Source organism: Bos taurus, chromosome 13 (genome assembly GCF_002263795.3).
Source record: "Bos taurus isolate L1 Dominette 01449 registration number 42190680 breed Hereford chromosome 13, ARS-UCD2.0, whole genome shotgun sequence".
Taxonomy (NCBI): Eukaryota; Metazoa; Chordata; class Mammalia; order Artiodactyla; family Bovidae; genus Bos; species Bos taurus.
In genome coordinates, this window is record NC_037340.1 from 48,090,063 (window position 1) to 48,234,241 (window position 144,179).

The following is a 144,179-nucleotide window of genomic DNA, read 5'->3' on the forward strand; positions in this document are numbered from 1 at the left end:
GGACAGGAATGGGCGAATTTAGTTCAGATGACTATTATATCTACTACTGTGGGCACAAATCCATTAGAAGAAATGGAGTAGCCCTCACAGTCAACAAGAATCTGAAACGCAGTACTTGGGTGCAATCTCAAAAATGGCAGAATGATCTTTTTTTGTTTCCAAGGCAAACCATTCAATATCACAGTAATCCAAGTCTATGCCCCAACTACTAATGTTGAAGAAGCTGAAGTTGAATGGTTCTATGAAGACCTACAAGACCTTCTAGAACTAACACCAAAAAAAAAAAAAAAAAAGTCCTTTTTAATCACAGGGGAGTACAATGCAAAAGTAGGAAGTCAAGAGATACCTGGAGTAACAGGCAAGTTTGGCCTTGGAGTACAAAATGAAGCCAGGCAAAGGTTAACAGAGTTTTGCCAAGAGAACACACTGGTCATAGCATACACACTCTTCCAACAACACAAGAGACGACTCTACTTGTTGGCATTACCAGATGGTCAATATGGAAATCAGACTGATTATATTCTTTGTAGCCAAAGATGAGGAAACTATACATTTTGCAAAAACAAGACCGGGAGCTGACTCTGGCTCAGATCATGAACTCCTTATTGCAAAACTCAGACTTAAATTGAAAAAAGGAGGGAAAATCACTAGGCCATTTAGGTATGACCTAAATCAAATCCCTTATGATTATACAGTGGAAGTGACAAGTAGATTCAAGGGATTAGAACTGATAGACAGAATGCCTGAAGAACTATGGATGGAGGTTTGTAACACTGTACAGGAGGCAGTGATCAAAACCATCCCCAAGAAGAAGAAATGCAAAAAGGCAAAATGGTTGTCTGAGGAGGCCTTAAAAATAGCTGAGAAAAGAAGAGATGTAAAACGCAAAGAAGAAAAAGATACACCCGTCTGAATGCAGAGTTCCAAAGAATAGCAAGGAGAGATAAGAAAGCCCAAGTGAACAATGCAAAGAAATAGAGGAAAACAATAGACTGGGAAAGACTAGAGATTTCTTAAAGAAAATTAGAGATACCTAGGGTATATTTCAGGAGAAGGCAATGGCACCCCACTCCAGTACTCTTGCCTGGAAAATCCCATGGACAGAGGAGCCTGGTAGGCTGCAGTCTATGGGGTGGCTAAGAGTCGAAAACAACTGAGCGACTTCACTTTCACTTTTCACTTTCATGCATTGGAGAAGGAAATGGCAACCCACTCCAGTGTTCTTGCCTGGAGAATCCCAGGGACGGAGGAGCCTGGTAGGCTGCCGTCTATGGGGTCGCACAGAGTCGGACACAACTGAAGCGACTTAGCAGCAGCAGCAGCAGCAGGGTATATTTCATGCAAAGATAGGCACAATAAAGGATAGAAATGGTATGGATCTAACAGAAGCAGAAGATATTAAGAAGAACTGCCAAGAATACACGGAAGAACTGTACAAAAAAAGGTCTTAATGACTCGGATCATCATGATTCTGTGAGACACTCTGGGGGCCAGACATCCTGGAATGTGAAGTCAACTGGGCCTTAGGAAGCATCACTAAGAACAAAGCTAGTGGAGGTGATGGAATTCTAGCTGAGCTAGTTCAAATCCTAAAAGATGACACTGTTAAAGTGCTGCACTCAATATGACATCAAATTTGGAGAACTCAGCAGTGGCCACAGGACTGGAAAAAGTCAGTTTTCATTCCAATCCCAAAGAAAGACAGTGCCAAAGAATGTTCAAACTACTGCACAATTGTACTCATTTCACATGCTAGCAAAGTAATGCTCAAAATCTTTCAAGCTAGGCTTCAACAGTATGTGAACTGAGAACTTCCAGATTTACAAGCTGGATTTAGAAAAGACAGAGGAACCAGAGATCAAATTGCCAGCATCCGCTGGATCATATAAAAAGCTGCTGCTGCTGCTGCTAAGTCACTTCAGTTGTGTCCGACTCTGTGCGACCCCATAGACGGCAGCCCACCAGGCTCCCCCGTCCCTGGGATTCTCTAGGCAAGAACACTGGAGTGGGTTGCCATTTCCTTCTCCAGTGCATGAAAGTGAAAAGTGAAAGTGAAGTCGCTCAGTCATGTCCGACTCTTCACGACCCCATGGACTGCAGTCTACCAGGCTCCTCCGCCCATGGGATTTTCCAGGCAAGAGTACTGGAGTGGGTTGCCATTGCCTTCTCCATATAAAAAGCTAGAGAATTTCACAAAAAAGTGTACTTCTGTTTCATTGACTAAAGTCTTTGACTGTGTAGATTACAACAAACTGGAAATTCTTTAAGAGATGGGAATACCAGACCACTTCATCTGCCTCCTGAGAAATCTGTATGCAGGTCAAAAAGCAACAGTTAAAACTAGACATGGAAAAACAGACTGGTTCCACGTTGGGAAAGGAGTATGTCAAGGCTGTATGTTGTCACCCTGCTTCTTTAACTTACATGTAGAATGTATCATGGGAAATGCCAGGTTGGATGAAACCCAAGCTGTAATCCAAATTGAGGGGAGGAATATCAATAACCACAGAATTGCCAATGACACCACCCTTATGGCAGAAATCGAGGAATTAGAGCCTCTTGATGAAAATGAAAAGAAAAGAGTGAAAAAGTTTGGTTAAAACTCAACATTCAAAAAATAAAGATCATTGGCATTGGTCCCATCTTTTCATGGCAAACAGATGGGGAACAATAGAGACAGTGACAGACTTTATTTGCTTGGGCTCCAAAATCACTGCAGACGATGACTGCAGCCATGAAATTGTTCCTTGGAAGAAAACCAATGACAAAACTAGACAGCATATTAAAAAGCAGAGACATTACTTTGCCTACAAAGTCTGCATAGTCAAAGCCATGGTTTTTCCAGTAGTTGTGTATGAATTTGAGAGCTGGACAATAAAAAAGGCTGAGCACCAAAGAACTGATGCATTCAAACTGTGGTGCTGGAGAAAACTCTTGAGAGTCCCTTGGACTACAAGAAGACCAAATCAGTCAATTCTAAAGGAAATCAACCTTAAATATTCATTGGAAGGACTGATCCTGAAGCTGAAGCTCCAATACTTTGGCCACATGATGTCAAGAGCCAACTCATTGCAGAAGACCCTGATGCTGGGAAAGATTGAATGCAGGAGGAGCACGGGATGACAGAGCATGAGATGGGTGGATGGCATCACCAACTCAGTGGATATGAGCTTGAGCAAGCTCCGGGAGTTGGTGATGGACAGGGAAGCCTGGCATGCTGCATTCCATGGGGTTGCAAAGAGTTGGATGTGAATGAGTGACTGAACATCAAAATTCATTTTAAACATATCCCAAAGAAGTACATTTTTGCACATTCAGGGCCCATCTCCTTCACATACCTCCACCAAACTATACCTAGCATCTGCTGGCCATTGATAAGATAGAACCATATGACTACAAGACAGATCTCAATCCTTACAAACTATGAGACTCCTGCCCCTTGGAGCTCTCTGACCCAGGGACTTCCTGCTACGCTGCTGAATGGCATTACCTAGACACCAGAGGCACCACTTTGATTCCCCTCTCCCTGGGATTTCCCTTGCCCTCCTCCCCTCCAGTAGCAACCCCCTTGGTGTAGCTTCTGGACAGATTCCTGCTGTGAGGGACACCCCTCCCTCCCTCCCCTTGCAAACCCATCAGAGTATCATTATCATCCAATAAGTGTGTGCTCCTGCCACCTCATGGTTCTTTTTCTTACATCCAATCCCTTGAACTTTCTACAACCAAGGAGCGAGTGTAGACAAAAAAGAGAAAAGGTGCAGTTGTTTGCCTTGGGGCACACTAATGTTCTCCTAAACATTCATCACAAAGATGAAGAAGAACCAGCAACAGAGATGGAGGAAGAAAGGCTAAAAAGGAAGCAGGGAACCTGTCACAAAAGGAAGAGGAAAACTGTCACAGAGGGGGGTCAAATGCTGCCAATAGGTTTAGAAGACTGAGAAAGAGCTTTGGATTTCACTTTATATCTTTTCTCCCCTGCTGTACATTCACTTACTGCTTTAAAGTTTTAAACTATTTCAGTAGTTACAGGAATTACTTTTTACTCAGAAAGAAAAATATTTACATTTTAAATACAAAAGAAAAATTTAAATTATTCTTGGTTTATCTCTAAAACCCAACCACTTACATGCTCATTTTTTTTTTTTTTTAACCAACCCATTCTATCCATTCAACGTGTGCATCTTGTGTGCTTACTAAGCATTTATTTGCACTTGGATTTTGTGTCAAGCTTACTTTGATGTAGAGCTTCTTTTAAAAAGTTAACTGAATTTGTCCAATAAAAAGTCTCACATATTTTGGAAAACCAGTGCTGCAGCAGTTTCCAGATCTGACTCCAAAGCTGAATTTGGCTGTCAGTAGTCTTTTGAAAGTTCAATTCCTTCACTGAATTCATTTAGCAACAATTTCTTGGTTAAATTATATGAGGTTATTAGGAAAAAAGTCAATCACTTTTCAACATTCTGGAAAGATTATGCTTCATCTTCTCAATTGCACTGTCAGGATTAAGGTTTATGGCATCAATATCCCTCTGGCAATACTAATATGAAACAGAGACAGCTTTGTAAAAAGATTCAAAAAGACTTTTGCCTTTGGGATTTCCCTGGCTGTCCGGTGGTTAAGCCTCTGGGCTTCCAAGGCAGGGGGTGCAGTTTCAATCCTTGGTCAGGGAACTAAGATCCCACATGCCGTATAGCATGGCCAAAAAAAGTTTACTTTCAACTTAATGTTAGATAAACCTTCTTTCTCTATAATATTTCTGAAAAACTGTATCAACTCCAGTAATGTTAGAAGAACTGGATTCTGCCATTTCCAGTTTTACCTATCAAGCACTGAAGCATCCAGGGACTTCCTGGCAGTCCAGTGGTCAAGTCTTCACCTTCCAATGCAGGGGGTGTGGGTTTGATCCCTGGTTGGGGAGATAGGATCCCACATGTTTCACAGCCAAAAAACCAATACACGACACAAGCAAAATCCTCATCCCTGGAGGCAGAGAGGCAGACATGCGACAACCAGAACCAGAAGGCAAGGGGCTGCTATAATCTCGGCCCCAGAGACCGCATCTTCCATTAGACTGTAAGCAGACTTCTAGTTGCTAACCACATCTTCCTGGGATCCTGGATGGTTGACATCTGCCAGGAGTGTCACAGCCTGAGATCAGCTCCCCAGAGGAGACACACAGCATGCCTGGGACTGTGCTTTCGTGGCACACCCAGGAAACTGAGCGGCTGTGACTGGGCAGGTGAGTAAGATGCACGGCCCACCTGGGACAGGGAGCTCACCAAACACCCGGTTGCCTGAGCGGTTGGACCTGGGAAGGACACAAAATGCACAGCCCATCTGGGTCTGTGGTTTTGTGAAGCACCCGAGAAACTAAGCGGCTTAGATGTGGGAGGTGCACAAAATACAGAGCTCACCTGGGACGGTGCCCTTGCAGAGCACCCTAGAACCTGAGTAGTGTGGACCTGGGGAGTATGCGCCACCTTTGGCTGTGGCAAACCCAGTATGGTCCATTCACTGCGAGCACTCCCCAACATGCCAGCAATATTTCTTTGCAGTGTCCCTCCCTCTCCACAGCACTACTGAACAAGTGAACCTGAGTAAGTGGCCACCTTGGCCCCCTCGTGTCAGGGTGGAATTTAGACACTGAAGAGACTTGCAAACAGAGGAAGCCAAAATAAACAAAGAAGGGGGAACTGCCCGGGGAAGTGCTGCAATAGGTTAACACCCTGCAGTAAATGCTGAGACTGCATTTGAGGGGCAACTCTAGAACTTGGGAACAATTATAAGCCAGAACAAGGGACTATATGACACTGAACTGACCCCACACTGTCCACAACAGCTCCAGAGAAATTCTCAGATATATTTTTACTATTATCACTTTTTAATTTTTAAAAAAAATTTAGTTATTATTCCTTTAACTTTCATTTTTCTAGCTTACTATTACCTTTCCAAAAAAACCCCTCCTATTTTTAAAAACATATTCCATATATTTCTTTTTAATTTTTGTGTTTTTTTTATATTGTATTTTTGAGTCTAACTTCTCTTCTAGGTTTTTAATCTTTGCTTTTTGATATTTGTTATTGATTTTATATGTCTAAGAATCTAGTCTTCAGTATCCATTTTCACTTAGGGATTTGGTTATCAGCTTTATTGCTCTCTCCCCTTTTGACTCTTTCTTTTCTCCTCCAGGTCATCTCTATCTCCTTCCTCCCTCTTCTCTTCCGTGCATAATGCTGTGAATCTCTCTGGGTGTTCCAGGCTGTGGAGAGCGCTTAGAGATTTGATTACTGGCTAGATTGCTCTCTCTCCTTTTGACACCCCTTTTCTTCTGGTCACATCTATCTTCCTCCTCCCTCTTCTCTTCTCTATATAATTCTGTGAATCTCTCTGAGTATTTCTGGCTGTGGAGAATTGTTTCACAAATAACCTAGGGGCTTTATCTTCTATGCTATATGGATGGAGAAGTCTTGAGGCTACTGTAAAAGAAAGACCAAAAGCCAGAGGCAGGAGGTTTAACTCCAAAACTTTAGAACATCAGAGAACTCCTAACTACAGGGAACGTTAATAGACAAGAGTTTACCCAAAAGTCTCCACATCTACACTGAAACTAAGCTCCATCCAAGAGCCAACAAGATCCAGTGCAAGACACGCCACACTAATTCTCAAACAAAACAGGAACACAACTCTGAACATTAAAAGACGGGCTTCCCAAAGTCATGCCAAACCCATAAACATCCCAAAACTCACCACTGGACACTTCATTGCACTCCAGAGAGGAGAGATCCAGCTCCACCCACCTTCCCCAATGAGGAAACCTTGACAAACCATTAGTACAATCCCACCCACAGGGAGCAGACTCAATAATTAAGAGGAACCATGATCCTCCAGCCTGCAGAAAGGGCACCCCAAACATAGAAATTTAAACAAAATGAAAATGAAAAGACAGAGAAATACTCAGCAGATGAAGAAACATGATAAATGCCCAGCAAGCCAAACAAAAAGAGGAGGAGACAGGAAGTCTACCTGAAAAAGAATTCAGAATAATGATAGTAAAGATGATCCAAAAATCTTAAAAACAAATGGAGTTACAGATAAATAGAATAGAGAAGGATTGAGAAGATGCAAGAAATGTTTAACAAGGACCTAGAAGAAATAAAGAAGAATCAATCAATAATGAGTAATGCAACAACTGAGATCAAAAGCACTCTGGAGGGAACCAACAGTAGAATAACAGGCAATAGAGAGGATAAGTGAGGTGGAAGATATAATGGTAGAAATAAATGAAGCAGAGAGGAAAAAAGAAAAAAGAATAAAAGAAATGAGGACAACCTCAGAGATATCTGGGACAATGTCAAATGCCCCAACATTTGAATCATAGGTGTCCCAGAAGAAGACATAAAGAAAGGGCAGGAGAAAATATTTGAGGAGATAATAGTTGAAAACTTTCCTAATATGGGGAAGGAAATACCCACACAAGTCCAAGAAACCCAGAGAATCCTAAATAGGATAAACCGAAGGCAAAACGCCCCAAGACACATATTAACAAACTAACAAAGATCAAACACAAAGAGCAAATATTAAAAGGGAAAAGCAACAAATAACACACAAGGGGAATCCCCATAAGATAACATCTGATCTTTCAACAGCAACTCTTCAGGCCAGAAGGGAATGGCAGGACATACTTAAAGTTGAAGAAAGAGAAAAACCTGCAACAAATATTACTCTACCCAGCAAGGATCTCATTCAGAAATGAAGGAGAAATCAAAACTTTACAGACAAGTAAAAGCTGAGAGAATTCAGCACCACCAAACCAGCTCTTCAACAAATGCTAAAGGATCTTCTCTAGACAGGAAACACCGTAAAGGTTTATAAAAATGAACCCAGACCCCATGGACTGTAGCCTGCCAGGCTCCTCTGTCCATAAATTCTCAAGGCAAGAATACTGGAGTGGGTTGTATAATTGACATATAACATTATATTAGTTTCAGGTGTACAACATAATGATGTGATATTTGTATATTGAAAAATGATCACTACAATAAGTCTACTTAACATTTGTCACTATATATAGTTACTGAATTTTTTTCTTGTTATTTGTCCAAGTTTTAATTGAATTATTTGCTTCTTTACTATTGAGTTGTATGATTCTTTATATATTTTGGATATTAACTTTTTGTTAAACACATAGTTTGCATATATTTTTATCTGTCTCTGTAGGTTAGCTTTTCAACATATTGTTTTTTTGCCCCCCAGAAGTTCATTTTAATTTTTGTTACTTGTGCTTTTGGTTTCATTTACAACCTATCTACTTTATGGACCATTCTAAGAAGTCAGCAAAACAATGGACATGAATGTGAAACTGAAAAAGTAGTTTATACAACTGAAAAGTAATCTACTGAAGTGCCACATGATTTCTTACTTTTCCTATTCAATCAGTAAGTATAAAGTGGTCTGTGGAGAACAGAGAATTTTGTCTGGAAAAAAATGCCCTTAAATCTGTTCAAGGTGTTATTAAAGTTGTAATATAAAGTTAACAGTATTAAAATAAAGGCAAGACTAAAACACCTTAAAAAAATAAAATAAAAATGAACTCAAAGCAACAAAGTAAATGGTAACAGGATCATACTTATCAATAATTACCTTAAATGTAAATGGGTTAAATGCTCCAACCGAAAGACAAAGACCGGCCGAATGCATACAAAAGTAAGACCCCTACGTATGCTGTCTACAAGAGACCCATTTCAAACCGAGGGACACATACAGATTGAAAGTGAAGGGCTTGAAAAAGATATTTCATGCAAATGGGGACCAAAAGAAAGCAGTAGTAGCATTACTCATATCAGATAAAATAGACTTTGAAATAAAGATCATGATAAGAGACAAAGGACACTACATAATGATTGAAGGATCAATCCAAGAACAAGATATAACAATTATAAATATATATGCACCCAACATAGGAGCACCTCAATACATAAGGCAAATGCTAACAAGTATGAAATGGGAAATTAACAATAACACAATAATAGTGGGGGACTTTAATACCCCACTAACACTTATGGATAGATCAACCAAACAGAAAATTAGCAAGGAAACACAAGCTCTAAATGATACAATGGACCATTGATATCTAATTGATATTTACAGGGCATTTCACCCCAAAACAATGGAATTCACCTTTTTCTCAAGTGCACATGGTACATTGTTCAGGATAGATCACATTCTGGGCCATAAATCTAGCCTTGGTAAATTTTAAAAAACTGAAATTATTTCAAGCATCTTTTCTGATCACAATGAGGTAAGATTAGATGTCAACTACAGGGGAAAAAAAAAAAACTATTAAAAATACAAACATATGGAGGCTAAATAACACACTTCTGAATAACTAACAGATCATGGAAGAAATCAAAAAGGAAATCAAAGCATGCATAGAAACAAATGAAAATGAAACCACGATAACGCCAAACCTATGGGATTCAGTGAAAGCAGTGCTAAGAGGGAGATTCATAGCAATACAAGCTGACCTCAAGAATCAAGACAAACATGAAATGAATAACCTAACTTTACATCTAAAGCAACTAGAAAAAGAAAAGAAGAATCCCAAAGTTAGTAGAAGGAACGAAATCATAAAAATCAGAGCAGATATAAATGAAAAAGAAACAAAGCAGACTATAGCAAAAATCAACAAAACTAAAAACTGGTTCTTTGAGAAGATAAATAAAATAGACAAACCATTAGCCAGACTCATCAAGAAAAAAAGGGAGAAGAATCAAATCAATAAAATTAGAAATGAAAATGGAGAAATCACAACAGACAACACAGAAATATAAAAGATCATAAGAGACTACTGTGAGCAATTATATGCCAATAAAATGGACAACCTGGAAGAAATGGACAAATTCTTAGAAAACTGTAACCTTTCAAAACTGAACCAAGAAGAAACAGAAAATCTTAACAGACTCAACATGAGCACGGAAACTGAAGCTGTAATCAAAAATCTTCAAAAAATCAAAAGCCAAGAAACAGATGGCTTTATAGGTGAATTCTACCAAAAATTCAGAGAAGAGCTAACACCTATCCTACTCAAACTCTTTCAGAAAATTGCAGAGGTAGGAAAACTCCCAAACTCATTCTACGAGGTCACCATCACCCTAATACTAAAAGCAGACAAAGATGCCACAAAAAAAGAAAACTACAGGCCAATATCACTGATGAACATAGATGCAAAAATCCTTAACAAAATCCTAGCAAACAGAAGCCAACAACATATTAAAAAGATCATGCATCATGACCAAGAGTGCTTTATCCCAGGGATGCAAGGATTCTTCAGTATTTGCAAATCAATCAATGTGATACACCATATTAACAAACTGAAAGATGAAAATCATATGACTATCTCAATAGATACAGAGAAAGCCTTTGACAAAATTCAACACCCATTTACAATAAAAACTCTCCAGAAAGCAAGCATAGAAAAACATACCTCAACATAATAAAAGTCATATATGATGACCCCCAGCAAACATTATCCTCAATGGCAAAAAATTGAAAGTATTTCCTCTAAAATCAGGAACAAGATGGGGGTGCCCACTTTCACCACTACTATTCAACATAGTTCTGGAAGTCCTAACCACAGTAATCAGAGAAGAAAAAGAAATAAAAGGAATCCAGATAGGAAAAGAAGAAGTAAAACTCTCACTGTTTACAGATGACATTGTCCTCTATGTAGAAAACCCTACAGACACCTCCAGAAAATTACTAGAGCTAATCAATGAATATAGTAAAGTTTCAGGATATAAAATTAATACACAGAAATTCCTTTCATTCCTATATACAAACAATGTGAAAATAGAAAGAGAAATTAAGGAATTAATTCCATTCACCATTGCAATGAAAAGAATAAAATACTTAGGAAGAAATTTACCTAAAGAAACAAAAGACCTATATATAGAAAACTATAAAACACTGATGAAAGAAATCAAAGAGGACACAAATAGATGGAGAAATATACCATGTTCATGGGTTGGAAAAATTAATATAGTGAAAATGAGTATACTACCTAAAGTAATCTATAGATTCAGTGTAATTCCTATCAAGCTATCAATGGTATTTTTCACAGAACTGGAACAAATAATTTCACAATTTGTATGGAAATACAAAAAATCTCAAATAGAGTTATCTTGAGAAATAAGAATGGAACTGGAGGAATCAACCTTCCTGACTTCAGACTATACTACAAAGCTGCAGTCAACAAGACAATATGGTTCTGGCACAAAGACAGAAGTACAGATCAATGGAACAAGATAGAACGCCCAGAGATAAATCAGGCACCTATGGGCACCTTATCTTTGACAAAGCAGGCAAAAATATACAATGAAGAAAAGATAATCTCTTTAATAAGTGGTGATGGGAAAACTGGTCAACCACTTGTAAAAGAATGAAACTAGAACACTTTCTAACGCCATACACAAAAATAAACTCAAAATGGATTAAAGATCTAAATGTAAGATCAAAAACTATAAAACTCTTTAGAGGAAAACATAGGCAGAACACTCTCTGACATAAATCACAGCAAGATCCTCTATGACCCACCTCCCAGAGTAATGGAAATAAAAACAAAAAAACCCAAATGATACCTAATTAAACTTCAAAGCTTTTGCACAACGAAGGAAACTATAAGCAAGGTGAAAAGGCAGCCTTCAGAATGGGAGAAAATAATAGCAAATAAAGCAACTGACAATTAATCTCCAAAATATACAAGCAGTTCAGATTAGATCAGATCAGATCAGTCGCTCAGTTGTGTCCGACTCTTTGCAACCCCATGAATTGCAGCACGCCAGGCCTCCCTGTCCATCACCAACTCCCGGAGTTCACTCAGACTCACGTCCATCGAGTCAGTGATGCCATCCAGCCATCTCATCCTCTGTCGTCCCCTTCTCCTCCTGCCCCCAATCCCTCCCAGCGTCAGTCTTTTCCAATGAGTCAACTCTTCTCATGAGGTGGCCAAAGTATTGGAGTTTCAGCTTTAGCATCATTCTTTCCAAAGAAATCCCAGGGCTGATCTCCTTCAGAATGCACTGGTTGGATCTCCTTGCAGTCCAAGGGACTCTCAAGAGTCTTCTCCAACACCACAGTTCAAAAGCATCAATTCTTTGGCGCTCAGCCTTCTTCACAGTCCAACTCTCACATCCATCCATGACCAAAGGAAAAACCATAGCCTGGACTAGATGAACCTTTGTTGGCAAAGTAATGTCTCTGCTTTTGAATATGCTATCTAGGTTGGTCATAACTTTCCTTCCAAGGAGTAAGCGTCTTTTAATTTCATGGCTGCAGTCACCATCTGCAGTGATTTTGGAGCCCCCCAAAATAAAGTCTGACACTGTTTCCACTGTTTCCCCATCTATTTCCCATGAAGTGGTGGGACCGGATGCCATGATCTTCATTTTCTAAATGTTGAGCTTTAAGCCAACTTTTTCACTCTCCACTTTCACTTTCATCAAGAGGCTTTTGAGTTCCTCTTCATTTTCTGCCATAAGGGTGGTGTCATCTGCATATCTGAGGTTATTGATATTTGTCCCGGCAACCTTGATTCCAGTTTGTGTTCCAGTCCAGCGTTTCTCATGATGTACTCTGCATATAAGTTAAATAAACAGGGTGACAGTATACAGCCTTGACGAACTCCTTTTCCTATTCGGAACCAGTCTGTTGTTCCATGTCCAGTTCTAACTGTTGCTTCCTGACCTGCATACAAATTTCTCAAGAGGCAGGTCAGGTGGTCTGGTATTCCCATCTCTTTCAGAATTTTCCACAGTTTATTGTGATCCACACAGTCAAAGGCTTTGGCATAGTCAATAAAGCAGAAATAAATGTTTTTCTGGAACTCTCTTGCTTTTTCTATGATCCAGCGGATGTTGGCAATTTGATCTCTGGTTCCTCTGCCTTTTCTAATACCAGAAAAATAAACGACCCAATCAAAAAATGGGCAAAGAACTAATAAATACATTTCTCCAAAGAAGACATGCAGATGGCTAACAAACACATGAAAAGATGCTCAACACCACTCATTATCAGAGAAATGCAAATCAAAACCAAAATGTACCATTTCATGCCGGTCAGAATGGCTGCCATCAAAAAGTCTGCAAACAAATTCTGGAGAGGGTGTGGAGTAAAACGAACTCTCTTTTACTGTTGGTGTGAATGCAAACTAGTACAGCCACTATGGAGAACAGTGTGGAGATTCCTTAGAAAACTAGAAATAGAACTGCCATACAATCCAGCAATCCCACTGCTGGGCATACACACTGAGGAAACCAGAACTGAAAGAGACACATGTACCCCAGTGTTCATTGCAGCACTGTTTACAATAGCTAGGACATGGAAGCAACTTAGATGTTCATCGGCAGATGAATCGATATGGAAATTGTGGTACATATACACAATGGAATATTACTCAGCTATAAAGACAATGCATTTGAGTCAGTTCTTTTTTTTATTTTTTAAAATTAATTTATTTTAATTGGAGCCTAATTACTTTACAATATTGTGGTGGTTTTTGCCATATATTGACATAAATCAGCCATGGGTATACATGAGTCAGTTCTAAAGAGGTGGATGAAACTGGAGCCTATTATACAGAGTGAAATTAGTCAGAAAGAGAAATACCAATACAGTATATTAACACATATATATGGAATTTAGAAAGACGGTATTGATGACACTATATGCAAGACAGCAAAAGAGACACAGATGTAATAACAGACTTTTGGACTATGTGGGAGAAGGTAAGGGTGGGACAATATGAGAGAATAGCATTGAAACATGTATATTACCATGTAAAATAGATGACCAGTGCAAGTTTGATGCATGAAGCAGGGCACTCAAAGCTGTGGTGGTCTGGGACAACTCAGAGGGATGGAGTGGGGAGGGAGGTGAAGAGGGGTTCAGGGTGGAGGACACAAGTACACCTGTGACTGATTCATGTCAATGTATGGCAAAAACATCACAATATTGTAATTAGCCTCCAATTAAGAGAAATTAATTTTAAAAAAGCACTGAAGCATCCAATGGAATCTTATTTTTGCATCTACATTAGTTGAGTCATACCCTCTTCTCCAAACCAGATTAACCCTGTATCTCCATATTCTTGGAATGTTTGCAATTCCCCAGTTGTTGGGGCAAAGCTATCCCCTCTGGACTGCTCCCTCAGACCATGGCTGGGGCCCTAGCACCACTACTTTGCTTGCTCCAAACCAGTTCCCACCACACTCGGAAAAGTTGTACTCCTGTTGTATTAATCACTTCACTTCAATCTGTGGTCCTGCACACTCTTCCTGAAAGGGACAGATGGCACATATTTTAGGCTTTAAGGGCCATATGGTCTCTGTCACAACTATTCAACTTGGCCATAGCATGGAAGCAGCCATGGATAGATAATACTTGGGCAAATTAGCCTCAGTTCAGTTCAGTTCAGTTGCTCAGTCATGTCCGACTCTTTGCGACCCCATGAATTGCAGCACGCCAGGCCTCCCTGTCCATCACCAACTCCCGGAGTTCACTCAGACTCATGTCTATCAAGTCAGTGATGCCATCCAGCCATCTCATCCTCTGTCGTAAACTTCATTTATGGGTGCTACAATTTGAATTTCATGGAATTTTCACATATCACAAAATTATTTTTTTGCTCCCCCCAACTTTAAAAAACTTTTTTAGTAAAAAAAAAAAAAAATTGGCATGCACCAGACTGGGTGTGATTTGTTAAAGTAATCATATACTTTCTTATTTTTGCCTCCTCTCTGCCTTAGTCTGTCACTCACAGGTGATGAAAAAGAACTAAGAATACATTACTTATACTTATTTGTTTGGGGAAAGCACTCCCAGAAGGTAAAAGACTTTCCACTCTCACTTCCACCCTCTGGATTAATTTCTCTACTTTTCCAAGCCTGCTGCTTTAGAATGATAACACAAAGCAGACCAAACAAACAACACATTGAGCCCACCCACATTTTGAAACAAAGTTTCTTTAGCGCCTTGTTAAGTTTCTGGCAGTTTGAAAATGAAATGTCCCAATCACTAGCCCAGAGGCAACATTCTATTTGAAGTAAAAAATATCAGATGTAATCAGATCCCTTCTATAGAGTCCAAAATCAGGAAGAATAGAACAAAGTGAGTCTTAGTAATCAGATTTTTAGGACATGCTTCAGTACTTTGTGGGCTTCCCTGGTGGCTCAGAGGTTAAAGTGTCTGCCTGCAATATGGGAAACCTGGGTTCGATCCCTGGGTGGGGAAGATCCCCTGGAGAAGGAAATGGCAACCCACTCCAGTATTCTTGCCTGGAGAATCCCATGGACGGAGAAGCCTGGTGGGCTACAGTCCATGGCGTCGCAAAGAGTCGGACACGACGGGGTGACTTCACTTCACTTTCAGTACTTGAAAGTGAAAGTGGAAATGGCACATGAAAAAGACAAAATATCAAAAATACAAAATGTAGGGGGAGTGTAAAAATGTATAGACTTTTTGTTCTTGAATATGTTTCTGAAGAAAATGAAATTAGTATCTCAAAGAGGTATTTGCACTCCCATGTTCATTGCAGCATTATTTGCAATAGACAAGATAACAGAAACAACCTAAATGTCTGTCAACAGATGAATGGGTAGATGTGGTATGTATTTACAATGGTGTGTCATTCAGCAATGAGCAGAGAAATCCTGCCATTTGTGACAACATGGATAGATCTCAAGGGCATTATGCTAACTGAAATAAGCTAAAGGTGAATACTATGTCACTTTTATGTGGAATCTAAAAATATAAAACTCATAGAAACAAAGTAAAGTGGTGGTTGCTGGGGACCTTCCTGGTGCAGTGGTTAAGTCTTCACCTTCTAATGCAGAGGGTGTGGGTTCAAACTCTGGTGGAGGAGCTAAGATCCTATGCCTAGTGGCCAAAAAAAAAAAAAAAAAAAGAACCAAAAAACCCCCCAAAACCAGAACATAAAAACAACAGAAGCAATAATGTAACAAATTCAATAAACTTCCCTTAAAACAAGGTGGTTGCCAGGAGCTGGTGGGTGCAGGAGATGGGGAGATACTGGTCAAGAGGCATCAGCTTTTAGTTCTAAGATGAACACATTCTGGGGAATTAATGTAGAGCATGGTGACTGTCAAGATTACTGGGAGAAATAGCAACAACCTCAGATATGAAGACGATACCACTCTAATGGGACAAAGCGAAGAGGAATTAAACAGCCTCTTGATGAGGGTGAAAGAAGAGAGTGAAAAAGCTGGCTTAAAACTCAAGATTCAAAAAACTAAGATCATGGCATCTGGTCCCATCACTTCATAGCAAATAGAAGGAGAAAAAGTGGAAGCAGTGACAGATTTTATTTTCTTGGGGTCCAAAATCACTTCACATAGTGGCTGCAGTCATAAAATTAAGACACTTGCTCCTTGGAAGGAAGGCTTTGATAAATCTAGACAGCATATTAGAAAGAAAAGACATCACTTTGCTGACAAAGATATGTATAGTCAAAGCTATGGTCTTTCCAGTAGTCATGTACAGATGTGAGAGGTGGACCATAAGGAAAACTACATAATTGATGCTTTAGAATTGTGGTGCTGGAGAAGATTCTTGAGAGTCCCTTGGACTGCAAGATCAAACCAGTCAATCCTAAAGGAAATCAACCCTGAATATTCATTGGAAAGACTGATGCTGAAGCTGAAGCTCCAATACTTTGGCTACCTGATGTGAACAGCTGACATGCTGGAAAAGACCCTGATGCTGGAAAAGAACAAGGGCAAAAGGAAAAGAGGGCAGCAGAGGATGAGATGGTTAGACAGGATCCACTGACTCAGCAGATGTGGATGCAAACTCTGGGAGATAGTGGGGGACAGGGAAGCCTGGCATGCTGCAGTACATGGACGGGGTTGAAAAAAGTTGGACGTGACTTCGCGACTGGACAACAACAAAATGGTGATTATAGTTAATCATAGTTATATACCTAAAAGTTGTTGAGAGTAAACTTTTTTTTAACCCATTACAAAGAATTTTTACTGTCTGCTTATAAAAAAAGTTTAGACTTAGATTTTTATCATCTGGCTTGCTCTGTGCCTGTTTATACACAGTAACTTTATTTCAATAACAAATTACAGCAGACTGTTGGGAGACATTTTAAATAGCAATTAAACTCAAGAGCATGTTGTACCAACAATGTACGTAACCCAGTGACATAAGGAACAATATAAATGTGACCAAGCTGACATACAGATGCAGGCAGTGACTACCATCATGACAGCCACCTGGCTGACAGCACAGGTAAGAGACCAAGTCTGAGAAAACATCCTGAATGATAAGGAGACAGATTCCAGCATCCATTTCAGCAGATCCCCATACATGCCCATCATGACATACATACAACCATGGCTTACCCAATGGTAATGATTGTACCAAATTTCTGAGCTCCACTGAACAAGGTTCTGTCTCATGTACTCCAATTTCAATGATTTTGGTTCCAGCTAACAACTGCATGATCAAACAGATGTAACAATTGAGGAGATACCCAATTCCATTAGAGTTCCTCTTTGGATGCAAGAATAACTCTCATACAGTAGAAAGGATCTACAGAATCTGATGACATGATTCCACGGAGTGGTATCTGACAACATACTAAGAATATGAAGAGAGTTACAGCAATCCTTCGAACCTTCTCTCTAAACTGGATTTTCCTTTCAGGTTTCTGAATTTCTGGTAGAACTGCACAGAAAAGTCTGATAACTTCTAAAAATTTAATGTCCAAGGTGGCAGCTGGGGCCCAGCGGCCTCAGAGCCTGCTCCCGACATGCTTTGGCCAGCCCTGTACAGGCTCTATGATAGTAAAATTTTAATGTCCTTCCCCCACCCCCACAAAAATGGTAATTATGTCACAGGTGGAGGTGTTAGTTAATGCTATGGTGATAATAATTCTGCAATATATGTGTATCAAATCAACACACGAACACCTTAAGCTTACAAAATATTATGTCAGTTATAACTCAATAAAGCTGAAAAAAATTGCTTCATACAATTTTAGTACACCTTTAAGCTAAAAAAATCTAATTAACACATTATATTTCCAAGTACCCTAATCAAATGAAGAGTATGATGGACATTATTAATGATTGTCTTTACTTTTTGATGGCCACTCATTAAAGTGCTATTTCGCATAACTCTCCTGGTGACTGGATGTCCAGTAGCCATAGAATTACCCACTTATCTGCTCCAAAGGTGATGTCCATTTTACAAACAAGACACATGTGATTTGGGTGTCCACACATAAATGTTTCTCAAGTAGTTGGTTATGCTCCAGCAGCACCAGTGTCACCTGGAAACTTAGAAATGTGAATCTTCTGCCCCATCACAGACTTACTTAGAAACTCAGTGGAGCTCAACAATCTGTGTTTTAATAAGCCCATGAGGGGATTCTGGTGCACACTAAATCTTCAAACCACTGAATTAAATCATCAGTACTCAAAGATTAAGTAAATTACATGAATGAGAAACAGTAATAGATAAACCTGGTGCATTAAGTTCACAAGTCAACTCCAGGGTAGCTATATGGGCACACAGGGCCTTGGCAGTGCAGACCCCTAGACTGAATTGAATGAGATCGGACTTGAAAACTGGTTGAGTTTCAAGTAGGATATGGTTCTAACAACAGTGACCAGTGGAGACCAACCACTACTGAATCTGTCTGTGCATATATTGTGTTCTCTTTGACCAGACTTGACTGGATGCATGAGGGTGACAACTGTTTTCATGGACATGTTCAGTGAGATCACATGTTCAGTGAATCCATGCCTGGATTGGAGATGCCAATCCAGGCATGTTTTCTTACACAGACCATGTGTCACAATCAGCTGAAAGCGAATGAAGGTGGCATCACTAACTGCATCATTAATATAAGTCAGACAGATCATAGTACGAAATGCTTTTGTTCCTTAAAAGCAATTGTTTTAAGAAAGAGGAATCAGAACTGTACTTGTTGGTTATCACCACTGGCCATTTTTAGAACAGTACATGCTATTAGGAAAGAGCAATCTTTTTTTCTTTTTGAGATGCTCCTTGCTGGATGATCCACATCTATTCTATAATGACATTAACAACATACATGATGAACATGTTTAATGAGCAAGACTCAGATTCTCAATGGACAAGAGCCTTGACTTCCTCTAAACATTTTTTCTTGGCTGCAGCAAATGACCAAAATAATTTGATTACACTTTTTTTCAGAGCTTAGAAAGGCTAACCCCCAGTCATGCCAGAGCTCAACAAACCAGCATTAATAATCACCAAAAAAGGCACTTTAAAATACATTTGACAAGGAGTGACACTAATGCAATGAGGACTGGTCTAAGCCCTGCACTAAACTTTGTTATAGTTCATACAGACAGTGCATTCTGTCTCCATGTGCATGTGTGTGTATATAAATATATATATGTGCATATACTAATATTCACATACATGTATCTATCTCCATAAGTCTCTGGGGAGAGAAAAAACCATTTGCTTCCTTTAATAGCACATAAAAATTCTAGTCACTTTATTTGGAACAAAAGAATGAGAGGTTTGGCAAATCAATGCAAAGAAGTACCCTACTACACCTACTGACAAAAACAGCAATAAAATAAATACTCAAGAGTTTTTCCAGGTCATCAACTATTAAAATAGTAAAATATTTTTTAAAAGTTTATTCCATTGAAAGGAAAAGGATGGACATTTTTGGTACTGTAAATCTCACACTCATTCATATTGCTTAGGTTGAAGAGAACGTAATGAAGAGAGGAAATTTCTTCCACAAATTCCTTCTTTATAGTACCCAAGTTTCACTGATGGTGTGTTATTCCACTTAGCTTAACATATAAACAAAACTTTGTATAAATATATTTCTTTGATCTCTAAATTCTCAAGAAATTTGCACAGAGTACTGAAAGGACTTAAAGATTTTTGTGAAATAAACAGAATTGGCCATAAACCAGACCACTGCTTACCCCAGGTTCAGGTATTTCAGCTCAAGGTTTCGACAGTCCAAACCTAGCTATGTCAGAGGTGGACAAAAGGCTTACTTGTCCTTCCTGGGAACAGGTGTATAAACAAGTTCTTATTCTTAGGATATGAAAACACAATTAGTAATGTCATTTAAGGTTTACTTACTAACTGTATAGTGTCTGAGAACAAAAATCAAAGCAATTTTTAAAAGGTTAAGAGTCAGATTCTGGGCATTTCCGTTTTTTAGCTGCTGGCTCTTCAGTCTTGTGAGATTCTAAAGTGCTGGTGCTAGATTTGAGACTGGGGTCTGCTTTAAGGTTGTCCATGGCAACAGTGAAGCCTGAGAGAAGGTACCCTCCACCTCCGCTCATCAGTAGTTTGGGATGACTTCGATCTGGCAAAACCTAATCAAGACAGAAAGACATTCATGTTTCCCTAAGCAGATAAGGCCATGCTAACAATACACATGCCAGAAATCAGAATTTAAATGACACAGATTCTCTTGAAGAGAGAACAAATTAATCAGACCAATTCCTAAGGAGGTCCTTCTTTCGCATAATAGTGCAGATAAAAGTATAGAAATTGATTTGAGTGATTTTCTTCGAAAAATATAAGTGAAATAATTTCTCTTAAACCTGAAGCAAGTTCCTGGAGGTAAAAGGGCAACTGGTTTGTGTAGTGCTCTAGGCCTGGCTTTCTCCCTCTTGGCTCCAGAAAGCTTCATGGTCAACAGCAGAGCTGGGTCCATGGAGAAGTAGCTATTGACATATAGCCAGAGCCTTCCTTCTCCAACACCCTGTTAACTCTTGTCAAAAATTCTTTTCTCCTGTTTCTAGAACTAAATAAGTTGACTACTATGAAGTGCAAGGTTTTCCAGGTCTGCAGAATGTCCTGGATTAAATAAGATATCCAGGAAGCAAAGCAGGGCCTGTGACAGTCAAGAGGTGCACCCCCCGCCACGTCTTAGATCTCTAACAGGGAACTGGCTGTTGAGGTGAAGCAACAGAAAGCCTTTAGCTGCTGCTCCTTTAAGATGTGTGCATTTAACAGTCACACATATGGAGGCTATGGGTTATTCCAAGTTGATAGCCGAGCACAGGCACCACAACTGTCCAATACTGACTGCACTCCTCTAGTGGGCAATCTCTGCTCTGGGGTTCCTCATCATCCTGAGACTTTCTCGGAGCAGCACGCAAGCCCTTCCTCCTGCTTTGTCCTCCAACTCTGTCATAGGCATCAGACCGGCACGATGGTCTGGCAACGCTCCCTGCCTAATCCTGCTCCCTCTCTCTTTATCTTTCAAAGGTGTTTCTCCAATCAATCTCTTACACTTCTACCTTTCAGAGAACCTGAACTTACAGACTCCATCAGGAAATCCTGAACACTTGCTGCAAAGACATCCCAGCAAAGAGGAAAGGGTCACCTTCTTGTTAGCTGAGGAATTTTGCTATTATCAGTTATTCACTGTACAGTGCTCTCGAAGCCTTGGGGAAACATTAAGCACAGTTGTCTGCATTTTAAGTGTCTCTGGACTTGAGTTACTGACTATGACATGATAAAAGAAAAAAGGGTCAGGAAAGGTCAGGGCACTTTGAGTTAGAGACAGGAGACTCTTTCATCTCTGTAGATAGAAATAGGGAGAGCCCCAGCTTTCGGTACTACTGTGCTGGCAACCCAGGAGAGTAGCTCCCAGGGACTGGCTGTAAGAACACGTACGTACCTGGTAATTTCTGAGCCAGGTTTCAGACAGCCTGAGGTTGATGACCCCTCCTCTTTCCCGAAGTTTTGTGTAGCACTCCAACAGAGGCTAAAGGCATAAACAGAGTTCTATAAATAATTATTTTGAGGGCTGCAATGTTTAGATGTAAGAATTCTAGTCCATTCCATGTCAGTATTACCTCTTTATACTGACAGTAGACCACGAATGGCCTTGAAGGAGCCACAAAGTCCAGCAAAGACAGCAGCAGTGGAGTGGGATGGAAACGACTAGCTACAATTAACCTGCAAGAAAATGTTAGACAAATTATTTCTCTATGTCCCAAGGTGGAGCACGGGTTTTGAAATGCATCTAAAATATTCATATATTTATTTGCGTGACTCACACAAGGAAGACTTTTAAATATAATATTCTAGAGATCCCAAACAGTAAAATCATGAACTATTACTTTCTAAGAAACACAAATTGGATTATAAACTCTTATGGTGCTTGGCAACTCGAAGTGGAATTTAATGACATTCTTGATTAAAAAAAAAAAATCTGGAAACAAATCCAACATTGTAACACTGGCTTTGTAGATACCCAAATCTACCTCTCCCGTCAGGTTTTCCTTAGCCCTTGCCCTTAGCCAGTATCACATCAACTGGAATGCCCCACCCACTGCAGCTAGTGGGACTGCAAAGCCCCATCTGATCATGTGCTATCATTGGAGAAATTTCAATTTCTTTTAAAACTCTGAAATCAGCATAATCAATTTCCCACCCCTGCCAGATGCAGTCTCCTTTCTTTACAAATCCAAGACAGAATCATCATGCTTGTCCCCGCTACAACCAAAGCAGATAAGCAGAGAGTGCTAATCTGCCTGAAGCAGAGCCCTTGAACACCAAGACATCGCCTGTGATCTTTCATCAACGCACCCATCTGCGTTTCTTTCACTCAGCAGAGCAGCAGCCTCTAAATGTCTTTTCTTCTGCTCTTCTTGTCTCCTCTGCTTTTCCTGAATCTTCAAGAAGAAAAATAAGAAACCAACATGCTGAGTCAGGTTTTTGGAAATACTGGTCTATCCAAACATTTTAACAATAATTATCAACTTGAACTAAAGCAACAGAGGGAGATCATTTATAGGGAAGTTGAAAACACATAAGATCCCTGCTGTTATAAAACCATCATGGAGCTACCTATATAATGCTTCTGTATCCTAAAGTTCCATCCCAAAGATGAAATCACACATGTATACACTCACACACACTCTTTCTCTGTTTTGATATTTATTATCTTGGGAGCTGATGCTCTTAAAGTCAAATCAAATCTCAAGGCTTACATGAAGTTAACTGAAGCCTTGGGGAAAGCATTATGAGGGTAGTGGGAACTCTTAACATTCTTACATAATCCTTTTTACTTCCACTCTCTTTAGGCTCCTTATAGTCTGGATCTTGAGAGACAATTTCCATTCTTTCTTGTTCTTCTGGGTGATTGCTCTCTGGGGCCTCTGCTATGCTATCTTCATTCTCTTGTTCAGAAGTCTGTTTTTCCTCCAGTGTGCCATTACTTTCTTCAACTGAAGCAATGTCTTTTGGCTCTGAAGACAACATCTCGGCAGAAAATGTACCATTTAAGAGACTGTCCACTTTGTTGAGGGGGAATTCATAAAGACCACTGAGGAAAGATTTTGGAAAACCAAAACATGCTGTTGCTGCCCGAACAGGTCCACCTCCAGGATAAAGCTGAATAATGGAGCCAAAACCTGAAAAAATAAAAGAAACAGACATCTGCTTAATGGAGACAACTTGACTATGCTACCCTCAGGGTATGCCATGTTATGGAGACTGAAAGTTTCTCTGCTTTATGTTGTTCAGAGGTTGAAGATGATGCAGCTCCTCAGGGAGGTCCATCTGGACTCTATGTATCTTCCCAATGGAGGCAACACAATTCCAAACAGGTACACAGGAAGTCTTAAAGAAGTATACCCCAATTGACACTACAGTAAAACCCTGCGCGCCTGCGAATTTGTATGTAACATGATTGGCGACTGGCTCTCAGCTTCTCTCTGGGCCAATCTTTAAACAGGCAGTTAAAAGTTCTTATCTTCAACAGGGTCAGAGAAAGGGTAGGCAAATCAGGCTGTGTTGTTTTCTTCTAGGACAGGATACATACCTAGTATTCTTCCCACCCTATTCCCTCCCCTCAATTCAGGCCAATAAAATGAGCACCAGTTACCCAAGAGTTTACTGAAATTGAAATCACTGTCCTGAAGTCCTAGCCAGTCACAGGCTTCAGAACCACCCCCACTGACATGGAAGCTGGAAAGGACACTGCCACTGGGGATGCCAACACAGCTCAGGCTGGGAGATGTGGACTGTGGAGGAAGCTCCCAGAGACTGGAGCTGTGCAGGCACACCCAAGTCATTTCATTAACTTCCAGTAACTCAACCTCACTTTCCATGAGTTTGAATTTTTTAGACCCCTCTACTCAAATCATGGTAGGCTTTTAATGAACATCAAAACATTAAATCTTACCTCCCATTCGTTCCATCATCGCACCCAGCACCAAGCCTGCACACGTCTCCATCACAATCATTTTATTGCCAGCACGGATATTTCCCAATGTCAACATCTGGGCGAGTGTATCGTATCTCATGTGGCTAAGGAAAAAAGAATAATGTATTCATTTTTAGCTAAGCAAAGTCTTCTATTTTAACCATCATTTTTCAAGTTTTGTTTGTTTCATAAAAATGATGTTGATAAGATTATTGATTGCTTTGGAGGCAACAGTAAAAAAGGACTTACAATTTATGAAGTAGGAGGATACTTTATGCAGATGAGCAAGATTTTCATTTTATTTAAAATCATGACTTTCTTAAAGATATATTTTCCCCCAATTATACTTTTGAAAGGAAACAAAGCGTACTTAATTTTTCCAGGTTCTCTTGCATAATACATAACTGAAAGAATGCGGGTGGACGGCTTCACAACAGTAATCATGGCTTCATATCTGGAGGAAGAAAAACAGAACATTAATTTTAAAAAGCTAGTTTAAAAATATTTTATTTAAATAATACATTTTATAAATCTATAAAAATATTTTGTATTTTCATCCTTTTAAAAGCATAATTACTTACTTCTTTTTCTTCTTTTTTATATATTTATCTTGAGCAAATTCTGTCTTGTCTCGGAATGTTGTACTATTTTCAATTAATTGCTGAACTATTTCCTATAAGAAAAGGAGCAAGCAGATTTCCTGAAACTTTATTTTCATAGCACAGATAACTTCAAAGGTTTCTTACCACAGAGTGTATCCAAAAGTCTGATTCTCCAGGCCCTTTTCCACAGAAGTCCAAATGGATGAACTTAGTATTTTTATACTCTATCCAGAATTTGTATTAAAATATTAGTACCTTATAACTCCATTTAAATCAAAGTAAAAGAACAGACATATACAATTTAGGGAGAAAAGAGGTAATGTACACTGTCAGTCCTGAAGACACTGGCTGAAAACATTATTGAAAATGAACAAAGTCAAGCTCTAAGATGCAGTAAGTTATCAAATTCCCTTTTGTTAACAATATTAGTAATGTCATTCACTTACATTCTTGTGTTTAAGAAACAAAATCTTTGACACACTGAATTGCATAAACACTTCAAGCTATTTTTAATAGAAATGTACTGTATTTTTACATCTTACCTTAGGAAAAGTCTGCTTTAAAAAGCAACCAATTTCCTAAATAAAAAATGAAAACGAAACAAAAAATTCTTTGAATTTTACCTCGCCTTTAATGCCTTTGTCCTTTAAAGCTTTTATGTCATCTTGAGTAAGTTTCTGAGATTTTCCATCATCAATTATATTTCGATTATCAGTGCCCGCTTCTTTGGTTTCTAAGGAAGAAAATTGCTCTATGACATATATGATCTGAAATTATTTAAAAATCTTTCTTCTTCTAAGTTTATATGTATATCCAGCCCGTCGGCCACTTAAATTTGGCCTTTCAGTTCTACTTCTTTTGTTGTTCAGTTGCTAAGTCATGTCAGACTCTTTGTGACCGCATGGACTGTACTCACCAGGTTCCTCTGTCCTCTACTATCTCCCAGAGTTTGCTCAAATCCATGTCCATTGAGTCCGTGATGCTAACCGTCTCATCCTGTGCTGCCCTCTTCTTTTGCCTTCAATCTTTCTCAGCATCGGGGTCTTTTCCAATGAATTCCACTGCCCCCACCCCAATCCACCACCCTTTCTTGTCACAACTAGCCCAAGCCTCTCATTCATATTCTTGCTTCCACTCTTGCCCCCTAACAATCCACCTGGACAGCAGAGTTCTTTTTAAAATGCAAACTGGCTCATCTATTCCAACGCACAAAACCACACAGTGACTTCCTGTAGCAATTTAAAGGCGACCCGCAAGGTTACACATGATTTGGTACCCGGCTACTTTTCAGGTCTCATTTCTCAAGCCCTGTACTCAGCCACTCCACTTCCTCATGTTCCTCAGACACAGCAGGGTGGTTACAATGCGGGAATTTGGCATTTGCTGCTCCCTCCACCTGGAATGCTCTTGCAACGTTTCCAAGTGGGTGGATCCTCTTTACATCACTCAGGGCTGAGCTTACCATCTTAGCCAAGTCTTATCTCATTCAATCAGCCTTCAGTACACCTCCCTGCTCCACCATCTGTGTAGCACACATCACCACCTGAAATTATGCTGTTTGCTTGTCTATTTGATTATTTTTGGCATTTCCCACTGCTAAGTGGGCATCCCTGATGGCTCAGATGGTAAGGAATCTGCCCTCAATGTGGGAGATCCAGGTTCAATCCCTGGGTTGGGAAGATCTTCTGCAGGAAGAAATGGCAACTCACTATAGTATTCTTACCTGGAGAATTCCACAGTCCATAGGGTTGCAAAGAGTCAGACACGACTGAATGACTAACACTTCCACTGCTAAATAAATTTTATGGGATGGTCTATCTAACAAACTGCTGTAACTGCAGTGCTTAATCATGCCTGGAATGTATTTGATGGTTAATAAAAATATGAATATTTATATCTAATATTTAATAAATATTTAGTAAAGTGGTTTGAATCAGAATTTCATTAGTATTTTAATTATTTAATAATTTTATTCATAAAATATTTTAAGTATACCTATTTTAATAAAAATTTAAGGATTCAATTTAATGATAATACTAAACCCATGAGGCTGTTACAACTTCCTATGTGTCATATGATTGAATACTCACTATAGCTTGGTCATTAAGCATGTGTTATGGTCCTATTTTACAGATAAACCTTAGAGAAACCAAATAACTGGCTCAAGGTTACCAGGTAAGTGATGAAGCTGGAACTTAAACCTAGTCAGTTGAATTAAAAACCCGACATCTTATCCTCTTCCCTATATGCTATCTACCTCAAAAGTCGGTAACTTCTAGACACCAACAGGGCTCTACACCTGTTCTTACACTGAAGTTGCAAGGATTCATGGGATTAAATATCTGGCCCACGGTCAGAGGGCTGGTTAATGATGGGCTGGAGTTAGAACCCAGGATATCTCAAAGCCAAAACCAAACCCTAATTCATTCTACTGAGCTACAGTTCTCAGATTGTGAGTTCAGATTCCTTTGGGAACAGCCTGGGCTAGCATTTCAGAATTAATTCAGGTTGACAGGTTTCTGACTGGACAGCTCAAGAGCATCTATTTTATTCATCCTAAGTAGTATAGTGCACCTGAAGTAGGCTCTTCCTTCTTCTTCTTAGGCTGAAGGCTTCCTCCATTGGTCACTTCAAATGTGGTTCCATAACTATGGCCAATGATGTTATCCAGATAGAACCACTGTTTTTCAAAAGTTACTTTCCTGGGGGGAAAAATGCAATCAATAAGCTGAATCTCATCTGCACTCAATTTAGGAAAGATATATTTGACCTAGTTTACTTCATAATCACTCTCCCTAAAGGATAATTGGCAGCATTATCTCTGACCATGAACTGACAAATGAATGAAAGAGAACCGGGCTACGGGCAGATAGATAAAATTAATAAACAAGGCACAAAAACAAAGAATTTGGAATGAGAAACAGGGACAGAAGACATTATTTTTTCCGAGGCACTGGTCTGGCTCCAATTTGCACTGACAAGATGTCCAAATTTGCATATTTCAGATTTCCTGAGTAGCATAAAGTGTTGCCAAGATTGCCGTGCCACTAACACACATACTGTGACACCTCCTGAACACAAGAAAACCTCAAAACTGAACAATCATTGAGATGACACGGATTTAACAAATTCCCTGGCCTAAATGGCCATTTTCTTTGAAAATTATCCAGTAAAACCAAATGGTATTTGCCTGTAAACATTACTGACAATTCACACATTTGTAAGTGATGCCTAACACTGACAACGCTCTACTGAGGCCCTGGCAATTTTAGCTTTTCCCACTACCCAGATTTTGCTTTCCAGGTGGCACTAGTAGTAAACCCACCCTGCCAATGCAGGAGACTTAAGAGACACCGGTTTCATCCCTAGGTGGGGAAGATCCCCTAGAGAAGGAAATGGCACCCTACTCCAGTATTCTTGCCTGGAGAATCCCATGGACAGAGGAGCCTGGCAGGGTACAGTCCATAGGGTTGCAAAGAGTCGGACATGACTGAAGCACAGCACAATTTAAAAAGGAAATCCCACAAAAGCCAAAAAAAACTTTACTTTCAAAAGAAGAGAAATAACACCTGCTGAGTGTTGATCAGAGGTTAGGTAGTATGTATCAGATGGTTCACACTTTTTGATTTAATTCTCAATTTAGTCATCCTGGACATAGCTCTTTCCAGATGAGCAATCTTGAAGCTCAGGAAAAGTGTCTTGCCCAAAATGCAGTTACATAGTAGGAGCTGGGATTTAAATCCAAGTCTGCCTGAACCCAAAGCCTGGTTCTTTCCACTACATAACACAGTCTACTCAACAAAGAACCAATGGATCTCAGGAAGTCTGTTTAGCTTCAGGACACTGCCCACACCGATAGAACTCTGAATTCTGAAAGACGTGTACTGACTAGTTTTTGTGCCCCATCCCACACCTTCTCTTTCTGTGTGCCCTGAGAGGCTGACCACAACAGAATCAGACGGCACCACATCACCCCGGCCAAAGGCTTCCCATCATTCTAGACCCCTGGATGCATCACAAGTCTCTACTGGTGCTCTAGACCTTTTCATAACTCTGTATGTGTATGTGTCCATCTTCATTAAGTCTCCTCACTAGAATCATCTGAGTGAATTTCTCCAAGATCCTAAGTGAATCAGATAGGGCCAATTCATGTTCTTTGCTGGGTCCTCAGTGACTGACACATAATAAACACTCAAAATATTTGTGGACATGAATCCCCTCAGAGAAGCTGAAACTCAGCTCAGACTAGATTGTGCACCATCCCCTGCCTCATCCTTTGAGTAGTTCAGTGCTTGTGAAACACTGGTTCTGAGCTGGGTTGGGTTTACCCTCTGGCAGCTGATCTGATATGCAAAGAAGGGTATATCACTCAAACTGACCGGCCTGACAGGAGGTCGCTGTCAGGAAAGTGGGACCTAGTCAGAAGGACATGGGCAAGAGTGAGATGCGCAGAGTCTGCTCACAGAGCCAGGATTGCTTCTGCCCAACCAGATGAGTGCAGCCCTGTGGAAAAAGTGAAGGGACAGTCTGCCCTGGTATGCAGTTGAGCTCAGAATCATTTTCTAAATAAAATGGAAACTGATGCTATGCTTCTGCCAAGAAAACTGATAAAAAGTGTTTCAAAGTATGTGTCTTAAGAATACTTTTTAGAAATAAAGATGTTGCTGTCTGTCTCCTTGGGAATGAAAAGCCTAGTCTAAAAGAGTATGTTTTTAAGACCCACATTCGAACAACCACATCTTGTGATAAAGCAACTTAAAAGGACAATACGAGAAAGAAAAACCAAAGGTTCACCTGTATAGTCGTTATACAGCTGTGTTAACTGTGGAATCATTCATCAAACTTATAACCTAAGGACTTTGCTGTACTGCTATATTTAAATTTAAAAGCTTAATTAATATAAGCATTTTATAGAAATAATGTACTTGGAAGCAAGCACACATTTCTAATCAGAAAATCTGGGAGGGTAAAAGGTGTTGGTTTCAAGAACACAAAATAGTGATGAGGGGGTTCTGGGAGGCAAGGATGAGATCAGAGGGTGAAGGGTGGGTTCTGTGAGAAGACAAGAGAGAAGAACCCAACATTTGAGGAAAGAACCCCAGGATGTGGGAAGTGGGGTGGGGGGAGGGGGGAAAGGAGGGGCTTGCTGAAGAGGGGCGGGGCACACGAGCGAGGGCCAAGAATGGGGAAAGGACTCTGGAAAGATTAAGTAAGATACTTAACATAGAGGACCGGGAATAAGGTCACGGCTCTGTTGGAAGACCGGAGGCGTGAGGGTGATCCCGAGGGCCAAGGATGGGATCCTGGGGGCTAAGTCCTCAGTGGAAAGATCCGAGAGGAGATAACGAGGGAGAAGATTGAGAATCCAGAGAACCAAGAAAGGGACCCCGGTGAGAGAGTATGTCTAGAAGGTGGCGGCGGAGAACTCCTAAGGCCAGAGACCTGACTTACTTTCTCCGCTGGACTTGCACTGCTTTAAACACATCTTCCCGTTTCAGCACCACGAAGTCGCCGTCGCGGATGCAGTGATTCCCGGGATACTGTGGCTGTGGGCCTGGTTGATCCTCAGAGCTCTCCATGATGTTCAGAGGGTCTCTGCTCCGCAGCGTCCCTCCAGTTCCTCGCGCTCCGACCCTGGGGCTAGGCCGTTGCCGCCCGCAGGTTCACCTCCAAAAACCTAAGGGGACGCAAAGCCTCCGACCGGCACCGCCCCCACGTGCTGCGTGCCGCTTCCGCTTTCCGGTCGGAACCTCGGGAGGGCTTCCGGTAGCCTCGCGGCTTCCGTCTGGCTAATCTCCTTGATTGGCTGTCCTCCATCCCGCCCCTCACATCTCGGCGCGGCTTCGGGTGGAAGTTGCGTCACAGAAGCGCCAAAAAAGAACTAGGGAAAGTTTGGTTTGCATCGCTGTTGTGGCTGCCTACTGTAGACGTTTTCTGGCTAACCTATGCGGTCTAGGTGGAGAAGTTGAGGTCCTCGAGCCGCTACAACAGACAAGACTCGGTCCTGAGCCGGAACGTCAGGAGAGCTAAGCGTGAAAAGTCTGCGAGGCTTGGGTAGAGTCACCTGAGGAGCTCGCACCGCGAAGTCTCTTCTCACCTCGCCTTGCCTTCCCACTAGAGGAAGCGAGAGTCAGCCGAGCAGTGAATTGAGTGTTTTGGGACCTCTGTCTTTTGCAAGTAAGAGCTTAGTCTTGAGGAGACGTAAGTGAAGTGGCGTATATAACCAAGCATAGCAGCCCGACAGTGGGTTTTACTCATTCTCCAGACCTACCTCTTGGATTTGTGTTGGAATTTTTACTAGTTATTCTCACCATATTACCTCATTTGTAAAAGACGCGGCAGGTAGCGTTTGGAAGCAGCGCTTCAGCTTAAGAATGGCAGAGATGAAGTTTCAGCCCAGTACTGTCACCAGACAACTTTGATCTTAATCAGTTCGCTTATTTCCTGTGGTCTAAATTTTTAAAATATATGACGTGGTCTATATATTATCAAAGCCCTATTAGTTCCTTAACATCATGAACTTATTAACTTATTTATTAATTAAATGCTTTAAATAAAGATGCGGATAGGCTGTTTTGGAATGAATTGCCCTACAGTCTGCTGCTGCTGCTAAGTTGCTTCAGTCATATCCGACTCTGTGCGACCCCATAGACGGCAGGTCACCAGGCTCCCCCGTCCCTGGGACTCTCCAGGCAAGAACACTGGAGTGGGTTGCCATTTCCTTCTCCAATGCATGAAAGCGAAAAGTGAAAATGAAGTCGCTCAGTCGTGTCGGACTCTTTGAGACCCCATGGACTGCAGCCCACCAGGCTCCTCCGCCCATGGGATTTTCCAGGCAAGAGTACTGGAGTGGGGTGGCATTGCCTTCTCCGGCCCTACAGTCTATGTTATGATAAATTCTTATTTTTATCCTTAAGATAGGAACTTTTTAAAATTGAAGTGTAGTTGATTTATAATGTTAGATTCACGTGTACAATATAATGTTTAAATTTTTATAGATTATACTTAAAGTTATACTTCAGGGAATACCTTGGGCTAAGTGCTTCCACCGCAGGGGGCACAGGTTCCATCCTTGGTCAGGAAACTAAGATCCTGCATGCGGTGCAGCCAAAAAACAAAAAAAACAAAAACGTAAAGAAAAGAAAATCCCAATCATAAAGTTATTATGAAATTGAAATATTGGCTCTATTCCCTGTTGTGTGCATTGCATTTTTTTCAGTTACTTAATACCTAGTAGTTTGTACCTCTTAATCTCCTTTACCGATTCCACCCACACCCCTCTCTACTAGTTTTTAAACATTAAAAATGTTTTTATTTATGGCTGTGTTGGGTCTTCCTTGTGGTGCCCTGGCTTCTCAATAAAGTGACTTCTCTTGTTACAAAGCACAGGCTCCAGGGCTCCTCCGCCTCAGTATTTTCCCAGCTGGAGCTCAGTAATTTGTGGCAAAGGGGCTTAGTTGCCCCAAAGGCATGTGGATGCAAATTCCTAACCACTGGATCACCAGGGAAGTCTTTGTTTTATTTTTTAGATTCCACTTATAAGTGAAAATATACAGTACCTTTCTCTGACTGACTTCATTAAGCATAAAACTATCCAGCTCTATCTATTTTGTTGCACATGGCAGAGTTTGTTTTTCATAGTTGAGTAATGTTTCATGGTGTGTGTGTATGTGTGTACATACCACATCTTTATCCATTCAATTTAGGTTGCTTCCATATCTTAGCTGTTGTAAATAATGTGTCTGTGAATGTTGGGGTGAATACCTTTTTAAATTAGTGGTTTTGTTTTCTTCCTGTACTCTGGAGTGAAATTGCTGAATCATATGGTGGTTCTATTTTTAATTTCTTGAGAAAGCTCCACACTATTTTCTATAGTTGCTACACCAATTTACATTCCTACCAACAGTGTAGTAAGGTTCCCTTTTCTCCACATCCTCCCCAACATAAATTTGTTGTGTTTTTGACAATAGCCATTGACAGGTGTTAAGTGACAGCTCATTGTAGTTTTTGATTTGTGGCGTGGCAAAGCTGTGACAAACCTAGACAGCGTATTATAAAGCAGAGACATTACTTTGCTGAAAAAGGTCCTTATAGTCAAAGCTATGATTTTTCCCAGTGGATGGATGTGAGAGTTGGATCATAAAGAAGGCTTAGCAGTCGAAGAATTGATGCTTTTGAACTGTGGTGATGGAGAAGACTCTTGAGAGTCCCTTGAACAGCAGGGAGATCAAATCAGTTAATCCTAAAGTAAACCAGTCCTGAATATTCATTGGAAGGACTGATGCTAAAGCTGAAGCTCTAATACTTTGGCTACCTGATGCGAAGAACTGAATCACTGAAAAAGACCCTAATGCTGAGAAAGATTGAGATGGTTGAATGGTATCACCAACTCAATGAACATGAATTTGAGCAAGCTCCAGAATATGGAGATGAGGAAGCCTGGTGTGCTGCAGTTCATGGGGTCGCAAAGAGTTGGACACGACTGAGTGAACAACAACAAATGACCAAAATAAAAGTTAATTAACTAAAAAAAGAATATCCATGTGTCTCTAATAAAAGTGGATAGAACACTGCTGGACTGACTGTAAGGAGCTGTGATGATGTATTCCTAAAGTCACAGGTCAAGATAATGTTCAGCTAGTGCTGCCCTGTAGTAAGTCTCACAACAGTACAAAGTTATTTTAGAGTTAATTACCTCTTGTTTTCACTTCTATTGTGGGAATTCCTTGAAAGCAATTATGGTACCTTTTCTTATTTTTATCATGGGATAAAATCATTTTAATCATTCAATATACTTGTTTAAACATCTGTGGTATGCCTTAAAAAGAGGTGAGGATTAGAAGAGTAACTGCAGAGTGTTTGGAGTTTGTACCATTCTGTGCAACATCACAAGCCTGTTTGCTGGTCTCAAATTAGAGTATATATTAATTTTTGCTTATTTACTGTGTTAATACATTTTTAGGAATACGGTTTCCCCTACAGTTTTGATGAGGACTTTCCTATTCTCTATCTTTTGAAAGACATGAATGGAAAGTACAGAGGCAGAGGATTTGGACAAGGAAGATTTCAAAGCTGGAAAAGTGGAAGAGGTGGTAGGGGCTTCTCAGGAAAATGGAGAGAAAGAGAGCACAGACCTGACCTGAATAAAGCCACAGGAAAACATCCTGGTAGGAGAGGCCAACAGTAGTTCAATTTTTTTTTTTTCTTCCATGAAGGAATCTGTTCATGCCTGTTGTGAAAAGCAGTTTAATTCAAATTTGTCTGTCTTTTATTTGATGTTACCCTTAAAGGTAACATTTGGATGTTAATATCCAAAATTAGTGAAACCTGTAATTTAGATATTTGTTAATAACATGTCAGTATCTCATTAAAAGGGGAAGCAAATTAGAAAAAAATGTTTCTATTAACCCAGTATTCTGTTTTTGTGGGTTTTTTTGCTTTTTCAGAACAAACCCCACAGTCTTTGCTACTACAGTCAACATTGGATCACTTCATACCATATAAAGGCTGGAAGCTTTATTTCTCTGAAGGTAGAGTTTAAAGTGCTAAAGTACTATAAGTCTTATTTTCTTAACTTTCTTTAGATGCTACATCTCAAATTACTATAATTTATTCTGCTTACATATATATATATGTGTGTATATATATTTATATATATACCTCCATCTCCTTTTCTTTAATCTTGATTCACCCAAACAAATTATGTTTCAGGAGCATTATTTTTCATTTTTGTATCAGAAAAACAAACCCACACTAGTTATTTCAAAAAGAGGATTTAATACAGGGAATTGGGTATACAGACAGAGGATTAAAAGAACAAAAAGGGAACATTAAGGTAAACTAGATAGTATTAACTCTGGAAAACAGCAACTAACCTTTTGACTGAGGAAACAAAAGATAAATAGTGCTGAAGTTGGACTTCCTGGTTGTCTTAGCAGTAAAGAATCCACCTGCTGATGGATGAGATGTGGGTTTGATCCCTGGGTGGTGAAGATCCCCTGGAGAAGGAAATGGCAACCCACTCCAGTATTCTTGACAGAATAATCCCATGGACAGAGGAGCCTTATGGGCTACAGTCCACGGGGTTGCAAAAAGTTGGACGCAACTGAGCACACGTGCACACTGAGGTTCCAGAACCTAAGAATTCAAAGGAGGAGCCACGGCGTAGCTGCAGTTTCAGCCTTAGAGGGACACCCTACAAACCTGTATTTGGACCTCTGCAAAATATCTTTCAGAGCTGTGCTCAGACTCTGAGGTGAATTAAGCTGGTTGCTGCTGGTAATTCTGGCAGGAGAATGGTTGGTGCTTGGAGTTGGGGGCTAGAACTGTAGCTATCCTCTACATCTGGAGAAATGCTGAAAAGAATTGTAAACAATGAATTCCTTTCTTCCTATCCTTCTACCTGCCAATACCTAAAGTTGCCTTTAATTGGCAGAACTTTACAGAAATCTGGGAAATGTATTGTGCAGATCTTAATAATAGAATCACAGAGCAGAAAATAGAAGGATAGGCTTAGAACCAAGAGACAACAACCAACAAAGTTTATGTAGAAACATAGTTAAGGATTTCTCCTTTATCGGTTAACTTCATATATCTGTGTGTATGGATTTGGAGAATTGTCTTTTCTATGGTCTTATAGTATTGTGGGCTTGTTATATCTCCCTCTAGACTGCACTGCTTGCTTCATACCACGTACTCAGTATTCATTTTGTGAATGAAGAAAGGGATTTACAAATGCTTTCCCTATTGAGAGTTGTGTTCTTTTTTTCTGTCATATGAGAAATGTTATGTTTCATAGTTGATGTGTCTTGTGTTGCTTTAGGATGCACTAGCCACCAATACCTGCAATATTTCCCTAGCAGTTAGCGCAGAACAAGGCGCCTTTGGCCAGTTGTACTTTGAAACTCCAGTCTCCTTCATTGTACTGATCGTCTGTGGGAGACCAACTCAAAAATGTTACAGAACTTTACCAAGTGGAAGATAACTTTACAGTTTTGGGACTGGAGTCAAGTTGTAACCTACCTACCCTGATCTCAGGAAGGGATCTGACAAGTGGCTATTTGAACTAGTAGGATTTTCTTTGCAAAGAGATAAGAGTTTAGTCTGTGTGCTAAACTTTGGCTCTATCATGTAAGCTATTTGAACTAGTAGGTCTTACTAGGTGTCACATTTCATTGTAAAGATTTTCAGATATTGGTGGTTTTAGAGCTACTTCCTGTCTGCATTTCAGATTATGCAGACCTGAACTTGTTTTAGAATCTTAAGTTTACATTTTATACCAGTTCTAATCTAAATGTAATCAGAATGCACAGTGATTATAAGCCATCTACCATGTATATAAATAGTATTTCTTCTGTCTCATGAAAAATGTGCTTATACATTTGTGATTATTATTAGTCTGATGTCGTATTTGTTGGATTAGTTTACAGTGACAGCATTCCTTTTATTGAGAAGATTGAAGCATTTGAAAGTTTTTTCACAGAGCGTATTGAGTTATATGATAAGGTAAGGTTCTTGTACAACAAAGCTACTAGTCCACCTTTATGTGTCGTCTTATTGAACAGTGTATTTGAGGTGCTAGTAATTGTGACTATAGACAGTGGACTGCCTTGGCCCAGCTACCAGCTTCCCACTTACCAGCAGTGTGGACATTGGTGAATTACTTACTTTCTTTGTGCCTTAGTTTTCTTATCTATTATTAGAGTATAATAGTATTAATACCTACTTCAAAGGGTTGTTAAGTGGCATAAGTCAGTTCCGTTCAGTTCAGTCGCTCAGTCGTGTCTGACTCTTTGCAACCCCGTGAATCGCAGCACGCCAGGCCTCCCTGTCCATTACCAACTCCCAGAGTTCACTCAGACTCATATATTTTAAATACTAGAACTGTGCTCGACACAAAACATAGAATACTTATTATCACCATATTAACATATATGCTTTCTCATAGTGTGTGATCGAATGCTCATGATAATTCACTCTGAAAAACCAATCCTTATTTTCATATCTTAATATTTTATAGGATGAAATAGAAAGAAAGGGAAGTATTTTGGTGGATTTTAAAGAACTGATAAATGATGATGAAATAATTAAACTGATACCAAATATAGCAAATGAATTAAGGGATACACCTGAGAAAACCCTGGCTTGCATGGGTCTGGCAATACATCAGGTAAATGTTTATTTTGTGACTTTTGTCAAACTTTAAAAGGAAGATTTCACAGTAACAGTACCTTCTCATAGACTAATTTTTATCAACAGACCTTTGCTAGAACTGAAAGGTTGCAGTCTGGTTAGAGGAAGACTTCGTAGGTGTGGGGGGCTTTATAATGGGTCTTAAAGTGTTACTGAGGACTGGACGTAGAGCAGAGGAGGTCAGGGTATCCGAATGAGGGTTCATTACAAAGATTCATCACAGGATTTATACACTGCTCGTGACCTAAGACTGGGAACCTTGACTGTTTTCAGACTCCTCTTGTTCATTAGTTCATATCTAAATTACCACATCCTTTCACTTTTATTTCTAAAGTGTCTCTTAAATCCACCTCTTTTCCATCTTTACAGTCTATTTCATCTTTCCTTAACGGTTGCCATACATGGTAAAACATGGTTTGTCCTTGGAAACCATGGTGACTGTTTCCTGCCAAATGACGCCCAAACCCTTTATGTGGCATTGAAAGCCTTCCATAACGTAGTTCAACTTCTCTTCCCACTCTGTATTTACTACTATCCAGCTAAACTGAGGTCCCTCTAGGATTCTCTGAGTCCTGTACCTCTTACACGTGCTGTCCATTTGGCATAGAATGCCCCTTGCCTCACATATCCAAATGTCTTGGGTCTAACTCAGTTATGACTCTGTGAAACCTTTTCATGACTCCTTTTCAAAACTCATATGGTTTTTTGGTCTGTATATCTTTATGGTAACAATTACAGCTGTGTATTCACATCTCATTTTTTTCAGAGTTGAGCCATTTTTTTCAGAGATGATTATTTTTTTCATGGCAGCATGCTGCTTTGTACACAAGTAGATGGTAAATATTTATTTTACCTAATGTCAAATGCCAAGAAAGTAAGTATTGGTTATTTCAGAAGTCATCTTTATTTCTTTATCTTAACATTGAATTTGAAGAAGTAGAAAATATTTTTTCACCAGAATACATCTAGAATGTATAGCTTTGGGGGCTTCTGTAAGGACTTTTAATACTAGGTTTAGTTGAGACAGAAAGTAGCAGACTTTCTGTCAGTCCAGGGACAGCAAAACCCCAGGTAAAACATAATCCACTATAAAATAATTGATCTTAATTAAATATCATAATTTTAAAGGGCAGTTAGAGTTCTGTTAATCTCTCTGAAGTGTTTATATTCTAAACTTCATAGTCTCTGTAAAAGAGTTCTGCTTCAAGAGGATATTTTGTTAAGTAACTCTTAAGTAAATGTCTGTCTTGTCTAGGTATTAACTAAGGACCTCGAAAGGCATGCAGCTGAGTTACAAGCCCAAGAAGGATTGTCTCGAAATGGGGAAACAGTGGTTAATGTGCCACACATTCACGCAAGGTGAAGAATTTGCTGGTATTAAAGTATTATCACAATCAGGCACTGAAGCCTATTTAAGAATGAGAACCTCATTTTATAAAGTCAGAGAAATCAGTAAAAAGGGTATGACTTTATTGCTAACTCAGTGGTTATCATACCCAAGTGAACATGCTGAATTTAAAGAGATCATGATAGAAATAAACCTTTTCTGCCCAAATCAGTTGATATATGAGCCTGCAAATTTTTGTGTTAACTTTGGATGTATGCCTATCTAGACTCTGCTGATTACATTTAATAATCCCTGTAATACACTAAGTGGTGTAATTAAATTTTGTTCAAGTTATTAGATTTCTATTAAACACAGAACAAATGGACTTTTTTCTTGAATTTATCTGTATTGTATTACAAGATTTTAAATTCACATTGGAAGAGATGAATAAGGTGATCATCAGGTATTTTTGTTTTGTTTTTCCCCAGAATTTAAAAAAGACATTTCCTAATACTGCTTGAAAAAGAAGTTAGAAACTCAAAAATTGCTGAATCTGAGACTTTCCCTTTGGCGTTATTTTTTCCTTTTCCCATAGAGAACAGCCAATGGGACAAGAGTAAAAGGGAAGATTTAACTTCTTTTATTTTTAAGGATGACTTAATATTTGTAAAATTCCTGATATATGGGGTGATATGGTTTGGGAATTCCATACTAGCTTCTAAAAGGAACTTGTGAAAATACAGACAACCTCAACTTTGTGCTCACTGTGAGTTCATAGTAAATACGTTCCTATTTTTGCTTTTAGGGTGTATAATTATGAGCCACTGACACAGTTGAAGAACGTCCGAGCAAATTACTATGGAAAATACATTGCTCTGAGAGGAACAGTGGTTCGAGTCAGTAATACAAAGCCTCTTTGTACCAAGATGGCTTTTCTTTGTGCTGCATGTGGAGAAATTCAGAGTTTATCTCTTCCAGATGGAAAATATAATCTTCCCACAAAGGTGATATCATGTTCTTTAACTACTTCATTGTTTTTAAAAATATTATTTATTCATTTATTTGGCTGTATCAGTTAGCTGCAGTAGTTGTGGCATGTGAGATCTTTATTGCGTCATGAATTGCATGGCGTGCAGGCTCCAGATCACAGCAGGCTCAGTAGATGTGGAGCACGGGCTTATTAGTTGCCCTGCAGCATGTGGGATCTTAGTTCCCTAACTAGGAATCGAACCCACATCCTGTGCGTTGCAAGGCGGATTCTTAACCATTGACCACCAGGGGAGTCCTGACTACATCCTTCTTTATCTTGATAAAGAAGACAAATCAGTGTACGGAAACCGTTTCCCAGTGTTTCTAAATACAGAGCTTATTTTTATTATTTTTGGTTTTTAAATTATAAAATACTTCAGGGTACAGAAAATAAAGAAATGAAACATCTCTACCCATCACTTAGAATTTACATTTTGCCAGCACCAGATATATCTTGAAAGATACATAAAGCATTACTGGTGTAACTTTAGTCTCTTTTTTACCCCTTGCTTGTCCCATTCCCAGAGACAGCCACTATCTTGAAGTTAACATGTATTCTTTCTGTTCATTTTTTTATATTTTAACTTAATAGGTACACTTATTGTTTTCTTCCCTTTGTTTTGCTGTTTGAAAGTGATGTGTTCCTTTTTTGTTAAACTATAGATTTTAAAACTACAGAAAATGTATAAATAATGTAACTAATATCTGTATGGCACCATTGCTGCTGCTAATTCGCTTCAGTCGTGTCCGACTCTGTGCGACCCCAGAGATGGCAGCCCACCAGGCTCACCCATCCCTGGGATTCTCCAGGCAAGAACACTGGAGTGGGGATAGCACCATTATGAGTTGGCAAATATTTAGCTAATTTTTTAACAAAAAATGTTAAGTGTATTATAAAGTCTCTTTGTTTCCCTCTACAGTTCCATTAAACTTGTTCTACCCCTGGAGCCACTATTATGAAATCAGCATGTATTCTTCAAATCTACATTTTCATGTTTGATTATATATATGTATAGGATTTGTTTTGTTTACATAAGTGATATTCTGAAGGTAGCAAATTGCTACCTTTTTTTCACTTGGTTATTTTGGAATTCTGCCTGTTTTTTTATTATTATTTTTGGAGTACAATTGTTCTATAGGGTTGTGTTTCTGCTGTACAACATCATGCATCAGCCATTTGTATACATATATCCCTCCCACTCCTCATACCTGTCTTGATACATATCTAAATCTTTTCATTTACTGAGTGGAGTAAAGGAATAGTCACTGTTTATCCATTCTCCTGGCAGACATGGTGCTGTTTCCACTTTTTCACAATTACGAATGATGCCGCTGAGAACGTTCTTATACACGTCTCCTTAGCAGAGGAATTCCTCAGTTATATGATATGCTTAATTTTAACTTTTTAGGCTGTAGCCAAAGTACTTTCCAGAATGTTGGTCCCAACTTACACCCCTTCTGGTAGTATTAGGCTGTTACAATTTCCCCATATTTTCATTAACACTTAGTATTGTTGGGTTTTTTAATTTTTGCCAGACTGATGGGTATAAAATGGTATTTCATTTTTAATATGAATGTCTATGATTTCTGTTATGTTTGAGCATCTTTTCACATCTTTATTGGTCATTCAGTTACTTTATTGAATTTTGTTTTAATTTCTGTTCATTTTTCTGTTTATACTATGGATAGAAGTTTTTATGAATTTTAGATATTGAATAGGGTTCCCTCATAGCTCAGTTGGTAACGAATCCGCCTGCAATGCAGGAGACCCTGGTTTGATTCCTGAGTCAGGAAGATCCACTGGAGAACGGATAGGCTACCCATTTCAGTATTCTTGGGCTTCCTTGTGGCTCAGCTGGTAAAGAATCACCTGCAATGTGGGAGACCTGGGTTTGATTCCTGGGTTGGGAGCATACCCTTTGATTTCTTACATTATAGATATTTTCTCCCAGTCTTTAGTTTAACTTTGTGGTACATTTTTTGTTTTAGAGTTTTACATTTTGACATGGTTAGATTGATCAGTCTTTTTCCTTATGACTCTGTTACAAATGCATAGCTTAAGAAGGGCCCCTCACTCAAGCATTATAAGCATCGCTCTTAACATTTTCTTCCAATACTTTTAAAATTTAATTTTATTCTTTTTTTAACCCCAAAAACATTTTGTATTGGCCTATAGCCAATTCACAGTTGTGATAGTTTCAAGTGAACAGCAAAGGGACTCATCCATATATATATATATATATATACACACACACACACACACACATATACATATATATATGTGTATACACACACACACGTCTCCATTCTCCCCCAAACCCTCCTCCTATCCAGCCAATTCACAGTTGTGATAGTTTCAAGTGAACAGCAAAGGGACTCATCCATATATATATATATATATATATATATGTACACACACACACACACACATCCATATATATATATATATATATATGTACACACACACACGCACGCACGCACACGTCTCCATTCTCCCTCAAACCCTCCTCCCATCCAGGCTGCCACATAACATTGAGCAGAGTTCCATGTGCTGTACAATAGGTCTTTCTTGGTTATTCATTTTAAATACAGCAGTGTGTACATGACCTTCCCAAAGTCCCTAACTGTCCCTTCCACCTGGCAACCGTAAGTTTGTTTTCTGAGTCTCTTTTCTGTTTTGTAAGTAAATTCATTTGTATCATTTCTTTTTAGATTCCATGTATAAGGAGTATCATATGATAGTTCTCCTTTTCTGTCTGACTTACTTCACTCAGTATGACACTCTTTAGGTCCATCCATCTTGCTACAAATGGCCTTATTTCATTCTTTTTAATGGCTGAGTACTACTCCATTGTATGTATGTACCACATTTTTATCCATTCCTCTGTCAATGGACATTTAGGTTGCTTCCATGTTTTAGCTGTTGTAAACAATGCTGCAGTGAACCTTGAAGTGCATGTATCTTTTCAGGCCATGTTTTTCTTCTTCCAGTACTTTTAAGTCTTGTATTTTCTATTTAGATCTTTCGTCCATCTGAAATTTAACTTTGTGAATGGCATTAAGCTAAGGATCTAATTTTATTATTTTAGGTGAAAACCCAATTGTCACCATTTCTACATTAATCCTTCTATTTCTACTGATGTGTAATATGTCATCTGTCGTACACTATACTCCTGTAGACACATGAATCTGTTTTATATTACTGTTCCTATACCAGATCTACATGGTCCTACTTACATTGACCTTATTAAAACTTTTAATAAGGTAGAGAAACTTGCCATACCTATTCTTCTTTTCCAGAGTTGCCGTTACCATCCTTAGACTTTAATAAGTTTAGCATTAATTACATTTTTACTCAGATTGAACTTCCTAAGGCTTCCTTCTCTTGTAGGAAGAACAGAATGTGTTCAGCTGTTGGTTCTGAATAATCAATAGTGTTGATAAATGTGTGGCATCTACTATTTGGGCTTAAGATTCAGGACTGCCTTTAGGTCAGAGAGGTCAGGTGTTTTGTTTTTTTTTTAATTTTATTTTTGGGGCCATGCCATACAGCTTGCAGAATCTTAATTTCCCGAATAGGGATTGAACCCAAGACCTTGGAGTGAAAGTACAGAGTCTTAACCTCTGGATCACCAGAGAATTCCCTGGCAAGGCCAGAATTTAAATCCTAATTTAAATCAGATATTTTCTGTAAATATTATTTGACCAAGGTATTTCCATGCCCTATAATATAGTAGGTAGAAATGCTAACTTGTTATTCATGTGTCTGAACTTAAGTGAAGCAAAATGATCAGAAGGATGATTGTTCCAGGTGGTCTCTGTTATAGTCACTATTGCTGCATAACTAATCACCATAGTGACTCAAAATAACAATCATTTTATTATTTCACATGGTTTCTGTAGGTTGAGTTTTGAAGAACTGGTTGTCTTGGTATTTCTAAGTCTTGATCTCTTATGAAGCTGGATGGAACAGCAAGGGACTGGAGTGGCTGGGCGCTGGCCAGCATCTCTTCTCTATATTATCTTTCTCTGTGGGCTGGTTTTGGCTTCTCACACACAGTATAGTTGCTCAGGACACTCCTCCTGCTCACATGACTGCCGATAGCTTCAAGAGGCAGAGTTCCAGCTGACGGCAGGAATGGCTTTGCCTCTTGAGGCAGCCTTAGAAGTCAAACAGCATCACTTCGGTCACATTCAGTTGGTTTCAAAGTGAGTCACAAGCCTGTCCACATTCCAGGAGAGGGAAATTAGACTCCAGCTCTTAATAGGGGAGTGGCAAGGTTCTGGAAAGGTTTGAGGGGAGATATTGCAACCATATTTGGAAAACACAGTTTGCCACAGTCTCTTTATTTATAAATGCATCTTGAGGTACTTAAGTGATTTATGAAAATAAATGATTCATGAAAACTTGAACACTGACATGTTGAGGACTGCCTGTGTGGTACAATAAAAATATTATATTTAATACTATACAGATAGGGCAGAAAGAGATTAGATAGGAGAACTGGGGATTAAAGAAGACCAAGAAAGGCTTTTGAAAAAGAGAAGATTGGGGCTGGATGTGTGGGACTGGATATAAGTGAATGTTCAAGGATTGGGACAGTACTTGAATACAAAGGAACGAATAAGTGCTTGGTGTGAGAGGCATGTAAGGAGCCTTGCATACCCACAGCAGAAAGAATAAGAGCAGTAACCAAGAGAGACCAGGTGAAAAAGTGCCTCAAAAACAGAATCAGTAATAGAAGGAAATAGATCATTGCAGCTTTTAGCTCATCTTACTTTAATACTGTTCTGGGATCAACTTTTAAACGTACTAAATGAAGCATTTTAACTTGAATTTTCCTGAGATATGATTATAATTTAGCAAAATTTAAGTGTGAATTAATCTTGTTGCAGTGTCCTGTGCCAGCATGTCGAGGGAAGTCATTTACGGCTCTTCGTAGCTCTCCTCTCACAGTTACGATGGACTGGCAGTCAATCAAGTAAGCAATCAGACCATTAAATAAAAGGCAGGTTTTAGAGCTCTCATACTGCCAAGTAAATTTACAGTATTCCTGTATTATACTTTGATTCTTATGTGTAGAGAGTAATAAAGTATAAAAGGTTTATTTGGTGAAGAGTTATGTGTTGAAGTGATAATTATCTTTATTTGAGATTTGTTTTCTATCAGATTCCAGAAAGGATTTGATGGGCAAGTGTTTTGTCATTTTGCTACTGAGAAATTATTTTGTATCTCATTTATGTGACTCATTGAACTGGATTTACATATAAGCAAAGCTGTATGACAGATTAATGACAGACTACGGTCCGTGGGGTCACAAAAGTCAGACATGACTTAGCAACTAAACAACAGTGTTTCATTCCATAATGAAGATATTCTAGAAATAATATTGTTTTCAAGTTTTAAAATAGAGACTCCCTTAGAAATAGATATTTCATCTTATGTTCACACTATTCATGAGACGTTTTACTGTATAGGTATTTAAAAAAACTTGTTTTTTGTTTTTGAAAGTCAGATAGTTTATGTGTGTATAGTTTTAGTCTAACAGTTTATCCCATTTTTTTTCTGGCTATAGCCCTGTAACTCATTCCTAAATATAATGTAATGGATAGTTTTGAAGTCAGAGTGCTATCCAGGAAACTTCTAAGAACATGGGGGAAAAGTGAAGTAAATTGCTACCAAGCCCTGTCCTAGCTTGACATCCTTCTGCCCTGTAAAAACCAAGACCAATATATACAGTAATCAACTGTGCACTATACTGAGATCTTTACAAACACAGCATTTTATAGAAGACGAAATGTTTAAAACTCTTGAGTGTGATCTTGTGCCTTGTGAATGGGGAAGCCTAGTTTCCAGCCTGTGTCTGTAATACTTTCACCACTGAAAAGGGTAGTGAGGGCCTCAAAGGTGCTATGAGGTCCACATAGATCCATGGAAGATCCAGTGATTTAATTACATTATTATGGCTTTTAAGTGATTTTAAAGTCTCTTTGTTTTCAGGGAAAAATAGCAGGCTAAAAATAGGCGTAAGTATTTTAACTGAATTTGAATGATCATCTCCTAATATTAGGAAATCAAACTTAGGAGTAGATGATTGAGAAAAAGAGGACATTTAAATCCTTTTTTTTTAAATATAAATTTATTTATTTTAATTGGAGGCTAATTACTTTACAATATTGTATTGATTTTGTGTACATCAACATGAATCCGCCACTGGTGTACAGGTGTTCCCCATCCTGAACCCCCCTCCCACCTCCCTCCCCATACCATTTAAATCCTTTTTGTGGGTTTTTAAAAGGTATTACTCAAGTTCATTTTAAATGAGTCAGTTATAGTAAAACTTTGTTAATGCAATGTTAGCTTACATGATAGTTGTTTTAGTCTATTGATAAAATGATTTTTTGCCCTAGAAGAAAGGGCACCTTCTTGCCATTTACGGTAAATTCAGTTTCATTTTTTTCTGAGCCTTAGTTTGGATGTCCATAAGGAATTAAATTATAGTTTTTCAGCTAGCACTGAAATGTTTGGATGCATCAGGGTGACAGTTTTATAGTGCATATCAGAATCAGAAGCAGTCCCAGTTCTAGGAGTTCATCTGATGAAGACAGTCACAACACTTGCAGAAATTACTTGCTGAAGGTTCGTTTTCACAGTGTTGATGACCAAAAATTGAGAATAGCCTAAACATCTGAAGTTAATATTATAAGAAGGATGGTACAGTGAATTACTGTATAGCCACTAATTATGATGATGTAGGAGAGTGTTTCGAAATGACATCCAGAAATGTTTACACTAAGTTTAGTGATAAAGCAGGTCACAGAATGTTTTCTGCTATTAATATATAATACTGACTTTATTTATCTTTTTTTAAAAAACAACACTGTTAAATAAGACATGTTGAGAGTATACTGTTTGGGAAGTGAGATGAGGGTGATTGTTATTTTCTTCTTTCTGTTTATCTATGTTTTTAAGTTTTTCCAAAGGTGCCATAGAAATAGGTGTTCTTTTAATAAGAAAAGTCTAAAATATACTTTTTTTAAAGCAAAGTGATCTTAGCATGTTTGTGTCATTCTGATGCTTCTCATTGCAGTTCACCAGGATTTTAATTGATTAATTTACTTTTGGCTGTGCTCAGGCTGTCTCTAGTTGTGACGAGTGGAGGCTACTCTCTAGTTGTAGTGCGTGGGCTTTTCATTTTGGTGGCTTCTCTTATTGCAGAGCATGGACTCTAGGCATTCAGGCTTCAGTAGTTGTGGCACGTGGGCTCAGTAGTTGTGGCTCGTGAGCTCTAGAGCGTGGGCTCAGTAGTTGTGGTCCATGGGCTTAGTTGCCCTGTGGCATGAGGGATCTTCCTGGACCAGGGATTAAACCCGTGTACCCTACATTGGCAGGCGAATTCTTAACCACTGGACCACCAGGGAAGTCCCAGTTTGGCAGTTTTTAAATGTGCTTTGAGAGTGAAGGTAGTGGGTAATTGTGCAGTCGGGTTTGTGCTTACATTCATCATGTAAGTGATTAGAAGGTTTTAAAATAATGCATATTAAATGTTTTAAAAAACTTAATCAACATAGAAGGTCACAGTTCCTACAACTTCTTGTCCTATACATAATTCTAGATAGCATTATCATGTCTCTTTTTTCACTTTACTCATCCACTCTGTGAGCTGAGGACATTAGAGACATGGTGAGAGAGTAACAGGCAGGAAGGCCAGGGGTCTCCAAACAGGAAATAGGCTGCAAGTGTCCGACATTTTTATCTCTCTTGACCGCAGGAGGGAACAAACTAGCGATATTTTTTTCCTTCTCTATACAAATTTAAAAGGAGGTTTCTCTTAAAATACTGTGTTGCCATAATGACACCTGGTTTCACCTGAAGTTAACTATTCTCAAACCTTGAGTTAACCAATGCATTTTTCTTATGGAAATGTTTGTCCTTAAGCTATGTTCGGAGAAGGCAATGGCACCCCACTCCCGTACTCCTGCCTGGAGAATCCCGTGGACGGAGGAGCCTAGAAGGCTGCAGTCCGTGGGGTCCCTGAGGGTCAGACATGACTGAGCGACTTTACTTTCACTTTTCACTTTCATGCATTGGAGAAGGAAATGGCAACCCACTTCAGTGATCTTGCCTGGAGAATCCCAGGGATGGGGGAGCCTGGTGGGCTGCCGTCTATGGGGTCACACAGAGTCGGACACGACTGAAGTGACTTAGCAGCAGCAGTAAGCTATGTTAATGTACTATGCATTTACCCCAAACTCTGTCTTCAAGTTCCGCCTAATGGCTCAGAACCTACTTGACAAAGCAGTATGTTATACTCATTGTTCCCCTAATCTATGTAAATAAAACTATTTGTATGGTAATCTGCCCTTCTACAAGATTCAAGTCAATTGTTTTATGGCCCAGGATGAATTGTCTGGTGCCAAGATTATCCCAAAATACATCTTATGGATGAGGGACCTGGTGCCATTCTGAGTTTTAAGACATTCTTTTATTAACAGACTGCTAATGACTATATAACATCCAGCTGAAGACTAGCAGGGGGGTACTCTTTCTGCCCCCTTCTGATGCCTATGTCAGAAGCTTTCTCTATCTTCTTTATACTTTAATAAAACTTTATTACACAAAAGCTCTGAGTGATCAAGCCTCGTCTCTGGCCCCGGATTGAATTCTCCTCCTCCGGAGGCCAAGAATCCCGGCGTCTTTTTGTGGGTCAACAACAACCTTTCAATGGTACCTGCTTTCCCTTCTTCCCCTTCCACCTTTGGACTTTTTCCAGCTAAAATGTTATTTTTAAATTGTCCAGGTTTCCTTCTGTTTCCTAATCAGAATTATCTGTTATATTTTATTCATAGGTCATATCTGATAAAAACCAACAAACAGCACTTATGTTTTTAATGATAATGTAAATATTGTTCAACAAAGAATCAACTCAGGTGATCAGATGCCAAGAGAAGGAAATGTAATTTGTGTAATTGGGTTGGGTTGTTTTGTTGGGCTTTTTCCCCCCTTAAAGGTAAATGACCAAGCATCAAAATCAAAATGGATTATCTTTGGCACTTCCCTGCTGGTCCAGTGGTTAAGAATCTGCCTTCCAATGCAGGGAGCGTGGGTTTGATCCCTGGTCAGAGAACTAAGATCCCATGTGCTATGGGACAGCTAAGCCCGTGGGCTGCCACTACTGAGCCCCTGTGCCACAACTAAGATACAGCCAAATAAATTTTTTTTTAAAGAGAGAATGTTTTTAAAAAATGGATTATCTTTTCTCATGCTTCACTGAATTATTTCATATTTTAACATGCTTCATATTTGGACTTTAATCTTGTTTAGCACTTTTCCAACTCTTTGTAATCTTTTTATCTATGGTGTTCTGGAAAAGTTTGAGTCTATCTGATCATGTCTTCATTCTGCTTGACACTCTTTTCCACTCTAGAATATCTCCTTTCTGTTTTCTCTCTTTGTACTTCCCTTCAGGTTTATCCATTTAGTTGCTTATCCTTCACCCTTGCTTTTTTTTAAAAAAATATTTATTTATTTAACTGCATTGGGTCTTATTTGTGGCACATATGCTCTTTGTTGTGGTGCCCAAGGTTCTCCAGGCACTAGGGCTTCCCTCTAGTTGTGGCTCTTGGGCTGTAGAACACAGAGGCTCAGTAGTTGCAGCATGTAAGTTCTCTAGTTTTGCATGTGGGCTTAGTTGCTCCATGGCCTGGGATCGAACCCATGTTCCCTGAATTGCAAGACACGTTCTTAACCACTGGACCACCTGGGAATCCCCCCATCCTTTGTTTTATGTTCTTCTCTAGATTTCTTTGTTTTTTTGCTTGTATCCCTTCTGTAAATGTTTGCTTTTTATATACATCTTTAACTTTCCAATACTTTGGTCACCTCATGCGAAGAGTTGACTCATTGAAAAGACTCTGATGCTGGGAGGGATTGGGGGCAGGAGGAGAAGGGGATGACAGAGGATGAGATGGCTGGATGGTATCACCGACTTGATGGACATGAGTCTGAGTAAACTCCGGGAGTTGGTGATGGATAGGGAGGCCTGGCGTGCTGCAGTTCATGGGGTCGCAAAGAGTCAGACACGACTGAGCTTCTGAACTGAACTTTCCTGATTTCACACCTGTGTTTTCCAATAGTTTCTTTTTTATAGCAGCTTATTCTTGTTTTGTGAAGGTAATGTTTTCTCAGAAACTGTTAGCTTGTTTTGTTTTTAATGCTCCTCTCCTTTTTGAATTGTTGCCATTTCATCCTCAAATATCTGATGAGGAATGAGAAATTTGAAGTAGGTAGGTAGGTTTCCTTTGCTATTTCTTGGGTAGGAGTTTTTCTTCAAAAAGCCTCATCACTGGATAGAAGGTACGGTTTTGACTATCACCTTTTGCTTTATGAATGTGTTTTTTAATTTGATTTGGGCTCCTCAGGTGCCAGAATGAGGAGCCTTATGTTGGAGCTCTGACTCCCCTCTGGACACTTTATCTACCTTCACAGAGTAGATGGTCTGTTTCCTTGAAACAGTGCTCTGGTTTTGCTGCGTAGGGAGGCCTGATGGCTCTGGTGGGGTGCCCTCATTCTTGTGCCTTCCTGTCTACCCACCTTCCAAATAATTTCTGAATAGCTATTCAGTGACTTGCTTTCAGTTGATTATCTTGTTTTGTTTCAGCCATCCACTCCCAGTTTTCATTCCTGCCAGCTCCAACTTAGAAGGCTCTCTGGGGCTGAGAACATTGGCTCCCACTGCTCTTGTACCTGTGTAAATTTTTCCTGTGTGTATTCTGGAATTCACCTTATTTTATCCATCAATACTTTTCCATTTTCTATTTTCTAAAATTTCATATCTCTTACTTGTTGATGGCACCTCCGCACACCCCCAAATTTCCCTTCACTCTTTGAGTGACTGTCATCTTGGTGCACATTTTGATGGGAAGGTAGGCTAATGCATGTGCCTATTCTGCTATCTTTAATTGGAAATTGCCAAAGTAGTTTTAGATATACTGTTGAACTTTTTTAAACTAAAGAACTGCCCTTTATCTAGCTTAGCACCATGTGGACCCTGATTAGTTAATATGTTGAAGAAATAACCTAGAGTCAGTATAAGTCCTGACTGAAAACTGTTTAACTTTTTAGAATACAGGAGTTGATGTCTGATGATCAGCGAGAAGCAGGTCGGATTCCACGAACAATAGAATGTGAGCTTGTTCATGATCTCGTGGATAGCTGTGTCCCAGGAGACACAGTGACTATTACCGGAGTTGTCAAAGTCTCCAATGCTGAGGAAGGTGTGGTATGACTTTCCTCAATCTGACTGTCTCTCAGTAGTTTGTCAGCATTCATCTTTTCCCTTTTAAAGATATTTCTGAATTTCCAGCAATTTAAAGAACTCTTTGATTCTTATATAGGTGACACTTTAACTCTAAAATAAAGGTTTATTTAGTAATGTAACTCACCATGCCTTTCTTTTACATTCTACTTGAATCTCTGTAGGGAAAATGAAAATACCAATTACTGTATTTTTGTACTTTGAAATTTACAGGTTCTCGAAATAAGAATGACAAATGCATGTTCCTTTTGTACATTGAAGCAAATTCTGTTAGCAATAACAAAGGACAGAAAACAAAGGCTTCCGAGGATGGATGTAAGCATGGAGCATTGATGGAGTTCTCACTTAAAGACCTTTATGCCATCCAGGAGATTCAGTCTGAAGAAAACCTGTTTAAACTCATTGTCAAGTATGTATGAGATTATCTCAAGTTTTATTTTATCATGTGCATGTTGGGGGTGCTTTTGGCTACCAGTAACTGAAAACCAGTCAAAATGGTTGCAAATTACAATTCATTAGACATCTTTAGACCTGTGCAGCCAAGTCACTGAAAGGATACTAAAGGGTGAACTGTATACATAATATTTAAAGAAGGGATAAAATTTCATATTTTATTTCTATTCATATTTTATTTCTATTCATATTTGAACTGAAATTTCATATTCAGTTCAAAGAATTAGAATACATAAGGCCATATATGAATATATGAAGTATTATGTTGACTATAAAGAAGTATTTTCCATTCATCAATTATATAATCCTATTCATACAAACAAAAAGGGCAGGGTGGAAGAGATATAATTCAGCTATTTACTCATTTTTGTATAGCCTGTGAGCTAATATTGGTTTTTATGTTTTTTCATGACTGAAGAAAATCAGAAGAAGAATATTTCATGACATACAAAATTATGTGAAAGTCAGATTTTGCTGTCCAAAAACAGACTTTTATTGGAACACAGCCACACTCGTTCATTTACATAGCGTCTGACTGCTTTTGAGCTACAGTGACAGAGTTGAGTAGACGTGATAGAGATGGGTCACAGATATTTACTGTTTGTACCTTTACAAATAAGATTGCTCATCTCTAGTTGAAACAATAAGGAAAATTTACTATCTCACATTAACTGGTTACTCAACAGAAGAGTCATGGGGCAGTGAATTCCAAAGTAATTTCAATTAGTTGTATGTAGAGCAGAGGGTTGCTTGTTTACTTTTAGAAAGCAAGAAAGAGAGTCATATAGAAGTCACTTACTATTGAGAAGTATTTCAGAATAGTTTTTATTTCTGTTATTGTCCTGCAATAGAGAAGAAACAGTGTAGAGGTACTTTTGCTATAGTGGTTACAGACTTTTTTAGGGAGATATAAACCTAATTTGGAAAACTCAGCAGTGGCCACAGGACTGGAAAAGGTCAGTTTTCATTCCAATCCCAAAGAAAGGCAATGCCAAAGAATGCTCAAACTACCGCACAACTGCACTCATCTCACACGCTAGTAAAGTAATGCTCAAAATTCTCCAAGCCAGGCTTCAGCAATATGTGAACCGTGAACTTCATGATGTTCAAGCTGGTTTTAGAAAAGGCAGAGGAACCAGAAATCAAATTGCCAACATCCCCTGGATCATGGAAAAAGCAAGAGAGTTCCAGAAAAACATCTATTTCTGCTTTATTGACTATGCCAAAGCCTTTGACTGTGTGGATCACAAGCAACTGTGGAAAATTCTGAAAGAGATGGCAATACCAGAACACCTGATCTGCCTCTTGAGAAATTTGTATGCAGGTCAGGAAGCAACAGTTAGAACTGGACATGGAACAACAGACTGGTTCCAAATAGGAAAGGAGTTCATCAAGGCTGTATATTGTCACCCTGTTTATTTAACTTCTATGCAGAGTACATCATGAGAAACGCTGGACTGGAAGAAACACAAGCTGGAATCAAGATTGCCGGGAGAAATATCAATAACCTCAGATATGCAGATGATACCACCCTTATGGCAGAAAGTGAAAAGGAACTAAAAAGCCTCTTGATGAAAGTGAAAGTGGAGAGTGAAAAAGTTGGCTTAAAGCTCAACATTCAGAAAACGAAGATCATGGCATCCGGTCCCATCACTTCATGGGAAATAGATGGGGAAACAGTGGAAACAGTGTCAGACTTTGTTTTTCTGGGCTCCAAAATCACTGCAGATGGTGACTGCAGCCATGAAATTAAAAGACGCTTGCTCCTTGGAAGGAAAGTTATGACCAACCTAGATAGCATATTCAAAAGCAGAGACATTACTTTGCCAACAAAGGTTTGTCTAGTCAAGGCTATGGTTTTTCCTGTGGTCATGTATGGATGTGAGAGTTGGACTGTGAAGAAGGCTGAGTGCTGAAGAATTGATGCTTTTGAACTGTGGTGTTGGAGAAGACTCTTGAGAGTCCCTTGGACTGCAAGGAGATCCAACCAGTCCATTCTGAAGGAGATGAGCCCTGGGATTTCTTTGGAAGGAATGATGCTAAAGCTGAAACTCTAGTACTTTGGCCACTTCATGCAAAGAGTTGACTCATTGGAAAACACTCTGATGCTGGGAGGGATTGGGGGCAGGAGGAGAAGGGGACGACAGAGGATGAGATGGCTGAATGGCATCACTGACTCAATGGACGTGAGTCTGAGTGAACTCCGGGAGTTGGTGATGGACAGGGAGGCCTGGCGTGCTGCGATTCATGGGGTCACAAAGAGTCGGACATGACTGAGTGACTGATCTGATCTGAAACCTAAGTTAGAATCTTGCTTCAGCCACTTCCGGTTGTAATCTGGGGCATTTAATTTCTCCTTCATTTTTATCTTCTAAAGTAGAAATAATAACACCTGCCTCAGAATGTTGTTCTAAAGATTAAATGAGATTTCATTATATCCTTAACATGGTTAACACAATGTGCTGTTATTTTGGCAGTTTTTTGGTAATTTTGAAGAAATAGAAAATGAGAGACTAGATAGTAGATATACCAAACAGAGGTAAGGAACTGAGATTTTGAAGTGCGTTGTATTAGAAAAATAGATCTTGTCATTTAGCCTTTGGGCTCTAGGAGAATTTGACACTTTTTTCTTTCTGCCTTTAATATGTTAATTAGCAAGTTGGGAAAAGTATAGATTCCTTGAGGGTTTTTTGTTCTTAAACCCTCAAAGATATCCTTTGAATAGATAGCCATCCAAACCCATCCTGATAGATAGGGTGCCCTGACCTAGGGAGACGCCGGTGATCTGGTGGTAAGTGGTGGCGTGGTGAGTGGTCTGTAGCAGGTGGCCACGGAACTCCCTGGTTGAGGACCAAAACACCTCTTTGGTACCTCTTACCAATTAAAATAACAATGAACATGTGCGGTGGTCCTTTTTTCTGCCATACTTAATGAAGTACGTATGTTAGTATGAAAAACTTGGGTTTCCTTCCTACAGTTTGCTTTTACCTTTTAGTTCTAAATCTAGAATTTTTCTTGGCTCTCCATTTGTTAATTTTGCAGGGATTGGCAAACTAGGAAAGCTGCCTATTTTGGTAAATAAAGTTTTATTAGAACACAGCCCTACCCATTAATTTGCAAATTATTGATTGTTGCTTTAATGAAAGTTGGGTAGTTAGGACCTAGACAGTAAAAGTGAAACTATTTATTTTCTGGCCCTTTATGAAAAATTGTCACCCCTTCAGTTCAGTTCAGTTCAGTTGCTCAGTCATGTCCGACTCTTTGCTACTCCTTGAACCACAGCACGCCAGGCCTCTCTGTCCATCACCAACTCCCAGAGTCCACTCAAACCCATGTCCATTGAGTTGGTGATGCCATCCAACCATCTCATCCTCTGTTGTCCCCTTCTCCTCCTGCCTTCAATCTTTCCCAGCATCAGGATCTTTTCCAGTGAGTCAGCTCTTCACATCAGGTGGCCAAAGTATTGGAGTTTCAACTTTAACACCTGTCCTTCCAATGAATATTCACGACTGATCTCCTTTAAGATGGACTGGTTGGATCTCCTTGTCAACCCTTGCTAGATTAACAAATGGAAGCCTTTGAGAAGAGAATGGAGAAGACAAATAGAAGGCTGTTTTAGTTTAGGTTCCTTCAGAAACAATGATTTGCATAAGTGTGGTTTACTGGGAGATAATCCCCAGAAATACTGAGAAGGGAATGAGAAAGTGAGACAGAGAAGGGAGGCAATCAGTGTCTGGTGCCTTAATGAAGGCTTAATCTTTTCTGAGGCCTCTGGGACACTTGACTAAAGACCTAGCCTCAGTATTTTTCCATTTAAGGGTCTAGATTTGGAGCTGCTCCTGAGAATATTAGACATGCCAGCACTTCTGTTCTGCCCAGCCTGCCTGCTGCTAATGCTTCTGCAGCCGTAGAAAGCCTTTTGGCACACAGATGCAGTTGCTTGGTAGGAGGTGAGCAGTGATCTGCAGGAGCATGCTGAACAATATTTGCCAAGGGGATATGGCAGGATACCAACTTTGTGTTTACATATATTAACAGAGAGAAAATGATTCAGAGTTTATTCCTGATTGTATGTCTCCCACCCTGTCCTTTTTGTTCCTGTTTATACAACTGACAGATGTGAGATACTTCTTTATATTAAATATAATACTTGATATGTTAATATATGACCTTATTTATTCTGATTCTTTCAACTGAAAAAATGAAATTTTATTCTTTCTTTAAATATTGTGTATTCAGTTCACCCTTTAGTCTCCTTCTTTCAATGACTTGGCTACACAGGTCTAAAGATGTCTATTCATATAAAAGATAATTCTTTACCCTAAAGTATTAGGGTGCAAAATAACCCATAATCATAACACATGATTACAATTTTTTTTTTTTTTTGCCGTGCTACACTGCATGCAGAATCTTAGTTCCCTAACCAGGGATCAAACCCCTGATGCAGTATCTTAACCACTGAACTGTCAGGGAAGTCCCTATGATGCGTTTTAAAGGCTAGTAATGTAAATGCTTTGTAAGTACCCTGTCTCCCTTACATAGACACAATTTCTAAAGTATTCTTCCCTTTATAGATTCATCAAGAATTTTGATAAATTTATTGTTAGAATAAAGTTTCTTGAGCTGTTTGGTACTAAGTAAAGTAAATTAAGCAGATTGTAAAGTAGATCTTTATCACCTGAAAATGTGAGTTAGAATTTATGAATTGTATTCTGTTTTTCAGCTCGCTTTGCCCTGTCATTTTTGGTCATGAAGTAAGTATTTTACTTCATTTTACTAAAAAATACATAAATTTAGCAAAAATAGAATATTAAGATTTTACAAAAAATAGTAATTTCTGTTGGCTAGTTATTCATAGTTTAATATGAATCATTATTCTCCATAAATGAATGATGTGAGAGAGAAACCACAGTTCCTTATAAGATAGAACTTCCTACCAATTAGAGTTAGTAGGAATGGACTTTTTTTAAAGTGACTCTGGACACAGTAGATGGCAAAGCAGAAGCTAACCAATACTTCTCAGGTTTGTGGAATGGATTCAATGCCTGGCAAGGTAGGTCTTTACTTGGTGACTTTTACGATACCTTATTTTATATGCTTTCTAATCATTTACATTAAAGAAGTGTATTTTTAGACTTTTCTTAGGAAAAGAGAAAAGCAAAATGCAGTCATGTTTTTTTAAAAAAAAATCCCCACACAAATGTTTTAAATATAGGAGGAGCACCCCTTTTGCTAGTCATCTTTGTTTTTCTTTCTTGTTTTTTCTCTCTCTTCTTTCACATTTGAGCTTGTTAAAGCAGGTTTGGCATTAGCACTCTTTGGAGGAAGCCAGAAATATGCAGATGACAAAAACAGAATTCCAATTCGAGGAGATCCCCATGTCCTTGTTGTTGGAGACCCAGGCTTGGGAAAAAGTCAGATGCTACAGGTAAGAAATCAGACATTTAGGATTTGACCTTTTGCTTATAAAATGCATGAATAATTCACAAATGAATTTTCCTAAAACATGGGGTATTTGTATTCCAGAGGATATCATTTGTCAAATAGTGTGAGTGAGTTGGGGGTTTGTGTGAGTAACTTGTATCTGACCATCCTTTCACATTGAGCCAGTCTCCTGTCACACAGGCTGTACAAGCATACTGCTCTGTTAAGATGTCAACTATTGTAAAATATTAACCATTTCCCTAACCCCTATTTTTTTTATTTTTAAAAAAAATACAATTTCTTTCTTTTCAAAAATATTTATTTATTTATTTGGCTGTACTGGGTCTTAGTTGTGACATTCAGGGTCTTCGGTTTTCACTGGGGTATGTGGGATCTTTAGATGCAGCAGGCAGGATCCAGTTCCTTGACCAAGAATTTAACTTGGGGCCCCCCCTGCCCTGCATTGGGAGGATGAAGTCTTAGCCACTGGACCACCAGGGAAGTCCCTCTAACCATTTTTTGTATGCAGCATTGCTATACTAGTCTTTATTGTTGTGACCTTACCTATGAATAGAATAGTTCAAGAAAGTAAAGCAGGCTCACCCAATATTTCTTTATACAACTATATAAACACTGAATTCGGCTTTAAGAATAGTCTGATAGAGGTCAATCACATCCATCTCCACTGCTTCTCTCTGAGTCTAAAACAAGGGAATTCCCATGACCAATATGTTGTTGGTCCCCAAGATTCTAGCTCTGCCCATCAGAGCCTAGTAGTTCTCCCCGTGCTGCCCTAGAAGGTGCAGCCTTTGGAATGCTTGTGCTTGGAGTGACACCTGCCAAGCCAATGTAAGAATGGTTAGGAACCCTATCACTATCAGCTTTGGAGCTTTTTGAAAATACTGTGGCCTTCCCCAGTATTAAGAATTAAGAATCTCTTGGTTAAGGATCTTAGCATCTATACGTTTATAACCACAGGTGATTCTGAAGTGCAGCCAGAATTGAAAACTCTGGTCTCCTCATTGTATTAATAACCTGTCCATCAGGGTCATTATTCCCTATGGCTGAGTGTTAAATTAGTTATTTTTTTTTTTTCTATTCATTTAAAGTTTCATATAAATCACAACTAGTTTATTGTGTTACAAGCTAACTGGGTGGTGCCTAGAAAGGGACTTTGGGAATGCTAGTTATGTTGTTTCTTGATATGGGTGTCAGTTGCATGGAAATTTGTTGCTAACTGTACAGTTATATGTACTATAATTATGTACATTATATTTAAATAAAAAGTATACTTCAAAAAATCAGTTATTTTAATTTCTAATCTGATATTTTTTAAATCCTGTGTTTTCATATTTTGTTTTGGCCAGTTGGGCCAACTTGTTTTTATTCTGTTCTGAACCCTTGCTGCAAACCTGGTAACTGAGACACAGAGTATCCAGTTATAGGTGAAACAGAGTAGATGGTAAAAATGAAAACAGTATACTTAGGTAAGGTATGCGGGTAAAAGTGTGTGTGGGAATCTGAATTTCATTTAAGTCTGCTAGCCCCACTAAGCCAAAGTTTTTAAAAATTAGGCTAATACTAACAGTTATGATGGAGAAGACTCTTGAGAGTCCCTTGGACTGCCAGGAGATCCAGCCAGTCCATCCTAAAGGATATCAGTCCTGGGTGTTCATTGGAAGGACTGGTGTTGAAGCTGAGACTCCAATACTTTGGCCACCTGATGCGAAGAGCTGACTCATTGGGAAAGACCCTGATGCTGGGAAAGACTGAGGGCAGGAGGAGAAGGGGACGACAGAGGATGAGATGGTTGGATGGCATCACCGACTCAATGGACATGAGTTTGGGTAAACTCCGGGAGTTGGTGATGGACAGGGAGGCCTGGTGTGCTGTGGTTCATGGGGTCGCAGAGTCAGACACGACTGAGCGACTGAACTGAACTGAACAGTTATGAGTCATTTATATTTTTAAACTATTTTCCTCTGACCATTTAGTAAGCCAACATATTCTCAAACTAACAACTAAGGAATTACAAGTAACAAAAATAATGATAGCTACCATTTATTTAGCTAGGCACCAAAGCTTCCCTTAGGTGTGTGCTACATCAGTCCAGAGCACACTATTGACATAGGAGGGTAAGCACTGCCTACTAGGGCTGTGAGGTGCACAGAGGTGTACAGTGGCCTTGCACGAGGCACATATATGCCATGTACCAGGTTAAGTCTGCGTATATGATCTCATTTAACCCTCAAGGCAGTGTGTAATAAAACCGAAGGAAGCTGAGGTTTCAAGAGAGGTTCAAGAGTAGCACCACCAGTAGGTACAAGATAGAGCCAAGACCTGTTTAAACAGATCTACCTGCCTCCAGAGGTCCATGCTTTTAGCTCTTGCACTACTTAACTACTTTTCTGTGTACTGTTACCTTGTTTCATGGTGAACACTATTAAGCCATTTTATTAGCTGGTGTTTAAAGAAGCACTGGGGTTTCTGAAACTAAAATTAATACTTATATATTTGCTATTTTAACTTGAAATGAAGCATAAATTGCAGTTGTGTATTCACATGACCACAGACTAGAATCAGCCTGCTTGGGTTTGATTTAATCCTAACCTCACACCTTCATAGCTGTGTGAGTTACTCTATTCAGACCTTAGTTCTACATCAGTAACAGGTGTATAGTACTGTGTATAATACTGTATAATACTCTTACTGTGGTGGTGAAGATTGTATGGGAAAGCTTTTAGAAGAATGACTGGCATATAGCTAATGTTTGTGAGCCACTACTGTATTATTTCCCTTTTACTTTGATTCTTTTAAACTCTCCATTTCATTAGGCAGTATGCAGTGTTGCTCCACGTGGCGTGTATGTTTGTGGTAATACCACAACCACCTCTGGTTTGACTGTAACTCTTTCAAAAGATAGTTCCTCTGGAGATTTTGCTTTGGAAGCTGGTGCCCTAGTACTTGGTGATCAAGGTAAGAGGCCAAAGCAGATAATAATAATAATTCTGGGGCTTTTTTAAAGTCTTTTCTTTTTCAATTACTTTCTTTACATTCTGTTCCAAGAGTCATTTATAAGACATCTAGTTGGAAGGCTCAGCAGGAAGAGATCGACAGTTGGGCTCTGCTGCCTGTTTCTCTTTGTGATGTTTTAACCCTATTGGGAAAACATACCTATGTATGTGTCAGGCAGTGTGTACCCAGATTCTAGTCCAGCTGAGATCATTCCGTCCAGTTTGCCAGCAATGTCACATTTCTAAATCCAGTAACTGTCAGCCATGTTTGGCATAGCTGATCACTGCATCAATGGAATACTTTATCTCCTTGGTTTCTAGGACACTGCGCTCTTCTGATTTTCTTCTTACTTTACTCACTGTTGCGTCTGTCTTTACTTGTTCTTCATCTCCCCAGCCTCTTAACTGGTTGGCTCCTCAGAGTACTTAGTTTTTGTAGTATTTTCTTCTCAGCCTGTACTTATCTGCTTGGTTATTTTATCTAGTTTCATGGCTCTTCACCTACCTATATGCTGAAGTTTTCCAGATTTATGTTTCTTCTCCCTTGAACTCCAGGCATATATATCCCTTTGCCTATGCAGTATCTCTGCAACTTTCTCAAACCTAGCATGTCCAAAGCCAAAATCTTCATCTTCCCCTCTCAGTAAATGACAGTTCCATCCTGCTATTTGCTTATATCAGGAAACATGAAGACATTCTTGATTTTTTTCTCATACCTCACATCCAGGCTGTCAGCAGACTTTGTTTGCTCTACCTTCTGGATACCACTTATCCACTGCTGCTGCACCATCATCTTTCACATGGATTATTACTGTGATCTAGTTGGCATGCCTGTGACCACCCTTGCTCTATTGTTTGTAACAAGGCAGAGCAATCCCATTAAAACTTAGATCACATTGTTCTTCTGTTCAAAACCCTTCAGTGCCTTCCCATCTTACTTGGTGAAAGCCAGGTTTGATATTGACACAGATACCCTTTAATCACCATTTCATATTCTGGCCTTTAATCACCTCTTTTGCCTCATTATCTGCCCATTTCTTCACTCTTATTCCTCTTCCCCAGCTACATAGGCCTCCTTGCTATACCTCGAAGTATAGCACCAGCACTCCAGGCATGTTATGTTCCCTCATTGCAGCCTTTGTACTTTGGAACCTTCTTACTCCAGATAGTCTGCAGGGCTCTTTCAATTTTTTGTTCAAAAGACCCCAGTGTGACCTTCCCTTAACAACACATTTTACACTGTAATCCCCACCCCCACTGACCCTGTTTGCCTTATCCTACTCTACATCTCTTGCCAGAGCACTTTTTTAATTGTCTGCCTCCAACACTGAACAGAATGTAACCTTCACAACAAGGACTGACAATTTTGTCTTTGCAGTGTTATATCCATATGCCTAGAATACAGTGTTGTTGTTTAGTCGATAAGTCATGTCCAATTATTTGCTACCCCATGGACTGCAGCATGCTGGGCTCCTCTGTCTTCCACTGTCTCCAGGAGTTTGCTTAAATTCATGTCCACTGAATTGGTGATGCTATCTAACCACCTTATCCTCTGCCGCCCACTTCTCCTGCCTTCAATCCCAGCATCAGCTCTTTGCATTAGGTGGCCAGAGTTTTGGAGCTTCAGCAACAGTCCTTCCAATGAAGGACTGTTTGATCTCCTTGCAGTCCAAGGGACCCTCAGGAGTCTTCTATAGCACCACAGTTTGAAAGTATCAATTCTTTGGCATTCAGCTTTCTTTATGTTCCAGCTCTCACATCTGTTGACTATACAAGCCTTTGTTGGCAAAGTGATGTCTTTGCTTTTTAATACACTGTCTAGGTTTGTCATAGCTTTCCTTCCAAGGAGCAAGCATCTTTTACTTTCATGGCTGCAGTTACAGTCTGCAGTGACTTTGGAGCCCCAGGAAATAAAATCTGTCACTGTGTATGTGTGTGTGTGTGTGTGTGTTAGTTGCTCATTTGGGTCTGACTGTTAGTGACCCCACAGACTGTAGCCTGCCAGGCTCTTCTGTCCATGGGATTCTCCATGCAAGAGTACTAGAGTGGGTTGCCATTTCCTTCTCCAGGGATCTTCCAGACCCAGGGATTGAACCCATGTCTCTTAGGTCTCCTGCATTGGCAAGCAGGTTCTTTATTATCTGAGCCACCAAGGAAGTCCTAAAATCTGTCACTGCTTCTACTTTTTCCCCTTCTATTTGCCATGAAGTGATGGGACCAGATGCCATGATCTTAGTTTTTTGAATCTTGAGTTTTAAGCTGGCTTTTTCACTCTCCTCTTTCACTCTCATCAGGAGGCTCTTTAGTTCCTTTTCACTTTCTGTCATTGGAGTGGTTTCATCCACATATCTTGAGGTTGTTGATATTTCTCCCAGGAATCTTGATTACAGCTTGTGAATCATCCAGCCTGGCATTTCACATTATGTACTCTACACATAAGTTAAATAAGCAGGGTGATAGTGTACAGTTGTCTTGTACTCCTTTGCCAATTTTGAACCAGTTCATTGTTCTGTGTTTGGTTCTAACTGTTGCTTCTTGACATGCATACTGGTTTCTTAGGAGACAGGTAAGTTGGTCTGGTATTCCCATCTCTTTAAGAATTTTCCACATTTTGTTGTAATCCACACAATCAAAGGCTTTAGCTAAGTCAATGAAGCAGAAATAAATGTTTTTATGGAACTCTCTTTTTCCATGATCCAAGAATGTTTCCATGGTCCAAGAATATTGACAATTTGATCTCTGGCTCCTCTGCCTTTTCTAAATCCAGCTTGTACATCTGGAAGTTCTCAGTTTACATACTGCTGAAGCCTAGCTTGAAGGAGTTTGAGCATAACTTTGCTAGCAAGTGAAATGAAGGCAATTGTATGATAGTTTGAACATTCTTTGGCATTGACCTTCTTTGGGGTTGGAATGAAAACTGACCTTTTCCAGTCCTGTGGCCACTGCTGAGATTTCCAAATTTGCTGACATATTGAGTGCAGCACTGTAACAGCATCATCTTTTAGGCTTTGAAACAGCTCAGCTGGAATTCCATCAACTCCACTAGCTTTGTTTTAGTAATTCTTTCTAAGGCCTGCTTGACTTCACACTCCAGGATGTCTGGCTGTAGGTGAGTGATAATACCATCATGGTTATTCAGGTTATTAAGACCTTTTTTGTATAATTCTTTTGTGTATTCTTGCCACCTCTTCTTATAAAAAGCATTCAGTAAATATTTGATGAATTCATAAATTCTAAAGCATTTCTCTGGTTATTGTGTAGCTCATTAGAAGTGACTATTTTTATTAAGTTAGCAGGTGAAGAAAATAAGAAACAGGAAGAGGTTACTCAGATGGTAAAGAATGTATCTACAATACAGGATACCTAGGTTCGATCCCTGGATCAGGAAAACCTCCTGGAGAAGGAAATAGCAACCCACTCCAGTATTTTTCCTGGAAATTCCATGGACAGAAGAGCATAGTGGGCTACAGTCCACAGGGTTGCAAAGAGTCAGACAACTGAGGAACTAACACTTTCACACTTTGTTAAACTGTCAGATCTTCCATTAAAAAAGAAGTTGAAGGTGATACAGTGTTTAGCTGTGCAGATCGCTAATGGGATTTAAGATGCAGAGTGTTAAAATTCCATGGCCATCTCTTTCAAATCTATGTAGATAAGCCAAGCATTATGATGGTAAAAATATCACCGTTAACTATATATATATATATTACTGTTAAAATACAAAAGAATATTAGTCAACAGAGAGCAGATTCTAGAAACAAATATAATCCTACCAAATGATAAATAGGATCCTACTAAAATTTTTACTGAAGACTTTCAGGGGAAAAAATGAGAAATAGAGCTGTTTTATATTTCCCTTCTTCAATATCTGATGAAATGACCAAAAAATTGTTTGAAAACAAGTAACAAGATATATCAATTGTAGACAGACTAGAAAGAGCTTAAAATGTTCATAATTTAAACTTTATGCTTTAAAACCAGGGACTGGCAAACTTCAGTCCACAGATCAACCCACCCTTCAGCCTGTTTTAGTGTAGTCCACAAGCTATTTTTTTTTAATCCTTTTTGACTTTTTTTTTTTTGGCTGCATTGGGTCTTCATTGCTTCCTGAGGGCTTTCTCTAGTTGCAGCAAGCAGGGGCTACATTTTAGTTGCGGTGTGAGGGCTTCTCATTGCGGTGGTTTCTCTTGTTGCAGAGCACAGGGTATGTGGGTTTCAGTAGTTGTGGCGTGTGGGCACAAGCCATTTTAAAGGACTGTAAAGAACAAACAAAAAACCCAAGAGTATGTGACAAGACTGTATGTGGCCCACAAAACATCAAAATTTCATCTGCCCGTTTATAGGAAAAGTTTGCCAGCTCCTGCTTTATACTTTGAAAAGTGGGAAAGAGGTAGCTTGACTTTGTTCCTACCCTATCCCCACCTCTGAGGAACTATACTACTAATCTCGAGAATTTCCAATAATACCATCAGTTCCAGAGAGGTGTGCACTGACTAGTCATAGAGTAGGTATACAAAGGTTTAACCATAGCAAAGCCCTTGGGGCATGACCACCAAATTATCATGGTATGAAGAGGAAGAGAGGAAAAATATTACAAGATAACGTTAGAGGGCCTCCGATAACCTGTGGATTAGATGTAAAATACATCTGGCACATAAAATGCCTTCATTCAGTGGTGGGTCTTCATATTTAAAGAGTTTGAGTGTACAATTAACTGTACGGTTTTATAGTCAACACCGGGTATTGCTGAGACCTGCACTCCAGTCTTCTGACTTTAGAGCCCATGTGTTCCTTCCCAAATTATGCTGCCCACTGTTCCCAAAGACCCAGCTTGTATAGCACCTTTTTCTTGAAACCTTTCCAGATTCCCCTTCCTCTTTTAATCCCACCTCACCCCCAGAAAATTCATATGATGATGCATATCTATTATAGTTGTTAAAATACACTATCTTGAATGTGTATATACTTACCTCATCTATTCAGATATAACTCTTTAAGCTTTTTGAGGGTTACTCTCATATCTTCATTGTTGTAACCCTCACATGTAGTGCTTTGCCTGTGGAAAATGCTAATTAAATAAGTTAAATAAGACCAATATTTTATTTGCTGTAAATCAAGTACAAATTTTGGACTGTATGACACTTCATAATTTTAACTGTTGGAAATTTTTGGAAATATGCTTTATTGTGGAATAATTTCTTTCCTGTTAGGTTTGAAACTTGACCAAAGGAAAAATTTTTGTCTGAATTACTTTACTGTGGTTGCAGGTATCTGTGGAATAGATGAATTTGATAAAATGGGGAATCAGCATCAAGCCTTGTTAGAAGCCATGGAACAGCAAAGTATTAGTCTTGCTAAGGCTGGCATGGTTTGTAGCCTCCCTGCAAGAACTTCCATCATTGCTGCTGCAAATCCAGTTGGAGGACACTACAATAAAGCCAAAACAGTTTCTGAGAATTTAAAGTAAGTCTCTTCAAATATTTATACTTTAATATATTGAATCCCTATAGGTATGAAAAAGATAACTGTGGACATACATATGGATATTTTACAGAGGTTGCAAGTTTCCAATAAATGTACAAAAATGTGTTAGAACACTCCATTTAAAGCAATGAAGTGCTATTGACATCTACCAGATTGGCAAACATTTTAAATATTAATCATTATTTTCAATGGAGTGGGGAAATGGGGCTTCACATACATAGTTGAGATTTTGAAGGACAGCTTGGCATGTTTATCACTTTTAAATGTATTTTCTGTTTGTTCCAGCCATTTCTTTTAGGAGTTATATTCACAGAAACAGGCACAAGAATACACAAAGATATGTTGACAGGGTGGGTTTTACAGCATTGTTTATCACCATCAAAAACTGGAAACGAAATGCTCATTGATAGGGAAGTGGTTGAACTATACAGTAAGACTATACTGTGGAAAGCAGCAATTAGAAGAATGAAAGTAGCTTTGCATATACTCTGATAATTAACATGTCTGTGCTTTACTGTTAAGTGACAGGAGCACGTTACCTGCTTATTTGTATATGTGATGTGATCCTACTTTTTTCCAAAACCAGTGTTTATATCTGTATGTGAGTATGCTTTCTCTTCTAATTTGTTGTGTACAGGTTGAACAAAATGTTTGGGAAGGGGAAAATAGACTCAAGTGATGCACGAGTGAAAAAAAGACAAAAAGATGCCTCAGATGAAAATTTAGAACTTTAAAAATTCTAGTGGGAAACAAAATGCTAATTTCATAATATTTAATAATAGCTACTTTTTTTCTTTTTTTAAAAAATCTTTTTGCTACTTGTTGGATCTTACTAGGTCCCTGACCAGAGATCAAACCCTCACCCCTGCATTGGCAGGGTGGAGTCTTAACCACTGGACTGCCTGGGAATTGTAGAAATGGTACATAGTAAAATACACAATTTTACTTTGAGATTCTGGGTATTTCTGTACTACCAGCACCAAAAAAGCCATCTTACTAGTGTTTCTTAGTAAAATGACAAAAGTCCTAAATTGGAAAGATCAGAAAGATCCTATTGAACAAGGATCCAGGAGACTTTGATTCTGGTTTTAGTGGTACCGCTAGAATGTTAGTCAGAGTCTTTAATCATTCTGCATTTCAGTTTGTTGGTCTCAAATAAAGGAGTTATGTGATTGGTAGATTCAAAAATTAAGTAGAACACAGCACTTTTACTAAAATGACTAATAGGCATATAGATGTATATTTAATAAAAAGTGGTATTTTTGCTTCTAAATGGGCGTAGGTGCTTTTAGAGACTTAGCGTTTTGGTGAGACAAAAGATGTAAAAGATTAAGAATTTCTCAACCAGATAATCTTCAATGTATCATGAAGCATTCTAGCTTGTAATTTCAATAATCCTAAATCATCAGAAGTCATATAGAACATAGAGAAGAATTTAGTGGTTTTGATGGTGTGAGAAAAAGCATCCTCAACATATGGGTACATATAAGCCTGTGTACATGTGACCTGGTATGTCTCTGGAGTTGGTGGGCAAATTGAATCCAGAAGCTATTGCTTGTTTCCTTAACCTAAAGCTTCATTATTTAAGTTCTACATGGAACTTGATTAGTAAAGAAGTGAATAAACAGCTTTCTAGGTTTTCTGTTTAATTCCAATCACTGTTTCTTCTTTCTTTCATACCTTTAGAATGGGGAGTGCCCTACTATCCAGATTTGATCTGGTCTTTATCCTGTTAGACACTCCAAATGAAGATCATGATCATTTACTGTCTGAACATGTGATTGCAATAAGGGCTGGAAAGCAGAGAGCTGTTAGCAGTGCCACAGTAGCTCGTATGAATAGTCAGGATTCAAATACTTCTATACTTGAAGTGGTTTCTGATAAGCCACTATCAGAAAGACTGAAGGTAAGTTTCTTCTCTTTAATAATTTGGTTCAGTTTTGTTTGAAAGTCAGAGTTCAGTGTGTTGCTTGTTGTAGAGCAGTAGTATGTAAACTTTCTTAGCAAACACCTTTTATAATACTAGAGTTTGTATAAAGTTCAGTTGAAATAATCTAAGTCAGCTAGACCAAGAGCTAGAACTGCAGAGTTTGGTTTATTTGGAGAATATAATATTTATCTAAGTATTAGAATAGTTTTAGAATATTATATTTATCTAAACAAGTTATTTTAGCAGAAAGATTTTATTTGCTACATATCCTTATAATCTTGGGCCTTTTTTATCATGTTTTAGGTGGTTCCTGGAGAAACAATAGATCCAATTCCCCACCAGTTATTAAGAAAGTACATTGGCTACTCTAGGCAGTATGTCTATCCAAGGCTATCCACAGAAGCTGCTCAAATTCTTCAGAATTTTTACCTTGAGCTCCGGAAGCAGAGCCAGCGATTAAGTAGCTCACCAATCACTACTAGGCAGCTGGAATCTTTGATTCGTCTAACAGAGGTTCATTTATTTTAAGTTCTTGCTCTTTTGGCTTAGAAAGGGGGTAGAGGGTTATAAGATTTCTCTTAAATTTTCTGTGTAATTATTTGCTTTTCTTCCTACTGGGTAACATTAGAAATAGGTAGATAAAAAAAAATTTTAAAGGTCATGGAACTCAAAACCTACGGGATGCAGCAAAAGCAGTTCTAAGAGGGAAGTTTATAGCAATACAATCCTCCCTCAAGAAATAAGAAAAATAGACAACCTAACTTCATACCTAAAACAATTGGAAAAAGAAGAACAAGCCCTCAAAATTAGAAGAAATCATAAAGATCAGAGTAGAAATAAATGAAAAAGAAATGAAAGAAATGATAGTTTCTTTCTAAAGATTAATAAAACTAAAAGCTAGTTCTTTGTGAAGATATACAAAATTGACAAGCCTTTAGTGAGCCTCATCAAGAAAAAGCAAAGAATCAAGTCAACAAAATTAGAAATGAAAAAGGAGAGGTTAGAACAGACAATGCAGAAATACAAAGGATTATAAGAGACTATTATGAACAACTATTATGGCAATAAAATGGATAACCTGGAAGAAATGGACAGATTCTTAGAAAAGTTCAGTCTTCCAAGACTGAACAAGGAAGAAATAGAAAGTATGAATAAGCCAATTACAGGCACTGAAAATTGAAGCTGTGATCAAACATTTCCCAAAAAACAAAAGCCAAGGACGAGACGGCTTCACAGGAGAATTCTATCAAACACTTAGAGAAGAGCTAATGCCTATTCTTCTAAAATTCTTTCAAAAAAATTGCAGAGGAAGGAACACTTCCAAACTCATTCTACAAGGCTGCCATCACCCTGATACCAAAACCAGACAAAGACAACACAAAAAAAGAAACATACAGGCCACTATCACTAATGAAAACAGATGTAAAAATCCTCAACAAAATTTTAGCAAACAGAATTCAGCAACATATCAAAACTTATACACTACGATCAAGTTGGGTTTATTGCAGGTTTGCAAGGATTCTTCAATGTATGCAAATCAATCAATGTGATAAACCATATGATCGTCTCAGTAGATGCAGAAAAAGCCTTTGACAAAGTTCAGCACCCATTTATGATTAAAACTCTTCAAAAAATGGGCATAGAAGGTCCACTTTCACCACTGTTATTCAACATAGTTGTGGAAGTTCTAGCTACAGCAATCAGAGAAGAAAAAGAAAGAAAAGGAATCCAGATCAAAAAAGAAGAAATAAAGCTCTCACTGTTTGCAGATGACATGACACTACATAGAAAACCCTAAAAATAGTATCAGAAAATTACTAGAGCTAATCAGTGAATTTAGCAAAGGTTGCAGGATACTAAATCAGTACACAGAAATCACTTGCATTTCTATATACTAACAATGAAAAATCAGAAAGCAATTAAGGAATCAATCCCATTCACCATAGCAACAAAAAGAATTAAATATCTAGGAATAAACTTACTAAGGAGACAAAACTGTACACAGAAAATTATAAGACACTAATGAAAGAAATCAAAGATGACATAAACAGGTGGAGAGATATTCCATGTTCCTGGGTGGGAAGAATCAATATTGTGAAAATGACTATACTACCAAACACAATCTATAGATTCAGTGCCATACCTATCAAATTACCAATGGCATTTTTCACAGAACTTGAACAAAAAATTTCCCAATTCATATGGAAACACAAAAGACCCCGAATAGCCAGGGCAGTCTTGAGAAACAAGAATGGAGCAAGAGGAATCAACCTTCCTGACTTCAGATTATACTACAAACCTACAGTTGTCAAGACAGGATTGTACTGGCACAAAAACAGAAATACAGACCAATGGAACAAGATAGAAAGCCCAGAAATTGGAGGCAAGAATATACAATGGGGCAAAGACAGCCTCTTCAGTAAATGATGCTGGGAAAACTGGACAGCTACATGTAAAAGAATGAAATTAAAACACTTCCTAACACCATACACAAAGATAAACTCAAAATGGATTAAAGACCTAAATATAAGACCAGAAACTATAAAACTCTTAGAGGAAAACATAGAACACTTGATGACATAAATCAAAGCAAGATCCTCCATGAGCCACCTCTGAAAGTAATGGAAATAAAAACAAAAGTAACGAAGTAGGACCCAATTAAACTTAAAAGCTTTTGCACAGCAAAGGAAACTATAAACAGGGTGAAAAGACAGACCCCAGAATGGGAGAAAAATCATGGCCAATGAAACAACTGACAAAGGATTAATTTCCAAAATATACAAGCAGCTCATACAACTTAATACCAGAAAAACAAACAACCCAATCAAAAAGTGGGAAAAAGACCTAAACAGACATTTCTCCAAAGAAGACATAGAGATGGCTAACAAACACATGAAAAGATGCTTAACATCGCTCATTATTAGAGAAATGCAAATCAAAATTACAATGTGATATCACCTCACACTGGTTAGAATGGCCATCATCAAAAAGTCTACAAACAGTAAATGCTGGAGAAGGTGTGGAGAAAAAGGAACTCTCTTGCACTGTTGGTAGGAATATAAATTGATATAGCCACTATGGAAGATGGTATGGAGATTCCTTAAAGAACTAGGGATAAAACCACCATATGACCCAGCAGTCTCGTGCCTAGGCATATACCCTGCTGCTGCTACTGCTGCTAAGTCGCTTCAGTCGTGTCCAACCCTGTGCGACCCCATAGACGGCAGCCCACCAGGCTCCCCTGTCCCTGGGATTCTCCAGGCAAGAACACTGGAGTGGGTTGCCATTTCCTTCTCCAGTGCATGAAAGTGAAGACGCTCAGTCATGTCCAATTCTTTGAGACCCCATGGACTTCAGCCTACCAGGCTCCTCTGTCCATGGGATTTTCCAGGCAAGAGTACTGGAGTGGGGTACCATCGCCTTCTCTCATATACCCTGAGGAAACCAAAATTGAAAAATACACATGTATCCCATTATTCATTGCAGCACTATTTACAATAGCTAGATCATGGAAGCAACCTAGATGTCCATCAACAGATGAATGGATAAAGAAGTTTTGGTACATATACACAATGGAATATTACTCACCCATAAAAAGGAACACATCTGAGTCAGTTCTAATGAGGTGGATGAACCTAGAACCTATTATACAGAGCGAAGTAAGTCAGAAAGAGAAGGATAAATATTGTAGTTTAAACTGTGGAAAATTCTGAAAGAGATGGGAATACCAGACCACCTGACCTGCCTCTGTGAAATCTGTATGCAGGTCAGGAAGCAACAGTTAGAACTGGACATGGAACAGACTGGTTCCAAATAGGAAAAGGAGTATGTCAAGGCTGTATATTGTCATCCTGCTTATTTAACTTATATGCAGAGTACATCATGACAGATGCTGGGCTGGATGAAGCACAAGCTGGATTCAAGATTGCTGGTAGAAATATCAATGCATATGATGCCACCCTTGTGGCAGAAAGTGAAGAAGAACTAAAGAGCCTCTTGATGAAAGTGAACAAGGAAAGTGAAAAAGTTGTCTTAAAGCTCAACATTCAGAAAACTAAGATCATGGCATCCAGTCCCATCACTTCATGGCAAAATAGATGGAGAGACAGTGGCTGACTTTATATTTTGGGGCTCCAAAATCACTGTAGATGGTAACTGCAACCATGAAATTAAAAGACACTTACTCCTTGGAAGAAAAGTTATGACCAACCGAGACTGCATATTAAAAAGCGGAGACATTACTTTGCCAACAAAGTTCTGTCTAATCAAGGCTGTAGTCTTTCCATTAATCATATATGGATGTGAGTTGGACAAAAAGAAAGCTGGGCGCTGAAGAATTGATGCTTTTGAACTGTGGTGTTGGAGAAGACTCTTGAGAGTCCCTTGGATTGCAAGGAGATCCAACCAGTCCATTCTAAAGGAGATCAATCCCGAGTGTTCATTGGAAGGAGTGATGTTGAAGCTGAAACTCCAATACTTTGGCCACCTGATGTGAAGAGCTGAGTCATGTGAAAAGACCCTGATGCTGGGAAAGATCGAAGGCAGGAGAAGGGGATGACAGAGGATGAGATGGTTGATGGCATCTCCGACTCAATGGACATGAGTTTGGGTGAACTCTGGGAGTTGGTGATGGACAGGGTGGCCTGGCATGCTGTGGTCCATGGGGTTGCAAAGAGTTGGACACAACTGAACGACTGAACACATATATATGGAATCTAGGAAAATGGTACTAAAGAGTTTATTTACAGGGCAGCAGTGGAAAAACAGACATAGAAAATATACTTATGGACATGAGGAGAGGGGTGGAGGGGGTGAGATGAATGGAAAGAGTAACATGGAAACTTACTATGTGTAAAATAGACAGCCAACGGGAGTTTGCTGTATGGCTCAGGAAACTCAAACATGGGCTCTGTATCAACCTAGAGGGTGGGATGGGGAGAGAGATGGGAGGGAGTTTCTAAAGGGAGGGGATATATGTATATCTATGGCTGATTTCATGTTGAGGTTTGACAGAAAACAACAAAATTCCAGAAACCAATTATCCTTCAGTTCATTTCAGTTCCGTCGCTCAGTTGTGTCTGACAAACCATCCCTCTGTGGGATGATTTGGGAGAATGGCATTGAAACATGTATACGAGTCGCCGGTCCAGGTTCGATGCACGATACTGGATGCTTGGGGCTGGTGCACTGGGACGACCCAGAGGGATGGTATGGAGAGGGAGGAGGGTTCAGGATGTGGAACACATGTATACCTGTGGCGGATTCATTTTGATATATGGCAAAACCAATACAATATTGTAAAGTTAAAAAATAAAATAAAAATTAAAAAAAAAATAAAAATAAAACCTAACCCTCAACTTAAAAAAAAAAAAAAAGAGTGATAATTGTCATATTCAAGCTATTGATAATATTTTAAAATTCTGACTGTTTATATTGTAGTCTCTCTATACAGAAGTTTTTGTGTAAAGTTAATGAAATAAGCTTAGATATACTCTAGCTGCTCAATGTTAAATATATTTATCTTTTGTTATCTAAAGATGGTTGTTTTCTTTTAAAGGCACGAGCAAGGTTGGAATTGAGAGAGGAAGCAACTAAAGAAGATGCTGAGGACATAGTTGAAATTATGAAATACAGGTAAGAATACATTTTTAAATGCTGTTTTAAATGAAATAAAACATTCATCAAATGAAATAAAACGGTCATCATTCTGTCTCAATTTATATATTTAATTAGGCCAAGCAAAATTATTTTTAGTTAACACATTTGATCACTTATTTTCCTCAGAACAAATTATACTTTCCTGGCTTGAAATATTCCTATGTAAATAATCTTTACATGTTAAAAAAAATGTTTTTTGAATGGGTAATTTAAAAATTGGGTCATTTTTTAATATTTATTTGGCTGCCTTGGGTCTTAGTTGCAGCATGTGGGATCTTGCAGCCCATAGACTCTCTCCAGGCTTGGTTACCCTGAGGCATGTGGGATCTCAGGTCCCACAGTGCCACAATGAGTAATCTCTGTGAGATACTTCATGTGTGGTAAGTGTATTCTAAGAAGTGATATTTCTGGCTTCAGGGATCAGTAAATGCATTAGGATTTGACTAATATTGCTAATCTGTGACCTTTGCATTTTATATCATTTGGTAGATCATAGTTCTTAGACAGAAAAGAAAAAAATTTGTATTTTAACTGATAATATATGACTACCTTAGACTTGTGGTTTTTGAAAAAATCAATTAACCTAGAAGAACACATCAAATGGTAAACTGCTTGTGGTCATGGATGCCTTTGTTTTTTCCTTCTTGTGCTTTTTGGTTTCCTGTTATGCACATATTAACTTTTAAGAAGTGGCATATGAGAAAACATCTTATTCTGATTATTTTAGATAGGCATTTCAGTTAAAAAAAATTTTAATAGGTTTATATTCATATACCTCAAAATTCCAAAGTTCAAACAGTATTTAATGGTAAAAGTTTCTTCATGTACTGTTAACTAGCTACCTAGTTCTTCCTCTTCCCTAGTGACAACAAATCAATTTTTGTGATTTCAGATATAAAATATACATTATAACTCCATATCTGTATATTCTTTTTCCCCTTTTATAAACAAAGGGTAGCATACACATTCTATACCTCAGTTTTTTCACTAAGAAAATGATCTTGAAATCATTCCGTGTCAATGCCTAAAGAGTGTCCGTTTATTTTTCACAACTGTAGTGTTTCATTGTGTGGATTTATCATAATTTAGAAATTAGTTCTTCTTAATATGCTCTCACAGTACTTAAAATATAAGTCTGTTAGGAATCTGAGGCTGCAAAAATACTAATTTAAAGACGAAATTATTTTGTTAAGTAATTTTTTTTCCCCTAAGAGCTACTGTTCTGGGCTTGCTTGGAGTCAGAACCAATTGTTTCTCTTTAGCTCTGAGTAAAAGTGGTATAGCATTGCTGCCAGAGTTTGGGCTTTAAAATCTGACCTGGAGCTGCCATGGACAGGGATGGACAGGGAAGGATGCCATGGATGGACAGGGAAGCCTGGCGTGCCACAGTCCATGGGGTCACAGAGAGTCAGACATGACTGAGCGACTGAACTGAACTGGAGCTGCCATGGCAACTCTGTTGTCCCCTTCTCCTCCTGCCTTCAGTCTTTCCCAGCATCAGGGTCTTTAACAGTGAGTTGGCTCTTCTCATCAGGTGGCCAAAGTATTGGAGCTTCAGCTTCAGCATCAGTCCTTCCAATGAATATTCAGGGTTGATTTCTTTTAGGATTGACTGATTTGATGCAAGGAGATCAAACCAGTGCATGGTAAATAAATATAGTTAAGGTAAATACTAGCTATTATTATTGACATAGTAGCCTAAAGCATTTGTGACAACTGTTCTATGAGAAATAAGAATAAGGTAAATTATATGGTATGGGCTTCCCTGGTGGCTCAGTGGTAAAGAATCCACCTGCTAATGAAGGGAAGATCTCCTGGAGAAGGAAATGCCAACTCCAGTATTCTTTCCTGGGAAATCTCATGTACAGAGGAGCCTGTACATGAGGCTCCCTTGGCGGGCTGCCGTCCATGGGGTCGCAAAAGAGTAAGACATGACTTAGTGATTAAACAACAACAACAAATAATAAAGCAGTTAATTATTTTAAAAAAGGCTATATTTCTAGGGCATACAGATACTCATCTAATTGCTTTATTAGTTACTGCAATCTTATTTGGATGACTCATTCCTGTATGTACAGCTTATTCTGTTTCATGTGGGCTCTTATCTATTCAGGGAACAAAATGAAGCTGTGTTTTTAATAACCCTTTAAACTCATGCCTCTGAGCTCCTTAAGGGCAGGAATTGCACCTGTTTTGTTCTGCCATGGGAAGCCTACTGTCTAGTGACCAATTTATATTTGATTAATTAACTCATTAAATAACATCTTTGCCTCTGAGCCTGGCTGTGAGATTATATATAAGCCGAGAATTAAGGCAGGCAATCAGCAACAGGGCTGGACTAGAGAGGATGGCTAATCTCTAACTGGTACTTTCAGACTTCTGGCTAAAATTCACTGTGAATTATGTATTTCTTTGCCTGATGATATTGTGAAAATAAGAAGAAAGCAGCAAGAGCTGGAGAAATAGGTGTATCCTTTACTATCTAACCATCATTACTGCAACTCAGCAGAACCTTTCTACTTCATTCCCAGAGCTGCCCTAGGAGCTGGGAAGACATCTTTACCAAGGAAAACCTAAATTTAGTATGTTTAGAATTTCTTTTTTTCATGAATCAAAGAGAATGTTCCAAGTATTTATATTGTAGCCTGTCAACTTTGTATTTTTATGCAAAAATTCATTTGTATTTCTCTTTCTAAATATAGGGAGTTTCTTAAAAAGTGGTAGCTATGTCCAAAATATTTTTATCCCCAATCAGTCCATACATAGTTAATTCACAATCACCACTCAGTAAATACATGTTTAAATCTTTGTTACCCGAGCCTCAGGGCTACTTCCACATTTTTCTTTTTATAACTTGGACAAAAATGTCTATAGCTGAAACACATTGGGTAACTGTTTTTCTTTCCTTCCATAAGCATGTTAGGAACTTACTCTGATGAATTTGGGAACCTAGATTTTGAACGATCCCAGCATGGTTCTGGAATGAGCAACAGGTCAGCAGCAAAAAGATTTATTTCTGCTCTCAACAAAATTGCTGAAAGAACTTACAATAATTTATTTCAGTTTCATCAACTTCAACAGATTGCCAAAGAGTTAAACATTCAGGTATGATAAAATAAATAATTAGTAAATCTTTTTATAATAATTTCAGGAGGGCTTTATTAGTATAGAAGAACTTTTAAATGTCAAAAGATTTAGACTAAAATCATGGAATAGGCTGTTTTGGTGTATTTAAAACAAACGCTTGTTTTATTTAAGATATAAAACTAGTTGCTCAGAGCTTTAAAAAAACAGTTTTTATCTAAAATTCAAACTTCTTTTCAAAAGAGTTTTCAACATCTTGATGGGAGAAACATCATAGCAAGTTTCCATGTTATTCTGACAGTCTCTGGGCAAGTCATTTTACACATCTTTGAACCTCAGTTTTCTCATTTGTTAAATGGACATGATTCCACTTGATCTAACTACTTAAAAGTCTTAGTGAAAATGGGTATAATAGCACTTTAAACATGTAAAACAGTTTATATGGAAAATTGCTCATTCAATTTCAAAAGTTAGTCTAATTTTTATTTTGAAGCTAAGCTAAAACAAATATAAAAGATTCTATGCATACTGGAGTTATTTTTGATTAGCTAGGTGTTATAGAATCCAAGGTTCATATGTAGGCAGCTTTCTCTGTAAGAAGTACAAATGATTTTAATTTGCCCCAAAAACTTGACAACTGTATATTATTGTTTGAGAGATTAATTTTAAAAATCATATTTTTTGCATATTATTTAACAGGCTCTTTTATTATTTTCTACTAGGTTGCTGATTTTGAAAATTTTATTGGATCACTAAATGACCAAGGTTATCTCTTGAAAAAAGGCCCAAAGGTTTACCAACTTCAAACTATGTAAAAGGACTACCAAGCCAGGCTGTCCTGGGTTTGTTGTGAAGAATATGCAAAAAAAACTGTTCTCTGAAAATGACATCCCAAATGTAATAGGAAAAGAGAGTTGAACTAATTTAAGAAGTGATAAAATCATGTGTTAATTTTTTACTTCTCCAGAAGACTAAAAATATTTTACATTTTATCTAAATGATGTAATTAGAAGTTATTTATAGTTTTGTTTTTGATCTTTTTCTTATAAATATTTCATGGTTGTGCATATCAAATGTCCATCTGGGTAAACAGTCACAGGGTTACATTTAAATATTTAAATAGTTCTGACACACAAAATTGAGCATCTTATAGAAATAAATTGATGCCAACTTTCAATTCCCCAAAATTTTGGAAATATTTTATATTGACTTTTTAAATTTTTAATTTTTTTTCTTTATTCTTTTTTATTAGCTGTGTCGTGCAGCTCACAGGATCTTAGTTCACTGACCAGGGATTGAACCTGGACCCTTGGCAGTGAAAGCATGGAGTCCTAACTATTTGGACTGCCAGGGAATTCCCTTAGCTTTATTTACTGACTTTGATTTATAACATGATATAAGCTTCATGTGTAATTAGACTTCTGTATATACTGTTTCCTGCTCACCTAAAGTCTAGTGTCCACCCATATATTGACATATTAAGCTTAACATCATAGCTAATGAAAAAGATTTAAATAGCTGTGCAAGACTATAGCAGCCTCTGTTCCACTCTTCCACATGCCCTAATTTTCTGTTCAGTCTCAATTGTTCTCCCATTTACCTCCATTTTTCTAAAGGACATGCTCCTAATGCTAATTCTTTTTTTTTCTTAAAGTATACTTGATTTATAATACTGTGTTAGTTCCAGGTGTACAGCAAAATGATTTGGTTATGCATATATATGTGTATATTATATTATTTTTTCTATTTTCCATTATAGTGTATTATAACATACTGAATATAGTTCCCTATGCTATACAGTAAATTCTTGCTATCTATAGTAATGCTCATTCTTGAATTTTCAGTTTCAAAAATTATACTTTTTACCTACCTCACAATATAAGAGTGTAGTTCTTTTAAACCCTTCTATGTATATACATACATATACACTTCCCCATTTCTTTCCAGTTTAGTTATATATCATAATTTTTAGTTAAATCTAGTGAAAAGGCTGGCTTAAAACTCAACATTCAAAAAACTAAGATCATGGCATCTGGTCCTGTCACTTCATGGCAAATAGATGGGGAAACAATGGAAACAGTGACAGACTTTATTTTCTTGGGCTCCAAGATCACTGCAAATGGTGACTGCAGCCATGAAATTAAAAGGTGCTTGCTCCTTGAAAGAAAAGCTGTGACCAACCTAGACAGCATATTAAAAAGCATTGACATTACTTTGCCAACAAAGGTCCATCTAGTCAAAGCTATGGTTTTTCCTGTAGTCATATATGGACGTGAGAGTTGGACTATAAAGAAAGCTGAGTACTGAAGAATTGATGCTTTTGAATTGTGGTGTTGGAGAAGACTCTTGAGAATCCCTGGACTACAAGAAGATTAAACTGGTGATTTTGGAAATCAGTCCTGAATATTCATTGGAGGGACTGATGCTGAAGCTGAAGCTCCAATACTTTGGCCACTTGATGCGAAGAACTGACTCATTGGAAAAGACCTTGATGCTGGGAAAGATTGAAAGCAGGAGGAGAAGGGGACAACAGAGGATGAGATGGTTAGATGGCATCACCGACTCGATGGACATGAGTTTGAGCAAGCTCCAGGAGTTGGTGATGGACAGGGAGGCCTGGCGTGCTGCAGTCCATGGGGTCGCAAAGAGTTTGACACAACTGAACGACTGAACTGAACATAGTCTTAATGTCACTGTGTCTATTGAATATTATTCATCTCCTTCCCTGTATACTTTTTTCCCCTTAAAATTAATAATTTTGTTTTTCAACTACTTAGCTTTCTATGTACCGACCACTAATTTGAACCCAAGGCTCCAATACAAGTCAGATAAGCCAAAAAACCTATTTTAACTGGAGACCTCTCCTGGAATTCTCTGGCCCTTTCCAATCTGAACTACACATCCATCTGAGACTTCTCATTTTCTCTCCCATTTTCTGGCTCCTCTTTCTCATTTTACTCCCTCATTTTGGTGGAATCCATTTTCTAGTAGCTTCCTGAGGAAGAGTTTATGAGATACATTCTACCCTTATTCCTGGACTGACATAGAATTTTAGTTTGGAAATTATCTTCACTCAGAATTTTAGATATTGCTCTACTGCTTTTACTTTTCAGTGTTGCTGTTTGGAATTCCAAAGCCATTTATATTTTTGGCATGTGACCTTTATTTCCTCTTGACAAGCTATTTGTATCTTCCCTTTTGCCATGGTGTTCTGAAGTTTCTTATAGTGTTTAGTAACTATCCTGCTGGTTTCTAATGCCAAAAATGTTGGCGTTATCTTAATTTTCTCTTATCCCCTAATCAGTCCATCAACAAATCCTCTTAGCACTATCTTTAGAACATCTGAAACCTGATTACTTTTCATTACTTCCAGTTCCATATTCTGGCTCAATTAATCATCTTTTATCCAGCTTCACAAGGACAAAGACTGTTTTATTCACCACTATGGCCCTAGCATGTAAAACAGATTTTGACTACATACCCCTGTGAGGTAAACACACATAAAGTGGGTTCAGTTCAGTTCAGTTGCTCAGTTGTGCCTGACTCTGCAACCCCATGGACTGCATCACGCCAGGTTTCCCTGTCCATCACCGACTCCCAGAGCTTGCTCAAACTCATGTCCATTGAGTCAGTGATGCCATCCAACCATCTCATCTTCTGTTGTCTCCTCCTGCCTTCAATCTTTCCCAGGATCACGGTCTTTTCCAGTGAGTGAGTTCTTCACATCAGGTGGCCAGAGTATTGGAGATTCAGCTTCAGCCTTAGTCCTTCCAGTGAATATAAAGTGGGTGATTATACCATTTATAAATGAGGACACAGAGTGTTATATAACCAGAGTGCTTAAGCAACTTGACTTAAGAATATAGAAAAAGGGTTTCCCTGACCACTCAGTGGTAAAGAATCCACCTGCCAATGTAAGAGACGTGGGTTCAATCCCTGATCTGGGAAGATCCCACATGCTGCAGGACAGGTAAGTCCAAGTGCCACAATTATTGAAACTGCTCTAGAGCCAGGGTGCCACAGCTACTGAAGCCTGTTCTGAAAAGGAAGCTGCTACCACTCCACTGCCACACAAGGCACGAGAGGAAGGTGCTGTTGCCTTCATGTCCCATGGATGCCACTTCTGTACCAGGAACACAAGGAACCCACTGCCTCTGCAGAAAGTTGGAAGAATGTCCCCACTCACACCAAAACAGCAAGAAAGGATTCTTCATGGGGCCTCCTTAAATGGCCAAACCCCAAAAAACAAATCTCATCCAGAAATGCCTGACTGAAGAAGCCTAGGTTATATGCCCCTTACCTAGAATGCTGAGGAGTTTTCTGGGTTTTAGGTGAGAAGGCAGCACCAGTAAAGCCAGCCTTTTTCCTATATGTTGAGAGTTCAAGTGGTACTGGGTTGCCAGACAATTATCATTCATGTATAAATGCTAATGATAATCCACCTGCCAATGCAGGAGACACAAGACACTTGGGTTCGATCTCTGGGTTGGGAAGATCCCCTGGAGTAGGAAATGGCACCCCACTCCGGTATTCTTGCCTGGAAAATTGCATAGGCAGAGGATCCTGGTGGGCTACAGTCTATGGGGCCACAAAGTCAGCCACCACTGATGTTATTTGCCCCTCAAAAAACTTCCTAACTAAAGCCAACCGATACTTCCTAACTAAGAATTTAAAGTGTGAACCATTCTTGGAGAATCCTTTAAAATACAACTTACAATAGATTAAATGAATGGAAATTTAAAACCAAAAAAAAAAGCAATTATTAAGTTCTGACTTTAAGAAAGGAAGGTAGATAGTGATGTAAATATGTATGTGTAGGATAGAGGGTTAAAAGGTATTAATAGTATAAAAGCATATTTTACAAAAGTTAACACAGATAACATCAATGAAATAAAGTGATAGATATGAGAGGGAAGAGGAAATATATTACATACATAGTACACACATACACTGTGCTGCTGCTAAGTCACTTCAGTCGTGTCCAACTCTGTGTGACCCAGCAGACGGCAGCCCACCAGGCTCCCCCGTCCCTGGGATTCTCCAGGCAAGAACACTGGAGTGGGTTGCCATTTCCTTCTCCAATGCATGAAAGTGAAAAGTGAAAGTGAAGTCGCTCAGTCATGTCCAACTCTTAGCGACCCCATGGACTGCAGCCTACCAGGCTCCTCTGTCCATGGGGTCTTCCAGGCAAGAGTACTGGAAAGAGTTATCTTCAGACTATATAAATCTTACATACACTATATGTTTCTATAATATATACTTGGATGAAGCACAAGCTGGAATCAAGATTGCTGGGAGAAATATCAACCTCAGCTGTGCAGAGGACACCACCCTTATGGAAGAAAGTGAAGAATTAAAGAGCCTCTTGATGAAACTCAAAGACGACAGTGAAAAAGTTGGCTTAAAGCTCAACATTCAAAAAACCAAGATCATGGCATCCGGTCCCATCACTTCATGGCAAATAGATGGGGAAACTGAAAATAGTGGCAGACTTTAGTTTGGGGGGCTCCAAAATCACTGCAGATGATGACTACAACCATGAAATTAAAAGACACTTACTCCTTGGAAGGAAAGTTATGACCAACCTAGACAGCATATTAAAAAGCATTGGCATTACTTTGCCAACAAATGTCCATTTAGTGAAGGCTATTGTTTTTCCAGTGGTCATGTATGGATGTGAGAGTTGGACTATAAAGAAAGCTGAGCACCAAAGAATTGATGCTTTTGAACTGTGGTGTTGGAGAAGACTCTTGCGAGTCCCTTGGACTGCAAGGAGATCCAACCAGTCCATCCTAAAGGAGATCAATCCTGAGTGTTCATTGGAAGGACTAATGTTGAAGCTGAAACTCCAATACTTTGGCCACTGGATGTGAAGAGCTGACTCATTTGATAAGACCCTGATGCTGGGAAAGATTGAAGGCAGGAGGAGAAGGGTACAACAGAGGATGAGATGATTAGATGGCATCACTGACTCAATGGATATGAGTTTGGGTAAACTCCGGGAGTTGGTGATGGACAGGGAGGCCTGGTGTGCTGCAGTCCATGGGGTCGCAAAGAGTCAGACACGACAGCACTGAAATCAACTGATGTAGTGTAAATATACCATGTTAATACACATTGTTCAAAGCGGAAAACAATAGATGTTTTAAAAGTCAAATGATAAAATTATTTTAGATGATTTTTCATCTGATTTTTCATGCTATGCTAAGTCACTTCAGTCGTGTCCGACTCTGTGCGACCCTAGAGACGGCAGCCCACCAGGCTCCCCCATCCCTGGGATTCTCCAGGCAAGAACACTGGAGTGGGTTGCCATTTCCTTCTCCAATGCATGAAAGTGAAAAGGGAAAGTGAAGTTGCTTAGTCATGTCCGACTCCTAGCGACCCCATGGACTGCAGCCTACCAGGCTCCTCCATCCATAGGATTTTCCAGGCAAGAGTACTGGAGTGGGGTGCCATTGCCTTCTCTGATTTTTCATAATTAGATGAAATTATAGAAAAAAAAGATGATATAAATCTAAATTATCAGAAAAAACTCTGTGTTTCTTAGATCCTCTGTTGTCTATTTGACATCAATTATTCACAAGGCCAAACTAATGTCCAAAGCTGTTTACATCTCTCCTGGGATCTGGCTTTCTCTGATTATGAATCCTCCAACCGCAAGTCCTAATAACTGTGTTTCACTTCCTGCTCAATATAGGATGTCCTCACCTAACCACTTCCCACCACCACAGCAATAAACACCTAGGATTTCCCTTTGTTACCACCCCCTGACCGGCCTTGATGATTCACTCTGTGGCCCTTTGTGGTAAGGTATTGCCCTTTTCTCTTGGGAAATGTAAGTAATAAATTCTTTCAAAGGCAGTTGTCTCATGTCTGTCAACTTATTCCTGTTTAAAATAAATCCCAGGCACAAATTTTAGAAACATACAAAGCAAAACAAGAAAACATGTTGTGGATTTTAGGACTAAGAAAAAAGCCTATCGTATTCATGACAGAAGTAAACCTAAACCCAAATATGTCAAATCAATAAATGCAAATGGGCTAAACTCACCTATTGAAACAAAAATCTTTCAAATGGGATAACAAGTACTTGGATGCAAGTTATACCTAAAACAAAGTCACTTACACAAAGTTGAAAATAAAAGTATGGACAAAGATATACCAGAAAAATACAAAAAGAAAGCAAGGGTGTCATCTTAATATAAAAGGAGATGAAAAGGCAAAGCTTTATTAAAGGAAAATATAAGTCTAGGCAGAGCAATTCATAATAATAATAATTATGGATATGTGCCAAATAGCAATAAGAAGCAGAAGCTACAAGAGATACTAGGAAATGAAGAAACCCATTAGTAAGAGATTCTGGTTTGCTTCTCTCAGTTCATGGTAGTCAAGTGGACAAATATTAAGAATAAGCAGACAAACTCTAATAACACCACATACAAAAATAAACTCAAAAAGGATTAAAGATGTAAAGATAAGACCAGAAACCTCCTAGAAGGAAACACAGGCAGTTCATTTTGACATAAATCATAGCAGTATTATTTTTCTGACATGTTTCCTAAAGCAAAGGAGATAAAAACTCAAATGATTAGGTTGGCAAAAAAATTCCTTTGGTTTTTTAAAAGAATAAAAGACACATTTTTCATTTTCACCAAGAACTTTATTCAACAAAATATTCACTTTTTTAAACTTAAATTTCTTTTTTTCTTGTTGCTATTTTAAACTTCTTATTGGGGTATACTGCTTTATTGACTATGCCAAAGCCTTTGACTGTGTGGATCACAATAAACTGTGGAAAATTCTGAAAGAGATGGGAATACCAGACCACCTGACCTGCCTCTTGAGAAACCTATCTGCAGGTCAGGAAGCAACAGTTAGAACTGGACATGGAACAACAGACTGGCTCCAAATAGGAAAAGGAGTACGTCAAGGCTGTATATTGTCACCCTGTTTATTTAACTTCTATGCAGAGTACATCATGAGAAATGCTGGGCTGGAAGAAGCACAAGCTGGAATCAAGACTGCTGGGAGAAATATCAATAACCTCAGATATGCAGATGACACCACCCTTATGGCAGAAAGTGAAGAGGAACTCAAAAGCCTCTTGATGAAAGTGAAAGTGGAGAGTGAAAAAGTTGGCTTCAAGCTCAACATTCAGAAAACAAAGATCATGGCATCCGGTCCCATCACTTCATGGGAAATAGATGGGGAAACAGTGAAAATAGTGGCAGACTTTATTTTTTGGGGCTCCAAAATCACTGCAGATGGTGACTGCAGCCATGAAATTAAAAGACGCTTACTCCTTGGAAGAAAAGTTATGACCAACCTAGATAGCATATTCAAAAGCAGAGACGTTACTTTGTCAACAAAGGTCCATCTAGTCAAGGCTATGGTTTTTCCAGTGGTCATGATGGATGTGAGAGTTGGACTGTGAAGAAAGCTGAGTGCTGAAGAATTGATGCTTTTGAACTATGGTGTTGGAGAAGACTCTTGAGAGTCCTTTGGACTGCAAGGAGATCCAACCAGTCCATCCTAAAGGAGATCAGCCCTGGGTTTTCTTTGGATGCTAAAGCTGAAACTCCAGTATTTTGGCCACCTCATGCGAAGAGCTGACTCATTGGAAAAGACTCTGATGCTGGGAGGGATTGGGGGCAGGAGCAAAAGGGGACGACAGAGGATGAGATGGCTGCATGGCATCACCGACTCGATGGACGTGAGTCTGAGTGAACTCCGGGAGTTAGTGATGGACAGGGAGGCCTGGGGTGCTGCGATTCATGGGGTTGCAAAGAGTCAGACACGACTGAGCAACTGAACTGAACTGATAGGCAATTAACAAACAATGTGATAGTTTCAGGTGAACAGTGAAGGGACTTAGCCATACTTCATTTTTTCAACTTAAATTTTTACTTTTATGTGTATTCACAGTTTTGTTCCACTACCTTCTGCCATTTTTCATAGAAGACTCCTTTCCAATAGCACTGTATACACATCACTTTCTTGGGATGAAGACCAACCTTTGATGTGGTTGGTGGTGGTTCATTTCATTTGCCCCCTGATCTCTTCCATTCCACATTATTGTACAGAACCACTTTTTCATCACCTGTCACAATTTGTTTTAAAAATGGAACATTTTCATTATGTTCAAGTAGACAATCACATGCAGAAATACGGTCAAGAAAGGTTTTTTTTTTTTTTTTGCTTAACTTCAGTGGAATCCAAATATCAAAGTAATTTAATAACTAAGCTGGTGCAAATGATTTTCCTTGCTTGATCTGGTTATTTTGAGTATGTCACCCGTCTCTCACATGGTACAACGCTGACTGTTCTCAACAATGTTAATGTCTCAATTTGATTGCTGTCAACTTCAACTGGTCTACCTAACTGTGGCACACAATCCAGCAAATCTCCAGCATGAAATTTTGCAAACCACTTTTGACATGTTCAGTCAATCACAAGACTTTCTCCATACACTGCAAAGATCTTTTTTTGTATTTCGGTTGCATTTTTATCTTTCTTGAAATAATAAAACATAATATGCTGAAAATGTTGCTCTCTTCTTCCCTCTTCAACATTAAAATGTCTACACAAAAATCTACCATTTTTTAAAAAAAACCTGCACCCTGATATGACAGCTGTCACAATACAGTCTAACAAAATTGTTTTGAATGAAGTTAAAGAGAACTAAGCACTACTAGAGCCATCTTACAGGAAAAAAATGAACAAACCTTTTGGCCAACCCAATACTAAAGGGGACCTAATTAAACTTAAAAACTTCTGTGCAGCAAAGGAAACCATCGACAAAACAGAAAGACAATGTACTGAATGGAAGAAAATATTTGCAAATGATATGACTGATAGGGATTAGTGTCCAACATATAGAAACAACACATACAACCCAACATCACAAACACAATCCAATTAAAAAATGGGAATAAGACATGACTAGACAGTTTTCCAAAAAGGACACACAGATGGCCAACAGGGACACGAAAGAATGTTCAACATTGCTAATGATTAGAGAAATGCAAGTTGTAGAATCACAGTGATATATCACCTCACACCTGTCAGAAATGCTACCATCAAAAAACACAACAAATGTTGGCAAGGATGTGGAGTAAAGAGAACCCTCGTACTCTGTTCAGGGGGAATGTAAATTGGTGCAGCCACCACGGAAAACAGTATGCAAGTGTCTCAAAAAACTACCACATAACCCAGCAATTTCAATCCTGGGTGTGGGAATTTATATATAAAGTAAAGTAAGGTCGCTCAGTCGTGCCCAACTCTTTGCGACCTCGTGGACTGTAGCCCACCAGGCTCCTCTGTCCATGGGATTCTCCAGGCAAGAATACTGGAGTGGGTTTCCATTTCCTTCTCCAGAGGAACTTCCCGACCCAGGGATTGAACCCAGGTCTCCTGCATTGCAGGCAGACGCTTTAACCTCCGAGCCACCAGGGAAGACTCAGTTATATATATATATACATACACACATATATATATATAAATGCCCCACTAATTCAAATACACATTAATTCAAATACCCCAATACATACACACACACTGGAATACTACTTAGCCATAAAAAGAATGAAAATTTGCCATTTGTAACAACATGGATGGATTTCAAGAATAAGTAATCAGAGAAAGTGAAATAGTGTATGTTACATATATGTAGAATATAAAAAATGAAATGTGGCCACAACAAAAAAGGAAGATATTAAAAAAACTAATGGTTACCAGTGAGGAGGGGGAAGATAGAGTTAGGGAACTAAGAGGTACAAACTCTCATGCATAAAATAAATAAGCCCCAAGGATGTATTGTACAACATAGGGAATATAACCAATATTTTGTAGTACCTGTAAATGGAATATAACCTTTAAAAATTGTGAATCAATATGTGTACACCTGTAACTCATGTAATATTGTATGTCAAGTATACTTCATTTTTTTTTAATGAAAAAGAATAAGGAAGAAATGAGTAACATAATTATTGAGGTGAATCCAACTGATAAATATCAAAATCTGCACCCTGGAGACAGAGTATACCTTCTTTTCAAATATGCATAGAAGTTGCAAATAAACCTTAAATTCTAAAAAGTAAAAATATTAGCCAATAATCTCTCATCACAAAGCAATAAAGCCATAAATTTTAAATTAATATGTAAATAGCTCTTATGTCTAGAATCAAAACAAAAAATTTGATATATTACTGATGAGCTAACACTAGTCCTGGGAAATTCAGAACATCATTGTAGATTACAGTTGGATGGAGGGTGGGGTGGAGCTATGGGAATCACGTAACAAATGAAGTTAGGCCTAAATCCATCTTACACTGGTGTTGCCAAAATCTTGCCTCTCTGTGCACCAATGCCAAAAAGAAATATGGAGACAAATATGGAGACACAGTTATGGAGGAGAAAGAGCAGCTTTATTGCTTTGCCAGGCAAAGTGGGAACAGTAGGCTGGCATCTCAGGAACTGTGCCCCATTTCCCTGGTGAATAGAGAGAGGTGATATAGTCAGGCAGGGGTATAGGCTTCCCAGGTGGCTCAGTGGTAAAGAATCCACCTGCCAATGCAGGAGACACAGGTGACATGGGTTTGATCCCTGGGTAGGGAAGATCCTGGAGGAGGAAATGGCATCTCACTCCAGTATTCTTGCTGGAAAATCCCATGGACAGAGGAGCCTGGCGAGCTACAGTCCATGGGGTTACAAAGAGTCAGATTCGACTTAGCAACTAAAGAACAACAACAATGAAGTCCCCACTAAAGACCAAAAGGAGAGGGTTGGGGAGCTTCTGGGGTGGTGAACATGGGGAGATTTTTGGGCAATAGTGTGGAAGCTCCAGATCCTTCCACCGTAACTTGCCCTATGCATCTCATCCACCTGGCTGTCCCTGAGTTACATCCTTTTACAATAAATAACTATTCTAGTGAGTAAAGGGTTTCTGAAGTTCTGTGAGGTCCCCTAGCAAATTACTGAAATCCACTGAGGGGATTTGTGGGAATCTCTGATGTACAGCCAATTAGAAGCACAGATAACCTGGGTTTGGGATCTGCATTTGAAGTGGAGGGCAGTTTTACAGGACTGAGCCCTTCACATGTAGAATCTGATACTATCTTCAAGTTGATAGTGTCAGAACTGAGTCAAATTGTAGGACATCCAGCTCATGTCCAGAGATTTGCTTGGTGGTTTGGAAAAATTCCACCCCACACACTGGAATTGGGTCCAGGACCCAAATAGGCTCAGAGCAAGAGAACGCTCTCTAGTTGGTCCAGGCTGCAGTGCAGACATCTTTGTGATGTTGCTGCCCTAAGTTTGTGTGTCAGATTACTCTACAGAGGCTGGTCCAGGCAGGTCCTCATACACCAATCACGACACAGGCTTCCTAGATTGGCATAAAGCCAGGTACTCTTCAGCAAATAACTATACCTCCTTTTCAGAAACAGCTCCAGGCTTTCTACTGAGCCTTCATCTACTGGCCACAGGACGCTAAGAGGTATTCTCTGATCCATAAGTCATAACATTGAGTGGGTGTGGCTGCACCCATCATAAAGTGATATGGAAGAACAGGCCCAAGTTGGTCCCAAAGGCCCAGTATATTTTCAGAAATGTGACTTGCACTCCCAGTGTGTCTGATCCTGTCATACTGCCCTCTCCTTCTGTATCTGGGGCCTTATGTAGGAGTTAGCTGACTGAGAGGGAAACAATTTGAGCCTGGCTTACAGATGGCTCTGCATTAAGTCTGGCACTAGCCAAAAGCGATCTGCTGGCATATTAGGGAATCTAAGGAGAATGCAGTGCTCTGAAGGACACTGAGAAAACAATTTTTTCCCAGTGGGTACAACTGCAAGCATACGTCATATGGATTAGCCAGTCAGGACAGATAAGAAACAAGCTGGTCACACCTGCACTTAACTCACACTCTAATTTCAACTACTGTTCTCATCTCCCTCACGCTCTCTGCTTTAGTCACACTGGTCTCCTTGCTGGTCCTTGTACAAACCAGGCACATTCTTACCAAAGAGCCTTTGCATATGCTGTTTCTTCAATCTGATATGCTTTTCAACCAGAGGGCCACATGGGTTGTCCCCTCAATTCCTTTGGGTCATTATTCAAACATTACCTTCTTAGTGACATCTTCCCTGGACATTCTGTTTAGAATTGCACTCCCCTCAATCCTTTCTTCATTCTGTGTTGAAAATCTAATATACTACATAGTTTATTCATCTTGTTTATGTCTATTTCTTTATCTCACTAGAATGTAAGTCCCATGGGGACAGGGACTTTAAACTATTATCTTCACTTTTAAGCTGTCTGTTCCTATAACAGTATCTGCATTGACAGGCACTCAGTAAATACTTGCTCAATGCATGAAAGTCAGTCTGGGGAAGAGGCTCGTGAAAAAGCTTCTCAGAATATACTCCTGAGTTTGAGAACACCTGTATCCTCATGAATGTGCACCAACGGAGCTTCACAGCTAAACGGATGTCAGCTAGTCTCTTCCTCTAGCCATATGTGACCAGGGGTTGCAGTTAGGCATCTGGTCAACAACATGAGTATCCCTTTAACAAAACTGACCTAGACTTCACCATTGCTGAGGGTCTAACTTGACAGCAGAGCTGCTCATCTGAGACAACACAGCACCAAACTTCAGGGGGATGAGCTTACCACTTGGTGACAGATCAGTTACACTGGACCCCAAAAGGGTAGCAATTTGTTCTCTCTGGAAGTAAGATGAGAGCTTATTTTGGATAGGTCTCTTCTTGCTGCCTTACTTCTTTCAGCAATGCCATATGTGACGTTACTGAACTTATTTACCACCAGGATATCCCACATATTATTTCTCATGAAGGAAGTCATTTTACGACTGAAAGAGTAAGGCAATGGGTTGAAGTTCATAGGTACTGTTTTTACTATGTACCTCATCATCTAAGAGCACCTGGTCTTAGCAAACACTAGGATGAAAAATGGAAAATCTGCTATGCTGCCAGCTAGTTGATCATATCTAGCAAGTCTGGGTACTGTCCTACAGGATAAATTATCTTCTCCAGGCCAGTGGCTTCTTTATGGTGCAGTTTCTCCCACATCCAGAATACATGCATTTAGGAACCAAGGTTAATCTAGGAAGATGAACTCCCCAGGTAAGTAGATGTTCAATATGGTACTGGGGAGGAGTGGAGAAATAGCTCCAGAAAGAGAGCTGGGCCAAAGCAGAAACAATATTCAGTTGTGGATGTGTCTGATGGTGAAAATAAAGTCCAGTGATATAAGATTACTGCATAGGAACTTGGAGTGTTAGGTCCATAAATCAAGGTAAATTGGAGGTGGTCAAGTGGGAGACGGCAAGAGTGAACACTGACATCTCAGGAATCAATGAACTAAAATGGACAGGAATGGGTGAACAATTCAGACGACCATTATATCTACTACTGTGGGCAAGAATCCCTTAGAAGAAATGGAGTAGCCCTCATAGTCAACAAAAGAATCTGAAATGCAATAATGGGGTACAATCTCAAAAACTAAGAATGATCTCAGTTAGTTTCCAAGGCAAATCATTCAGTATCAAAGTAATTCAAGTCTCTGCCCCAACCACTAATGCCAAAGAACCTGAATGGTTCTATGAAGACCTACAAGACCTTCTGGAACTAACACCAAAAAAGGATGTCCTTTTCATCATAGGGGACTGGAATGCAAAAGTGGGAAGTCAAGAGATGCCTGTAGTAACAGGCAAGTTTGGCCTTGGAGTACAAAATGAAGCAGGGCAAAGGCTAACAGAGTTTTGCCAAGAGAACATACTGGTCACAGCAAACACCCTCTTGCAACAACATAAGAGATGACTCTACACGGGGACATCACTAGATGGTTAACACTGGATTCAGATTGGTTATATTCTTTGCAGCCAAAGATGGAGAAGCTCTATACAGTCAGCAAAAACAAGATTGAGAGCTGACTGTGGCTCAGATATGAACTCCTTGCAAAATTCAGACTTAAATTGAAGGTAAGGAAACCCACTAGGCCATTCAGGTCTGAACTAAATCAAATCACTTATGATTCTAGAGTGGAGGTGACAAATTCAAGGGATTAGATCTGGTAGACAGAGTGTCTGAAGAACTATGCACAGAGGTTCATAACATTGTACAGGAGGTGGTGACCAGAACTATCCAAAGAAAAAGAAAGGCAAAAAGGCAAAGTGTTAGTCTGAGGAGGCCTTACAAATAGCTGACAAGAGAGGCCAAAGGCAAAGGAGAAAGGCAAAAATATAGACAACTGAATGCAGAGTTCCAGAGACATAAGAAGGCCTTCTTAAATGAACAATGAAAAGAAATAGAAAAAAAAAAAAAAAACAAAACAGAATGGGAAAGACTGGAGATCTTTTCAAGAAATTGGAGACACCAAGGGAATATTTCATGTAAAGATGTGCACAGTCAAGGACAGGCACGGTAAGGATCTAAGAGAAGCAGAAGAGATTAAGAACACATGGGAAGAAGACACAGAAGAATTATATAAAAAAGGTCTTAATGACATGGATAACCACGATGGTTTGGCCACTCAACTAGAGTCAGAGATCCTGGAGTGTGAAGGCAAGTGGGCCTTGTGGTCAGTCACTTCAGTCATGTCTGACTCCCTGCGACTCCATGGACTATGGCCCACGAGGCTCCTCTGTCCATGGGATTCTCCAGGCAAGAATACTGGAGTGGGTTGCCATTTTCTCCTCCAGTGATAAAGTATGAAGTGAGTGAAGTGAAGTTGCTCAGCTGTGTCCAACTCTTTGCGATCTCATGGACTGTAGCCTACCAGGCTCCTCCGTCCATGGGATTTTCCAGGCAAGAGTACTGGAGTGGGGTGCCATTGCCTTCTCCAAAGTGGGCCTTAGGAAGCATTACTATGAACAAAGCTAGCGGAGGTGATGAAATTCTAGCTTAGTTATTTCAAATCCTAAAAGATGATGCTGGTAAAGTGTAGCACTCAATATGTCAGCAAATTTGGAAAACTCAGCAGTGGCCACAGGACCGGAAAAAGTCAGTTTTCATTCCAATCCCAAAGAAGGGCAATACCAAAGAATGTTCACACTAGTGTACATCTGTAATCATTTCACATGTTAGCAAGGTAATGCTCAAGATCCTTCAACCTAGGCTTCAGCAGTATGTGGACCAAGAACTTACAGGTGTACAAGCTGGGTTTCAAAGAGGCAGAGGAACCAGAGATCAAATTGCCAACATGCATAGGATCATGGAGAAAGCAAGGGAATTCCAGAAAAATATCTACTTTTCATTCGTTGACTGTGCTAAAGCCTTTGACTGTGTGGATCACAACAAACTGTTAAACATTCTTAAAGAGATGGAATACCAGACCACCTTACCTGTCTCCTGAGAAACCTGTATGCAGGTCAAGAAGCAACAGTTACAACCAGTCATGGAACAACAAACGGGCTCAAAATTGGGAAAGGAGTATGTTAAGGCTATACTTTGTCACCTTGCTTATTTAACTTATATGCAGAATACATCATGTGAAATGCTGGGCTGGATGAAGCTCACGCTGGAATCAAGATTGCTGGGAGAAATATCAACAACTTCACATATGCCCAGATGATACCACTCTAATGGCAGAAAGCGAAGAGGAACTAAAAAGCCTCTCAATGAGGGTGAAATAGCAGAGTGAAAAAGCTGGCTTAAAATTCAACATTCAGACAACTAAGATCATGGCAACTGGTTCCATCACTTCATGGCAAATAGAAGGGGAAAAAGTAGAAGCAGAGACAGATTTTTATTTCCTTGGGCTCCAAAATCATTGCAGATGGTGACTGCAGCCATGAAATTCAAAGACGCTTGCTTCTTGGAAGGAAAGCTATGACCAACCTAGACAGCATATTAAAAAGCAGAGACACCACTTTGCCTACAAAGGTCCATATACTCTAAGCTATGGTTTTTCCACTAGTCATATATGGATGTGAGATTTGGACCATAAAGAAGGCTGAGCACCCAAGAATTGATACTTTTGAATTGTGATGCTGGAAAAGATTCTTGAGAGTCCCTTGGACTGCAAAGAGATCAAACCAGTCAATCCTAAAGGAAATCAACCCTGAACATTCACTGGGAGGACGGATGCTGAAGCTGCAATACTTGGCCACTGATGGGAAGAGCCAACTCATTGGAAAAGACCCTGATTCTGGGAAAGACTGAGGGTAGAAGGAGAAGGGGGCAACAGAGGATGAAATCACAATGGACATGATTTTGAGCAAACTCTAAGAGACAGTCAAGGACAAGGGAAGCCTGGCGTAATGCAGTCCATGGGGTTGCAGAGAGTCAGACACAGCTTAGTGACTACACAGCAACAACAGTTTTACAAATAGGCCTCCCTGGTGGCTCAGTGGTAAAGAATTCACCTGTCAATGGAGGAGACTCGGATTCCATCCCTGGGTCAGGAAGATCCCCTGCAAAAGGAAACCCACTCCAGCATTGTTGCCTGGAAAATCCCATAGATAGAGGAGCCCGACAGGCTACAGTCCATGGGGTCACTAAAGAGTTGGACATGACTTAGCAAGTAAACAACAACAACAAATCTTACAAATATCTCCTGGAATGGCTAGCCTCAGGGAGGGTATGTATTAATTTCTTCTCTCCTGTAGCCATTCACATTAGAACAAGGTCCTGAATAAGGCATTTTGGTTTAACATTCAGGCAGAGGGCAGGGTTCCCCAAGTTGACCATTATGTGCGGACAGTATCCTTTTAGTAAACAAAAGCAATGAGGAGGAAAGGTTAAAGTTAAAAAACAGATCCAACATAGAGTCAGTTCTTCTCTGTAACCATTTCCCACTGTCAATGACCATTTCACAATCTTATGGAGAAAGGAGCAATGACTGTTCTAATTGTTTCCTGTTGTGTCTTGTCATATGGATCTCTCTGGGCATGTCTGCCATCAGTGCCAATGTTACAAATATTGCTTCTTGGACTACCCTGGTGGTGCAGTGGAGAGTAATCTGTCTGCCAGTACAGGGGAAATGGGTTCAATCCCTGGTCTAGGAAGATTCCACATGCTGTGAAGCAAGTAAGCCTGTATGCCACAACTACTGAGCCTTTGTGCCCCAACAAGAGAAACCACCATGATGAGAAGCCCTTGCACTGCAATGAAGACCCAGTGCAGCCAAAAAAAAAAAAGCAAATGTTGTTTGTTTTATGCGTATATGGAAGTGTCTCATTTACACCTGCAGAATTAAAAAATATTTACAACTTAAGAGTTATATTTTATTTGGCAGGAATTTTGAGGACTTCAAACCTGGGAGGCAGCATATCAGTTTAAGCAATTTAGCACTTTTCTATGTAAAGGAGAGTGAAAAAGTTGGCTTAAAGCTCAACATTCAGAAAACGAAGATCATGCCATCTGGTCCCATCACTTCATGGGAAATAGATGGGGAAACAGTGGAAACAGTGTCAGACTTTATTTTTTTGAGCTCCAAAATCACTGCAGATGGTGACTGCAGCCATGAAATTAAAAGACGCTTACTCCTTGGAAGAAAAGTTATGACCAACCTAGATAGCATATTCAAAAGCAGAGACATTACTTTGCCAACAAAGGTCCATCTAGTCAAGGCTATGGTTTTTCCTGTGGTCATGTATGGATGTGAGAGTTGGACTGTGAAGAAAGCTGAGTGCTGAAGAATTGATGCTTTTGAACTGTGGTGTTGGAGAAGACTCTTGAGAGTCCCTTGGACTGCAAGGAGATCCAACCAGTCCATTCTGAAGGAAATCAGCCCTGGGATTTCTTTGGAAAGAATGATGCTAAAGCTGAAACTCCAGTACTTTGGCCAGCTCATGCGAAGAGTTGACTCATTGGAAAAGACTCTGATGCTGGGAGGGATTGGGGGCAGGAGGAGAAGGGGATGACAGAGGATGAGATGGCTGGATGGCATCACTGATGGACGTGAGTCTGAGTGAACTCTGGGAGTTGGTGATGGACAGGGAGGCCTGGCGTGCTGCGATCCATAGGGTCGCAAAGAGTCGGACACGACTGAGCGACTGAACTGAACTGAACTAGGGACTAAACAACAACAAACAAGATTAGATAAGAAAAGGATTAGATAAGATCAGATAGACTGATAGTACTGTACAGAGGTTACCTGGTGGCTCAGAGGTTAGAGTGTCTGCCTGGAATGTGGGAGACTGGGGTTAGATCCCTGGATTGGGAAGATCCCCTGGAGAAGGAAATGGCAACCCACTCCAGTACTCTTGCCTGGAGAATTCCATGGAGGGAGGAGCCTGGTAGGCTACAGTCCATGGCGTCGCAAAGAGTCAGACACGACTGAGTGACTTCATTTCACTGTATAGAGGTTGAATAGTGACGTTTTTCGACCCCATAGACTGTAGCCTACCACGCTCCTCCATCCATGGGCTTTTCCAGGCAAGAGTACTGGAGTGGGTTGCCATTTCCTTCTCCAAGAGGTTGAATAATTAAACATTAAACTAGAATTCAGAAAAGTGAGATGAGATAAACATCAAAAGGAGTAGAAATAAAACCTATCAGAGCAAGAAAGGGAAAAAATACATATAAAGAGAAAAGCAAGTAAAATCATGTTTGGGACTTCCTCGATGGTCCAGTGGTTAAGAATCTGCCTTGCAATGCAGGGGCTATGGATGGGTTAGAACCCTGGTAGGGGAACTAAGATCCCACATGCTCTAAGCAACTAAGTCCACGCCTTCTGGAGTCTGTCACAGGACACAACTGGAGTAGCTGGGTGGCAGTGAAAGATTCCACAAAACCAAAGAAGATCCCACATGCCATAATTAAGACTCAACACACACACACACACACACACACACACACACACACACACACACACAGATCATGTTCTCATGGCAACTACTAGAGGCAGAAGCAGTCGGACTGAACTTCATGGAGCACAGAGAAGAAAAAAATCTCCAGACAAGTAGAAAGTCTCCTAAACAAGGACAAGGCGTAAAACGTAAAGGCAATTCACCCATTGGAACGGGTAGGAGACTGAAATACTGCTCACTCCCCCTTGACAGGATTATCCAGAAAGTCTATATATGGTATTTAATTCTAATTCCATTGTTTTTTAATGATCCTTTTTACATTTCTAGTAGATACATTTTCATTTTTTCTCTCAGTATCAGCATTTCAATACCTGTGTAAGAAGCTAAAGATTTCTTTTGATAAATACTCAGATCTACAATGATGTTCAAATTCCTAGAAGTGTTAGTCGCTCAGTCGTGCCCAACTCTTTGGGACCCCATGGACTGCAGCCCACCAGGCTCCTCTGTCCATGGATTTTCCCAGGATACTGGAGTGGGTTGCCATTTCCTTCTCCAGGGGATCTTCCCCACCCAGGAATCGAACCCAGGTCTCCTGCACTGCAGGCAGATTCTTTACCGACTGAGCCATGAGTGAAGCCCCTAAAATTCCTAAGCCACTCTGAACTAAGTTTAAGATGAACTCCAATGTGGGTCTGTCATCACAGAGCGGAAGGAAATGGTTCAGAGGCCACAACCACCATTCAAATTCACTTTGACATAGAACTCAACAAGAAGACAGTCCCGTAACACTGCAATATTAATAAATACCAATAATATAATAATATATCAATAATCAGTATAATGTATAATTTCTATATTAACTAGTAATGCCATCTTAAAGTTGTTGAATTAAACAGGATGATGCACTCTAGCTTGGCTACAATACTTTTTTTCAGGAAACGATTGCTATTATTGACAGTTTCTAATACCCGTATCTTTGGCATATGGAAAGTTCAAAAGAGGGAAAAGAACAGAGAGCTAGTATTAAATACTTCTTCCGTACTAGGTATTTCAGTAATATTTATACTTCTCACGAAGCGCCCCACTCCCAACGCCTCCTTCCAGAGCCGCGGACACCTTTGGTTTCGGGGCAGGACCGGAGACGACTTCTGCCCTATCCCGGCCACAGCTGCCGCGCCGTCGTCCGGTTTGCGCGCTCCTCTCCTCGCCTCCCCACCGACCCCGAAGCCGGTGGGCGGGCAGACAGCGGCTGCACAAAACACCTCCTTTGCAGCCCGCCGGGCCTAACGGCGCGCGAGTGCAGCCGCCGCCAGGGGCGCTGGTAAGCCCAGCGGCGACGCTGTCGCAAAAGCGTCGCGAAGGCTTCCGTCCTTGGCGATCTAAGGCCACCTGTATAAGATAGCGTGTTGGGGTTTGAGAACCAGTATGGAGGCCGTCGATCTTCTCCAATATTGCGGGGAGTCGATGAGGAAGCGGTTTGCCAGTGCCCTGGATTGCTGAGCTCTCGCCGACTGCGTCCCCCTCGAGCGCCAGCAGGGTCATGCTGGCTTCGCGGATGGCGCGCGCCTCTTGGGGGGCCCTGCGCGTTGCCGCGTGGGCACCAGGAGCGCGGCCGGGAAAGGGGCGCGCCCGCGGGGCTCTGCTGCCGCCTGCGCCCGGCTGCCTGGGTTTCCTGGCTGAGCGCTGGTGGCTGCGCCCGGCTGCGCTCGGCTTGCGGCTGCCTGGGGCTAGCCCGCGAGCCCACTGCTCGGGCGCGGAGAAGGCAACCCCCGGGCCCGCGACCGGAGAGGACGCTACTGTTGAGGCCCGACGTGGCCAGTGGGGCCCGACGAGCGCCTCCAACCTGGTACGTACCAAGGAGGAGACGGAGAGGCGACGGCTCCGGCGGGCTTGGTCCCGGACACGAATAACGTGCCCTGGCTGGTCAGGTCCGATGCTTCCATTTCAGAACTTTTAAACCGTTCCCTCAAGAGAAGTTACGGGTAGGTCATTCGGTCGGGACGAATATCAGCGGTACCAGCCTGATCCTCTTTGCGTCTCGGTGGTGAAGTTAGAATCCTCTCCTCCCCCTCTATCCTCACCTGTAGCTGGACGCGCCTCTGGATGTTGCATTGGTAAAAATAGCCTTCACTTATCTTTTTAAAAGCCCGTTTTAAATTTTATGAAGCGAATCCCCTATGTTTAAGGCAAGTCTGTGAGCGTCTTCAGAAATATATACAGGCCTTTCTGTTTGCTTGTGCAGGTTTGGTTAACTACCGTTTGACCTTTGGTAACTTTAAACATTGTATAGGATGAAGGGTAACTAATTTAGATCGTAATTAAAACATCTTTTAACCTCTAATTATAGAAAAAGATTAAGACTTTCTGAGGTAAAGGAGGAAAATATTTGTCTGCTCACCTGTTGAAATACTGACCAAAGAGAAGACATCAGAGCATGAGTGTGGGAGAGCTTTTGATGTCATGTAGCAAGACTCATGCAATTATTACATCTTCAATTGTTATGTCTTCAGTGGGCCCCTGTGCCGCTTTCATCAGTTGTACAGCATGGGTTGGGTTGGCCACATCCTGGCAGTGGTCTCAGCTCCATTAATAGCTAAAGCATGTTGGGGTTTGAATGCTGGATGCTTTGAGGTTGCCATATCCTGGCTGAAGTCCTTCCCAGAACGGCAGTAGTTGGTCGAGTATGCCACAGGTTATCTGGTTGGGTAATCTGAGATTAGCTCTCTTAATTTTAGTTTAGAAACGTTTACAAATTTAATAATTAGAAATTAATGAGGTATTTTAACTGAAATATTTTGTGTGGCGCTAAAAAGAATCCTTTTCATTGGTCCAGGACCATTCAGTCTGGTTTATTAATTCACCAAATGAAATGATGTGGTTGTTTGCCCCTGTCTTTAATTTTGTCCCATGGGCATCTCTGTTATGAATTTTGGCCGTCTGTATTCTGACCTTTTGCTTTGTGTTTCCCTTTTCTCAGTCACGAACTGTACCCTCCCCTTCCCTCCTCAGTGAGTTGCGGTTATATTGGATCAGTGTTTGATTTATCTGTACTGCAGTATGGTCAACAGACTTATCTTTTTTTTCTGGACTCTGAACACTTGGACCTTTGAACTTGAGTTTGGAATGTTCCAAGAATGAGTCCATTTAATTAATATTGTGGTTTACCTTCAATAAAAGGTCCTCCAATAGAGGTCTGTAGTGCTGATTGTTTCCCAGAAAATTTGAATTTTTCTGTAGCTTTAGTGACAGTATTCTGCTCCCTGACTCCCCAAACCCCATTATCCTTCCAGGCTGAGGTGAACATTTCTTGCCTGGTTCTGTTTATAAACACAAGCTTAGTATCTTTAGAGGATTGCCTTTTCTTACAGAATGGTTCAAGGTATTTTAAAAGAGGCCTTTAGAGGTGGATGCTGTTACTTTTCTAAAAGATTAAGATTCAGACAAATTGCTTACTGGTTGAGAATGAGGTTAAATATGGTTATCTTGTGAGGAGATAGTCCCATGAGATAGAACTGGCAGTCTTGACTCAGTGGCGAAACTAACCTTTAGAAAATGACATTTTCTCTGTATTATTTCTGTACCCAGTTTTGTGCCATGTGTCTTAGTTCTTTAAAGTTGAAGGACCCTTTCGTGAAACAGATTTTGTTTTGGCAAGGAAGGAATGTTCTTCAGAGCAGCTGCCGTGGTGCCCTTTTGTTGGTGCCAACTTCAGACACCTTGCCTCCCAATGAAGTTTCAAGGAATCATAAAGCTCCCATAGGGAAGCTGTGAAAGCCCTCAGCTTCTGGTTGGGGATCTTAACATTGCTGTGGCTATTTTGAACAGATTTCCCAAGGATTTCAGACACTGTTCCTTGTTCCATTTTCTTCCAGCAATTCTCCAGTTTAGTGATGACGTTATGGAGTTAGATGGTTTTAACCCTTCTTCATTCGTATCTCCAAACGCTGTGTATGGCATTTAGCATTCTTTTGATGGGTATGTATAGAAGAGTGAGGAGAGGTTATTTGCAATAAATGTTTTTTAGCCAGAATGCCCATGGTTGATAATTTGGCTTTTTTCTGACACTTTCTAGACTGTTTATCTCCTTGAAGTATAAGATTTTCCTGAAGTTTCACTTCTAAAAATTTTTTATTTTGTATAAAGGGAAAGTAATTCTTTTTAAAACAATTTTATTGAATATAGTTGATTTGCAGTGTTGAAGTTTCATTTTTAAAAGCAGTATGTTTTTAGTGTTGAATTCTAATTGTGAAGTCGTGCATTACAATCTTGACTTATATGATATTTTTATTCCTTCTCTCTAGTAAGAAAATCTATATAGTCAGTACTTTAGTCTGTGTTTGGGTACATGACATACCTATAAGTTGCTGGAGTGTATTTTCCAGTGTATATAGTTATTTAAAGTATGAATTTATAGTATTTAAATTTTGTTGTCTTTATGTTTCAGTATGAAAACCCCTGGACAATCCCAAATATGTTGTCAATGACGAGGATTGGCTTGGCCCCAGTTTTGGGCTATTTGATTATTGAAGAAGATTTTAATATTGCATTAGGAGTTTTTGCTTTAGCTGGGCTAACTGACTTGGTAAGTTGTAAAGGTACTCCTCTTGTTCTGCTCCCCTTTTAAATCCCAGTCTCCACTACACTGAAATAATGCAGCCTCAGTTTGCTTTTCCTTGGAAGAAAATCCTCAAAGATGCATTTCACCTAGTACTTTTATAAAGGCTTGTCATTAGCATCTGTGTGGGACTCTGTTATTCTCCATATTATCTAAGGAAGGAAGTAGAGGTTGTAGGGAGGCATTGGAGAACTTCTTCAAGAAAGAAAGAAGCCTTAGAAATTCTCAAAGGGCCAACTACTTGCTTTAGGGATATAAATAAGGAGAGAAGCTGAGACTGTTTTTTTCTGCTTATGTAGTAGAGAGAAGTATCTGATCTGCAACAACAGTTGGTTTTACTGATGGAGAGGGAAGTAGTGGGCCAGCTGTTGTGACCGGGAGCTTGTAGAGGCCAGATCTCTGCTCAGGTTTATGCTGGCAGGAGGCCATAGGCACTCCACAGGTTTGGTCCTTGATTCCTGTTCCATACCCCTCCGACTATCTTCCAGAAGACCCTGCCCTAGGTGGGCATTAGGCATCCTTCCTTCCTTCTACTCTCCCGGTAGATGGACAGAGGAGAAGAGAATACTTTGACACCACTGTGTCAGCTTAGAGGGAGGGAAAGATTAATTCAGGTTATTTCAAATTAGAGCTTGGAAAATAATTTTAATAACAGAAAGCTGCTCTATGTGTTATATATAAGCTCTTGTGGACTGGCCAGTCATTGTCATGTATGACGTTATTTGTATTTATCAGCTACCTGTTGCATAAAAAATTGAAATAGCTTATAAAACTATGTGTTCTGCAAAAACAAAATTGAAGGAAGTGGGGAAATGGTAGAGGAAAAATTTTAAATCAGGACAAAAGCATGTAGAAACAGATGTTGTGTATATATATTATATATTCTTGTACAAGGCTGGTCTGAGATCCAAGTAAGCACCCAGACAAGCAATAGTAATTTGGTGCCTCTTTAAACTGATGTATGTTTGAAAAGTTATGCTCAGTATTTAGTGAGAATAAAGAGAAACTTATTTTCTGTTAATGCAGTTTGTATAACATCTTCCTTTGTAACATCAGCTATTCCCTTTGAGATTCATAGAAACAAAATTCCACCTGTTGAGCAGTATGGAATTAGCTGAAGGTTTTGCAGGATAAACAAAGGAGGGTGTTTGCATTGTTATATGACATTTCCAAATGTGCATCAAATACAGTCTCTCAAAATGGCTACCTCCTCTCTTTTTCCAGAATTTAGCTCCTGTTTGTCACAATTTCTCCCCATTCACACAAACTCTTGGTTTGTCCCTACTTTTACCTCTGAAGTGTGAAGGCCTCTACTTATTAAAATGGTCTCCAGGTCTGTCAAAGACCATTATACTGACAATGGATTTTTTTTTTTTTTTTGTAATAGACAAGATCTTTTTCGGTTCCTGAATTTGCTTTTTTTTTTTTGGTTTGTACGTTTTCTTTAGTTGCCACATGAGATTGAAATGTTCATTAAGTGGAAGAGGCCTCATTTACATTTTTCTAAATATAGAAGACAATGTGTGTAGAAATCTAAGTTAACTGGCATGGTTTTACACTTATACTCCATGGAGGTTTTGATGCCTCTAGAATGGCCACTGGGCAGATGGTTAGGCTCATGGAGGGTTTAAGCAGGGGAATGACAAAGCCTGATTTCTGTTATGTATGGGAAGGGAATTATAGGAATGCAAGAGTAGAAACAGAGAAGCTGGTTAGAGGGCATACAACAATCTAGGGTAGTGGGTTGAGAGTATGGTTTGAAGATAGAATTGATAGGTTAATGGATTGGATATGTGGGATGAAAGAAAGGAATTAAATATGAGTGCTAGGCAGTTACTTTTTTCTTTTCAACAAGCAGATGCATGGAGGTTTACATTTTCTATGATGGTTAACATTCAGAGTAGGACAAAGTTTGTGGGAAAAGAGTTGTTATGCCTGTTCAGGTGGAGGTAACAATTGGGTATTTGAATACAGTAGTTTGAAGTTGGAGGAAGTCATGGTTAGAGACAGATTTAAGAGTTATTATGTAGATGGTCAAGTCTGGATAAAATCATCTAAGCTGTGGTAAAAGAAGAGAATGGGTCAGAGAAAAGAGCAGTAAGTAGAGAAATGGAGAAGGAGCTGGTAAAGGACACTGAAAAGGAAAAACTAGTTAGAAAGGAAGCAAATCGAGCAGTAAGTTGTCCTGGATATTAAGAAGGTGCTTCAGTTGTGTTGAGGATAGGTTTGTGACCTTTATGAGTACCATCTCTAGAGGATGGGACAGTCAGAGTGAGTTGGTGAGCATATGTGAGGTAGTGATGGCAATAGATGTCACTTTGAGGAAGTTTTACTTCACAGGGGAATAAAGTCAAGGAAGGGTAGTTTATAAAGAAATATATATTGGGGAAATTTTTGTTGTTAATTAACTAATTAATTAAATGACTGAGTAGGAAGAGAGAGATTGATGCTTGGGAGGTAGGGGAAACTCACAGAAGGTAAGAGGACCTGGGGTCAGGGATCAGGATAATAGAGATAAATGTGCCTAGATAGTGGTGGGTGGTGGGATTCAGAGGTGGGAATATGAGGGAGTGCTGGCAATCTGCTTTTACTTTTCGAGGAAATACAGACATGATCATGAGCTAGAGAGAGGCTTTGGGAGGGACAGAATCAGTTTGTGGTAAGAGCAGGCTGAAAAGAGAAGGTAAACATAGTAAGGAGGTGTAGGTTTACCAGGCTGTATCGAGTGCCCACAGGAGATTTGTGGTCATGTAAAAGTGAGACTCATCAGCTCATTTAGGTGTTTTTCAGTGTTCAGCTGTTTGGGTGTCGGCTTAGAGTACATGATAGATGTATTTAAGTAGTATTGAGAGAGAGTGGAATAGGGAGTTATAGAGATTTACAAAGAAAAAGTGGTGTTGATGACCTTGGAATCCAGTGTGGGTAGAGGAGCAATGAGAGTGAGAAGATTACAGTGTCATCTTCTCATCACTGAGAAGATGACAGTGAAAAAATGGGAGATTGAGAACAGAAACTGAACTGGCACCTGAATCTGCCGAGGCCCTAACCCCCAGGTCTAGGCACTTTCTGTTAGTGTTACCTCTAGTATACTTAAGAAAATAGATTTTTTTCAGTTGAGGTAGTAATAGCTGATAACTGATGTTTTTGAGGATTTACTGAGTGCTGAGTGCTAAACAGATTTTAATCATGTTATGTACTGAAACAACCTATCCTTTGAAGTGGGTAGCATTATCTCTCTCTTACAGGAAGTAAGGAAAGGAAAGGAAAGGCCTAAGCCTCAGTTTTGGCTTAGGCCAAATGTTGTGCCCAGAGTTACATAGTTAAGTGAGCAGGAGAGCGAGTGCTTGAACCACCACTTATATTCTGCTGTGAAGACTAAGTTCTTAACCATTATCCTGTATGACAGCTGTCTCTAAGTTATTGGAATACTTGAGATATGGAGGACTTATCCTTTAAAATGTACCATGTTAAATTGTGTCTAAAGTAATTTGATCTTTTTCCTTGGAAATAGGACTAGAAAATTCAAACATTTGTTGAAGCTTGAAGTTAAATAAAATGAATAAAAGCCAGGTAGGGACTTGGAAAATCAGAAAATATCTACGTTGTTTAATGAAAATAGGCAGTACTTGATTTCAGTCAATTTTCTTCCCATTCCTCAAGTGAGCTTGGAGATGTGGATTTTTTGAGGTAAGACTTTGAATATTTAAATATTGGCAAGTAATTTATACTTTGAAAACCTCTGGGCAGTTCAAACAAAACCAGCCTTCAGGCCTCTTGGCTCCCAGGAAACCAAGTATGACCTCTGCTGTAAAATATAATTTGTTTCCAAGAGTAGTGAAAATCAAATTTTAAGTAGGCCAAATGCAAAGGATTGAATATTTTATTCAGGTACAAGTCATGCAAATCTAGTCAGCCATGGAATTAACAGCGGCACTAGACAAAAAATATTGATAACAGTTAAAATAAAAATAATAACAGCTAAAACTTAGAGAATTGGATACTGTTATAGAAAGGTAGGTAGGAATGGAAGTTAGGAAATCTTGCCGTTAAAGAGAAGCCCTTGCAAGTAAAAGCAGCTATTTGGGGGTAGTGAAATAGCCGAGGATTTGAGAATAGGGGGTACCGAGTCTGTGCTCTGTCCGTCATGCTTTCTTTGAGTTTTATTTGGGTTCTTTACATCTTTAAATTTGTGTCTGGGTTCATCCCTCAGAGGGGCATTGTGGAAACATTGAGAAATAGCTGAAGGCCTTGAAAAAGAAAAGTACTGTAGGAAAGTAAAATTATTTTCTGACCAATTGGTAATTTAAAAGTTAAATGTATACCAGTAAAACAGGAGGTTTGGGAGTAAGAAACAGAAGAGGTTTTATCTACATTTTATGAAAGTATAGTTATTCTGGTACCTTTTTAATCTTCAAGATATCTACTCTGTACCCATTATGACATTTATTAAAAAAAACTTCTATTTTCAGTTGGATGGATTTATTGCTCGAAACTGGGCCAGTCAGAAATCAGCTTTGGGAAGTGCTCTTGATCCACTTGCTGATAAAATACTTATCAGTATCTTATATATTAGCTTGACCTATGCAGATCTTATTCCAGGTAAGAGCGCCGTTGTGTGTGCTTTTAAATAGTACAGGGAAGGGTGACATTAGTCAGCTTAGGATTTCTCTTGATTGAGAGACAAATAATTTTTGTTCCAAAAATATGTTTTTCAACTTTAAAGTGTTTCCCTAATTTTATTTTATTTTTTTGTTTCCCTAATTTTAAACTATTGAACTGTTTTTCTTGCCAAGCTGTTTGTTTTACTTTCAAATTTATAACTTTGTATACACTAGTAGAATCTGTTTTCTTAGTAAAATTGTTTAAAATTAAAATTGAACACATATTTCACAGTGCTAATTTACATTATCCTAGAATCTTTTGAAACTATTATATTTTCTTAGTGCGTAGCTTTTTAAAAGCAATTTAAAGTTTTCCTAAGTCGTCTTATTTACTAAGTACAGTTTAATAAATGAGAGCTCTGAAGTTATTATTATTACTTAGACACTATTATGCAATTTCAATTATCGTGTAGTTTGTATACTGTCTGAATACTGTTTGTAACAAAAGTTTATGATCTCTTGTATTTTGTACCGTTTTTTGGGTTGTCCATTTTCTACTTCAGCTGTGTTTCTCAGTTTTTATCCTTTGGTGCAGATTAAACTGTTTATTTCTGAGTTAGAAATAGGATTGAAAACAAAGAAACTGCCACTTGCTCCTTCAGTACCATGCTGTTACTGACATTTGATAGGAAGAAGTGTAGTGGTGTTTCAGTCTAGTGCATTCTTCTCAATCTAGAGATTCTTTTTCTCCTCTATCTTTAGGCTTTTAAATCCGCATAACCAAATTTAAAAATGAATTAAACTACTGTTTTTGTGCTTCTCTGAAAGTCATGATTATGGTGTGTATATGGTTGGGGGTATTGAACGGGCAGGAGTATGCTATACATAATATAGATAATTTGTCGGGAAAAAGATCCTAAGGACCATTCTGTTAACATTCATAATTAAGATTATTGTGTGGTGTGTGTATTTTCATGCTTCCCCTAAAGCTTTTTCAGAGTTACTTTGTATTTTGTTGTATTGTTTTACACAGAGGTTAGCCAGGTATTTTCCTGTTGAACATAGAGATTGTTTCTAGGTTTTGGCATTATGGATAATGTTGATATAATTGGTGTAGGTTGCTTTTCAAGCCTTCATTATCACTCATTATCATTCTGGGCACTTGCATTTTCTGTCTTCTGTGTTGGGTCTGTTTTTCCCATGGCTTCCATGTGGAGTGTAATCTCCAGTTGTTTCCTGTGCTTGGATGCAGCATGGCAGCAAGTTTTTAGAGGTGTACTGTGTCTTTATTCTACAGATGTCTAAAATGTCTTCATTCTACCCTCCATACTTGATTGAGATTCAAAAGGGGCATAATTTTCAGTTGCAGATTGTTTTCACTCAGAATTTTGAAGACCTTGTTCTATAGGTTTCCAGATTCCATCTTGCTGTTGAGAAGTCTCATGCCATTCTGATGCCTTTTCCTTTATATGTGATTATGTTTTGTATTAGAAAGCTTTTAAGATTTTTTTAAAAAACATTATTCTTAGTTGATGGTTTTAAAAAATTCTCTGTCTTAGAGATTAATTTTCTAACTGCTTCTTTGGACACTCAATTATCCATCCCAGCACTTTTATTAAAAAACCATGTGCATATATATATGAGTCCATTTCTGGGTTGTCTAGTTTACTCCCCATTGATTTGTCTATCTTTGTATCAGGACTGTCCCTAATAACTACTACTTTGCTAAAAGTCTTGATATACGATAGAACAAGTTCTTCTATCTTGTTATTCTTACCTCTTGGCATTTGTATGTGGATTTAGAATCAACTTTCAGGTTTCCCAGAAAAACTTGTTGGGATTTTATTGGGATACATTGAATTTACAGATTTATTTGGGAGAATTGACATTTTTATAATATCGTCTTCCAGTCCACAAACCTGTTGTATATACTCTATTTAGATTTGTTAAAATGTCAAAATGTTAGTTATTTCTAGAGAAGTAATAAATAATTATTAGATTTATTCCTAGGTAACTGATAATTCTTGATTCTTTTGTAAATGTAGCTCTGTTAATATTTCATTTTGTCATAGCTGCTTATTGTTTATAAGATCCATTTCTAATATTGATTTTTGTGTCTAGCAAAACTTGCTGAACTCTTATTCTAATAATATAAATGTGTATTCTCTTGGAGTTTCTGCATCCTCAATTATGTATTGTCTGTAATTGATGACAGTGTGTTTCTTCATCAGTACTTTTACCTTTTTAAAATTTTGCCTCACTATAGTACACAGTGCAGTGTTGACTAAGAGTGGGGTCTGTGTCTTATTTTCCGTCTCAGAAGGAAAGATTTCAATATTTCAGTATTAAATATGACATTTCCTGTCGAGTTTTGTAGAACCCCTTTGTAAGGATAAAGTTCACTTCTACAGGGAGTTTGTTCAGAAGTTTTTTTATGTTGGATATTGAATTTTATGAAATTTCTTTTTCTTCATGTATTATGGTAGTTATATTTTTTCCCTTTAAGCTTAATGTATGGTGAATTACATTATTGATTTTCTAAATTAAACCTGATGACATTCCTGTTATAAATCCAACTTGATCATGATATATTTTGAAGATATTGCTGTATTTGGTTTACTACTAATATTTTGTCAGTTCACATCTAGATTCACAAAATTGGCTTAAAATTCTTTTCTAAAAATGCCCTTGTTAGGTTTTAATATCAAGTTTTATACTAATCTCATAAAATGAATTTTAGGGAGTGTACTTCCTCCCCGACCCCCCATTCTTTGGAGATGTTTTGTGTGAGATTTCAATTATTCCTTTGAATGTTGGTAGAACTTGTTGAAGCCATTGATTCCTGGAGTTTTCTTTGGGAAAACGTTTTAAAATAATTCACTTTTAAAAATATATATATGTTCAGTTTTTGCTGGTTCATCTTTTGTCTGTTTTGTGAGTTACGATGTTTTTCTAGGAACTTGATTCATTTCGGCCACATTAAAAAAAATTACCATAAGCTATTTGTAAGTTAAAGTTACCCACATTAACTTTTTGATGTCTGTAGGGTCTGTAGTGTCCCTCCTTTCATCCTAATTATTAGTTATTTGTCCTTTTTTTCTTTGACTTGTCTTGCCAGAGGTTTGTCAGTTTTGTGACTCTTGACAAAGAACCAACTTTGAGCTTTGTCAAACTTCTCTGATATGTTTACTATTTCATTAAATCTTGTTCTTTTATTTCTGTGTCATCCTTTGGCTTTTCTCCGATGTTCTTTTCTAAATCCTTTAGATCAGTCCTGTCTTGTAGAGATGTAATGGGAACCATAGATTTAATTTAAATTTTTTTAGTAGTTATATTCATAGTGAAGGGAAACAGGTGAAATGTGTGTGTGTGAGATTGTTCTCCTGCTGCAGTGGAGACAGCATGTTCTGAGCATGCATTGCTGCCTGTGCTACCTCCCTTAATAACATTTTATTCAATCCACTAGATCAAAAATAGTCATTTCTTTGTATAATCAATAAAAATCATTAATGAGATTTTTGTTTATTTTGATACTCTGTCTTCAAAAGCCATCTTCAAAAGCCAGTGTGCAGTTTGCACTTACAGCATCTCAGTTCAGACTAGCCATATTTCAAGTGGTTTATATATGTAGCTGGTAGCTATTGTATTGAACAGTACAGCTGTAGATGAATGTTTAACTCATTCCTTTTTTTGTGGCTGGTGGGATCTTTGTTCTCTGATTAGGGATCGAACCTGTGCCCCCTAAGTGGAAGCATGGAATGCTAACCACTGGACTACCAGGGAATTCTCTCAGCTTTACTTTTTTAATGTTTGCATTTAAGGCATTTTGCATTTTCCTTTTCAGTATTTCTCATATGTTGGTATTTGTGTTCTTATCATTATCTGAATTCAGAGTAATCTATTTCTATTATGATTTTCCTTTGGCCTGTGGAGTTAATAAAAATTTATTTCTCAATTTGTGGGATTTTCTAACAATTTTTTTTTGTTACTAATTTTGGGCATAATTACCTGTATTCAGAGAACGTGCTCTGTGATTTTTCAGCCCTTCAGTCCAGTATACAGTCAAATTTTATAAACAAAATTTTTAGGCATTTTTCAAGTGAATTTGTATTCTGTGATCATTGGGTGTGATGGTCTATGTGTGTCCATTTCGTCAAATTTTTAGTCCTAATAAATTACTTTTATTTCTTTTTTTTTTTAACTTTTATTTCTTTACTGATTTATTTTTTACATTTAGTCTGCTTTTCTGTCAACTACTGAGAGAGTGAAGTTTCCTGCTGTGTCTAGTTTTCCATTACTTTTTAGCTCTGATTTTTGCTTTGTGTCTCTTGAAGTTATGCTGTTAAGTACATATAAAGTAAAATTGTTGTCTTCTTGGTGAATTGAACATTTTATTTTGAAGTGACCTTCTGTATCTTTAGAAATGATTCTTGCTTTTGTCTGTTTTTTTTGAATATTACTTTAGCTACACTAGCTTATCTCTGGCCAGTGTTTGCATGATAAATAAATCTTTCACTTTCAACTTGTCTACATCTATTTTAGGTATTGCTTATAAATAACATATAATAGGTTTTTAATATAGCCAGTCTAAAAATATTTTCTCTCTCAACTGGAACATTTAATCCATTTACTATGATTACTGCTATTTGTGTAGCAGTCTTCCATTTTACTTTGTGTTTTATTTGAGCTGCATGTTCTGTTCTACTTTTGTCTATGTAAAGTTTGAATATTTATTTATTTGGCTGTGTCATGTTAGTTGCGTCATGCAGGGTCTTATGTTGCAGCACATGGACTCTCTAGTTCTGGCGTATGGGCTCAGTAGTTGTGGTATGTGGGCTTAGCTGCTCCATGGCATGTGGGATCTTACTTTCCCCACAAGAATACCATGCAATTGTCTACTCATTTCTATTATTGGTAATAAGAAATCAACTGTTAACTCATTTCATTTTCCAAGGTATTTTTTTACTCTGGCTGTTTTTAAGATTTCTTCTTTCTCTTTGGTTTTTCATAGTATTTGGTGTGATTTTTCTTTTTTATTTATCCTGCTTGTGATTTGTTGGGCTTTTTAATATATAGATTGATATCTTTAATCAGTTATAAAAAATTCTGAGCCACAATCTTCAGGTATTGTTGCCTGTTTTTCTCCTTTTGGGACTGCAGTATATCTGTGTTAGATCTCACTGTATCCTTTGTGTCTTAGCCTCTTTTCTGCATGTTACCTGCTCATTTTATTTTTCTGATCTCCATTCTAGGTGATTACTAATGAAGCTGAAGCACACTCTCTCATTTCACTGCTTCTCTCGTCAGCTGAGCCAAATTCATTTAAATCTTCTATTGTATTTTTTTGTTATAGAATTTCTATTTTATTCTTCTTCAAACTTAGCAAATCATCTTTTATAGTTTTCAGTTTCCTGCTGAAATTTTCATGTATATTCCTTTAATTTTTATATATAGCCCTCTGAACATAGTAAGCTTTAGTTTTATAATATCTTTTGAGGGTCTCTTTCATGTGTCTGTTTCTATTGATTTTTACTCATGGTATCTATGTCTTTGGTATTTTTAAACTGTTAAACACTGTATTAATATTTTATAAGAATTTGGAGAAATATTTTGATGTATAGGATGATGGCATCACTCTTTGGAAGAGATTTTGCGTTCAGTTCTGCCAGGTGCCTAGGAATGCTGATAGTCTGGGACTACCTGCTGCTGCTGCTAAGTCGCTTCAGTTGTGTCCGACTCTGTGCGACGCCATAGACGGAGGCCCACCAGGCTTCCCTGTCCTTGGGATTCTCCAGGCAAGAACACTGGAGTGGGTTGCCATTTCCTTCTCCAGTGCATGAAAGGGAAAAGTGAAAGTGAAGTTGCTCAGTCGTGTCCGACTCTAGCAACCCCATGGACTGCAGCCCACCAGGCTCCTCCGTCCATGGGATTTTCCAGGCAAAAGTACTGGAGTAGGGTGCCATTGCCTTCTCTGGGGACTACCTAGATGGCCAGATGAAACATTCTTTTAAGGTTTAGTTTACTTAGGGCCAGCTCTTCTCTCAACCCTGTGGGAATATTTGTTCAGATCCTAGCTTAAAGCTAGGAAGTGGTTTGTCACTGCCCAACCTGAGGACTCTGGGCTTTGACTAGGTTCCGCCGTCACATAAGGCTGCCAAAACCCCTTTGTTTTATTCGGCTTTGTTGCTTACTTCTCTAGGGTCACGGACAGTGGCTCTGAGTGCCTAGGCTTATTTTCCCAAGTTCTCATTGTGATACTTTCTTAGCATCGTATAAGCTTTTCACTTTCAAGTTTTTTAAAAAATGGTCTTTAATTGTGTTAGCAGGAGAATTATTACCTACTCAGGTATTAACGGAGGCTGAACCTGAGAATCTTTTTTTAACCTTGTTGGCCTGAGAGTTTATAATAGTTTATGTTCTAGAGTTTGTCTTCCATTGTGCTGGGTAATGAGAAGGCCCCTTCAGTCTGAAAGCTTATCCTTAAGTTCTACACATTTCTCTCCAGATTCTCTTCTTATTGGAAACTCTCTTTTATTCTCTTACTGGGAGATTTCCTCAACTTTGTAATTTATCCCTTTATTGACATTTTTAAAGTCTTTTTCTTATATCATAGGTGCATATCATCATTTCAGGATATCTTCTGTTTATGTGTGTGTGTGTATGTGTGTACACTCTTTCTTTTTTCCTGTTTGTTTTGGTCTCTCTCTTGTAACGGAGACTGTTAAAATGCCTAGTGATCCTTGGCTCCTCACTCTGTAAAATGTTAACTGGGTGCTCTCTGAGCGTTGGTGGAATTCATGGAGTGGTATCGTTCCCTCTGGGGTGAACAGACAGGGAGGGACCAGACATGGCCCTGAATTTTCAGTACTTGTAAGTCTGTTCTGTAGATAGGAGCTCTCTGTCTGCTCCTTAGAGGTTGTGGAGGTCCTGATTTAGAGGTTAGCATGTAGAACAAATGTTGGCAGACTTTTTCAGTCAAGGCCAGATAGTAAATAAATACTTCCAGTTTTGTGGGTCATGTGGTCTTTGTTGCAGCTACTCAAGTCTGCTATTGTAGTGTGAAAACAGCCATAGAAAATACATAAACAAATGAGTGTGACTGTGTGTTAAATTTTCAATGCAACAGTGTATGCTAGTGATAGTGATCACTTTATGTGTAAAAGTGACTTGATTTTATTTCCCCTTTAACACTAATAAAATTTGCCCATGATGTACTTCCTTGTTGCAGAAACTGTGTTTCAGACAGAATTAGCAAATAGAGAAGAAAACCTTGGAGCATTCCCTAACACATTTTACACCTCCACCAACACACTGTCGTACTCTAATAGACAAAAGGAAAGCTGCTTTAGCCCCAGAAGAAAAGGCAAGGGAAGACTGAGAGAGAAGGCAGGAACAGTTAGGAGATTCAAAAACCAGGGAACTGGACAAAAACTGCCCCTCGAATGCAAGTTAAGAGCCTGTATGTACAGTATACAGGCTGTCAGTTGGCAGAGGCCTTGCAGCCCGGGTCCTAGTCTGGCTGCACTGTGAACCCCCAGGGAGCTTTCATCTATGCTTTTACAAAACTTTTATGAGGTGATTCTGTGATGAGTAGTTAGTTTGGGGAACACTTGATTTTTTAAACAGTCCTTTCCTCTATCAGACAGATTGACAGATGGTGAACTGAGTCCAGAGATGCATTTTGCAGTACCACTGACTAACTGGTGACCTTGGCCAGGATATATAATCTGCCTGAGGCTTGTTTTCCTATTGGTAAAATGGGGATAATGATGGTTCACATTTCATGGAGATGATATGTAAATTAAATGACATAATATGTATATAATGCTTAAATTGTGCCAGATGCTCAATAAATGGTAATTTTGGTAGTTAAGAGAACTAGAACCCACTGCTTTGCAGTATATTGAATCACCTCATCTGTTCTTCTGTAGAAACCTCTTATTTATATTCTTTTCCACCTGTGGTGATGAACTGCAATAACAGATGTTTATTTTCCTCTAATGTTGTATTTACTATATATAATTTGCATGAGTTTGCTGCATTTTAAACTCTGATTGTTATTTGATTTTGCAGCTGATTATTGCTATATAGAAAAGTTGGGTTTACAGGCACAGAAATCCTGCTAAAAATCATGACTGGATTGTTTTGTTATTTGGCTCATACAGTGGAGTCTTTTTTATGCTCTAAATGCCGTGATTTGAGTGGATAAGCATTTCTCTTTGGAATCATCTTGTCATGAAGTACTACACCGTAGATCAACACTCATATGTATATAACAGCCACAACCAGCAGAGATTTAAGTTTTAAATCTGTAATTAATTAGTGAAATTGTTCTTAAGTTGCTGAACCAATAGAATGTCAAAATTGGAGCAGACCATAAGGATAGCCTTAAAAGTAATTCAAGAAGAGCTGTTTGAAGGTATTATGGAAGGGCTATGCATGATCCTTTTATTTTAGTAACTGAAACAATTTGAACTGAGTGTTAGCCTCAAGATTTTTTCCTTTAAAAAATATTTCTAATGTGATTTATAGTCATGGTTAAAACTTCCTTCGATGTGGGAGGATGTTCAGTGAAACAAGACCTCTGCCCTCCCATTCTCACTGAACAAGGGAGCAGGAGTTCCTTGGGTGTCCACTTAAAATGTCCTTCTGGCTCTGGGGCCATCCTGTAGGATCTTAGGAATAATGAGAAAACTATCAACAAATTGAGTTCATGTTTAGTTAGAATTCATTGACTGAATAAGCAGAAAGAAAAATGGAAATTGCTTGGCTAGGAACTGGCCAGGCAAAATTGAAGATATTGTTTCTCCACAAGTGGTACATGTAGCAAAATTTGCTGTTCATAAAATAATCTAGACTACAGAAGCAAGCAGTCAGTTCTTGAAAGTCAGAATGGCTTGAGTCCTGTCATCTTTTCCAACCTCTTTACAATCTCATTCCATGTAATTATAGTGAGGTTATCTTTTCCCCAAACTTATAAAGCGGAGAAGTAAAGAGGAAATAGTGGTGCCTGAGTAGAGCTGACACTGATAACTACAACTGAAAAACATAGTTTGTCTGTCGCCTTGTTTTGAAGGCAGGTAAAAGAAGAATATAAAAATTACTGGTTCATGGTAAGGACCCTAGACAGGCATCAATAAATGTTTATTATAAAATTTTTACTTAGGTGACACCAGTTTATGGTAAGACTTTATGTTATGTGTAATGTCTAAATAATTTTCAGAATTCCAATCAAAATTATCTTATATTTGATTTTCAGTTCCACTTACTTATATGATAATTTCAAGAGATGTAATGTTGATTGCTGCTGTTTTTTATGTCAGATATCGAACTCTTCCAACACCGGTGAGTTTGTTTCAAAAAAATGTTTTTTAGTAGTGTTTGTAACTTAAGGCAAAAGGAAAAAAACACTATTGTGTACTGATTTTCATGGGAGTTTTATGGGATTTTATGGGAATAATTTATGACAATTATGTGTTTAATCCATTTACTAGGAATTTAAAGAAAACAGACTGCCATGTTGCTTTTGAATCACCATTATAGTAACTGTTCAGTGAACATGTGAATAATCCATTTTTTAAAAGCATGTTTTTATTTTAAGTTAAAATTGTTTTGATAGCCCATAAAACTCAGGCCAGCTAGCCCTGTCCCTAGAAGGGCTAGTTGCAGAAGACTCTGTTAGGAAGGTTTTTTGTTTTTTAATATTTATTTGGTTGTGCTGCCTCTTAGTGTGGTATGCAGGATCTTCAATCTTCATTGCAGCTTGTGGGCTCTGTTAGTTGTGGCATGTGGGATCTAGTTCCCTGACCGGGGGTTGAACCCCAGCCCCTTGCATTGGGAACTCAGAGTCTCAGCCACTGGACCACCAGGGAAGTCCCTTCTTAAGAGTGTTTTGTATGACTAAGCACCCTTTCCTATGTAACTTAGCTTCTACTACAGATTCTCTAGAACTGGTTTTTAAAAATTATAGTTTTATGAGCATAGGATAATTTGTTTGCACTTTTGTTCATTGGTTCTACAAATATTTGAGCAGATAAGTATAACTTAGCTAATAATCACTACATGAGCGTAACAGTCTCATCTTTTGATTCCCAGTCCAGTGAAAATGTCAACATTTTATTCATTTTGATTTTTAGCCTATAAAGGAAAAATAATGATGAGGGAAATTTGTTTAGTAAAAAGATGTCATCAGCCTGACTTTATGATAGATCTAGCATATAGCCAGGCATGTGGTATACACTCAGTAACTGTTACACATATTAATAATAGCAAAATATTTATTTTAAACTTAATAAATTGAATAAAGTTTATCCTTTTTTTTTGTCCTCTGCCAGCGAACACTTTCTAAGTATTTCAATCCTTGTTATGCCACTGCTAGGTTAAAACCAACCTTCATCAGTAAGGTAAGAGACACACAACATCCTTTTAAGTTATTATTCCCTTGTGGATTATTATAATGACTATAAACCTCAGTCTAGAGCGGCTGAAAATAAGATAGATTTTAATGCATTGACCATAGTGGATAGAGTGGAGTCACCAACCCTGTTCTTTTGTCGTCCAGGCTCTCTGGAGCTCTAGTATACATGTGTGTTTTGTGTTAGTGGTCTGGTGGTCTAAGAATTTAAGTCTCTGAATGAAGTATTAGGGCCATCACTTAGGGGAGGTGGAGAAAGTAGAAGCATAATTGCATATTGATTGAGACACAAAGAGAGTATGAAGATTTCTTTCTGCTTTCATTACCCACCCCTCCCTGTAGTGGAAACATCATATAATAAGGTCTCTTTCAGGTGCAATATCCATGCAGTTACATGGAAAAAGATAGGAGAAAGTTTTATTCACTAATAAACAACTCCTGCTCTTAGTTATCCATCTGTTGTCCTGAGCCCTTTTCAGGACAATAATTGCATGCTAGTCTTTGCACACAGAGAGGAAACTGTTAATGCCTATTGAGGCACATAAGTTTGCTCTAATTATTTTGCTCCATCCCTTGTGACAGAGGTTTAACAGGTTAAGAATGCCAATCATCTTTGGGACAAAAGGATGATTACTCTTAAACCAGAGACTCCCTGGGGTTAATTTTTACCTACAAGTATGGATTGGTTGGTTGGTTATTTGTTTATTTACCTATTTATTTATTTCTGTGACTTATATATGTATCAAGTACAGTAATTGGAGTATAGCACCATATGGAAAGTGGCTTAAAGAGGTGCTAGGAACAAATGCCTCAACTCCTTGGTCTTGCAAGAAGTTCTTCAGACAATTTTTATTACTTCTTTTTAAAAATGGAGTGGAATCCTTATAATCTAGCTGCAGAATGGATAAGAGAACATTGGTGCTTCCTTCAACATATCACCTACTTTCCCAGAATGCTCATCTAGATGAGTAGAGAAAATCTCCAGTGGTTTTGTCGTCTTCCTTTTCTCCACCATACTGTCTTTTAGGGTAGGGAAACCTACTCATTTCCTCCTGAGAGCCTCTCATGGAGATGAATGCATTTCAACTTTCTAACTTGCATATCTAACCTAATGCTAGTGAGAGGAGCATTAAATGAAGTGCCTGGAAATCTGGGTTCTCAGTTTTGATCTGTAACCTGCTAGACTGTAGGCAAGTCACTTAACTCTTTACCTTTTCACCTGTGAAGAGTAGCCTCACTATTTCCGTATTCTCAGGTCTGTTTTAATGGGTAACTGAGAAAAAGGCAAAGAACTTTACAGTATTACTGAATTGCTATGAAAATTCAAGATAATGGTGTTTTCTGATAGTTGCCCTTCCCCACCTTTTGCAAAGGGTAGCTATGCAGACAGATGAGCCAGTTAGTGAAGTTCAGCCATTTGTGTGAATGCCAGCTTTTTTGGCAGAGATGTTACAATATCAGGCATGCTGAGAGTCTGTTGTGTTATACTGTGATGGGTTATGCCTTTCTCTTGTAAGCTTGAAACACGACTGGGTTGGCACTGTTTTTTGTGACTTCTTTTTTTAAAGGTGAACACAGCAGTCCAGTTAATCTTGGTGGCAGCTTCTTTGGCAGCTCCAGTTTTCAATTATGCTGACAGCATTTACCTTCAGATCCTATGGTAAGCTTAACTTAGAAGTACTTTCTGAGGACATCAACTAAATGGCTTATTGTGACAATCCTAGAATTACTTTGTCCTTAATCATGTTTATTAAACACTGGGAAAAGCTATAGGGGCTATATTTTTTGATTGATACCATTTTTAAGAAGCTTACTATCAATTATAGGATGTAGAAGTTATAGGGGCTTTCATGCAAGTTATAAGGGATGAGAGATACTATGTTGGGGTTTTTGAGGAGAAAAATACATTCCAAGTAGGAAGAAGAGGAAAAACTTCAGGGAGGAGTGGCATTTGAGCCATGAAGTCTAGATGAAAAGAGACTGAGGGGAAGCCTTTCTGGTGAAGGACAGACCCTGAGCAAACTCAGATGTATAGGAGAGTGGGTAAAAGGAAGTGCACCCAGCCTAATGAATGGGGCAGAGTGGGGAAGAAACTTGGAGAAAGGAGTTTGAATTTTATTTTGTTAAGATTATGTGTAGCCTTGAAAATGTGTCAGATTAATACTTTGAGTCCACGTACATCACACCGATACTAAAGTTTAATTAAAGCATTGCTTGATGCAGTCTGAGCCAGAAAATGGTTAACTAAAGTCAGCTAAGCTAAGAAGCTTTAAAAATGATACACATGCTGAACATTTTATTTGCTAAAATATAAATTGTACACTCATTCGTCCTATATCTTCTGGTATAAGCCCAACTCATTTTCTTTGATTATAGGCTTATCAGTAGGATATTTTTTCTTTCTTGCAAAAAACTGCATCCATAATATAAACTCTGATTTTCATTTTCTTTTCTTTTAAAATGATATAAGAATGTAAGACATTTATGAAGCAGAGTATAGAAACTTTGTAGATTTTTATTATTTTCTCTTAGCAATTATATTGTCTACTTGTTGTTCAGTCACTAAGCTGCATTGAACTTCTTTGCCACCCCGTGGACTGTAGTAGTCTGCTAGGGTCCTTCTGTCCATGGGATTTCCCAGGCAAGAGTACTAGAGTGGGTTGCCATTTCCTTTGCAGGGGATCTTCCCGACCCAGGGATCAAACCTGTGTCTCCTGCATTGGTAGGCAGATTCTTTACACTGAACCACCAAGGAAGCCCATATTGTCTACTTACTTCAGCAGTAGTGTTTAGCAGATTGCCTTGCCTTTCCAAGGCTTCTAGCTTAATTCCCAGAAATAGCAACTTGTCCTACATGTATATTTCATTAAATTTATGTGTGAATTTAGGATATTAAACTGGCATAAACAGGTTTGGGGTCAAACAAAAATGGTCTTGATGAGCCTGCACCTCACCTGGCAGAAGCAGAAGCTCATGTGTGCAGAAAGCTGCATACAGTCAGCGAGCCATGGGCATCATACGTGTCATTTCAAAGAGAATCTGATTAATTTCTATTAATTTTAAGTAAAGAAAGCTGAATTGTATTTAAAATGACTCAGATTATTAGAATTCCCCAAATCTGCAAGAAATAGCTTCTAATACTAATACTCTAAGCAGCATGGAACAGTGGGAGGAGCACGAGGGCTCTAGAGTTGGAACCAGGCCAGACTCATAGTTCTGTGGCCCTGAGCAAGCTCTCTGGGGCAGTGTTTCCTCTGTAAGGTAAGGCTGTGAAAATAAAACTACCTATCATACAAAAATGTCTGGGTAAAAATGACAATTGCTATTATTATTTTTTTCAGATTCATTAACTAGATTAATTGTTTGACATTATTGATTCAAATGAAGTCTTAAGGAAAAGCGATATATTTAGATTCTTGTTAAAAAAAATTATACTAACAGCCTTTTTTACTTTTAAACAACTCTTTTAAATGTATTCTTTAGTATATATTATGTATATTCTTTATGTATATTTATAGTTACCATTTAAACTAAATTTTCTTTTCTTCCATAAAAGGTGTTTTACAGCTTTTACCACAGCTGCATCAGCTTACAGTTATTATCATTATGGCCGGAAAACTGTCCAGGTGATAAAAGGCAGATGAAAAGTCATCATTATCGTCAACAAGGAAGCAGCACACATCAACAATGGCAGGGCCAGTGGGAGTCTACAGGAGTTCCCTTATTTTGGTTCAGCTTGAAGGAGGACTTGTCAGAACAAACCATGTCATCAAAATTTTAAGTAATGTGCATTGACAATAAGCTTGATCATGGGCATATGCAGAATTTCCAACATATTTTTAAATACAAATAAAACTATAATTTAGGATTTTTTATCTTAGGTTTCTTAATTTATAAGTAGCAATTATTCTGATTATTGTCAGTCTTTTTTTTTAAGCCATTTAAAAGAATACATTCAAAAAGCCAGTTGAGAGCATGGAAACTGAAGAGTTGGCACATTAATAAATTTGGATTGCTCACAGAGCACTAGGGAGTGTCCTGGGGTTAAATATAAAATCATGTATAACTTAGCTGCACAGTTGTATGTTTGACTTAGATCTGTGTACGTATTAACAGTACGTGTGATTAATATTTGATTATTTAGGATAATGACTATAAAGGTAGCTTAGTTTTGGGTAAAGTAAACTTGTAAAGAGATTTAAAATGTAGTCAGTTTTGAAATCAATAAGATCAAAATAGAAGCTATTGAAGTTCACATTCAGAAGTCTTCCAACCTCTCAGGTGCCTTGCATCAGGATAATAAGCGACAAAGGTAGTTGGAAAATGCAAACATGTCTGTTACCCTAGCCATTCAGGAGACAGTGAATTATATCGTACCTTCCCACTATATTTCTAACATATGTTTATATGATACTGGGACCTGTACTTGTATCTTATGTAAATAATATGAAACTGTATATTTTTCAAAGTTTTTTTTTTTTTTAAACTTGAGGAATGTTAAGATGTTTTTTGTTAAGATGTTAAAGGAATAAAAGAGCTGGGAAAAAAATGACCCTCAACTTGGGTTGTTTGTATAGCATCCTATGGTCATCTGCTGTTGTGGAAGTTTTATGATTCATAAAGTCCATTTAGCTGTGTCACTTGCACTTATGTTATAAAAATAATTGATTTAGGATCATCTGACTTCAAAGTCCTTTTCTCACTACACTGTTATGTTTAAGAGAATGGAAGGTACAAGGAGAGGAAGACGTGTGGCTAGTGCTGGCTGCTTCCCCTTCAGAGTGGAGGCCCGTTGTTGCTCATTGTCCTAGGTTCTAACCCAAGTGTAATATAGCCTCATACCGTGAGGTTATCTAAATGTAGCCTGTTAAGCTGTGTTAAAATTATAAGGAGTTACAAGCAGAATCCATGCCTCTCGGTTGTGGCATCGTTGGATCAGTGTGTCCTTTGTTGTCTGCTGGTCCTGGCTTCCTTGTTCCCAGATTAGCTGCTGAGTCACCCCTGGCTTGAAAAGTACAGAAGCCTGCAGCCATGGACACTGCTATGGACTCCAGTGGAAGTGGGTGAGAGAAGGGCTGTGTGAAGCTAGTCATTCTCCCCTTCTGGAACCTCCTTTAATGTCTCCTAATGGCCTGGGTGGCAGTGAGAAGTGGAAGTCAGATTGCTGGACTACCCAAGAGGCACACTGAACATGTCTCAGTACTAGCAAAGTATGAGCACATGAGTATGTTTTTAAAAGGGAGAACTTGAAATAAAGTAGGGGGGAAATTAGAATTTTGTTTTTTGTTATGCTCACTTGTGCTCTAGCGTTGGTACTATTTGGAGTGACTTATAGTTGGATCCATAGTCTCTTTAGTAGTCAAGTCTTAATCTGATTCTTCTTAATATACTCCCCAACCCCGAACCTGTAGGTTTTTGGATACTGAATTGCTATAAAATAAATTCTGCTGGCTTATAAAACACTGGAATTGTATTAGGTATATTTGAGTCATGCATACAGACTCCAAGCATGACATTCATTTTGGTGCCTCTACATAACAGATTCAATCTTGATATTAAACTTAAAAAGGCACTGGGATAATTTAATTACATGCCTGAGGGCTTTTATATTAGTCACATTTTGGGCTTTTGCCTTGCAGTTTTAAATTTGGAGCTGGTAGATCTTTTAAATCAGTCCATTTTTCTTGGCTACATATGTGATAAAACTAGGGACCCACCTTAGAATTTTGGGAAGCTTTTTCAGAACTTCAAACATCTAGAAATATGTAGTACAATTCCATTATCCCGATAAACTTGGATATGCTTAATTTCTGCAGCATGGTTTCTGTGCTGCAGCATGTTGTAGAAACAAAAGGTACCATGAGAATCAAATTTAATTTTTTTTTTCTTAGAAGTAAATGCTGTTTTGGGGTTGAACTGTGCCTCAGAAAGATATTTTTCAGGTTCTAACCCCCAGTACCTGTGAAAGTGACTTTATTGGGGTATAGGGTCTTTGCATATGTAATCAAAATTAGGATGGTTGTGCTGGATTTGGGTGGGCCTTAAGCCAATGCCTAGTGTTCTTACAAGAAGAGGGAAATTTGACTTCTGGGTACATATCCAAAGGAAATAAGATCATTATCTCAAGATACCTTCACTCCCCATGTTCATTGTAGTGTTATTTACAGTAATCAAGACATGGAAATAACCTAAATGTCAATGGATGAGTGGATAAAGAAAATATATATATATATATAATGGAATATTATTCAACCATAAAAAGAGGGAAGTCCTGCAATTTGGAACAAAATGGATGGATCCTGAGGGCATTATACTAACTGAAATAAGACAAAGACAAATTCATCATGATCTCATGCAAAATCTAACAAAACCAATTCAAGAATTAGATTGTTGGTTCCTAGTGGTGGGAGGTGGGATGGGGAATGGGTGAAGGTGGTCAAATGGAATAAGAAAGTTCATGATGACTACAGTTAATCATACTGTATATTGGAAAGTAGCTAAGATCTTAAAAGTTCTTATTGCACATGTACACAAAGATAACTATGAAGTGGCAGATGTATTCACTAACCTCATTATAATTATCTCTCAATAATACATAGGAGTCTCAAATCATTGCATGGTACACCTTAATGTTATACATCAGTTATATCTCAAGACTGGAGAAAAGATAATGGAAAAAAAGGAGGGGGGCAAGATTTAGACACTGTCAGAAGACAAGGAGGCATGGATAAGGAACCTGCAAGCTCAGGAACCCAAGTATTGCTGGCTACTTGACCCCCCTCCCCGCACCCACCAGGGCAGAGGGGAGGAATGGAACAGTTTTCCCTTAGTCTCCAGAAGAAACCAACCTTGTTGATACCTTGACTATGGACTTCTGGCCTAACCTGTAAGAGAATAAACTTAAGTTGTTTGAAGCAACCAAGTTTGTGGTAGTCTGTTAACGGCTGCCACAGGAAACTTACATAAATGATAAGGTAGAAAACTAAAATCTAGAACTATGACCCCATTTTAATTTAATAAAATCACTTTCCTTCCTAAGTTTGTATAGAAGTAAAATAAGAGAAAGTTTGATGCAATTTGAGCAGAGAAGTGCTTTGGCGTTTAGCTAGAGCCTTGAGGGTTTCCTTTTGTTCATTTTTTCTCTCAGAAAAGTTCTTGAACATGCTTCCTTCAAAAAGTTCATGGTTCCTCTACCCACCTGGTCTTAAGTGAAATGCACTAACCAAGTTTGAAAAGACAGCCTTCCCCCTGCCTGTGTTTCACAGATGTTCTGGGAAGACTGCAGTTTAAAGCTAGAAGTACACCTGCTGCCATACCCTGAAATGAACAGAAGGCTTCAGGGACCATAACTGGTTCTCAGGTTAAGAATCCACTGGCAGGGGTCCAGGGGGAGGGGGGCGGTCAGGGTGTGTGGAACAGGGAGTTGGGGAGAGAATCCGCTGGAGTCGATCTCTTAGCTGGAGAACCTTAGCCAGAGCTTGACCTTGAGGGAACTTTACTGAAATGACTTGAAGATGTCGCTTCCAATAGGACAATAACGGCTGACACAATTCTATTCTATCGGGTGCTGAGGGACACCGGCTGCGGAAAAACCAACACAGGGTGCCCAGCAAGGTGACCCGTAACTTTTCTGGGAACAGAGAAGCAGCAAGAAGGGAAGGCAAGAGGTTCCCGGGGCTGAGGATCCCAGCTCGGCCAGTGCCACATGTGCCCAAGGAGCGCAAGCCTCGAGGAAGCAATAGGCAGACGGGTCTTTCCAGACCCCAGGACCGCCTCCTCCACACTGGCGGTGGACGCTCAGTGAACCGCTTCCTGTGAGAGCGGGGCTTCGGGCACAGGGCCGAAGGCGGGGTTGCGGTAGGCCAGCAGCTGCGTGTGGCAGGGCGGGGTGCGTGGCGTCCGGCCCCGGCGGCAGAGACCGGTGGCCAGCAGCGCTGTACTGACTAGCAGCAGGCCGCCAGCGGAGCCCAGCCCCGCTGTGATGAACATCGGGCTGTGCCCGGTGGTGAAGGCGGCGCACGCCCCGCGCTGGCTCAGCCCCGCGCCGTTGGCCGCCAGGACGCACACCCGGTAGGCGGTGGCCGGTAACAGCCCATGCAGGGCGTGCTGGCGCGCGGTGGCACATACGTCCCCCACCACCGACTGGTTCCCTGGCCAGCCCTCTGGTGCGTAGCGGATTTGGTAGGCGCGCACCACTGAGTTGGGGGCGCACCAGCGCACGAGTGCCGTCGTGTCGGTGGTCTCCGCCACCGCCTGCAGCTTGGGAGGCTCTGGCAGGGTGTCTTCTCCGCTGAGGCCGGGGCACCGGCACCGCCAGCGCCGCTGAAGCTCTGCGCACGGTGTCTGGAGGTGCCTGCAGGGGTGGTAATCGCAGGGTACATCCCAGGCTGGCGCCCCTACCTCCTCTTTTCCGCTCTCCTCCTCCTCCTCCTCCCTGGAGTCGTCCTGCAGCAGGACAGGAATCCCGCCCTCGGAAGGAGGGGGGTGGGGAGACTGCAGGGTGGCTCGAGTCTCCCAGGCGGGCTGGGGCAGGCTCACTGAGTCCCGGGAGGCAGGGGAGAGACCAGGGTGTCTGCTGGCCCATGGGATGGAGGCCGCTGAGCTACTAGGCTCCAGGATAAGCCCGGTAGCATATTCTTGGTGCTCTGCCCAGGCTGTGCTCACAGACTTAGGTGGGTCGCCAGAGTTGCTTGAACCTGTTGGAGAGACAGTAGTTGAGGGAGTGGCCCCATCCTTGGCAAGGCTGTACCGCAGCCTGGCTGCTCGTGTAGGGGAATCCACAGGGAGGGAGGGAAATCTGGTGACGCTCTGTTGGCCTCCCGCAGGTGTGGTGGAGGGTGTTGTGCTCCGCAAGGTGGAGGAACCCTGAGCAGATGGTGTGTGGGTGGAGATGACTGAGGAGGGTGGGTTGGAATCAAGGAGGGTGGTGTTTTGATCCGAATGGCACACACTTGGTAGCTGGGACAGCAAAAGAGGGGCTGAGAAGGTACCACTGGATCCTGCAGCTGGTTTGCACACAATGTCTGCCGCCCTAGAGGAGAGGTCAGTCAGTTAGAGGGGCTGCTTCTGTGCTGGGCTTTGAGTCCTTAGAGCAGATAATCCCTCTCCCAAGCCTTGTGTAACACATCTGCCACATGGTACACACTCAACATGGGTCACCTCAGTGACCTTCAAGGAGGCTCCCCTTGTAAGTCCCATTGGACAGAGAAGGAAAAGGGAATTCAGAAAGAGGAACTAACTGCCCAAGATAGCATGGCTAGCAAATGCAGAGCCTAAACCCAGGGTGAGCATAGTGAAGGGCAGTCCAGATGCCCTAAGTGCGGTCTGTCGTTCTATTCTCACCTCTCTGCTTCCTGGTGGTGAGTACTAGTAACAACACTCATACTAGCTAAAATTTTTTGAGTACTTTGCTACATGCTAGGGACTATTGCTAACACTTTTATGTAGAAACTAATTAAATCTCCACTACCTCATGAGATACCCATTTTACAGATGAGGAGGTAGAGGCACAAAGAGATTAAGTAACAGCCAAAATCAATAGTAGTAAGTGGTGTGAAGAGCTTGAACTCTCAACATTTTCACTCACTGCAAAGAGCCTGGTGCTATAGGCAAGATGAAGGGGTGAGGGGTGGCAGACTGAGCCTCACTTGATATTCAGGCTTCTGTCCCATGAGAGCTCTATAAGCCCACTGGTACTGGACTGAATGCCACAGAAAGCCAGGCTCTGTTTTGGGGACTCAGTGGAACACATTTTTGTGTCTTTTTTTTTTGGCCACACATGGGATCTTAGTTCCCCAACAAGGGATGGAACCGGGGTCCCCTGCATTGGAAGCAGCAGAGTCTTAATGACCAGACAGCCAGGGAAGTCCCAAGAGCAGAATTTTGGAAGACAATAGATCCTACCTCCTCCACCCAGTGGCTGCATGAATCTAAGCAAGTACCTTCCTCTTTTTGCCCCAGTTTTCTCATTTGTAAAATGAGCAATGATAACTCCACTTTAGGAGAAAGAGTTAGCTGTTTACTTAGCCCATTTTCTTTTCCTAGTGGGCACACAGCTACACTACATTTCCCAGCCTCCAATGCAGTAGGCATGACCTGCTAAGTTAATCTGACCAGTGGGATGTGGGTGAAAGTGATGGCCTGGCCCTTTTAAGCCTCCTGAGTGGGCTCCTCCAGCTCTTTGCTCCTCAGGCTTGCTGGGATGGAGGCAGAGCCTTCATCTCCTGGGTCCCTGACTGTGACTACATGGGGAACAGTTCCACCCAGCACTGCCAACCTGCCCAGCATTGTTACCTGAGCAGGATACAAACTGAGAACTTCAGCCCCAGAGATTTGATCCTCACCCCTCAGTCATCTGCTTTTTAAACGTGCTACCTGCTTAGGACAATCCTCTTTGCATCCATGAGGAGCCAGGACAACTCACAACTGCAAGTGAGAGGGTTGCCGAAGAGGTTGATGGACAGGACCTGGGAGGAATGCAAGTTCCAAGGATGGAAGGAACTCAAGTTGCAGCTGAAACACACAAAAATTAATTAACTCAGGCTTGTACAATTAGGTCAACACTAAACCCAGACAGCCATAGTAGTGTCATGGGAAAACCATTCTGTTAGGGGCTAGTTTGCTTTGAGAAAACTATTAATGACCTTGGATTTTTTTTTAATCTGTGGAGATACCAACCTAACCTAGTCAGTATCACCTCTCATAACAAATGGAGACATTCTCCCTGCTGGCTATATAAAAAATCACCTGCTGGTGATTATAAAAGTACTTAGAAATGTAGATCTCTACATAAAAGTATGATATTGTTATTATAGACCAGTGAAGAAAGGGCAGAAATTTTTTTAAATTTTTTTAATCGAAGGATAATTGCTTTACAGTATTTTGTTGTTTTCTGTCAAATATCAACATGAGTCAGCCATAGGTATACACATGTTCTTAATGAGAACAGTCTGTATACTACTGCAGGTGGACTGTAGCTGATGGCATTCCACACCAGTCCTTTGGAAGATGCCTCAGTGAAGTGTGTCAGTTAGCTCTTACTAGCTTAACTTATGGAGAAAGCAATGGCACCCCACTCCAGTACTCTTGCCTGGAAAATCCCATGGATGGAGGAGCCTGGTAGGCTGCAGTGCATGGGGTCGCTAAGAGTCACGACTGAGCGACTTCACTTTCACTTTTCACTTTCATGCACTGGAGAAGGAAACGGCAACCCACTCCAGTGTTCTTGCCTGGACAATCCCAGGGGTGGGGGAGCCTGGTGGGCTGCCGTCTATGGGGTTGCACAGAGTTGGACACGACTGAAGCGACTTAGCAGCAGCAGCTTAACTTAAAACAATAAATGTTTATTCTTTTCCGTGTTTCTGTGGGTTGACTCAGTGGTTCGTATGGTCTGGGCCAGCTCACCTGGGCCGGAAAGATCTAGGATTGCCTCACCTATATGGAGTCTCCACTGGTTTGCCAGGGCCTCTCTGCCTGTGTCTTTCATCACCCAGGAGGCTTCTGCACATGGTCGTGTGCCAGTCTCTACCAGCAAGACAGGGTGAGCCCCAATTTGCTTAACTACTTTCAAGTCTTTGCTTACATCACATTTGCTAATGTCCCTCTGGCCTAAACATGTCGCAAGGCTATGCCCAGCTTTAAGAGGTGGAGAATAGACTCTACTTCTTAGTGGGAAGAGCTGCAAAGTCACATTTGCAAAGGGCTGTGTATACAAGGATGATGGGAGGAATTACTGGGGCCATATTTGCCAACAATGTACCACACCTAGCAATGGCAGGCTCCCTCCTGGTTTTCTGCTCTTTCTGCCCAAAGTATTTGGCCTCAACTGTCTCAACTCCTAGAGTCTCCCAGCCTCTTGTACACATTCTAGTTACAATCTGACAATCGTGAGCAACAGGAACTGCACTGTATCCACAGGCCTCTTCCAACTGAAGACTGGCTTTTCTTCATCTACCTGGGAACTTTCTACTATTGCTCTGGGGGAGATGCAGATGTTCTGGGCAATGAAGGACTCACCACCCAGATCTTCTCTAACACTCCTGGCTGGTGGGCACCTGATAGTTGTCCCCTGTGGAGCATTGAACATATGTGAGTGCCATTATATTGAAACTTAAGTGGAACCCACATATATGTGTATGCATGCTGCTGCTGCTAAGTCGCCTCAGTCGTGTCCGACTCTGTGTGATCCCATAAACGGCAGCCCACCAGGCTCCGCCATCCCTGGGATTCTCCAGGCAAGAACACTGGAGTGGGTTGCCATTTCCTTCTCCAATGCATGTAAGTGAAAAGTGAAAGTGAAGTTGCTCAGTCATGTCCGACTCAGTGACCCATGGACTGCAGCCTACCAGGCTCCTCCATCCATGGGATTTTCCAGGCAAGAGTACTGGAGTGGGTTGCCATTGCCTTCTCCTGTATATGCATGAGTGCATGCTAAGTCACTTCAGTCATGTCTGACTCTTTGCAAACCTATAGACTCCCCACCAATCTCCTCTGTCCATTGGATTCTCTAGGCAAGAACACTGGAGTGGGTTGCCAGGCCCTTCTCCAGGGTATCTTCTGGACTCAGGGATTAAACTCGCATCTTTTACATCTCTTGCATTGACAGGTGGGTTCTTTATTTCTAGTGCCACCTGGGAAGCCCCATATACGTGTGGTAATGAATGTATGTATGTGTATACACACACACACACACACACACACATATGCAAATACTTGCTTTTAGCAGGTTTCACAGAGCTAGAGTGGAAATCTTAGAAAGGAGTTTACTTAGCACTTAATTTTGCAAAGGAATTTTTTTTTTTTTTTGCCTGAAGTGGGAGAAGAAAAGGATTGCTGTATTTTGGGGTAAGTGGCTCAGAGGTTAAAGCATCTGCCTGCAATGTGGGAGACCTGGGTTTGATCCCTGGGTTGGGAAGATCCCCTGGAGAAGGAAATGGCAACCCACTCCAGTATTCTTGCCTGGAGAATCCCACGGACGGGGGAGCCTGGTGGGCTACAGTCCACGGGGTCACAAAGAATTGGACACAACTGAGTGACTGAACATACACAACATTGCTTAGTATTCAGATAATAACATTATCTCATTGATATCATTATGTCAATCATGAGGTAGGTAATATTTCACTCACTTATTATTTATTTATTGTTTTTGGCCAAACCAGCAGCTTATGGGGTTTTAGTTTCCTGACCAGGGACTCAACCTGGGCCCCTGGGAGTGAAACTGCCGAGTAACTACTGGAATTTCCAATATTTCATTCATTTTTATATATAAGGAAAAGGAGCCTTTTCCTTCTCTGGTGGCCCTTTCTGCCACACATTGCAACTTGCACACGATAAAGACAAGTTGCATTCCCATCACATGCCAAGGACGGGAGAGCCTGCTTCATGTCCTGAGGCGTGTCCGTGTCTGGGTATTCTCTGCATCTGAACTGAAAGAGCCTTAATGTGGAAGAAGTTTCTACTTATCTTCCAAATAATCCCTGTTTTCTTTTTTTGCTGAAATATTGCCAAAGGCCTCTCCCTCCCGCATGTAGCATTGTCAGAGAGGATGGTGGAGGACACTGGGCATGCCAGGTTGGCAGAGAAGCCAGGAGGGTGCTACCCCCTCTCCAGAGAGTGCTGGCTGTGCCAAGGAACCCACATGTTGCCAGCATCTATCACAGATAATGTCCCAGGGGAGACATTGGGTGAGGTAAGGAGAGTCAAGAGCAAGGAGGGCTTGAGAAAAAGGGAAGAGGGTTCCACAGGGGAGATGACATCTAATGAGCTTCAGAGGCTTGAGAGCTCCCAGAGAGGAAGTGGCTCCTTCCCCAGCTGGAGCACGGGGTTGGGGTGGGGTTGATGGTGCAATAGAGTCCAGGGATGAGCCAGCCAAAGAGGTAAACCTTCTCCTCCAACCATGGAAGAGTTTTCATTTGTCTTAAAACTCAATCAGATTATAATTTAGACAGATCTCCTGGCTGAATATGGTGACTGGATTACAGGGGTTCTCAACCAGAGGTCCTTGGAGACAGGGTATATGAACTTGGATAGAGGTCTCTTTCACAAATCTCTAACTGAAATTCACCATTTGTTTCAGTGACGAATGAAGGCAACAAACCACAGGTGAATCACCAACAAAACAGATATTTTGAAATCACTTTTCAGTAGTTTTCTGTCATTTATGATCATCAAAGGGCTCTCCTGATAGCTCAGTTAGTAAAGAATCTGCCTGCAATGCAGGAGATCCTGGTTCAATCCCTGGGTTGGGAAGATTCCCTGGAGAAGGGAAAGGCTGCCTACTCCAGTATTCTGGCTTGGAGAATTCCATGGACTGTATAGTTCATGGGGTCACAAACAGTAGGACACAATTAAGCGACTTTCACTTTAATCACAATGCATGAACTCCTTATTGCCAAATACAGACTTAAATTGAAGAAAATAGGGAAAAACACTAGACCATTCAGTTATGACCTAAATCAAATCCCGTACAATTATACAGTGGAAGTGACAGATTCAAGGGATTAGATTTGATAGAGTGCCTGAAGAACTATGGACAGAGGTTCATGACATTGTACGGAGGCAGTGATCAAGACTACTCCCAAGAAAAAGAAATACAAAAAGGCAAAAAGGTTGTCTGAGGAGGCCTTACAAATAGCTGAGAAGAGAAGCTAAAGGTAAAGGAGAAAAGGAAAGATATACTCATTTGAATGCAGAGTTTCAAAGAATAGCAAAGAAATATAAGAAAGCCTTCCTTAGTGATCAATGTGAAGAAATAGAGGAAACCAATAGAATGGGAAAGACTAGAGATCTTTTCAAGAAAATTAGAGATACCAAGGGAATATTTCATGCAAAGATGGGCTCAATAAAGGACAGAAATGGTATGGACCTAACAGAAGCAGAAGATATTAAGAAGAGGTGGCAACAACACACAGAAGAACTGTACAAAAAAGAGCTTCATGACCCAGATAACCACAATGGTGTGATTACTCACCTAGAGCCAGACCTCCTGGAATGTAAAGTCAAGTGGGCCTTAGGAAGCATCACTACAAACAAAGCTAGTGGAGGCTATGGAACTCCAGTTGAGCTATTTCAAATCCTAAAAGATGATGCTGGTGAAGTGTAGCACTCAATATGTCAGCAAATTTGGAAAACTCAGCAGTGGCCATAGCACTGGAAAAGGTCAGTTTTTATTCCAATCCCAAAGAAAGGCAAAGCCAAATAATGTCCAAACTACCTCACAATTGCCCTCATCTCACACACTAGCAAAGTAATGCTGAAAATTCTCCAAGCCAGGCTTCAACAGTACATGAACCATGAACTTCCAGATATTCAAAGCTAGATTCAGAAAAGGAAGAGGAACCAGACATCAAATTGCCAGCATCCATTGGATCATAGAAAAAGCAAGACAGTTCCAGAAAAACATCTACTTCTGCTATATTGACTACACCAAAGTTATTGCATGGATCACAACAAACTGTGGAAAATTCTTTAAGAGATGAGAATACCAGGTTACCTGACCTACTTCTTGAGAAATCTGTATGCTGGTCAAGAAGCAACAGTTAGAACTGAACATTGGAACAACAGATTTGTTCCAAATCGGGAGAGGAATACATCAAGGCTGTATACCGTCACCCTGCTTATTTAACTTACATGTAGATTACATCATGCAAAATGCTGGGCTGGATGAAGCTCAAGCTGGAATCAAGATTGCCAGGAGAAATATCAGTAACCTCAGATATGCAGATGACACCACCCGTATGGCAGAAAGTGAAGAAATGAAGAGCCTCTTGATGAAAGTGAAAGAGGACAGTGAAAAAATTGGCTTAAAACTCAACATTCATAAAACTAAGATCATGGCATCTGGTCCCATCATGTCATGGCAAATAGATGGGGAAACAATGGAAAAAGTGACAGACTTTATTTTGGGGGGCTCCAAAATTACTGCAGATGGTGACTGCAGCCATGAAATGAAAAGAAGCTTGCTCCTTGGAAGAAAAGCTATGACCAACCTAGACAGCATATTAAAAAGCAGAGACATTACTTTGCCAACAAAGGTCCATCTAGTCAAAGCTATGGTTTTCCCAGTAGTCATGTATGGATGTGAGAGTTGGACTATAAAGAAAGCTGAGTGCCGAAGATTTGATGATTTTGAACTTTGGTGTTGGAGGAGACTCTTGAGAGTCCCTTGGACTGCAAGGAGATCCAACCAGTCCATCCTAAAGGAAATCAGTCCTGAATATTCATTGGAAGGACTGATGCTGAGGCTGAAACTCTAATACTTTGACCACCTGATGCAAAGACCTGACTCACTGGAATAAACCTTGATGCTGGGAAAGATTGAAGGTGGGAGGAGAAGGGGACGACAGAGGATGAGATGGTTGGATAGCATCACTGACTCGATGGACATGAGTTTGAGTAAGCCCCAGGAGTTGGTGATGGACAGGGAAGCCTGGCATGCTACAGTCCATGGGGTCACAAAGAGTCGGTCATGACTGAGTAACTGAACTGAACTTAATGATCATCAAAATTGTTGAAGTTATTGGACCTCCTGCTGGATTTTTTAAATTTAAGGAGTGGCTGCAGGACTGGAAAAGGTCAGTTTTCATTCCAATCCCAAAGAAGGGCAATGCTAAAGAATGTGCAAATTACCTCACAATTGCACTCATGTTGCATGCTAGTGAGGTTTAGCTCAAAATTCTTCAAGCTAGGCTTCAACAGTACGTGAACCCAGAACTTCAAGATATATAAGCAGTATTAGAAAAGGCAGAGGAATCAGAGAGCAAATTGCCAACATCCATTGGATCATAGAAAAACCAAGTGAATTCCAGGAAAACATGTACTTCTTCATTGACTACGCTAAAGCCTGTGACTGTAGATCACAACAAACTGTGGAAAATTCTTAAAGATATGGAAATGCCAGACCACCTTACCTGTCTCCTAAGAAATTTGTATGCAGATGAAGAAGCAATAGTTAGAATCGACTGGAACAATGAACTGGTTCAAATTGGGAAAGGAGTACATCAAGGCTGTATATTGTCACTTTGCTTATTTAATTTATATGCAGAGTACATCATGAGAAATGCCAGCCTAAATGAAGCTCAAGCCAGCATCAAGATTGCCAGGAGAAATATCAATAACCTCAGATATGCAGATGACACCACCCTTATGGCAGAAAGTGTAGAGGAACTGAAGAGTCTCTTGATAAAAGTGAAAGAGGAGAGTGAAAAACTGACTTAAAACTCAACATTCAAAAAATGAATATCATAGCATCTGGTCCTATCACTTCAAATAGATGGCAAATAGATGGGGAAAGTGTGGAAACAGAGAGAGACTATATTTTACTGGGCTCCAAAATCACTGCAGATGGTGACTCCAGCCATGAAATTAAAAGATGCTTGCTCCTTGGGAGAAAAGCTATGACCAACCTAGACAGCATATTAAAAAGCAGAGACATCACTTTGCCAACAAAGGTCAGCATAGTCACAGCTATGGTTTTTTCAGTAGTCATGTATGGATGTGAGAGTTGGACCATAAGGAAGGTTGAGCACCCAAGAATTGATGTTTTCGAACTGTGGTGCTGTAGAAGACTCTTGAGAGGCCCTTGGACAGCAAGAAGATAAAACCAGTCAATCCTAAAGGAAGGAAATCAACCCTGAATTGCTGAAACTTAAGCTCCAATCCTTTGGCCACCTGATGCAAAGAGTCAATTCATTGGAAAAGACCCTGATGCTTGGAAAGATTGAAGGCAGGAGAAAGGGGCCACAGAGGATGAGATGGTTGGATAGCATCTCTGACTCAATGGACATAAGTTTGAGCAAACTCTGGGAGATAGTAAAGGACAGGGAAACCATGGGGTCTATAAGAGTCGGACATGACTGAGCGACTGAACAACAACAACAAAATAAAGAAGCACACCACACATACATACTCCTGAAACACACACTTAGAAATATTTTGATAACTATAATTGGTTTCTTTGGAATCCTACATTTGTTGCTCACTCACTCGTGTCCAGCTGTTTTGGACCACATGGACTGCAGCACACCAGGCTTTCCTGTCCTTCACCATCTCCCAGAGCTTGCTCAAACTCATGTCCATGGAGTCAGTGAAAGTGTTAGTCAGTCAATCAAGTCCAACTCTTTGCGACCCCATGGACTATTGCCCATCAGGCTCCTCTGTCTATGGGATTATCCAGGCAACAATACTGGAGTGGGTTGTCATTTCCTTCTCCAGGGGATCTTCCCAATCCAGGGATCAAACTCGAGTCTCGTGCACTGTAGGCAGATTGTTTACCGCCTGAGCCAGGGAACCTCTCTGAGTCAGTGATGCCATTCAACCATCTCATCCTCTGTCGTCCCCTTCTCCTCCTGTCCTCAATCTTTCCCACCAGTAGGGTCTTTTCTAATGAGTTGGCTCTTTGCATCAGGTGGCCAAAGCATTGAAGCATCAGCTTCAGCATCAGCCCTTTAGATGGTTATTCAGGATTGATTTCCTCTAGGATTGACTGGTTTGATCTCCTTGCTATCCAAGGGACTCTCAAGAGTCTTCTCCAATACCACAGTTGAAAAGCATCAATTCTTTGGCATGCAGCCTTCTTTATAGTCCAACTCTCACATCCATACTTGACTACTGGAAAAACCGTAACTTTGACTATACGGACCTTTGTTGGCAAAGTAAATGCCTCTGGTTTTTAATACACTGTCTAGGCTTGTCACAGGTTTTCTTCCAAGGAACATCTTTTAATTTCATGACTGCAGTCACCATCTGCAGTGATTTTTGAGCCTCAAAAAGTAAAATCTCTCACTGTTTCCACATTTTCCCCATCTATTTGCCATGAGTGATGGAACTGGATATTATGTATATAAGAACCTTCTTCTGAGAAAGTCCCACAGGCTTCACAGACTGCCACAGAAGTCCATGGCACAAAAGTGTTTAAGATTCCCTGCACTAACCTGTGCACTCCTGAAGGTCATGGGTTAGAAGGCTTTTGGTTAGCTGGGTAGGGAATGATGAGAACTTGACCTCAAACTGCCCTGCAGGGCGGGTGGGAAGGGCTGGCACAGAACCATTGGGAATGGAGACCAGGCTGGACCTGGTGACCAGGGCTCCATTCTGGCTCTATTGAGAATGAACATCGCCAACACCCCACATTTTGCCAAATCCTATGGCATTGGAAAAGTGAGTGGAAACAGTGCTAGAGGAAGCATGTAGGGTGAGTAATGACATGCAGAAAAGTTTGAAGATGAGGAAATAGTCAAGGGCCTTAAGAAGGCCTATCCAGAAAATCTGGAGAAGCACCAGAGCAGCATCCTAAGGATGAGAAGAGAGAGTGTCATGAGGGAGGAAGGACTCAAGAAGGGGCTTAGAGGATAGAGAAGTGTCCACTGGACATAGCATCTGAAATGCCACTGGTTCCATTCAATCATGAAGCTGAAGTCAGTGGTCAGACTGCAGCAAACTGAGAAGTATAGGGATAAGAAGAAGCAGCCCCTACGTCTGATCCAGGGATGCCTGCTTTTCTTGGACTGTAGGTTGCCTCTCTCCACCTGGGGAGTTTAGACTCACCTTTGAAGATATGGAACAATTATGTTCTTCTTCCAGCCTGCTGAAGCTGATCACTGACCCTACTTGCCTTATGACATGGTACGTGGCATGTGCCTCTGTTACTGATCCCAATATATCATGACAATTGACAGATGTTTCTCCCTACAGAACTGTGTGCTCCCTGAAAGCAGAGGCCATGCTTTCACCATCACCATCTTGTGGCCATCAACACCATCACGGTTACTGGTGTCTTCACTACTATCCTCATCAGCATCATCACTGTCATCTCCTCATGCTTTCTCAACTACCTCTGTGCTGAGGATGCTCATTTAGGAATCTCCAGCCCAGAGTTTCCATGAGCTCCAGGCTTATGTATCTAGATATGTCCTAGATCCTGAAAGACCTGGGAAGCATCCAGTGGAGATGCCCAGTAGTGATTACACAAACCTCCTGTTCTGTGCCAGGCACTGTTCTAGACACATATCAAAGCATTTCCTCTCACAGCAATGCAGTAGGCAAGGATTGGATATTATTCCCATTTTACAGATGAGGAAACTGAGCCTCAAGAGCATAGGTTAACTTGCCCTAACTCACATAGCTAGGAAGTGGTAAGTGGAGTCAGGATTGAGTCCAAGCAGTTCGGTTTCACATCTGACAAACAATGCTTCATCAGTCTGGAACTCAAAAGAGGAGTCTAAGCCAGACATGACATCCCTCTCATCCACGTCATCACCACCATCATCATCATCACCATGACCATCCTGTCACCATTCATTACCACCACCACCACCACCATGAGACACCATTATCACCATCACTGTCAACATAATCTCACCACCATCACAACCACCGTGATCTTCACTAATGTTAGAGAGCACACACATGTGCCAGGCACTGAGCTAAGTGCTCTGTGTGTTCTATCTCCTTTCCCCTCATGAAAAGCCCCAAAGTGCGTACTCTGGAGCTAGTCAAGAAAAAAGAGAAGTGGCAACATTAAGAGTGATGGCAGCACAATGGTGCTTGCCTCCCAGGGCCTAGCTGTGGGCTCCCAGGAAAGCAGGTGGCCAGGGATCATCTTCAGAGGTATGCTGCCCTTCCTGCTAAAAGTCAGGATAGTAGTTGCTCTTGGGAAGGAGGGTGGATATGGTGAGACTTGGGATAACCCCTGGCCCAGAGGGAACCACCCCTGGGTCCAAGTGCAAGTAGGAGCTGCTCAAGCCCTGGAAGGGGCTGCTGATTTGCATAAACACATGGAGAAGCAGGTGGATGGAGAAATAAAGACCCTGATGCCCTCTTCCCACTGGAAATTTCTCATCCTGGACTTGAAGGAAACTTGACACGTGTGAGAGTTTGAAGTTTTAACATTACTGTGGACAGCACTGAGTTGGTTGGGTTTTAGGCCGGATGGACTCTCTGGGATGTGCTCACTATATCATCCAAAGCATAAGGAGGAACAAGACCCCAACGAGGAAAGAGCAATGGGAGGGAAAGGAAGGTGTAGTTTATTCTATAAAATAGTTATGACTATTAAATTTAGTATAATGGGCAAAATTCAGTCATGTGTTTTAGAAACACTTACTTCTGGAAATGAAGGACTCGTAGGTGAGGCGTGTCTTGAAAGATATATGTATGGACAGAGCTAAGTGCTGGCGAATGTTGACAATCCAAATGCTGCAGGTCAGGGGTCATCTTGAAAATGTCCCCCTCTAGGCTCCTCAGCCTTGGCATCTTCCTCAGGTAGAGCGACGTGAGCCGTGGCAGGTTTCTGATCCATCCCGACCGAACTGAAATACAGATGGGACACTGCCCACTATCCTGGAAGGCATGAACCCATGAGGCTGGCACAGCATTAAGGAAACAATGAGAGTGACAAGGTGAGTGGTGAAGGTCATTGCTGAGCATGGGGACAGCAGGCAGCTTCAGGAATCTCAGACGCACAGCTGAGGTCCCAAAGGACGATGACTGGCTAACGGCCACACAACAAGGAAGGAACAAGGCTGAGCTTGACTCTAGGACGCTGCCTCCAAGTACGCTGTTGTCCCACCCTCTTGTTAAACCCCACACAGAAGCCCCAGCCTTCAATGTGATGGCTACCAGAAGCAGGGGAAATCTTTGAGGAATGTAAGGAAGGAGGCTCAGAGGAGGAGGGGGCAGGAGGAGGCCGGAAATCTCATTTCATCGCTCTCCTAGTAAATGGAGAACGTGCCCCTTCTCTGGTGGTGGAGCAGGTGATTATCACATGTGAAGTGTTTTTAAATAAAACCAACCTTGTAAATCAGAGTCAGAATACCCAAGTACAGGAGAATAGGTATTCCCACCTCTCTTCTGTGTCTTGTTTGAAGGATTTAACATTCACAGAAAGAATTTTAGCCAACTAAGTATTAACAGAAATCAATGAAAGCATCCTCTGAACATCAAGTGCTTCATGTTAAAATGTTTGATACCAGGTTTGTCCATTCATCAGCCCCAAAGCACTGCGTCCACTCCCCATTCTCCATTCTGCTGGGGAGCAGAACAGAGGTTAAACCTGTGGGCTCTGGACCCAGAACGCCACAGTTCAGACGTGGAGGCACCGCTAAGGAGCTGGGAGGCTGCAGGCCAGCCATTCTCCTTTCTGTGCCCTGGTTTCCTCACAAGCAGAGCGGAGGTAATACTCCCCAACTCTTGGGACTCAAGGAGTGCAGACCAGTGAGGCGCTTCAAACAGGGTGCCCTAGGCTCAGAGAATCTCTGGGGTCTCTTTGAGCCTTCCTGCAAGAAGACGCCCCGGACAGCGCCCCTCGAGGAAGTTCACAGCCCTCCCTCCCGGGATCGTCCACCCCGCAGGCTTAGACACTCCGCGCCGGCACTCACCGCGGGGGAGGAATGTGCCACTGAGATCCAGCACCTGGAGGGCGGCCAGGGGCGCGCCGCCCACCCCCGCGAAGGTAGCGTCGGCGATGTCCTCGTGGTCACCGCGGCCCAGCTTGGTGTAGGACAGGTTGAGCAGGCGCAGCTCGGGAAAACAGGCGAAGGCCCCGGGCTGCAGCGTCCGCAGCGGGTTCCCGGCCAGGGCCAGCGCGCGGAGACCGGGCAGCGCGGGCCCGGTGCACGGCGGCAGGGTGGCCAGCAGGTTGTAGCTGAGGTCGAGGGAGTGCAGCCCTGCGGGCGCTCCGGGGCCCCAACCCAGCGCAGTGATGCGATTGTGGCGCAGTGTCAGCACCTGTAACTGCGGCAGGTGGCCCAACTCCGGAGCGCTCAAGGCGCGAAGCAGGTTGTGGCTGCCGTCGAGGCTGCGCAGCGCGCGCGGCAGGCAGCCGGGCAGGCGCTCTAGGCCACGGTTCACGAAAGTCAGGGTCGTGACCCCCGCGACTGGGAGCCACTCGCAGGGCGAGACCGTGGAGTTACCGGCCCCGCTCCCCCAGGGGCCCTGCTGAGTGAGCCGGAAAACAAGGCTGTTCTGGAGCGGCCCCGCCTGGCTGGGTCGCGGCGCTATCGCGAAAGGCAGCAGCAGCAGCAGGGCCCACCACATGGCGAGTGGCTGGAGAGAACAGCGGGACAGCCCATTAAATGCAGCGGAACCCCCGCAAGAAGGGGCAAATGCCCCCACCTCGCTGCCCCTTTCCCAGGAGAACCTAGCCCTGGATGTTCTCTGAAGGGCGGGGGTTGATCCCTGCGTCGGGGATGTGTAGTGAGTGACTTTGCCCCTGCCTGCTTCCCCCATCATTTCCTGCATGTACACCGGGGCACCTGCCCTTCCTTCCCCAATCTTTTCCCTTTCCTCTAATTCACTCAAGGATTACCACCCATAGGGAATCTTTTGCTGAAGGCCTCTCTCATCTGTCTCTGAACCCAGTAAGCTCCCTTTGCTTGTCTTCATCCCATGAGCTTCTGGAGAGAAGGGAACGTGGCTTTTTTGTAAACTCTCCCCAAGTGCGCAGAAGTTGCTGCATAAACATATATTAATAACACTTTAGTGGGAGGCTTCCATAGGGAGGAAGTTCCACTGGGGTAAAAACATGGGACTTGAGGGAGATTTTGTTAGTTTCAATGACATTGGTTGTCCCACTTTTTATCCTTAGAATTGCCCAGCCACAGGTGAGTCTGGTTTGCCTCTGATCTGGTTTGTAGGTCACACTTGAAGTTCTGGGATCTCTTTAACGGGAGGGCTCAGGGTTGCCTTCAGGGAAGAAAGGAGGCTCCAGACAGTTGTAGGGCTTGGGAACCTGGAGTCAAGCATTCTCTCATCCCACGTTGGTCCCAAGAAAAACTCCTGAAGTCAGCCCTGCCAGCAAGGGATGGCCGAGAGCTGCTCAGTGTGGAGTTTCTGGAGTAATCAGGATTACACAGGCAGCTGGGAGATCAAATTGGGGTAGGTAAGGCAGCAGTGGGCTGGTGTGGGAGTGGCAAAGCTATTTCCAGCTAGGTCCTGGCCTTGAGGTCCTGGCTTGACATCCCCTCATTTCTGCAGGTGTGTGTTTCTGCTCTGCTGTGTGTGTTGACTGCTAAGTCCCTGAGCAACCACCCTGGATCCAGGGAAAGGGCCTCCTCTTGCTAGTTGCGGGTCAAGGCAATGAGAAAAATCCTGGAAACTGAGTCTAGGAGTCCATGTGTCCAGCAGTATGTCATACTCACCCAGAAGCTGTCCTTTCGGAGTGTGGCAGCCCTGGGTGCCCCTGTCTGCAGTCTTCAATTTTGTCTTGTAGATTCCAGGAGCCAGTGGCTAGCAGCTCAACTTTGAATTTCAGGAGGTCTGTTTCCCAGATGCCCCTGGCCCTGGCCCCACCCACCAGGGAGCCTCGGATACCCCAGCTCCCACAACCCCCCTTCCCTACTGAGACACTGTGGTCTTCAGCCAACACCCTCACTGCCTGTCTCCTCCTCCTACTCTGGACCTGGGCTGGTCCCTGCCCCTTTCCAGGCATGGCACCTCCTTTCAGGCCTCCCCCATCTTCACCTGGCCCCATGCCAGCCAGTTAGCCACCAAGCCAACCACCTTTCTGGGGCCTGAGATGGAGGGAGTCAGCTCTTCTGGGCCAACATGAGCGCCGAGGGCTGATGGCTGCAGAGGGGCAGAGGCAGCCCCATCACCTCCCAGGAATCTGATCCTCCTGCCAGGTGGTTCCCATTTCCTGGAGGCTGCATGGTAAGCTGGTATGAGGAGAAAGCCCCCTTTCCAGAAGAGGAAGGCACCCCAGTCCACAGGAAACAAAAAGCGGCAGGAGGGGCGTCTTCAGAGGAATGTGAGAGCAGGGGCAGGCATGGGGCAAATAGAGAAGGACTGGTTTTGTTTCCTATTTTAAAAAATAATTTTTTAAATTTATTTTTGGATGTGCTGGGGCTTTGTTGTTGGGCTTTTCTCTAGTTGTGGTAAGTGGGTGCTACTCTTCATTGCGGTGGCTTCTCTTGTTACTAAGCACAGGCTCTAGGGCACGCAGGCTTCCGTAGTTGCGACTCCTGAGCTCTAGACCACAGGCTCAATAGTTGTGGCTCAGGGGCTTAGTTGCTCCTCAGCATATGGGATCTTCCTGGCTCAGGGATCAAACCCGTGTCTCCTGCATTGGCGGGCAGATTCTTTACCACTGAACCACCAGGGAAGCTCCATGGCTTCGTTTCTCTGGGACCCAGTTTGATGAAAGTACGAATGTTTGTCTCTCATAAGGGGTGGGAAACAATAAAGAGGGCAGAAGTACAGAAAGATCATTCCCACCTCATGGCTGGGGTGATCAGTCCTGGTTACCACAAGCCCAGGTCTTCCTGAAGCTGTGGGGATGTTAAGTGTGCGTTCCTTTGAGCATATTTGTTTAGAGCAGTCAGTGCCTTTCTTCTCCAGAATTCCAAGACTGTTTGTTCATCTAGGGTCTTTGATCTGCACACCCCCCCACCCCCAGCCAGGGGTTAATCATTCCCAGCATTGTGTACACAGACTTCTGAGACCAGAACTTCTTCCTCCTGTCAGTCCTTATCTGAACAGCCCTGAGGAACTCCAGGACCTCTGGGGATTGGCATGTTTAATTAGATAATTGCAAATTCCTGGGCATCTCTTCTGAGGCCTTCTCTACCTAAAGCCTCAAAAATATCCTTTCAGTTAAATGCTAGCCCGGAGCCTTGCTGCTCAGAAATATACCTCCATCAGCCACACGAGAGGGCAGGGAGATGCCTGTTCTGTGCAACACTGTTTGGGGCATTGCATTCACTATCCAAGGAGCCTGAGGTTCAGGCCCCAGAGGTAGAAATGCTGTGTCACAGATTACCTGAGGTCAAGAGGGAGGAGGGGTCAGGGAAATATGGGAAGAGTGAAAGGACTGGCATGGGGGTCAGTGGGCAGCCTGAGGTAAGGCCCTGACCTCTGCCTTTGCTTGGTTCTCGTGCCAGAGAGCACCCAGCAGGTCAACCACAACCTCATCTTCTTTCAGAGAATAACCAGCTGGGTCTGCTCTCAAGGTGACCAGCAACTTGAGGGCAGCAGAGGTTTGGGGTGTTCAGGCTGGGGTGCCCAGATGAGAGGGAGCTGAATCCACTGAAACATGCCCATTGGAACAGAGACCCTGAGGAGGAAGTGGCTGTCCATGGAGGCCTATAAAGAGGACTCCAGAGAGTGATGCTGGCCTGCTCCTCTGGACACCAGTGGGGCAAGAGGCCTGGACAGGCCCTGTTCGAGGAGCCCCCTGAGGTCATTGTCTGACACTTGCCGGAGCCCCAGGCCCTCTGAGCCACCTTCTCATTCCTGCTCTTGCTGGGGCCCGCCAGTGGCAGCAAGGGCCTGGCCAGTGAGGTGGGCCCAATGTCTGAGCTCGGCCCTCTGACTGCTCTGTTGCTTTGGTCATACCCAACTCAAGCAGACCAGAGAAGGCAATGGCAACCCTCTCCAGTACTCTTGCCTGGAAAATCCCATGGATGGAGGAGCCTGGTAGGCTGTAGTCCATGGGATCGCTAAGAGTCGGACACAACTGAAGTGACTTAGCAGCAGCAGCAGCAACTCAAGCAGAGATGCTCTTGGTGGGCTGTCCAGTTGGGCCCTTAAGCCAGGGAGTCTGGAGGCAGATCCTTCATGGCAGCATTTGTTCAGGGGTCTCACCCAGGTGGTATGTTGGCCTTGCCTCAGTGGGTGCACTCTGCTTGTTACCAGCATGGACCCTCCCTCTGCCTTTTAAAATTGAGCACTTACTGTACTCAGAGCCCAATGCCGTATGCGTTATCTTTTTGAATCCTCACTGGGTAAGATTTTTCCCATGCTACAGGTAAGGAAACTGAGGCTCTCAGAGGCTTTCTAGGCTTTGGAGCACACTATTAGTTTCTGTCTGGCTTACCCACTGCTTTATATTGCCTTCCACACGCTTCAGGATTTCACACTGTAATATCCTTTGTAAGCACAAGAGAAACTCTTCCAAATACTTGGATCCAAATCACTCTAGAAGCCAGGACAGATGGGGTATTTCCTTTCATAGTTGAGCAGATCATTCTCCAAAGAAACAGCTGACTTTCTGGGCCCTTGTGGTCTCAGGACTGAGGCAGATGGCTGGGCAGGGTCACTGGGCACCTCTCAGGAAGACCCTGGTCATCTTTTCCTGCCCCTTCTCCTCCCTCAGCACCACCTCTGGAAAAGATGACTCAAGTGTTTGCCCTCTTTGGACAAGGATGCTAAAGTCCAATGACAAAGTCCTGGAGCCAACAAGTGTGTCAGGCTGCACCCCCCCCCCCGCCCCCCGCCCAGGGGGTGTTCCCAAGTGGGCTTTCTGTCTGGGTGCCCTCCTTAGGAGCACCTTACTCTCCAATCCAGCTCACTCTTCCAGACCTCCGTGGCTTCCCTCAGAAGTTGGCCTTTAGGTAAGGACTTGCATGCAGGTAGTTTACTCCAGAGACCATCCTGAGAGGCATGGAGAGGGAGTAAGGAAGTGAGACCCGGAAGGGCAGGTACTACAGCTGTGTTAACTACAAGCAGTTCACTCAGCCCTCCTGGGAGCCTGTGTCCAGCTGCCTTGGGATTATTTCATCCCATGGCGAGGAGGTGGGATGTTTACCCCCTCAGCCTCTGCTGCTTGTTGGCTCAAGGTTTCTTCCTATGGCTCTAACTGCTCAGCACGTCTGCTTTGTCCTGAGAATTCTAAGGAGGGCTATGGGGATGGGGGGGCATTGACAGCATCTGCCTAGCACCTTCAAGGTTTTGCCCAGGCAGGCTTTCACTTGGTGTTCTCTCCCAGGTGGGCCTGGGGTTAACTGCTGTCCCATGGACTGATGTGGTGCCTCCCTAATTTAAGAGTCAACTCCCTGAGTATGGGACACATCATTCTTCTTTTGAGCCCAGGTGCCCAGGGTATAGGCTGGCACACAGGATGAGAAATGAGTTAGAATTCCCTCCAAGGGGCCCAGGAGTGGATAGGGCAGGACTCTAAACAGCGAATGTTAAATGCAAGTGCTTGGGACTTCCCTAGTGGTCTAGTGGCTAAGACTCTGCACTCACAATGCAGGGGCCCAGGGTTCAATCCCTGGTCATGGGATTGTATCTCAAACACTGAAATTAAGAGTTCACATGCTACAAATAAAAGATCCCACATGCTGCAACTAAGACCCAGCACAGCCAAATAAATAATATTTAAAAAAATGCAAGTGCCTGAGATTTACATCCCTGGTCTGCCAGCATCCCAGCCTTGAGAAGAGCTCAGGTGAAGGTTGAAGTGGGCATGGTGGGTACAGGTGGAGGTGGTGGAGTTGGGAATGGAAGGAGAGAACTGAGTCCCAAAGAAGTTTCCAATCCTTTCCCCAGTACAACTAGGGATATTTGGGGGAAAGTTCTCTTGGAAGAAGATCACAAGATTAGATGTTAGTAAACCCAGAGCCTTCAGAAGAAAAACAGTACATTAGTAATTACACACCTGGCTACACGTTTTTTCTGGTTTTAGATTGAAATCAGAGTCATGGATCCTTGGCCTTAGATGTGACTTGTCTGGTTCCACCCATCTCTGTCCGTTTTAGAGGGAGAGAACTGAGCCCCTTTGAGGAACACTGGCTTGTCTGGGGTCACATAGTTGAGTCCCAATAGTCCAGTGAGAAAGAAGGGTTGACCTAATTCTCACTGTTCTGTTTTGGGCTCTGGGCTTGTTTGCATAGCCAGCCAGGTCTCATCTGCCCTGGCATTAGCATGGTGGGCCTTTCTCCATAGGCGTGACTGATGGAACACTCTCGTCAGGTGACTGGCGGAGTTTCTAGGGGTGCTGACCCCTGTGGTCCTGATACCATTCCCAGTACCCCAGAGATAAATACCCCGAGACTATATGGGGCTGCCCCAGAGACTCAGATTTGGTGCTTTCCAAAGGGACCCTGTCTAGCTCTGTGAATGGTTCTGCCAGCCTGGGTGGAGTGTGGGGGCCTGGCTTATGTGATGGGTGACTGGGCAGCCAGCTGCCCCATCCTGCCTCCAGATGCCAAATGTCTGTGCCGAGGGTTCTTCCCCCAAGGGCTGGAGTTGGAATGTACAAGTTTGAGGCTCATT

At 40.5% G+C, this 144,179-nt stretch overlaps 4 protein-coding genes and 1 long non-coding RNA gene across 17 annotated transcripts; 2 read left to right on the forward strand and 3 right to left on the reverse strand.

The window, feature by feature from the left end:
- Window positions 1-17,077: 17,077 nt before the first annotated feature.
- TRMT6 (tRNA methyltransferase 6 non-catalytic subunit) lies at window positions 17,078-30,693 on the reverse strand. Of its 3 annotated transcripts, NM_001038040.2 has the most exon segments (11): window positions 20,158-20,420; window positions 21,737-21,823; window positions 21,915-22,017; window positions 22,651-22,736; window positions 23,119-23,477; window positions 24,251-24,375; window positions 24,642-24,725; window positions 24,853-24,944; window positions 25,497-25,606; window positions 27,448-27,575; window positions 30,325-30,693. In NM_001038040.2, coding segments are annotated over 11 exon segments (1,494 nt in total). In that variant the 5' UTR covers window positions 30,453-30,693; the 3' UTR covers window positions 20,158-20,228.
- MCM8 (minichromosome maintenance 8 homologous recombination repair factor) lies at window positions 30,651-76,914 on the forward strand. 3 transcript variants are annotated; one of them, XM_010811422.4, is made up of 19 exons: window positions 30,651-31,050; window positions 33,836-34,040; window positions 34,320-34,403; window positions 36,296-36,378; window positions 36,893-37,042; window positions 38,321-38,424; window positions 39,198-39,396; window positions 44,318-44,403; window positions 50,547-50,698; window positions 50,953-51,148; window positions 55,916-55,946; window positions 56,480-56,620; window positions 59,451-59,592; window positions 64,898-65,093; window positions 66,801-67,020; window positions 67,348-67,557; window positions 72,602-72,678; window positions 75,618-75,807; window positions 76,509-76,778. In XM_010811422.4, the coding sequence occupies exons 2-19, from the start codon at window positions 33,896-33,898 to the stop codon at window positions 76,599-76,601; spliced, it is 2,499 nt and encodes an 832-aa protein (XP_010809724.1). In that variant the 5' UTR covers window positions 30,651-31,050; window positions 33,836-33,895; the 3' UTR covers window positions 76,602-76,778. The 3 variants fall into 3 exon arrangements, with proteins under 3 accessions (XP_010809724.1, XP_005214665.1, NP_001179965.1); XM_005214608.5 differs by having other exon boundaries at window positions 33,894-34,040; NM_001193036.1 differs by lacking the exon at window positions 30,651-31,050 and having other exon boundaries at window positions 33,896-34,040; window positions 51,001-51,148; window positions 76,509-76,914.
- On the reverse strand, window positions 63,572-98,034 carry LOC112449307 (uncharacterized). Of its 2 annotated transcripts, XR_009496923.1 has the most exons (3): window positions 97,956-98,034; window positions 64,601-65,057; window positions 63,572-63,885 (listed from the first exon to the last, which is right to left on the reverse strand). It is a non-coding gene; the product is annotated as an uncharacterized lncRNA (long non-coding RNA). The 2 variants fall into 2 exon arrangements; XR_009496922.1 differs by having other exon boundaries at window positions 63,572-65,057.
- Window positions 96,975-119,746, forward strand: CRLS1 (cardiolipin synthase 1). 7 transcript variants are annotated; one of them, NM_001098951.1, is given in 7 exon segments: window positions 96,975-97,403; window positions 100,002-100,139; window positions 104,642-104,771; window positions 114,033-114,118; window positions 115,108-115,176; window positions 116,756-116,847; window positions 118,744-119,746. In NM_001098951.1, coding segments are annotated over 7 exon segments (909 nt in total). In that variant the 5' UTR covers window positions 96,975-97,097; the 3' UTR covers window positions 118,832-119,746.
- A 1,637-nt stretch (window positions 119,747-121,383) lies between these two features.
- Window positions 121,384-139,554, reverse strand: LRRN4 (leucine rich repeat neuronal 4). 2 transcript variants are annotated; one of them, XM_002707724.7, is made up of 5 exons: window positions 139,325-139,554; window positions 137,564-138,230; window positions 136,291-136,495; window positions 125,562-125,699; window positions 121,384-124,218 (listed from the first exon to the last, which is right to left on the reverse strand). In XM_002707724.7, exons 2-5 carry the CDS (start codon window positions 138,219-138,221, stop codon window positions 122,985-122,987), a joined length of 2,235 nt encoding a protein of 744 aa, XP_002707770.5. In that variant the 5' UTR covers window positions 138,222-138,230; window positions 139,325-139,554; the 3' UTR covers window positions 121,384-122,984. The 2 variants fall into 2 exon arrangements, with proteins under 2 accessions (XP_002707770.5, XP_059748947.1); XM_059892964.1 differs by lacking the exon at window positions 139,325-139,554 and having other exon boundaries at window positions 137,564-138,475.
- Between the last annotated feature and the right edge of the window lie 4,625 nt (window positions 139,555-144,179).

What these genes read in the sequence shown, in the direction of transcription:
- LRRN4 (XM_059892964.1), bottom strand. Translation starts at nt 138,425, where the DNA reads ATGCAGGAAATGATGGGGGAAGCAGGCAGGGGCAAAGTCACTCACTAC. An exon ending in TGGCACATTCCTCCCCCGCG is followed by an intron (nt 136,496 to 137,563) that starts GTGAGTGCCGGC and finishes TCTGTATTTCAG; the next exon opens with TTCGGTCGGGATGGATCAGA. An exon ending in AAGAGGATTGTCCTAAGCAG is followed by an intron (nt 124,219 to 125,561) that starts GTAGCACGTTTA and finishes CCTCTCCTCTAG; the next exon opens with GGCGGCAGACATTGTGTGCA.
- MCM8 (XM_010811422.4), top strand. Translation starts at nt 33,896, where the DNA reads ATGAATGGAAAGTACAGAGGCAGAGGATTTGGACAAGGAAGATTTCAA. An exon ending in AGTCTCCAATGCTGAGGAAG is followed by an intron (nt 50,699 to 50,952) that starts GTGTGGTATGAC and finishes TGAAATTTACAG; the next exon opens with GTTCTCGAAATAAGAATGAC. An exon ending in CTGTTTAAACTCATTGTCAA is followed by an intron (nt 51,149 to 55,915) that starts GTATGTATGAGA and finishes TCTGTTTTTCAG; the next exon opens with CTCGCTTTGCCCTGTCATTT.
- TRMT6 (XM_005214564.5), bottom strand. Translation starts at nt 30,358, where the DNA reads ATGTGTTTAAAGCAGTGCAAGTCCAGCGGAGAAA. An exon ending in GTGGAAGTAAAAAGGATTAT is followed by an intron (nt 22,737 to 23,118) that starts GTAAGAATGTTA and finishes TTCTTCTTGAAG; the next exon opens with ATTCAGGAAAAGCAGAGGAG. An exon ending in CCTGGCTCAGAAATTACCAG is followed by an intron (nt 20,421 to 21,736) that starts GTACGTACGTGT and finishes TGTCTTGATTAG; the next exon opens with GTTTTGCCAGATCGAAGTCA.
- CRLS1 (XM_059892543.1), top strand. An exon ending in TAGCTGGGCTAACTGACTTG is followed by an intron (nt 100,140 to 104,641) that starts GTAAGTTGTAAA and finishes TTCTATTTTCAG; the next exon opens with TTGGATGGATTTATTGCTCG. An exon ending in AACCAACCTTCATCAGTAAG is followed by an intron (nt 115,177 to 116,755) that starts GTAAGAGACACA and finishes CTTTTTTTAAAG; the next exon opens with GTGAACACAGCAGTCCAGTT.